At 45.6% G+C, this 143,251-nt stretch overlaps 5 protein-coding genes across 9 annotated transcripts in view; 3 read left to right on the top strand and 2 right to left on the bottom strand.

Moving 5' to 3' along the window:
• The window catches only part of LOC110220248 (myeloid cell surface antigen CD33-like), an 8,066-nt gene extending 20 nt beyond the window's left edge, over positions 1–8,046 (bottom strand). The window contains exons 1-6 of the mRNA XM_021004218.2: positions 7,937–8,046; positions 7,120–7,503; positions 6,263–6,547; positions 5,872–5,959; positions 5,668–5,764; positions 1–1,954 (exon numbers count right to left, since the gene is read on the bottom strand). The exon at positions 1–1,954 is cut by the window's left edge and continues 20 nt beyond it. Coding sequence (XP_020859877.1) covers positions 1,850–1,954; positions 5,668–5,764; positions 5,872–5,959; positions 6,263–6,547; positions 7,120–7,503; positions 7,937–8,030 — 1,053 coding nt within the window. The 5' untranslated portion in view covers positions 8,031–8,046 and the 3' untranslated portion in view covers positions 1–1,849. The remainder of the gene's footprint in view (positions 1,955–5,667; positions 5,765–5,871; positions 5,960–6,262; positions 6,548–7,119; positions 7,504–7,936) is intronic.
• A 55,840-nt stretch (positions 8,047–63,886) lies between these two features.
• Positions 63,887–101,832, top strand: SPACA6 (sperm acrosome associated 6). Its single transcript, XM_021003488.2, has 9 exons — positions 63,887–67,142; positions 67,759–67,836; positions 98,696–98,764; positions 99,248–99,271; positions 99,569–99,646; positions 99,934–100,037; positions 100,724–100,880; positions 101,019–101,229; positions 101,555–101,832. The coding sequence occupies exons 1-9, from the start codon at positions 66,848–66,850 to the stop codon at positions 101,694–101,696; spliced, it is 1,158 nt and encodes a 385-aa protein (XP_020859147.1). The 5' UTR covers positions 63,887–66,847; the 3' UTR covers positions 101,697–101,832.
• Positions 101,833–103,846: 2,014 nt separating this feature from the next.
• Positions 103,847–112,073, bottom strand: HAS1 (hyaluronan synthase 1). Its single transcript, XM_021003487.2, is given in 6 exon segments — positions 103,847–105,367; positions 108,829–108,881; positions 108,883–108,962; positions 109,775–110,000; positions 110,511–111,212; positions 112,023–112,073. Coding segments are annotated over 6 exon segments (1,746 nt in total). The 5' UTR covers positions 112,032–112,073; the 3' UTR covers positions 103,847–104,691.
• Positions 112,074–120,216: 8,143 nt separating this feature from the next.
• LOC110219979 (N-formyl peptide receptor 2) lies at positions 120,217–130,093 on the top strand. Of its 5 annotated transcripts, none has more exons than XM_021003796.2 (4): positions 120,219–120,820; positions 123,240–123,490; positions 125,072–125,170; positions 125,958–130,093. In XM_021003796.2, exon 4 carries the CDS (start codon positions 125,966–125,968, stop codon positions 127,037–127,039), a length of 1,074 nt encoding a protein of 357 aa, XP_020859455.1. In that variant the 5' UTR covers positions 120,219–120,820; positions 123,240–123,490; positions 125,072–125,170; positions 125,958–125,965; the 3' UTR covers positions 127,040–130,093. The 5 variants fall into 5 exon arrangements, with proteins under 5 accessions (XP_020859456.1, XP_020859457.1, XP_020859455.1 ...); XM_021003795.2 differs by having other exon boundaries at positions 124,768–125,170; XM_021003797.2 differs by lacking the exon at positions 125,072–125,170 and having other exon boundaries at positions 120,217–120,820.
• Positions 130,094–142,933: 12,840 nt separating this feature from the next.
• The window catches only part of LOC110219964 (formyl peptide receptor 2-like), an 8,610-nt gene continuing 8,292 nt past the window's right edge, over positions 142,934–143,251 (top strand). The window contains exon 1 of the mRNA XM_021003755.2: positions 142,934–143,251. This exon is cut by the window's right edge and continues 174 nt beyond it. The gene's annotated coding sequence lies outside the window, so the exon portion shown is untranslated.

Raw genomic sequence — 143,251 nt, 5'->3', positions numbered from 1 at the left:
AATTAAGTTTATTAAGTCTTACTGACTAATTGGTAACAACATATGATTATGGCAGAAAGCATTCTTATGGGGAGTTATGATCTATAACAGTACAAAACAACTCCCTAGGGCTATACCCCCAAGGAACTCAAAGAAAGAAGGAAAAGACTCATATGTGGAAAAATATTTATGAAAGCTCTTTTTACGGGGGTGAAGAATTGGGAACTGAGGGGATACCCATCAATTGGGGAATGATTGAACAAGCTATGGTATGTGAATGTGATGGAATACAGTTACTTCAAAAACTAACGAAGAGGATGGTTTTAGAGAAGTCTGGGAAAGACTTATATGAATTGTTGCAAAGTTGAGTGAGCAGAACCAGAACTATCTACACAGTATCAGCAATATCGTAATGACGATCAACTGTAAAAGACTTAGTAACTCTGATCAACACAATGACCCAAAGGACTCATGATGAAATATGCTACCCACCTCCAGAAAGAGCTAATGGACTCAGTGCAGACTAAAGGTTTTTTTTTTCCTTTTTCTTGCTTTTCATGGACCATGGCTGATGAGGACATTTGTTTTGCATGACTATGCTTATTTGTAATAGATTTTATTTTTCTTACCTTCTTATTGGGTGGGTGAGGTAGTCCACTTTACAACTGTTGCCCTGTCTTGGTTTCAACTCCACAGAACAAGATGCCCTTCCCAGGATAAGCTCATTACTTCTAAACTCACTACCATGCTGTTGACTCAAGCTTTGATTGACACCGCCTCCCTTAGCCTCTTCTCTGCTCTGATTGGAGGGCTAGAAGGCAGAATACCAAACTCCCCCAAATGCCTTCCTTTGTAGAGGGCAGAAATTGGACTCAACTCACTCCACTTTGCATCTGCTGCCCTACATGGTTTCAACTCCACAGAACAAGAAACTCCTTAGTTTCCCATCCCCATCTTCCCTCCGCCCTCTTTCCTGCCTCCTTTTGGGCATTATCTCCCCTTTCAGTTTCTAAGATCCTTGAGTATAGAAGACTGTCTTTCTTTTTGTTGATCATATCCCCAGCACTTAGGACAGTTCCTAGCACATAGTAAGCACTTAATAAATGTTTATTGGATTAGAGGGAGACAATGTGGACTGAAAAAATAATAAAAAGTCTCTATGTTTTGAGTAAATACAGAAGGAAGAAGAGAGAGAAAAGAAGAAAGAAATGGGGAAAGAAAGAAGGAAAGAAAGGAAGAAAGAAAGAGAAAGGAAGGAAGAGGGAAAGAACAAAAAAGAGAAAGGAAGAAGAAAGAAAAGAAGAAGAAAAAAGAGAGATAAAAAAAGAAAAGAAGGAAAGAAGTGGGAAAGGAAGAAAGAAAGAAAGAAAGAAAGAGGAAAAGAAGGAAAAGAGAACAACTCCAATCCATCAGGGATATGAGGGAATAGAGTAGCCAGGCTCTGGGGCCCCAACTCAGTGCAAGTGGGAATTGGGATGGTACCCCTTCCCCCAATGCTGAGATTCTATGCTCTATGACTTTCTGACAGATAATAAGGGTTTTGTCCTCTGGACAAGTGCCATAGTGAGAACAGGATGTGACTTCTTGGAAAATGCCTTCTCTGCAGCCTACACCTTTGCCTCCTGGGGCTAGGCTATCCAAAAGGAAAGGAGACTTTGTTGTCAGGTTATCTCAATGTCATAAGGCAGATCAGAGAAGGACCTGAGTAGTGGGTCTCCAGACAGAGTGAGCTCCATCCAGGAATAGAATTAGATTGTATCTTCTTCATTTGACTTCCTATCCCATGACCCCCATGCCACCTCATTGAAACAGTCTCTGAGCACTGGTCTTGGGTATCTTGGTTTCCTGGGCTCTGGCTCTCCTGGTTGTTTCAAGGATTGATTCTTTTGAAGTTAAGGGATGCATAGTGAATCTCCTCTGATGGTGCCTGGGAGGCTAGGCTAGTCAGGGGCAAGCTAGGACCCCTGTGTTGATCCTATAAGGAGTGAAAGGAAAAGAATCTGGCATGAGCCCAGGATACTGAGGATCTTGGCCTGACTCTGGGGAACCAATCATGGTTTGAGAAGGAGGCTGTCTTGCCTTTTGGTCAGGAGCCTTTCTCTTAGGAATGGTTAGTGCCATTTGCTAATGCATATGACCTACCAGCCAAATTGTGATCTTTTCAAGGTGGGGGTGGGGCACAGAATGAGATACAAGGAGGGGGAAGCCATAATCTGGTAGTCAGAAAATACAGTTTTGAATCTAACCTTTGCCTACTACTCCATGGGTGAACTTTGAGGAGACCCCCACTGGGGCTTCACTTTCCCCCTCCTGATGTAATAGCTGGTGTACATAGTCCTTTAAATTCCACCAAGTGATTTGTTTCATTGGACTCCCAAAATAACCTTGTGAAGCAGGTGTTAGGGACATTATTATCCCATTTTAAATATAGGGACAATAAGGCTAAGAGACATGAAGTGATTTGCCCAGGGTAAATCCCAGTAAGCATCAGAATTTGGCTCTGAACCCTCTTCATGACTCCACAACCAATCTACTCTGCCAAGTCATAGTATGTCTGATGTTACTGTGTGACCTTAGGTAACTCTCTTCTTTCTGGGAAAACTCTAAGCTCCTTGGGTAAGTTCCTTCTTTCTGCTGGGGCTCAGTTTTCACCTATATAAAATGAGTGGGGTTATATTAGATCAGCTCTAAGGCTTTGCCAATGACTTGCTATGTGACCTTGGGAGAGTCCCTTTCCCACTCTGAGCCTCAGTTTTCCCTCTGTACAATGAGTTCTCTAAGATTCCTTCCAACTTTAAAGTCTATGAAAAGTGAGGGAACTTGGGGGAGTCACTTTCCCTCCTTCTCTGGGCCTCAGTTTCACTCTATAAAATTGAATTGGATCAGTCATGGTGGTGTCTTAGGCCCTTTTCTTCCATGATTGGGAGGCACAGTGATGCCTTGGAAAGAATACTAGATGTGGAATCAAAGGACATGTAACTGAATTACATTGCCTTGTTTGTGAAGTGACCTCATCAAAATACTCCCTCTTTCCAGAACTTAGTTTCATTATCTGTAAAACTAAGGCTTGGGTGAATTTATTTCTGGGGTTCCTTCTACCCTTAAAGCTCTGATGTTATGAATCCTGTTTATATAAACAAATTACCTGAAGGCAAGAGGGCACCAGATGAGAAGCATCTTGATTCAGAGCCTTGCCAGTGGAGAGAATTATGGCTGGAGGGGTTTGACCAGGGCCAAGGAGCAAAGACTCTCAGGAACATGAGAGATCAGCAACTCCCAGCTCCCCATGGCACCACTGAGAAAATTGAAACTAAGAAAGGAAAAGGAACTGGCATCCTTCCTCATCTCCCTCCTCTTGTAGCCTCTCATCAGTCTGCCTTCTGACCTTATTATTCAATTGAAATTTCTCTCTCCAAAGTCACCAACTTATTACACAATAGAATAGCTTCTTCTCTATCCTCATCTTCCTTGACATCTCTGTAGCTTTTGTTGCTGCTAACCACCCTCTTCTAGATATTCTCTCCTCTCTGGGTTTTTTGTCACTGCCCCCTCTGGGTTCAACAGCCTGTCTGATTATGCCTCCTCCATCTCTTTGGCTGATTTGTTATCCATGTCATACCTCCTAACTGTGGGTGTCCCCCAAGATTCTGTCCTAGTCCTTCTCTTTTTTCTCTACAGTCTCTCATTTCATGATTTCAGCAGGTCCCATAGATTGGATTACCATCTCTAGTCAGATGACTCCCAGAGCTACACAGGGTGTCCCAAAAGTTTCAGTGCAGTTTGAAATTTTTTTTTTAATATACCTTTAAACTGCACTAAGTATCCTGAGACATCTTGTATATTCAGCCCAAAATGCTCTGCTAAGCTAGTCCTACATCACCAATTTGCTATTAGACATTTCCAACTGGATGTCCTGTATCCATCGCAAACTCTGCTTATCCAAAACAAAACTCATTTTCTACCAGACCCCCAACCCTCTCTCCCTCAACCTTCCCCATCACTGCCACAGGCACCATCACCCTCTTGGAATCTCTAGTTTCTTCAAAACCCAAATCAAGTGCCCTCTTCTCCATAAAACCTTTCCTGGTGCCTCAACCACCAGTGCCCACCCTCCAATAACCTCATTATGTATGTTTTCAATAAATACTTATACGCATGCATTTTATCTCCTTGCAGAATGTAAATTCTTTGAGGGCAGAGGACAGAGCTCTTTTGTTTTTGTCTTTCTGTCCCCATTGTTTAATATAATGACTGAAACATCATAAGGGCTTAACGAATTCACTGACCTCCTCAAACCTCCTGACTCTACAGCCCCCTTCTCCCTACAACTGGATAAGATGGAGGGTGACTTGGAGAACCCCTCACAGATCCCCTGCTTAAGCAAGGCACCCAGGACAGCCATCTCATCATTTCCCACCTGAATGCTCTCCTGGACTTCCTCATGGTGTCCAGAAACTCATTGTCCTGCAAGATTACATCAATTCTAGAACTCTTACATCCTCAATAAGTCCCTTGGGCCCAGCTCTTCCTCTGATGGGAGAGTGGAGGGTGGACATTGGAGAACTCCTACAAGATCCCCCACTTAAGGGGGAAGAGCTGTTGCCCACCTGGCTGCAGGAGTTCTTCATGCCCCACATTGGGCATCTCCCTCCACCATGTCTCAGTTTCTTTTTATACATTGTCTCCCACATTGAATGTAAGCTCTCAAGGGCAAGGATCGTCTTTTGCCTTACTTTGTATCCTGAGTTTAACACAGTGCTTGGCACATAGGAAGTATTTAATAAGTGTTTATTGACTGTGATTGATTGACTGGCTGACAATGTCTCAGATGTTGGTGCAAATTCCTGTATTTCTCAATTAAAAGCCCTTCACAATCTTGCTACAAACTTTATTTGAAGGCTAATTAAAATGTTCCTCCCTCAGGCACTTGCGGTTCTAAGCAAAAGGACCTACATCTTATTCTCCATTCACAACATTTCATGGGCAACCTCTATAGCTTTGCACATGCCTGAAATGTATTCACTCTGGTTCCTCACCTCTGCCTTTTGGAATTCTCTAGTTTATTTTATGGGCAGTTGGGTGACACAGTGGATAGAGCGCAGGGCTGGGAATCAAGATGAGTCTGAGTTCAAATCTGCCCTCAGACACTGAATAGCTGTGCGACCCTCGGCAAGTCACTTAACCCTATTTGCCTCAATTTCCTCATCAGTAAGATGAGCTGGAGAAGGAAATTGTGGACCACTCCTAGTTTCTTTGCCGAGAAAACCCCAAATGGGGTCAAGAAGAGTTGGACAGATCTGAAACGACTGAACAATAACAACAGAACACACAGGCCACACAGCCTGTCACAAGCAATACTTCAAACCCAGTGTCTTTGATCCCCTCACCAGGTTTCTACAGTACACCATGCTTCCTCAGACCTTGCACGTAAAAGATTTTTTTAAAAATTGTACTTGAGTTGAAGATGGCCCAACGCCTTCATTTCAAAACTTAGGAAACTGAGGATGAAAGGGGAAAGACCATGTCTGAGATCCACTGAACATCATACTCCAAATGTGGCCTGACAAGGGCAAAGACCAGCCCCTCCTCAAGGCTTATCAGTGGTAGAAACCATTTTTTAATCTTCTCTAACGCCTCTAATTTTGGAAGGTGAGAATGGTGTTTCAAGACCACGGTCAAGTCACTCACCAAAGGGACACCTTCATACACCTGATGGATATTATCCACTTCCTTGCTGTCCTGGAGGTCTGAATTCTCTACCTTCCTCTTCCTCAGGAACTTCACACTGAAAAAAATGAGCCCAACATCGTGACCTGACCCCTAATCCCACCACTGAGGTAGTCCTTTCCTCCCACTTCCAATCCCAGCTTCAATGCCAGCCACTTCACTCACAGTGCCAGAATGAGACATAGGGCAAAAAGGGCCATGATTCCAGCTCCCAGAAAGATCCCTTTAGAGAATGTGAGGAGACCATTTCTATCTGTTAAAAAAAAAAAGGATTAGATATGTAAGGCTCTCCAAGAAACATGTGATTTGGGCAGCTGGGTGGCACAGTAGATAGAGTGCCAGCTCTGGAGACAGGAAGACCATAGTTCAAATCCAGTCTTGGACACTCTTGGCATAGCTTTGCCCTCTGTAAAATGCCAGGTGCTGCTTTGCCCTGTTAAGGAGCTAAGTTTTCCAGGGGTGTCTGGTGTTCTATTTGCCAGTCTGAGATTTCTCCTCTTCCATCCACAAAGTACCCATGTTTTCAGATCCAAGTTTCCTGGCCCCCAGTACTCACAGGTAACACTGAGATGAACAGTTCTTTCTGTGCTTACTTGGGCCCCAGGGAGGGTCACTTGACAGGTAAGATTAGAACCATGGTCCTGGAGACTTGGGGTAAGGGTCAGCTCAGAGAAATAGGTTGTTTCTCTGCTGACTTCCTGGGAAGAGAGCATAGCCCCTGTCCAAGAGAAAATAGGAGGCGTCCCACACACAAAGTCAGAGGGAACAACACAAATCACTTTCACCAGGTGTCCAGGCTCCAAGGTCCTGGGAATGTAGATTTCTGGCTTCTGTGTCAGAGCTGGGGGAAAGAAAGTGAAGCAGACCTCAGATAAGGGACCTCCAACCTTAACCAGTAATCTCAACACCATCCCTTATATATCTCCAGGTTCCCCTGACAATGGGACATCCCTTCTAAGATCGCAGCTCTGTCCTTCCTACAACGCCCCAGGGCCTGAGCTACTCACTGATGCCTAGGGGCTGCTGTTTCAGCAAATAGGAGCCCACAATATGGTCACTACCATGATGGGTTTCAAGCTGTCCTCTATAACCTAGATATCCATCCCTCTTCCAATATCTCTGGCTCTATCTCTGACTCACAGGATAGCCAAGGTCATTGCCAATTCCTGACTCGCTTAGCTTTGACTCATGTCCTGTTTCTCCAAAGGGAGGAGTCCCCAGTGAGTCCCACTCCTAGGTCTCATGCCCTCTACACTCTCCCCTGGCCACTGGCACTGACTGGAGTAATACTTGTTCCTGTGACCTACACTCCCCTTGAGACATGGAGCATAAGAGACCCCACTTCCCAGTGATTCTTTGGAAGCTCCCTCTATCCCATGGCCTAGCTCAATTCCCTGTCACTAAGGTCCTTACCTTTCACACTCACATTAACCATATATCTTAGGTAATTGAATTTCAAAGCCTGTCCTCTGACTATCCGGAAGAAGTACTCCCCACTGTCCCTCTTCTGGACATTCACAATGCTCAGGGAGCAGTTGTCCTTCTTAGGGTCCCCAACAAGGTGGAATCGCCCCCTGGCCTCCTTCTGCACATCCAGGTTTGGGTCATTTGTCGCCACTGGTTTGTCTTTTTTAGTGTTGGCTCCTTCCTTGAACCAGGACCCAAAAGCCTGGAAGTCACGGGTCACTTGATATGAAGGGAAGGAGAAAGCACAGGGAACCTGGATGCACAGTCCCTCTTGTACTGTCACTGATGCTGCGACTTCTAGCTTATATCCTGGGAGCTGGGACTGGGACCCTGTGGGCAGAAAGATACTCAGGCAACATTAATCATGAAACTTCAAATAATAAAGCCACTGTTCTTACAACAGGAAGAGATCTCAGAACCAAGGATATCAGAGCACAGAACATGGAAAGAAGCATGTGAGAGTCAGAAGCAACCACAGAACAGAGATTACTCAAAAGGGAAGAGAATGCAAAATATCAACCTTCAAAGCAGGAAAGGATTTTAAAGATCATCTACTTCAATTCCTTTAAGTACTGATGAGTAAACTGAGACCCAAAGAGAGTTTGCTGACTTGGCCAAAGGGCTCACAACCAGAGGCAGAGACAGGAGTACAGGTAAAGCCTCCTGGCTCCAAAGCTTTTGGTCTCTCCACTGTCCCACACCCCCCCCCAGACTTTTAGAGGGCTACCTTGACCATCCCAACACCAGCCCTTACCCTACTCACCCCCCAAGATCTGGAATGTCAAGAACAGCAGCAGCAACATCTCTGATCCAGTAGACAGATACGCTCTGGCTAGAAATGCTGAACCCTGCATCATTCCCCAGATCCCCCTTGGCCAATCAACACCAAGATTAAGAGCAAAGGGGAAGCTAGGAGGAGGAAGTGCAGACTTCCTCATAGCTCTGGAGAATGGTGGGAAAAAAATGAGTTTTGGGCGTGGAACACTTAACAGGAACATTTAAAGCCTTCTAGTATGTATCCCCATGCCACCTGTGCCCCAGATCTCCCAAGAGTCTGAATCCCTCAACTGAGCCAGGCAGAGTTTACACTACCCAATATAAGGTCAAGGGAGAGTCTGATCAAGCTGTTGTTCTGTATGTATGGAAAGGGTTGAAAAGCATAGGAGGGAGAAAAGTCCCAAGTTGTCCATGCCTAGAGACAGGGAGAGGGAGAAGTGAAAGACCCAGGCAGAAAGAAAGGAGTAGCCATGGACCACAAAGGCTGGAGAAGAGCCAAAGGATAGAGGTCAAGATCAAGACTACCACAGCCCAAGCTGAAGTACTATCTCAGAGGGAGCATTCGCCCCCTTGTATTTGGATCTTGATTTCATTTTGTTAATTGCCCACACTTTTTTTTATAAAGATCTGTTGCCCAGCAGAAATCACTGTAGCTGGCACCTTCTCTTAAGCTCTCTAATCTCCATCTCTCTCTCTTCAATGGGTAGAGGAAAACCCGAAAAAACATAATGGAAATGATGGGGATGGGATTCACACTGCACCCCTAAAAGGAAAAGACCATGTCTTTGGGACTTGAACTCCAAAACCAGTTTCCTGCCAAAGTTTCCAGATCTCTGGCGTTTGCCTGATGTACCTAGCCCATCCTAGTCAATAATCCTTTAACTGCCCTTTCATTGTGGTCCTCACTGTCTGCACCTGTCCCACCCCAGACTTCTTGCCACTCCTTAATCCCATTTAGACCTCTTTCTCTCTGACCTCTGGACCACCCCAGGCTACTTGACACCCCTAGATCCCATCTAGATCATCACACAGTCTTTCTGTATAAAAGTGTCCATTTTTCTGCCATTAAATTAGTCAAATTCTTAAAATCTGGCCTGCTTCTATTAGTGACACAATAAACTTTGTCTCTGAGTGAAAGAAGTCTTGAGTGGTCGAAATCTTTCAAGGAAGACCCACACCATTTGCCCTTGCATTTTGGGGTTCACAGCACCCCTAGACCACAACAGAAAGACACCAGTATGTTTTAAGACAATGAGATTGGTCCCTGGAGATTAGTCTAAGGCAAAGGTCTCAATTCTATGTGACTTCCTTTCTCTGAAAAGCTAAAAAAAAATCACCTTGAAAATACATCTTGCCAATAAAATTCATTAAATGCTCTAAGCCCCCAGGTCAGCTGGTAATTAGGAGACATAGGGGGGTCTCTCAGCCATCTCAGCTTTAAGTGGGCAAGTCACTTAATCCCTCTAGATCTCTGAACCTCTGTTCTTCATATGTAAAATGGGAATGATAATAATAACACCCACTTCACACAGTTGTTATGAGGATCAAATGACTTAATACATGCAAAGTGCTTTGCAAACCTTAAAACACTAAGGGCAGGTAGGTGGCACAGTGGATAGAGTACCAGGCCTGAAGTCAGGAAGACCTGAGTTCAAATCTGACCTCAGACCAGACACTTGACACTTACTAGCTGTGTGACACTGGGCAAGTCACTTAACCTCAATTGCCTCACCCTCCCCCCCCAAAAAAACCTAACTAAATACTAGCTATTAATTGAATTTAGTACTATCAATCATCCAGTTTCCCTTCTTTCTCTTACATTGTCTAATAAAATATTTTTTAAAACCCTTCAAGATGCAATTAAAATTATCTTATTATCTTCATCTAAAAAACATTCTGAATAATGTAAATAATGAGCGAGAAAAACTTTTAAATATGAAATAAAACCTTAGTAATTAACTTGGCCACCAGTTAATATGAGGCCATAAAACAAAGACAAAAGGGTGGAGTCAATGCATCATTGTTCTCTCAGCAACTCTGAGAAACCAGAATTCAGTTCCACTTTGCTGGATTCTGGATTAGTATGCTAAGCCACAAGCCAGGGAAAGGAAAAGGCTCCAGCTGTTAGAATGCTTGGAGTCAGTCTCCTGCCAAAGTTCCTCCATCTGTGGCTACCACTGCTGCTGCCCATGGCTGAATCATTGATGCTAAAACTGCTACATCATTCATGACAGCTGCCTGTCACTGTGCTCTTTCCAAAGCCTTTCTCTGTACCATATGGAACTTTAACAAAAATGGACCACATACTAGGGCACAGAGATAATGCGAACAAAGGCAAAAAGGCAGAAATAATCTATACATCCTTCACAGTCTCTTCTACTTAATAACTAGTTATTACATTAAGACTAAGGTTTTTCCCCTTTCCTACTTCTTCATCCAGAAATCAACCAGTGTGGGAAATCTCTCTTAGAGATTTACCCAGGTCAAGATCTAATCGGACAGTATAAGAAATTCTAAGTTTAAGCTAATGGCTATGTTTCTGCTCATTGTGTTTGCTCAGACTGGTCCTGGAGAAATGCTGATTCTCCCTATTATCAAGACAGGTGATATGGATATTGATGTCTCTTTGACCAAGATTTGAGTGACCTAAGTCAGGTCTCCAAAATAGCCTACCTCCCATTTGATTAACCAATTAGAAGTGATTAGGCATCCCTCAGGAACACCTCCTCTTTGAAGGGCATATAAACTGTAACTCTCCCCCGCCACCATTAAAGGTCTTTGGTTTAAGAGAGATGGCCAAATGACCATTCTTTTCTTGTTAACCTATTGGCCTTATTAATAAAATGATTAAATTGCCCAGAAACTATGTCTCTTGAACTTTTTAATTGTCAGGATAGAAATTGGCTCAGGGACCACAAACAAAAGGTACAGACCCAAATGGAGACATAACAGGGAAATCTTAAATAATGAGTAGGCCAAAGAATAAATCATAGAAACAACTCATTACTATGCAAAAGAAAATTATAATGATGAAACAGCATACCAAAATTTCTGGAATGCAGCTAAAGCAGTCCTCAGGGGAAAAATCATATCCTTACAATCATATGTTAACAAAATAGAAAAGAGAAAATTAATGAACTAAATATGCATTTTTTTCAAATTAGAGAATTAACAAACCCAAAATAAGCACAAAAGAAGAAAATTAAAAATTAGAAGGGGAAATAAATTAGAAACAAAAACCATAAAAATAATAAATAAAACTAAAAGCCAGACTTTGGTTTGGTTTGGTTTTTTAAAGGACTAAATAAATTCATCAACCCTTGCCTAAGGTGATTTTTTAAAAAAGAGAGCAGAAAATAAAATCAATAAAATAACAAATTAGCAAGGTGAAATCACAGCAAAACCAGAAAAAGAGTAATCAGAACATATTATGTGCTATTGTGTCCTAACAACACTAAGAACACAAAGAAATAGAGTAATACCTTCAAAAATATAAAATACCCAAACTCTCAGAAGACCAGATAGAGATATTAAATAATCAGATTTCAAGGGGAAAAAAACAATAGATCTAGTTGTAAATAAAAGAATTCTATCAAAATTTTAAAGAACAATAAGTAAAGATACTTCACAAATTATTCTCAAAAATTGAGGGGGAAAAGAGAACACTGCCAGAATTTTTTTTTATGAGACATATATAGTACTGATACCTAAACCAAGGAAAGATAACACACAGAAAGAAAATATAGGCCAATATCATTAATTAATAGTCAATCAAAACTTTTAAACAAAATCCTAGCAAGCAGATTACATCAATACAAGAAATTATTCATTTATGATCTAGTGGGATTTATACCAGGGATTCAAAGATTATTCAAAATTAGGAAAATTATAAACAGAGAAATATGTATATTCTTTTGCTATCCCACTTAGAAGATATCACATTATCTTTTCTCTCTAGTTTCAAGTCTTTTAACTCTAGTTTTTCCAGAAATTTGTTTGGTTCTCTTCTGTTTACCTTTCTATGAGACTTATCAAAAACTGACAAAGGGATATTGAAGTCTCCTGTCATTATTGTGTTATTGTTTGTGTCTTCTTAAAGCTCAGATGTTTCCTTTTTGAATTCTGGTGCTGTCGAACTCCAATAAATTATGGAGTCTATTCTAAACAAAAGAGATAACAAAATTAGGGTGCATGTGTCCACTCGTTAATTTCTTTCAAGCTGACTCGACACGCACTGCATGGGAGTTCAGTCCAAAACTGGGCCTGTCTAAGGGGGCCGGTTGAAAACTGGCTTGATTTGGGATTTGGGGGTATAGAGTAAATGCCCTTCAAAGAGTAGGTGTTTCCAAGGGGTGCCAATTAACTCTGGTTGTTCCACGCACTGAGAGGTGGGCTATGTTAAAATGAGGGCTTGAGTATGTGACTTAGGTCACATACCTAATATAGCTTAATACCTGCTCTATCAGACCACCCCCACTCTTGGGCTATATAGGCAGAAGAATCTGTCTCCACCCAAAGCTGAGAAGATTAAATCAATTCAAGTCTGGGTTGGAGTTTGACCAGGATAAGACTCAAGGCAATCTCACCATCGGTAATGTCCTTCTGAAGAACTTTGGAGCAGAACAGGAGATTGGGAGCTCTGAGTCTCCAAGACACAGAATACCAAGAGAAATCATTTTTCACAATGCTAGGGCATTTGAAGCATCTAAGTTTATTATTGATATTAGTTTGTTTCCTGTGATTCCTTTCAGCATAATATAATTTCCTTGTTTATCTCTTTTTGTTTTTTGAATGTTTGTTTTTGCCTCATCTGATAACATCGTATCAACTTCTGCTTTTTTGGATTCACTTAGTGCATGGTGAATTTTTTTTTCATTCCCTCAATTTTATTTTGTATGTGTGTCTTTGTTTTATACATGTGTTCCTTATAAGCAACATTTGTATGGTTTTGTTTTCTTATTCAATTTGTACTCTTTTTGTCTTATTGTATCGCTTAATACATTCACATTTAAAATTATAATAGATTTCTAAAATTGTGTCTCTAAACAGGCACCTCAAAAATGTTTTTTTTCAAAATATGACTTTTCCCCTATTCTGCTGTAAGCACAATATTATTTATCTTGACTTTAACCTTTCTTTTAAGTGGCCCTGTTCCCACTGACTCTCTTCTCATCCCTGATCCCCTCTTCTCATTTGTTACCCTTTCTGCTTAGGGTTTTATTTGTTAGGTCCTCTCTCCTGCTTTTACCTGTTTATGAAGTTCTATCCCATTCCCCCCCTTTTTTCTACTCAGTCAGATAGATTCCTTCTTTCTCTCCTCACCTTTAGCTAGTACTATTCAATAGGTTTTTTAATTTCATTTTTGTACTCCTTTCTAAAGGATTTCTTTCACTTTCTTCATTATCATCTTCTCTGTCTATTTACTCTAGACCCTTATTCTGATTCATGAATCCTATAATCATCTGGTCTCTGTCTTTTCTCTGTATTCATCATACAATCAAAGCCTCCAAGGTAGCCATCCCAGGCTCTGTCCTCTAGGAACTTTCTGCCACTGCCTTTTGTAGCTTACCCCATGGATTCCCCTTTTCCTTTGTGGCTTGCTCCCAGAGCAATGCCATTTATTTCAAGTGTCAGAAAGGACACTGCTTTATGGTAGGGCACTTTCCCTCACCCCCCATCTATACCCTTGTCTTTTTCTAGGTTTGACTGGAAATCTCCTCCCTGGATATATGCTCTCCCATTCCTCCAGGTGCCAGTTGCCCATCAAGGGTTCCAACTCTCTCCCCTCACCCCAAGGACTAATAGACTTTTCAGGCACTAAAACCCCCAGACCTCATCTAGTACAAAGTCCTCATCTCCCTTCACCCATAGGAGCATTCGTCAGTCAATGGGATCCCCTCCGACCTCCAAAGTGAGGCCTCCTTCCTTTCCTCTACTTTCAATCTTCCCCTCTCCTCCTCCTTAACCAGTGCCCCAATAGGTTCTTCAGTTTCTGAGATCACAGAGGTCACCTTATTCTCATTTCTAGTCCTTGAATTGAGCCCTGCACACCATTCACTCCTCTCTACCCTGCTACTTTCTCCCATGTTGTAACATAGTCTCACAAAAGAAGTTCACCTGTAGGCAGGGTGTCACTAGGTTCCGTCTATAATGCCCTTCATCTACATCGTCACTGTTACCTCTCCCAGATTTCCACCTTCACCTCTGTCTTTTTGTGGACATTTAGAAAGAAGTTTCTCACCGGTGTCTCTGTTGTCACTCTGTTTCTATTGCTAGCTGCATTTATTCACTCAACTTGTATTTCTATTGTTCGGGGTGTTTGAGATACAAATCATTTCTTCAGTTCTGGTTTTCTTTCTTAAAAAAATGTTTTAAACTTTTCTTTATTACTGAATGACCATCTTTTGTCCCAAGTGGTTAAGTTCAGATTTGCAGCATAGGTCAACTTGGGCTGCATCCTGAGTTCCAGTGTTCTTCGGAACACATTATTCCATTCCCTCCTCCTTTTTCTAGTGAATACAAAATAATCTTCATTATTCAAATGTTCTTTCCTTTGCATTTGGAAGTCTTTCTCTTGATGGCTTACAGAGCTTATTATTTCTGAATTGAGCTGTTAAATTTGATCACTGTGTATCTTGGAGTTTCCAGCCTTGGGTTTATTTTTTTTTTCTGGAGGCCACTTTTGGATTCTTTCAATTGGAATTTCATTTTCTATGTCTTGAAATCCTGGCAAACTTTCTTCTATTTTTCCTTCATTATGATATCAAAGTCAGTTGTCCTATCATGTTCTTCTGGGAGACCTATGATCCTTAGGTTGTTTCTATGCATTCTGTCTTCAAGATCCATATGTCTTGCTTCTGAGTATATTTACCTCTAAGAATTTTTTTTGCTTCTCTTCTCCTAGTTGTCTTTTTCTTCTGTGCATTTGCATTCTCAATCTATTGTTCTCTCTTTTGTTTCTTGGGTGAGACTTACCATTATAGATTGAAGCTTTCTATTTTGCTCACTATTTTTACAGTGTGGGACATAAATTCTCATTTCTCTTTTAAGTCACTCAAGAATAGTGTGTTGTGATTCAATGTTCTCTTCACATTCCATAGGATCCTCTGTCTCATCAAGTGTGGGATCATTTTTCTTTGGGGGTTTTTTTCAGTCTTTATTTATAGATGACTGAATAATTTACTAGATCTGGAGGCCTTTCTTCTGTTACTGTTTTCCTTGTTGATTTATCTGCTTATGTTCAAGGTCTTTCAAGGGGTGTTGCTACTGCTACCACCACACCTCTTCTGACAGCACACTCCAATCATTTTTTAATTTTTTTCTTTTGTTTACTTGTCCTTTACACTGCCTTCCATCCACTTAGCAATTTGTAATTGAAAAAATAAAGCCCTCAGTCATACATGCATAGTCTAGCAACACATTGGCCATACGTGTATTTCCACATTTTGACTTCATCACCTTTCTGACAAAAGGTAAGTGGTATGTTTCACCTGCATTCTTTTGGACTCATGGCTATCATTGAGTTGCTCAGCTCTAAAGTCTGTTAAAGTTGTTTTTCCCTATGATGTTGTCATCATCATATAAATTGTTTTAATTCTACTCACTTTGCTCTGCATCATTTCAGAGAGGTCTTCCCAGTTAGCTTGGAAACTGTCCATATTATGACGAGCTGGTGCATTTCAGAAAAAGCTGAAAAGATTTACCCACACTAATGTAAACTTAAGTGAGCAGAACCTGGAAAATATTGCACACAGTATCAGCAACATTGTAAAATGATCAACTATCAATGACTTAGCTCTGCTCAACAATACAGTGATCCAAGACAATTCCAAAAGACTCACAGTGGAAAATACTATCCACATCCAGAGAAAGAACTATGGAGTCTGAACACAGATCGAAGCAGACTATCTTCAATTTATTTTTTTTTTTGTGGTTCTTTTCTTTTGGCCTATTTCTTCTTTCACCACATGACTAATATGAAAATATGTTTTACATGATTGTATATACATAATCTATATCAAATTGCTTACCATCTTAGGGAGGGGATGGTGAGGGAAAGAAGGAGATGACTTGGAACTCATGGGTTTTTTTAAATTAATGTTTAAAATTATCTTTATGTGTGACTGCAAAAAAAAAGCTATTAAAAAAGAAATTGTCCATTTTATCATCTCATTTCACAATAATATTCCATTATATTCATATGCCACAATTTGTTTAGCCATTCCCCAGTAGAACACTCTTTAGTTTCCAATTTTTGTCTACCACAAATAGAACTGCTATAAACATTCTTGTGTGGGTAGTTCCTTTTCTTCTCTCTTTGATTTCTCTGGAAGATAGGCCTAGTGGTGGTATAGGAGGGTCAAAGTGCACAGATTAGTAACTTTTGGTGTATAGTTCTAAATTGCTTTCCAGAATAACTGGACCAAGTTCTAGTTCCACTACAGAGCACTAAGGTACTCATTTTCCCATACCCCTCTGGTATTTTTCATTTTCCTTTTTTGTCATCTTTGCCAGTCTGATTGATGTGTGAGGTAGAACCTCAAATGTGCTTTAATTTGCGTTTCTCCAGTTATTCGTAATTAGAGGGTTTTTTCATGTGGTTGTTGATAACTTGAATTTCTTACTTTGAAAACTACCTATTTGAATTCTTTGACCATTTATTTATTAGGGAATGGTTCTTAGTCTTATAAATGTGAAGCAATTCCTCAGATACCTTGGATATGGGACTTTCATTGGAAAAACTTGCTGCAAAGATGTTCCCAGTCACTTACTTCCCTTCTAATTTTAAAACTATGTTAGATTTATGTGAAAAAGTTTCATTTTATATAATTAAAATTGTCCATTTTATCCTATGTGAGCCTCCATATAACTTGCTTAGTCATGACCAGACTAGACAAAGGTGCAAAGATGGAAAGGTGTAAGGTACACATTACCAGGGCAGCGAGGTGGCGCCATAGTGCATAAAGCACCAGGCCTGGAGTCAGAAAGACTCATCTCCCTGAGTTCAAATCCAGCCTCAGACATTTCCTAGCTATGTGATCCTGGGCAAGTCACTTAATCCTGTTTGCCTCAGTTTCCTCCTCTGTAAAATAAACTGGAGAAGGAAATGGCAAACCACTCCAATGTCTTTGCCAAGAAAACCCCAACTAGGGTCGTGAAGAGTCAGACACAGCCAAAAACAATGGAATGGCAAAAATGACATGCTGTCAGTGGAGTTATTTGGGGCCACTTAGTGACAGACACGCTGAGCACTAAAAGCCAGTATGACTTCATCAGGATAAGGTTGGTCCAGAATTAGCTCATTGTTTGTTTGGGGTTTTTTTTGGTCTGGGTGACTAGACTGGTAGCAGACATGCTGTGAGGATGGTAATGATGATGATGATGGTGATGATGACAATAACAATCATGTTAGCCAGCATTTCTAGAGTGCCTTAAGGTGTGCAAGAAGCTGTATGCATGTTATCTTACTTGTGCAGTAGATGTTATTACAATTCTCTAAGAGTCACAAAGCACTTCACATGCATTACTTCATTTGACTATAACCATAAACTTGAGAGATCAGCATTATTATGATTTCCATTTTACAGATGATGAAAGTGAGGCTCAGAGAAGTTAAAATGTTTGTCCTACATTGCACAGCTAGGGAGTGTCAGAGACAGGACTTAAGCCCAGAGCTTCCCAGTTTCCTGATTTCCCATTCTATCCCTCCATTAAAGCAATGCCTGAACATTGTACACCCAGATTCCAGCAAGGGACCAGACAAAGCCTCTCATAGAAGATGCTGAGATGTGAGCTAGATGATACTGAGATGCTTCCTAGTGATCAGAGCTATCCCCAAGTGGTACTGAGTACTTGAAAAGGTAGTGAGTCATTCATCGATAATAATCTTCCAGAAGAGGCTGCAGCAACACTTGGGGATATTGTAGCCTTCTAAAGACATAAGCTGGATTAGGTCCCTCCTAGGCCACTCCGTGTGAGCCCAAAGTAGTGGTTTGGAGCTATAGGTTACAATAAAACCATAACCTTTGCAGGAATTTTAGAGATCATTAAGTGCAACCCCTTTCATTTTACAAAGAAAACCAAAGTCCAGAGACAATGACTACACATAGTGGGTGCTTATTAAATGTTGGTTGAATTGGATTAGATTGAGTTTAAGTGACAGACTTGGGTCCATTCCACAGATGGTAAGTGAAAGAAGTAGATTTTGAAGATAAATTTTCTGTGGGTTGGATGTTTTGGTCTCTAAAGGCTCCCTGTGTGTAGGTCTTAACCATGCCTCTGAATTACTGAGTGATTGTTGGATTCAATGAATTGTAAGATCCTTTATAACTCTGAACATTTACAGATGTAAAGGGATGATTTGAAGCATAGGAGAAACATCAAGTCTGGTTGTCTGAGGAGTCGGGACTTGGGGAAAGGTTAGGTGACAAAAAGAGCAGGAAGGCTGGATGTGAGGACCCAGGAAACTGTTGGTACAATGAACAAAACTAGGGAAGGCCAGAGGAAAAAAGAAAGAAGTCAGATGGTTTTGGAAGTGGAGCAGAGAAGCACAGTAGTCTGGTGTTTCAGAAACCAAAACAACCCAGCTATTGAAGCTAGTACTCATTATTCAGTAAAAATTATTGGAAAAAGTGGAAAATAATCAGGCAGAAATTAAGTATAGACCATGTCCCACCATATACCAAAACGGGTACGTGACTGAGATGTGAAGGATGGCATAATAAATAAATGAGAGGAGAAAGGGAGAAATTACTTGTCATGTGTACGGATAGGAGAAGGGTTCATGGCCAAATAAGAGATAGCAAGAATCACAAAAGGTATATTAGCCAGACTTTTAAGGAATCTGAGCATCTGTGAGCCATTGGCTAGATTGTAAAAATCTTAGCACCTTAATAGAGACAAGGTGGACTGAAAGACTGTGGGAGAGATCTAGGAGTGGCCAAGTAGTTTGTGGTGACTGAAGGAGAGTCTAAGGAGGATCTGGACAGGCCAAGGGAGCCTAGCTAGTGAGTGTAGTGTCCCTATGAAGACTTAGTGTAATTAAGGTTTGGGATAAGACTATCCTGAATTTTGAGATAAGTTCAGGAGGCAGAATAAGATTAAGTATAGATTCTATGGTTCCCCTTTTCTCTCAGTACCACATCAGCAGTTAAAGTTTGCCAAGTCTGAAACCACTGGAACACCCCTGTATCCTGTTGCTGCATTCTGGTCACGGTGACCTTGCCACATCGGTGTCTAGCTTAACCACACATTCTAATTGTTAACTAAGGTGCTAAATATGGATATGTATGTTGTTTCTTTGTTCTCTGTCTCTGGGCGTAGATTTTCCCACTTAGATTGTGAGCCAAATATTGGTCAGTTGGTGGGAGGGGGAATTTTCCCATTAGGGATATTTAACCTGGCTTTCTGCTTCTATACTTTGTTTCCCTTCACCAGATCATACTGGTGGAGGGACACCTGATTCTTGAGAATTGAAAATAAACTTTCTGTTCCTATCTTGAAAAAAAAATTAATTTAATTTAATTTAATTTAATTTTTAAAAAAGAATCACAAAAGGTAAAATGGACAATTTTGATCCCATAAAAATTTAAAACTTTGTGCACAAAAAAAACCCAATGAAGTTCAATTAGAAGAGAAGCATGTAAATGGGAGAAGGGGAATCTTTGCAGTAAATGTTCTGTTGAAGACTTAATTTTCAAGACACATAGGGAACTGATCCAAATTTATAAAAATAAGAGCCATTCCCCAATCGATAGTCAAAGAATGTGAGCATGCAGTTTTCATTGGAAGAAATACAAGCTATCAATTGTAACACCAAAAAAAAAAAAGTCTAAATAGCTAATAATTAAAGGAATGAAGACTAAAGCAGCTCTGAGATTTTATCTCACACCCATCAGATGGCAAAGTTTACCAAAAAAGGAAAATGACAAATGCTGGAGGGGATTTAGAAAAACATCAACACACTGTTGGTAGAGCTGTGTGGACTGCTCTAGCCACCCTGGAAAACAATTTGGAAATATACCTAAAAAATCTGGTAAACTGTGCGTACACTTTGACCAAGTGATACCACTATTTGTGCATCCCTCAAAGAGATCAAATAAGGAGGGAAATGATCCATATGTACAAAAATATTTCTAGAAGTTTTTTTTTTCATGGTGGCAAAGAATTGGAAACTGAAATGTCCATTAATTGGAGAATGGCTGAACAAATTATGATATGGGAATGTTGTGGAATACTGTTGTGCTATAAGAAAAAGGAGAAGTGGATGGTTTACCAAAAGAGACCTGGAGAGACTTGTATGAATTCATGTAGAGTGAAGTCAGCAGAATCAGAACAATCTATACAGAACAACAATATGTTAAAATAAATTTTTGAAAGACTTGATAACTCTGAGTAATACAATGACTACCCACAATTTCAAAGGGCTCATGATGAAACAAGCTACCCACCTCCTAGTAAAGAGGTGATAGACTCAGAGTACAGATTGAAACATTACATAGTATAATCATGGAATTGATAAACTACACATATTTGTATTAAGGGTTTTGTTTTTTGTGCTTTCTTAATAGGGGAGAGGGAAGGGGAGAAGGCAGATTTTCATTTTTAAAATAAAATTTAATCTAAATTACAAAAAAAAAGAATGATGTTTGTTTTACATGTATACAATTGGAGGGGATGGCAGTATATTCAAGAAACAAATGTAGATGAGATAAAACTAGAGAGAGGTAAGGGCTAGAAATTGGACTTCGGGGGGCATCTTCTTAGAAAGATGCTTAAAGTTGTGAGGGTAGAAGGGATTCCATCATACAGGCTGGCTTTAGGAAACAGAATAAGGAAAAAGCATGATGAGGAGAGTTCTGGAGAGGCAAGTTTTTGACTCTCTATAAGGAGCTGTCCAAAAGGAGAAGGCTGCCTCAGTAGGTAGTCAGTTTCCCATCTCCTCCATTAGTCATCCTCTGGCTTCCACAAACAGACAGAGCTCCCTCATTTGGCACATCTATACATCTACAGTCAAGAATTATAAATCTGCCAAGATCACCACATGGCGTAAGAGTTCGTATTTTGTGAAGCAGTATTAATGAAGTTATATTTTTCCACTGTCAATGGACAACATACTACATTTGAACTTTTTGAGATGTGCAGAAACTATAGCTATACTCTTTGATCAACTTACAGTTTAAGTTTCACAGAAGGCATTTCATTAATGTCAATTTATTCATCTTTTATATTAGGTACTAGTGCAACTTTCATTTGTAGACAGTCTTCAGAAAATCTTCCAAAACTAAGGAAATCAGAACTGTTAGGAGTGCAATACAGTAATGATGAACTATTTCTAAGAATTATTTTAATGTATTGGTTGTTGCCTTTCATTCTCAAAAAGAATCAAAATGACATCACTATGTTAGAGTCAAGTTATAATGCCTCCAACTGTGGCTGATCAGAGAAATATGACCTTGGAATGTTCTACTACAGTTGGGCATAACTTGTAAATAGTCCATGTGAACATTTCCAGTGGATTCTTTAGATTTGTTTGTGTTTTGCCAGGGTTGGATAAGCAGACAATTTTTAGGGCACCTTTTCTAGCCACGTCCTCACACCATAAGTTTAGCAGTGAGATCCTAAAAAGATCCTCAGACACCTACGGTGCTGCTGAATCCCACTGCTGCTTCCAGAGAGAAGATAATCCTATGGCCCAGGCCGCCTGTATGTATGGCTATGACTACAGCTCAAAGAATATCCCCACCTGTTGCTTCATCACTTTCCTGTCACCATATGACTTTGAGATAGGTAAAAATGGTAAAATGATATTGGTGATATGTTTTGATTTGTGTGTAAATTGGATTTAAGCAACGCAAAGCTTCAAGAAATCATTGGCCTCACTCTCCTCCAGAATCATCACAGTCCAGTGGCAGGACAGAGTCAGGATGACTGGTGATGGCTTGAGATAGTTTGGTGACCTTGGGTTCTTTAAAGTCTAACCAAGCTCTAAGCATTCCATAGCACCTGATTTAGCTGCCTTCATGGCCATTGGAACAAATTGTTCTAATCCACCCATTCCACCAGAGGAAGTCTTGACATGCTTGGGATAGACACCCTTGTAATTCACCAATGGGTTTGAGACCCCTCAGTTACACTCAACTTGGTGCAGTCTATCTGCCAAAATGGTTTTAAGGTATAATAGAAAGCAGGAATCCACCACTGCTTTTGAGGGACTTTTTGTCTTTATAGTAAGCATTTTTTCAATAGAGCTCTAAGACAAATCACCCTACAAAAGGTATGTATACATACTTCTTTATAATTCACTGGGGTATATTGACCCATCAGATTTCATTTTCAAAATTATGTCAACTGGTTACTCTCAAATAGATGAAAGAAAGGAAAAAAGAAAGGAAGAAAGAAAGGAAGAAAGGAAGAAAGAAAGGAAGAAAGAAAGAAAGAAAGAAAGAAAGAAAGAAAGAAAGAAAGAAAGAAAGAAAGAAAGAAAGAAAGAAAAGAAGAAAGAAAGAAGAAAGAAAAAGAAAGAAAGAAAAGGAAGGAAGGAAGGAAGGAAGGAAGGAAGGAAGGAAGGAAGGAAGGAAGGAAGGAAGGAAGGAAAAACATCATGTTTTATTGAACTTTGGACCCCATGAGTAATGTGAATATTTATATTCATTTGTTTCTCTTAGCAAATTTTCCTTTAATGTGATCTTTATTTGCTTAAAGCTTCAGAAATGTCATTATACTTTCATGCTTTTCTTTATGAAGCAATGATTATTTGCTAGATTTCCAACAGCAGAGATAAGTTTCAGTGTTTTATTTCTTGATGTCAACAATTTTGTAAGAGTGCTGTGTACATTGTAAATTCAAAAAAACTTTTTTACGGTTTCATTTGTTCTGGATTTGTTTATTAATACCAAACCTTTTTGTGGTTGTTTAATACACTCTAGAGCACAGAGGTCCCCTTTGAAATCTCTTTTTATTTGTGAATCATTTCTACAACACTAAATCCATTTTCACTTTGTATTGCATGTAAACTGACATTGATGGAAGAGATTTTTGCTTCTTCATCTAAGTATTCCATCCTTCGTGCTTCTTTTAGCAGTTATCTCTGCTTCAGATTTTAAACTCCAACATAAAGCAGATACAATTTTTAATATTTTAAATATTATATTACGATGATGACTCTACCAAATCCTGACTTTTGTTTTTCTCTAGGTGTAATTAGTTTAATTGGTGTAATAGTATCCTCTCCTCCAAAATGGCTTCTTAAAGGCCTATCATTTCCCTTGTATTTGTTAGAGGGTATTTTGGCATTGATATTCCTGTTATTTTCGCCCAACTGTTATATGAGTTTTACAGACAGCATCTGTATAAATGGCTTAAATTTATTTAAACTCTGTCTATGCCCATGTAATAATAAGTTGTATACTGTTGGCACCTTCACAAAAAAGCAATATACCTATGACCAGCAGTTGCAATCAAGAACATAAGCCACTCTCAGGGACAAAGGAGAGAGCCTGACCCAGATGGAAATGCATTGACTCTGAAGTCAGAAGACCCGAGGTGAAATCCCACCTCTGAAAATCAGTATCTTTGTGACCTTGAGCAAGTCACTTTAAATCCCCAGGTCTTGGTTTCCTCCTCTATAAAATTGGGGTGGGGGAATTAAGCTACATGGATCCAGCTAAAGAGATCCAGACATATGATCCTACAACAAAGGAACCATGTTGCCAAAAACTCCTGATCTTCTCCCACCACCACCCTGAAAGCCAACAGCCAATTAGGAACCGATTTATCTGTCACTGGGGCTATCATCCTTCTAACCACCCAATTTCACAATCTGGAAGTCATCTTCAATTATTTCCCATGCTTCACATACACACACACACATACACACACATACACACACACACACACACACACATTCAATCAGTCGCCAAATCTTCTCAATTCTATATCCAAAACATCTCTGGCCTCTCTCCACTCACAAAGCAGCTATCCTCCTCCGAGTCTATATCACCTATCCCCTAGGCTATTACAACTGCCTCCTAACTGGTTTCCCAGGTTCCAGTCTCCCCCTTTACCAGTCCATCCTCCACACAGCTACCTGAATAATCTTCCTGAAGCAACAGAAAAACAGCATTTACATAGATACATGCAAAGCACTTTCCATATACCAAGTCATTTGATCCTTACAACAACCCTATTAGATAGGTTATTACTATAGAGGAAATTAGATGACTTGCCCATAGTCCCACATCTGGTAAGTGAGGCAGGATCCTGAAGCAAGATTCAAGTGCAGTACTCTGTCCACCATTCCATAAATCTGACCAGGTCATTCGTCTTCTCCAGAGCCCTCAGAAGCTCCTTATTATCTCTAGGATAAAATTCAAATCCTTGATTTTAGTATTTATAACCCTGTGCACTATGGCTCCAGGCCATCTCTCAAGAGTCACTGAAAAGTTGTTGTTTCAGTCATGTTGAACTCTTAGTGACCCTATTTGGGGTTTTCTTGGTAAAGATACTGCAGTGATTTGCCATTTCCTTCTTCAGTTCATATTACAGATGAAGAAACTGAGGAAAACAGGGTGAAGTGACTTGCTCAGGGTCACACAGTAAGTGTCAGGTCAGATTTGAACTCAGGTCTCCCCAACTCCAGGCCCAAACACTCTGTTCACTGCTCCACCTAGCCTCCCTAAAGTTGACCTAGATTTCAGCAAAGCTTCTTTTCAAAGCATCTCACACTACTCACATGAAGAAGAGAGAGAGAGAGATGGGATAGATAACAGTACAATAAAATGGACTGGGGATTCAGTGAACAGCCAGACCCAAAGAGGAGTGGGTTGGTTTTTCTAACGGTTTTGTATAAATGTAGCAGCAGGTCTCTAGTGGCATGTACCAGGCGTCCATACTTGGCACTCAACTGTTTAGCATTTTTAGCAATGACTTCAATAAAGACATATAGCATAAGCTCATCACATTTGCAGCTCACACAGACCTGGAAGGACAGCTAACACAGTGGACAACGAAAAATCCAGAAGGATCTTCAAAGGCTAGAGCACTGAGCAGAATCTAATAAGATGAAATTCTATGAGCAAAAATGTATTCTTTCTCAAGTATACCCAAAAAAGGTCAGCTTTTCAAGTATAAGATGTAGGGGGAGGCATGGATAAACACCAATCATTCACAAAAGAATCAGGATTTCAGTGAACTACAATATGGGTCATTGATGTGAACTGTCAGCCACAAAAGGTAATTGTGATCTTGACTACATTGAAAGGGGCAGAATTTCCAGGGACAGGGAGTTATGTACTCTCGAGGTATAACTTTACTCTGCCCTTCTCAGACCTGATCTCAGTCCTTTAAGATGGAGATTGATAAGCTAGTGTCCAGATTTGAAAGGCAACTAGAAAGGTGAAGTGTCTTCAGTCTGTGACAGAGGAGTATCAGGTGAAGGAACTGGGCATGTTTAGCTTGGAAAAATGAAGACACAGGAGTGAAATGAGAATTGTCTTCCAATAATCCCAAGGCTGTCTTATGAAGGAAGGATTGCATTGGTTTGTTTTGGCTTCACAGGGAAGAAACAGGAATCATGTTTGGAATGTGTCAAAAAGACAGTTTAGGGTTGATGTTAGGAAAAACTTCCTAAGCATTTGAGCTGTCTAAAAGTGCAATGGCATCCCTCAAGAGGTGGTGGAATTCCCCTCTTTGAGGTTCTTCATGTCAACCATTCATCATGTATATTATAATGAGGATTCTGTTTGTGCTAGGGTTGGACTAGACCACTTTGGAGTTCCCTTCCAATTCTCCAATTCTGGGATTCTGTCAAGATCTTACTATGTGTGATTTTTATGCTTCACCCTGAGAGAGATGTGAAGTTGAGCTAAGACATTGTTCCTGTGCTCACAGAGCTTCCAGTCCATAAAGGGAAAAGACATAATTTCAGACAATTATTTATAGCAAGGATGACCAGTCTTTCTCTTTCGCTATGAAGAGAGTAGTAACTCATTGCGGGTAATGAATGGCTTGTGCTTCCTCTTCTAGATATTTTGGGAAGTAGCCCTGGGTTTTCTAAATAACTTTGTGAAGCCACCCAAGGGAAGGCCAAGGAACTTGGAGTCACTTGGGGAAAGAGTAAGCTTGAGATGCAGGAGGGTCATGCTCATGTGAGCAGGAAACATACATGCACCCATACACGTGCTCACACACACACACACACACACACACACACACATTTTAAGCACTGGGGAAAAAAGGACACAAACTATAATAAGCCACAATGAGCCCAAATTTATTTTTCTTCTGTTTGACATCAACCCAAAAGCTACATACATCACTGGAGGAAGGACAGACAGAGAGAGGGGGCCCTAAATTCAAAACATCAGCCTCAGAAGTTCAATATGAGGAAGGTTTGTCTGAATAACAATTAATCGGAAAAAGCTCTGAGGTTTTATTTATCCTGTCTTTATGCAGAGTCATTTGCATGGGGTCTCCCCATTAGACCGTGAAGTCCTTGAGAACAGGAACTGGGATTTTTTTTTGCTTTTCTTTGTATGCTCAGAGCTTAGCACAGAAACTAGAACATAGTAGGTGCTCAATAAATGCTTGTTCATTTGCCTACAAGTTCGATATGAGTCACTAGTGGGATCAGGCAGCCTAAGAAACTAGACTACAACCCTCTAAGAGAGACAGAAGGTTCTTTCTGTGAGTCAATAATGAATGAAACTTGTTCAGTAAAAAGGAATTTCAGCTCCAAAAATACCAAAGTCAGCTTTAAAGGTTTTGTTGGGTTTTTTTTCCCAAAGCTCCCAAAACCCAAAAGCCTCAGAAAAAGCTTGTCACTTTATCTTGTGCTAAAGAATCCCTCCTTGCAAGAATTATCCATATCACTTATACTTTTATTCTACTTTAAAAAGGAAGATTCTCTTTTAGCCCCAAGAAAAAAGTCTTGAGAAAAGGAAGGAGGGTGGAGGGAGGAAAAGAGATAGATGCTAGGGTTAGGGACCAAAGAAACATTTCCTTGTTCAGTAGGCAAAGTTTGATTTGCCTGATTGCTGCAGGCTAATCTGAATGATTGGCAGAATCTGGTGCCTGGGAAGACATCATCAGTTTGCTGAACTTGTAATCTGCCTTCATTAATGGAACTGTCAGCATCTTGAAGATGGCCTGAGTCAGCACAAGCAGTGGCTTTGCAGCATCCCCATCTGGACCAATGAGGTGCCTCTTTCTCTAAGGGCTTCCTATACAAGAAGTATGCTCTTAGGGGAAAGGGCCTTGGGGCCCCCTCATGCTTTATAGCCCTCTTAAAATGGTCTGAGTCCTTGACCTTTTCATTTGTTCCTTTCCATTCATGGTGCAGAAAATGGCACCTCCAGCCTAAGCAGGGAACCCAAGCCATGAGGCTCTGAGAGTCTAGCATCAATGCCCTGGGAAACAAAGACCCGGGACTCCAGCCCAAGAGAAGCCAACAACAATGCTGGTGTTGGGGTGGAATTTGGTGGAACCAATGCTATACAGGAACTGAGCTAAATTGGGACCCCAACCCCCACCCCACCCCCACCCCACCCAAAGACTGAGGTGGTTTGAGGGAGATTATGCCTCTGAGGTCCTGGAAGACATGTTTGCATTTTATTCTGGGTATGTCTTTGAAGTAAATCATTCTTTGTAAAAGATATTAGGCATTACCTGGTTGAATGGAAATGGAGGTGTTAATCACAGGCCCCTAAAATAGAGGAAGTATAGTCAATGAGGGTGCAAGCTAATGGCAAAGAAAAGAGATTCCCCATCCCTCAGTGTGGGGAAGAAGGAGGCCCTAAGATCCTCCTGCTTTATAGCATGGTTCTCTCAAAGGAAACCATTAATGGGTCCCTCTGCTCCCTGAGACACAAATGCCACAAAGCCATGGCTTTGACTCAAACCCTTTTAAAGACACCGACAGGTCTGGCTATATATTCAGTGGAAAAGATCTCCTTCCAACTACATGGGAGGTCAACCCAGAATATTTATACATACCCCAGTTCTCACTATTCTCTCATAAGTAGCTCCCTAGTCTCTTCTGTATGGAAAATTATACAACCATTCTGACTGAATGCACTATAAATCTATGTTGTACAACCTCACCTGGGCCCTCACTGCTGTGAAGAAATCCTACTATACCTCCCTTATCAATCTTTCCCCACCATGGCTCTTTCAAACCTTTCCATCCCTCCTCAAGCCTCCCATGGTTCTGTCTCCCCCAACTCTCTCAGCTAAGAACCTTGTTACATAATTTCCAGAAATAATTAAGGCCATTCACCATGATTTCTGTCTTCTCCTGTCTTTCTCATCTTCTATCAGGTGCTTCTACCCCTTTTTCCCCCTTCACCCTTCATCTCACATGATGAAATAGCTCTACTCCTTACCAAGGTTAATCCCTCTACTTGTTCAAGTGGTTCCATTTCCATGTCCTCTTCTCCAATACACTGCCCCCTCTGTCATCCCCACTCTAGATGGGCCATGCTAAGGACATGTGGCTTGGGGTCTGGGATACAGTGGGCAGGTGACAAGATGGTGAGATGAGCCATGCTGGGGACATGTGGCTTGGGGTCTAGGATGTAATAGTCCACATAAGTTTGTACCCATTCAGTTACAAATCAAGACACCTAACTGAGCCCTAGAGCAAGAGTCCCAAGTGAAGTAACTTCCCCAGAGCCTGGGGCCCTGGATTCTGGAGGCCCAGTGTAGACACATGAGGCAGACAGTACCAATCCAGGGGTGGAGAAGTGGAGCAGATTAACTTGGAAGAATATCTTCATTTCTGTGGTTGAAAGAGTAACTAGACTGGTATTTCAGGGCAATGCCCTGGACATAGCATGCTTCTGTAGCACCTGCCCCCTATCTCCTCAAGAGGGCTCCCAGAAGCTACATCAAGTTTGGGCACTTCATTGGGCACCATTGACTCAATACCAGAGCTCATATATCCCATGGTGTTGACATTTACCAGGTCAATCGGAGAGCAAATTAATTCAAAGTGAATCCTCATCATCATTATCATCAAACAGTGCAGCAAAATAATTAACAAGAAAGATTTCCTTTTACACTCAGGGCTACCTTTTACTGAGGGTTACACACGTATATTAAGCACTTACCATGTTCCAGCCACTGTGCTAAGGGCTGAAGAAACAAAGGCAAAAATAGTCCCTGCCCTTCGGGAGCTCATGCTCTAATGAGGGAGACAATTAGATACAATGAAGATATATGCAAGGTAGATTGAGGTAATCAATGAGGTGCTAATATCAAGGGGGAGTGGGAAAGTCCTCTCGCCAGGTGGGATCTTAGCTGAGACTTGAAAGGAGATAAGGTAGCCAGGAGGTAGGGATGAAGAGAGAGAGCATTCCAAGTAGAAGGGACTGGCACTGAAAATGCTGGGAGCTGGAAGATGGAGCGTCAGACACAGCAAGGAGGTCACTTAACAATAGAATATGGGAAAGGCAATAAAGAAAAATGGGAAGGGAGGAGAAGAAAGGTAGGAAGGGGCCAGGTTGTGAAGGGCTACCAACAGAGGACTTGACATTTGATCTCAGACATAGTTGGGAGCCATGGAAATTTATTGAGTAGAGGCTGATGTGACCAGAATTGCATTTTAGGAAAATCACTTTATTGGATAGATTGGAGTGGGGAGAGACTTCAGGCAGATAGATCAACCATCAGGATATGGCAAGAGTCCCAGAATGAGATGATGGTGGCCTGGACCAGAGTGGGGCAGGGTCAGAGGAAAGGAGGGGTTGCATGTAAGAAATACTTCGCCACTAGCAGTGGGGAAGAGAACACTGAACTACTTAAGATTCCAATGCCCCCTAGAGCCCCTGATGTCATCTGATGAGGCTTTCTGTTGGGTCTCTGCCATCTGCTGGTCGTCAGCTACAATGTGACTTCTTGTGGAAGGAAACAGAAAACATAGATTTAGAATCGTAAGGAGTGTAAAGATCACTATAAGTCAAAGTCTCCATTTTACGGATGAGGAAACTGAGGCAAACAGGGTGAAGTGACTGGTTCAGGGTCACACAGCTAGTATGTGTCTGAGGTCAGATTTGAACTCCTGAAGGTGAATCTTCCTGATTCCAAGCCCAGCGCTCTGTTCACTACGGTGCCACCTAGCTTCCCTGAGCTTCTATAGCCCTTAAGCATTTAAGTTTGTCTTTTGAAAGCCTTTATCTGAGTTATTGTCTGAAATTCCTTTTAATTCGTACCCTGGGGTCTCTAGCCTGGCTCTAGTACGAATCATCACAAATCATCCTTGGGGTCCCACTTACCAAAGGATCAGGGTGGATCTGGGAGGTAGGGAGTCTTTTCAATTCCCATAATGCGTCTGGTTGCCGTGCAAATCACCTCAGGTAAAGGCCAGGTTGGAAAAAAATTTCTTTAAAAAACTTTTCCTTGCTCCGCTTTCTCCCCAAAACCAAAAACCAAAATCACTGTATTTCCTGCCCTTAGATTTCAGCAAAATATTGCATTAGACCACAGTTCTCTTGCTATCTCTCCCTGTGGAAAAGCTAGAAAGATGTGAACTGAATAACACTAAGAGATGAAAAGTTCTCCTGTTATTGTGCATTCTTTTATATAATCTAGTTTGCATAATTTCACTGATTTCTATTTGCTGTTGTCTTTGGTCAAGAGGTTTATAGCTATCTGTGATGATGTTTCTGTGTAGTCAGCATGCATTTAGGGAATTTGGGGTTCCCACCAAATGATGGGAAGGGGTTAAGCTGGTGGGTATGAGCTAAGGGCTACCCTCCCCCTTAAGACAAGAGAAGTGGCTTTTGTTCTAAACCCATAAAGATACCCACAAGACTAGAAATATTTGAGGGAAGGCAGGTACATAAAATTCTGGCCCAAGATCCCTCTTGGAGAATGGAGGAGAGATCACCCAACCTTGGCAATTCTAGACCCTGCTTGCCCTCTCTCCCTACCTAGGTTACTGCTGGTGCCAGAATATACCTCCACAAAGGTAGGCCAGATCTCAGCTATCTCTCCATGTCACCCCCAAGTCGTGTATGTATACATTTAGACAGACACTCCCACACATATGTCTTATACAAAGAACACTGGAGATTTAGAGCCAAGGGATCTAGAAGGCAGTGGGATACAATGGAAAGAGCATTGGGTTTAGAGCCAAAGGACCTTAGTTCAAATCCTGACTCCACATACGTGACCTTGCACAAATCGATTCCATTTTGGGGCTTCCATCTTCTCATCTGTAAAATTAGACAAGATAACCACTAAGGTCTGTCAAAGCTCTAAAATTCTGGTCTTATGAGGCTGGTGATTCAATGGACAGAATTAGGTAAGCCCAGAGAATAGAAGGAAGCTTGGGGGTGAGAGAAATCACTATTTTTCTCTTGTATTAATAACTAATTATTGAATCAGAACCAAAGTTTTTCCCCTTTTCTACTTCTTCATCCAGAAATCAACCAGTATAGGAAATCTATCTCAAAGACTTACCCAGCCAGGATGGCTAAAATCTGATACTAAGTTTAGACTAACGGGTCTAATTCCTAATTAGACTAATAGATTAATTCCTGCATTTGCTCAGACATATCTGGGAAAATGTGGATCCTCCCTTTCATCAGACAGGTGACATGGACATTGATGCATCTCTTTGACCAAGACTAGAGTGATCTATAAGTCACCTACCTCAAGAGTCATTGGAATGTAGCCCAGCCCCTCATTATAATATTCGTTTTCTCATTAATTGGTAACCAATCGAAGTTGATTACCATGCTCAGGAATACTCTTCTTCCAAGAGCATATAAACTGTGAGCCCACCACCATGAAATGACCATCTTTTTATTAATAAACATGCTAGCATTGCTAATAAAATGATTAAATTACCAGAAACTATGTCTCCTGAACTTTTTAAGTGTCACAGGGGTGGGGTAGAAAGGAAGAGGATGGGTCAATTACAGTCATTCTAAGCTGAAAGTGACAGTGGCACATTTAAGAGATAGTGACCAGCAGGCCATAGAGGGCTGCAGAGAAGCTAGGCTTGGGACTGGCTGACCTTAGGGAATCATCTCCTCGAATGGCTTTGCTGTTGTCAGTTTTCGAAGAGGACCAAAAATGACATCACTATGCTAGAGTCAAGTTCTAGGGTGTCCGACTGATCAGACCAATATGAGCTTGGAATATTCAAGGTAGGGCACAAATAGTCTGTGTGAACCTTTGGGGTGGATTCTCTAAGCTTGCATATCTTGTGTTTCTCTTGAGCTATTTCAATACTGCTTTGCTCATAGAGCACAGCCCCTTCTCTGACGTGGGCATGTCATGCTGAGTGGCCCTGTGCCAACGTCTCCATGTCACACAATCAATTCCAAAGTTCTTAAGAGAGACCTTGAGAGTGTCCTTGTATGTGAATGCTTGCCTTGTATGAGTTCTCCACAAAATAGTCTTTTTGGCAATCATACATTTTATATTTGAACAATGTGGCCAGCCCATAGGAGTTGTGCTCTCTGAAGCAGAGTTTGAATGCTTGGCCATTTAGATCAAGAAAGGACCTCAGGATCTGGTATCTTATCCTACCAAGTGATCTGCAGAATCTTCCTAAGGCTGTGTAGGGGAGGTGGGAGTGGATGAGATTGGACTTTTCTGTTTGGCTCTGGAGGTATTGAATCAATCGGTGCCTCTCCTATATGCCAGTCAATGTACTAGGCCCTAAGGGCAGAAGGGCAGGCAGATATTTCCAAATACTTCCTACCCTCAAGGAGTTTACATTCTAATGGGAGAGACAGCATGTTAATAAATAGGTACATACAAGAAAGACATGGAATAGAAGGAAGGTAACCTTAGAAAGATAGCTAGGTGGCGCACCCGGCCTGGAGTCAGGAAGACTCATCTTCCAGAGTTCAAATCTGACCTCAGACACTTACCATCTGTGTGATCCTGGAAAAGTCACTTAATCCGGTTTGCCTCAGTTTCCTCACCTGTAAAAATGAGCTGGAGAAGAAAATGGCAAACCATTCTAGTATCTCTGCCAAAAAAAAAAAAAAGCCTGCATTGGGTCGTGAAAAGTCAGATATCATCAAAGCAACTGAACAATAATAACGTGAGAAAATAAACCAGTATGACAAAATCATGGAGTGTATGGAAGGGAGTAAAGTGTGAGAAAACTGAAAAGGGAAGGGAAGGCATAGGTTACAAAGAGCTTTCAGTGACAAAAAAAAAGAGGACTTTACATTTGATCCTAGAAATAATAAAGAATCACTGGAATTTGGGGTTGGGTGAGCAACGTGGGCAGACATGCTTTAGGAAAATCACCCTGGCAGCTGAATGGAGTATAGTTTGGAGTGGGAAGAGGTGGGAAGCGTGTAGACCAGTTCGAATGCTATTGAGGGCTTGTTTAGACTAGTATAATAGATATGTGTGTGTCCTCATATATATGAGGACACTGTTATACAGGCAGAAATGCCAAACGAGATCTAACATCAGATTGATTACGTGGGGTTAATGCAAGAGAGGAATCAAGGAAGACGCTGAGGTTGCAAGTATGAGAGAATGATAATGTGGCGTTTGTTTGTCCTTTGTTTCAAAGAAGACCGATGACATCATGAGGGGAATTGGATTTAAATGAGGCAGAGTTGCACAGGTTACCAGCTTTCAGTTGTCAGGGGCAGGAGGCTTGAGGAGAAATGAAAGGGCTTAGAAAAGACCTTGTAGGGGGCAGCTAGGTGGCACAGTGGATAGAGCACCAGCCCTGGATTCAGGAGGACCGGAGTTTAAATCTAGCCTCAGACACATAACACTTACTAGCTGTGTGACCCTGGGCAAGTCCCTTAACCCTGTTGCTAACCAAAAAAAAAAAAAAAAGACCCTGTGGTGAGTAGGATAGGGGTTCATTGAGACACGATAGAAGGATTGCTTTGCTGCAGTGAGAGCCCATGTGTGAAAACTGTATCTTTTTCTGGCCCCCGTGACCATCACCTTTCTGGTCAGTATAATAAAAAAGTTTATAAATAGCCAAGAAAATGTACCAATAGTGGGAAATAAGATTACACAGATGGTGAGCCCTTTCTTCTCTTTCAAAGTGTTGTGGCTTGCTGTTGACCCTCAGTCAAGGTCCCAGGCACTCAGGTCCCAAGGCGACATGTCCCTCAGCAAAACCACTCTTGGCTTGGGTGGAAACTGAGTCATGTTTGTTTTCTCCCTCTTATCCTTGACCAATCAGGAAATAAGATTACACAGTAAGATCACCAAGAAGTCATAAGAACCATCCCAAAGGCTGAAGGACCATAATTTATGAACTGTATCATGTGCTAACCAAAAATCACACCCTAGTAGTAGATGGCGAATCAAAGGAAGCCACCTAGACTCTAATGTTCAGAGTTTTGTCCCACGATATGTAAATCTCAGACAAGATCCAGATGTCTGAAGTAGGACCAGTAGAACACCAAATGGTACTGATAACATTGAGATGACCTGGACATGTGAACTTTAAAGTTTTACTGACAACATTGACATGATCTGGATATGTTAATGAACTAACCCCAGACATAAGGATTAGTCTGCTTCCTTCCAAAAAAAAAACTATAAAAATGAAATTTCAAACTCCTTCCCCTCAGATTCTCTTCCATCTTCATTGGGTCCATGCTGCCAAGTGCTCCCAACTCTAATCCATGTGCCCCTCCCCCACCCATCCCCTTCCCCATCACTGCCTGCCTTTCTTTACAGTCCCATCCCCTATCCCCTTCTTTTAGGTCTTTGTACTTTCTGTGCCAGTTCACCACTACTCCCTCTATGCTTTACTAAAGTGTGATTGCAGCCTCACTTCCCACTGCCATTATGGTCTTTCCTGGTGAGCACCCAAAGACCAAGGCATGCCTGCCCCATTCCATGATTCCATAAATTAATTATCAATTTAGCCCAGTTGAGATTAGTCAACATAAATTTGTAATAGACACATTCAGCACAGTTTCATTATTTTTCTCCAGTTCTTTTCAATCACTTGTGAATAGAAATAGAGACAACAGAAGGTGGGAGAAAGCCAAGGCTCAAAGCTGGCAAGGCATGATCAGTAACAGGACAAGAGAGGAAAGGGATTTGAGAGTAGAGGATGATGGGGAGTTAAATGATTTGCCAAAAGGTCAAGATAGGGAAGGAGGAGAGTGTAGCCAGAGCAGGGGTGATAGCCCGGGAAAGAACTGAAGAATGGAGGCATTAGAAGTCACTGTGACAATAAAGAAAAGGGTTAGGCGGTTGGAAGGCAGAGGGAAATATGGAATTATAAATGATTGTGTTCAGATAAAGGAATCTCCGAGTTCATGAACATGGAAGTAGAAGACTTGTAGGGGCGGGAAGGGTCAGCATCTACATAGCATCCTGCTGCATGTCGGGCATTGTGCTAAGTGCTTTTTACAAGTATTATCTCATTCGCTATTATTTTTACGATTATTATATTATTGATATATTTATATTCACAATTGCTATTATTTTACGATTGAGAGAACTGAGGTAAACAGAAGTTAAGTGACTTTCCCAGGGCCACAAAGCCAGTGAGTGCCTAAGGACAGATTTGAACTGTAGGTGTTGGCAACTTTGTAGGTGATGGCAAGGTCAAGGGGATGACCATATCTGCATGTAGCTAAGGTGAAATGAAGATAAGTATTACTATATATGCTTTGAGCCACCTAGTATGGAGGTCAGAGAATGGCAAACCACTCCAGTATCTTTGCCAAAGAAAGCCCAAATGGGGTCATAAAGAGTCAGATGTGACTGAACAACAACAAAGTATGAAGGTAGGAAATGGGGAGGAGAGAAAAACAGGGAGTCAGGCATTGAATCCTTTGACAAAGGGAGGAAAAATGTTGACACCAACAAGTATAAACTGGACAAAGTGATCAACATGGATTGTGAATCTCAATGGAGGAGAGGTTGCTGAATGATGGTTGTCAAGAACCAAGTCACCATGGGGAACAAGAAGTATTCCAACTTTCCCTCCATGACCAGGGAGCTGGGAGATATGAAGGAAAGTACAGCCTGGGTTAGAAAGGCTGTCAAGGGAAATAGTATCATAGGACTCAGGGGGTGATAAAAAAGTGAAAGGAGTAAGAAAGGAAGATGTTGTAATGAGAGAAAATGTCTTAATTCCAGGAGACATGGGGTTTAGGCAGGTCTAGAGTGGGACATTGTGGGAGTAGATTGGAGCTGAATGGAATCAAAGAATGGACAGCTAGGGAAGAGGCAAGGGATTTGTTCTGCAGCATCCAGGGGTCAGCATCACTGGGATGGGGAGCATACAGGAGAAGGGGGGTGCTAATTATTAAGGATGAAACCCAGTCAAGAGTATCTTCCACCCTCCCAGCTGGAACTTTGAATCATACTGTACCCAAAAACTGAGGTCATCTGCCAAGTGCACCCTCTTCTCCCTTCTCCCCATCTCACGTATGTCTCTGAAATCATCCCCATTGCCTCACTCTAGTAATTGAAGAGAGGTCTGTTGGGGTCTGTCAGGGCATTGGAGAGCTCTGAGAGGGATAAAATATAAGAGATGATCAAACAGTTTAAGGTTGTTCTGTCTTATGGAAGGTGATGTCTTGCTGATCTGTGGAGGCGATACCTGGTGGGGAGAGCCGCAGTCTGGTTGCCCAGTCTGAAGGCAGGAAGTGGGTCTTGCTGATGAAAGTAGAGTTGGGTTGGAGTGCTGCCAGACACCCAGCGGCAGACCCAGCTCACCCTTGAGGAAGCCTCAGGCCAGCCCTGAGGGCAGGTCTAGTACTGGAGATGGCATCTGTCTGGGTCAGCTAGAGTAGAACTAGAAGCAATCCAATGGAAGAGCAGGTTTGGGTTTCACATTAGGAAAAAGGAAGTTGTAAGCCTTTGGTGTGGCGTGGTGAATAGAAGTCAGGAAGACCTGGGTTCAAGTCCTGACACTGACATATATCTGAACTAAATGGCCTTGGGCAAGTCTCTTGACCTCTTGGTGCTCTAGACAACTAAGATGGTAAGTTACAGAGAAGTTGCCAAGCTGCACTGGCAGAGGGGGTTTCCTCATCGGGAATTAGCTAGGCCAGCAAAATCACAGATCTAATCTTCCTTCCCCAACCCCACCCCTTCTAAAAAAAAGGAAAAAAGAAAGAGAAAAAAATAAACACAACCAATTAATGAATGTAAAAAAAAAAAGAAATATTGCATATAATATCAGAATTTTTCAATATATTGATTGATTTTGCTGACTCTCTTCTACTTTTTTCTTTTAAAAAATTATTTGTTATAAATGATGGTCAAGGGTAAGGGCAGGTGTTGGAGAAAATCTAAGCAATATGAAAGTAAAATACATCAATAAAAGTCTATTTTTTAAAAATTCTTTGCAAGCGAAGCTATTGAAAAGTTGAATGTGCATTGATTGATAGGTAAGAAGATGCCCATCATTAACAGCACCACGGGCTGGATGGCTATTCAACAAATATGAACAAGAATTGGGGGCAGTGGATAGAGCACTGGCCCTGAAATCAGGAGGACCTGAATTCAAATCCAGCCTCAGACCAAACACTTGACATTTACTAACTGTGTGACCCTGGGCAAGTCACTTAACCCCAATTGCCTAAAAAAAAAAAATGAGCAAAAATGCCTCAGACAAAGGCTTGGCTACATGCCCTTTGTGGTCACTTCCAGCCCTTAGAGTTGGAGATTCTGTGAATGAGAAAGGAACTGAAGGAAGACAGAAGCAAGGGGGCCTAGATCTGCCCCTTTAACAGCACCCAATTTTCGTGCTGAGAGAAGAAAGAGAGATGGAAGGAGAACTTGAAGAAAGTATATATCTAGAAGGAGGGGGGGTGATTGATGGTGCCAAAGGCTACAGGAAAATCTGATTGGGGAGGGGCGGGGTTGATTCATCCTTAGACCACCTAAGATGTCATCACCCATGTGGAAGATGCTAGAGGGCCTGCTTCAGCATTAGCCTATCGTGGGGTTGGGAGCAGCCTTTTTCCATTGTCTATGTAACTAGAATCATCTGCCTGATTGGACGTTGTTGAGGATTTTGTTTCCCTTGCATTCCTGTCTGAGGGTGGAGGACTCCTTCACTCACACCATACAGTAAGGGGAGAGGATCCTGAGAGTGCTGCCTCCTTCCCTAACCCCTGTAGGCCAAGTATCACTGAAAAATAGGCCTGACATATTGGCCTTTTCCTTTATCCTCTCCTAGATGCAGGGCATGGAGTCTTCAACCCAGGGACTCAAGCCACAGAGATCAGAGTCCAGGAATCCAGGCCAAAGTGTTAGAGCCAGCCTCGCAGTGAAACCTCGAAAAGCAGGGGTCCATGGATGCTATCTCAGCAGGGTTTGGGACTTGAACTTGGTTGGGCTGATGCTCTGTAGGAACTGATTTAAGCCACGCGCTTAATCCTTCTCCCCTCCCCAAAGACTGAGAGGGAAGAGAGACAGGAAGGACCCATGTGCTTTAAGTGTCTACCCACTGGTAAATGCTAACTGAGGTCAAGCAGTTAAATGGAACTGGGATGCTAGTCACAGGGGCCCTATAATGGAGAGAATATAATTGGTGGGGTTATGAGCCAATGGCAGAGGAGAAACTCCCCAACTCTTTCAGAGTGTTAAAGAGCTTTGGGTTGCGGGTTGGGGCTTAAAATATGACCGCGCCTGTCCCTCAGAGAATGAAGCAAGAGAAGCCCACTCTGTAAGAGGTCAAAGAGAATGGAAAACAAGAAGAGATCTTTGGACTGAGCCCCTGCCAGCCCTAGGTCTAGGATACTATGATTGGGGGATTAGGGAGGAACTGGACCTGGGATTTCACTGACATCGGAAACTCCTTCTACTGGTGCAAATCAATACAATCTCTTTTTTTTTTTTTTTTGGTGAGGCAATTGGGGTTAAGTGACTTGCCCTGGGTCAAAGTCAATGCAGTCTCTGCCACTGATAGTCTGGGTCTGAAGTTCAAATCCAGCTTCAAACACTTACTTAGGCAGTGTCAGAAGCAGGACTCGAACCCAAGTCTTCCTGGATAGGAGGCTGGCTCTCTTTCTACTCTAACAGACAGCCTCTCATGCTACAAATGCTAATTCTTTGTCTACTGTATGCCGATTTAGCTGTGAGCCTGCCTTCATGGAGTTTCCAGGCCAGTAGGGAGGGAAGACACAAACACAGTAGCTATCATTCATAATGTTGCATGTCAAGTGCAACCAGGAAGACATAAGCAGGGACTAAGAAAACAGCCATTGGTTTGATAATTATAAGGTCAGGCTGTTTCAGTAGAAAGGTGAAGATAGACGTCCAAATATAAGATTTCAAGGCAACCGTGGATTTCTGTGTGAATATAGTGAGAAAGTGGGCATAATGCTCCCAGAAAATATTCTCAAAGAATTTATCAGTGAGGTGTAGCAGAGAGTCGGGATAATACCTGATTGAGCAAGAATGGGTGAGGTACAGTGGAAAGATCACTGACTCCTGTGTTCAGATCCTCCATCTTCAGAGCCTTACTGCCCGTGAGACCCGGGGCACACCCCCTAATGTCCTTGCACCCCATTTTCTTGGTATGTAAAGTGAGAGCATTGGCCTTGATGATGTCTGAGGGCCCTCTAGCTTTAGAGCAGTGATCCTTCAAGAAACTGAGCTCTCAAAGAGAAGAGAGACATGGTGGTCACTAGAGGGGGCCATTCGATCAATGCAACATAAAGGCTAGCTTGAGAAGCCCTGAGCACGTTTGGGGACAGAGGAGGGAGGGGCCAATGAATGGACAGAGAGTGAAAGAGAAGGGCAATGAAGGGATAAAGGAATATCAGAGTTGGAAAGGGCCTTGGAACTTAAGAGCATGGACTAGCAGAGCTGGAAAGCCCTTTAGAACAGAGAAAGTCAGAGCTGAGAGGGCCCTTTAAACCCAGAATGTCAGAGCAGGGAGGGACCTTACGTAACCCTTGGCTGCAGTAACTTGGGTTTTCCCCCTGCAATTTCCTGGATCAAAAGATCCATGAAAGAATGCGGCACTGGCAAGGCTGTCTAACACAAATGGAGTTTTCTGAGACTAGAGCAGGGCACTTTAAAAACAATCCCCACGGGCTTGGGGAAAGAAGCTAGAGATGGCCCTGAGTCACCAGAGGTCAGCAGCAGGAGAGGTGGCCCATGATTATGACCTGAGCTAGGGACTGGCGGGGATTCCTTCTCCCATCCCACCTCCACCCCTCCCATTAAGGCATCTGATCGCATGTGCCGCTAATAACGAGGAGATGTGCCACCTAGCTCACTGCTCTGGAGGAGCTAGAGATCCGTCCCCAGCTACACAAAAGGACAGCGGGACCTAGCGCTCAGAGAGATGATTATTCTCTTCCCACCCCGCTGGAGACTCTGCGGCCAAGCAGTGCATGGCACAACGCCTTTGGGCGTGCTTGTCTTTGTGATGACAGCAAAAGGCAGAGCTGGGAAAGAGAAGGGTGGGGGAGCTGAGAATCTGGACCCCACCCTCGAGCATCCCTGTCCGCTCCAGAATCCTAACCCTGCACTTTGTACTTCTGCTTCTGCTTCAATAAATGTGCTCTGATCTATCTGTGAGTGAGGGGTCCTTTCAGGGTCACACTAAAGAGAAGGAAGGGGAGGAGAGAGAGAGAGAGAGAGAGAGAGAGAGAGAGAGAGAGAGAAGAAGAAGAAGAAGAAGAAGAAGAAGAAGAAGAAGAAGAAGAAGAAGAAGAAGAAGAAGAAGAAGGAAAGAGAGAGGGGAGGAAGAAAGAAGAGAGGGGGAGAGGAAGACAGAGACAGAGAGACAGAGGAGGGGAGAGGAAGAGAGGAGAGAGAGAGAGGAGGAGGAGGAGAGAGAGACAGACAGACAGACAGACAGACAGACAGACAGAGACAGAGAGAAAGGAAAGATGAAAAATTAAAGAGATAAGAGGGGACAAGAGAAAGGGGGCGAGGAAGAAGGAAGGATCCTGTAGTTCAGAGGAGGGGTGGTAACCACAAGTCAAGCAAACTATAAATTACGGTGGGAATTAAACATACCCTTAGATAAAAATCCAGAAGACACAAAAATGGAAAGACTAGAGGAGAGCAGGTGGGCACCAGGTAAGAATTATCCATGCATGTGCAAAAGGACTGGAAAGGACTTAGGACTCCTTGCAGACAGCCAGTTCCTGTCCACACACAAGAAGTTGCCTAAGGCCATAGCTCACGGTTTGAAGTCCTGCCTGCTGGCTTGTCCTTTACTCGATTATTCAAATAATTTCCCTTTAGTCCCACTGTAAAGCACCGCCATGATGGGGGAAGGGGAGAGGTTGGAGGACACAGAATTCAGAAGTGGACAGGAACTGGGGACCTAGAGCATAAGAACTAGAAGGTAGCTTCAAACAAAGAATATATGATATTCATAGCAGGACCTCTAGGTGGCACAGTAGATAGAGTGCCTGGCCTGGAATCAAGAAGACTCATCTTCATGAGTTCAAATCTGGCCTCAGATACTTCCAAGCTATGTGACCCTGGGCAAGTCACTTAACCCTGTGTGCCTCAGTTTCCTCATCTGTATAACAAACTGGAGAACGAAATGGCAAACCACTCCAGTATCTTTGCCAAGAAAACCCCAATGGGAGTTTTCCAAATGAGAGGGCCATTGAGAATTGGACACAAGTGGACAATAAATTCATAACTGGAAAGTCCCTTAGAGCATTGAACATCAGAGCTGGAAGGGAACTTAAAACAGAGAATTCTGGGCCAAGAGGAACCTTATGACCTAGGACATAGAGAGTAGAAGTGGGAGGGTGGGGGAAGGATTTCATGTTATATAACCCCTTCATTTTACAGACGAAGAAGTTAAGGCCCAAGGGGTTTCAATGAGTTGTTCCAGCCATTTAGTGCAGTTGGTTGAACTGGGACTATAACTAATGTCTGTCCTTTTTCTCGTAAGTGAAGGTAAGATGTGACCAAGCTTTTCTGCAAGGAAGATAGGTGAGCGCAAGAAAGGTGAGCTAGGACTAGAGAGGTGACTGAGGGTCAGGTCACAGAGGGCCTCCTTTCCAAGATGGCACTGCTCTGCAGCTCCTGCTCCATGCTGGAGCCCCCGTCATGTCCCCAAGACGACCTTAATGCTTCATAGCTTAATTCCTCCTCCCCATCAGGAAACCGTGCCCATAAAATCCAACTACAAGGTTATAATTCCTTCTCCTCCTTATAAGGCACAGCTGTTCCTAACCATATGCAGCTCCCATTTGCAATGGTATAATTCCCATTGTATCCCTGAGTCCCCTTCCTAGGTTCTGGAAGTTTTGACCTAGAATAATCTCAAATTTCAATTTCCTCTGTCCCAGGGTCAATCATGGTGCCCAGGCTTCTACAATGACTTGAATCCCCTTTGTCTCCCAGCTACCTAGGGATTGGAGGCCTAAGGTCACAGGGCTAGAGCCAGAAGGAACTCCTTAGAATATCCAGACCAGCTTCCTTATTTTTGCAGGTTAGAAAACTGAGAGCCAGGAAGCCCGAGTGACTTGCTCAAATCAGGGAGAAAACTGAGATTTGAACCCAGGTCTTCAGACTCCAGGGTCCCTGCTCTTTCTAGTGTTCCATACAGCCTCCTACTGCCTATCAGTGAGCAATGCAAGGTCCAGACAAGTACCCCAAACCTCTGTCTACTTCCTCAAGCCAGGAATGATGTCCTTCTTTCAAAAGATCAACTGTCCAAGTACAGAATGAGAAAGACCAATCATTTGCCAAGGCCTGTTGATTCCACCTTCTTAACCCCTCTGGTATATGCCCTCTTCTGTCCTCTGATGCTGCCACCTCCCTGGTGCAGACCCTCATCACCTCACACCTGGACTATCCCAACAGTCTATTGGTGGGTCCATCTGCCTCAAATCTCTCTCTGTGATAGACCATCCTCCACTCAAATGTCAAAGGGATATTCTCAAAAATCACAGAACTGACCATGTTACCACCACCACCATCATCTCCAGGTCCCACTATAAAATCCACTGTTTGGCTTTTGAAGGCCTTCATAAGCTGGCCCCTTCTTACCTTTGCAGTCTCTTACACATTAATCTTCTGTAAGGATCATCTCTGCTGCTCCTCACACACAATCGACATTGATTGATAACCACAATCAATAAAAACATATTAAGTGTCTACTATGTGTCAGTCATTCTGCTAAGTGTTAGAGATGCAAAAAAGAGACAAAGACAGTCCCTGCCCTCAAGGAGCTTTCAATCTAATGGGAGAGACAACATGCAAACACAGAGATATACAAAGCAAAATATAAATGGATAAATAGGAAATAATTAAATGAGGAAGGCACCAGAATTAACAGGGGTTGGGGTAGGCTCCCTATAGAAGGTGGGGTTTTAGTTGGGACTTAAAGGGAGTCAGGAAGGTCAGCAGTTGGAGCAGAGGGGAAGGGCATTCCATGCATGGGGGACAGCCAGAGAAAATGCCTGGAGCTCAAAGATGGAGTATCTTGTTCACCCAACAGCTAAGAGGCCAATGTGTCTGAATCAAAGACTATGTGGTGGGGAGTAAGATATAAGAAAACTGGAAAGGTAGAAGGGGATAAGATATGAAGGGCTTTGAATGTCAAACCTCGAATTTTGTGTTTGGTTCTGGAGACAATAGGGAGCCACTGGAGTTTACTGGGGGGATGACATTATAAGACCTGAGTTTTAGGAAAATCACTTTAGTGGCTGAATGGATGGATTGGAGTGGGGAGAGAAATGAGGCAAGCAGACCCACCAGAAGCTACTGCAATAGTTCAGATATTAGGTGACAAAGACCTATACTAGAGTGGTAGCAGTGTTAGACAAAGGGGAATATTTGAGAGATGTTGAAAGTTGACAGGCCTGGGCAATGGATTGGAGATGGGAGAGTGGGGTGGGTGAGATACTAGGAGGCATCCAGGATGACTCCTAGGTCATGAGCCTAAGAGACTGGGAGGATGGTATTCCCTTTATAGTAACAGGGAAGGTGGGAGGTGGGGGGAATGTATAGGGGAAAAGAGAATGAGTTATGTCTTAGACATACTGCGTTTAAGATGTCTACTGGGCAGCCAGTCTGAGATGTCTAAAGGAAGTTAAAGGTGTGAGATTGGAAGGTGGCAGAGAGATCAAGACAGGAAAGGTAGATTTAAGAATCATCAGCATGTGAGTGAAGTGAGCAGAATCAAGAGAACGCTGTGCACAATAACAGTCATGTTGTGTGATGACTAATATTGATAAACTTAACCCTTCCCAACAATACAAGGATTTAAGATATTTCCAAAGGCCTCATGATGGAAAATGCTGTCCACATCCAAAGAAAGAACTATGGAGTTTGAATGAAGATCAAAGGATACCATTTGCTATTTGTTTTCCTTCTACTGAGTTTTGTTTCCTCTTTCTGGTGGTTCCTCCTATTGGTTCTAATTCTTACTTACAACATCACTAATGTGAAAATATGTTTAATAGGAATGTATATGTATAGCTTATATCAGATTGTGCACCATCAGAGTGGTGGGGAGGAAGGGGGAAAAAAATTTTAAACTCAAAAGCATATGGAAGTGATTGTTGATAAATCAAAATAAATTAATAAAAAAAGAACCATCAGTATAGAGAAGATGATTAAATCTATGGGAGCTGATAGAATCACCAAGTGAAGTAGTATAAAGAAGAAGAGACTCTGGGTTTTTTCACTAGCTGTACCCTATGCCTAGAATTCTTCCCCTCCTCATCTCTACCTCATAGCTTCCTTCAAGGTTCAGCCAAAATCCTACGTTCTGTGAAAGGACCTTCCCGTCCCCCTTATTGCTAGTGCTTTCTCTCAGTTGATTATCTCCAATTTATCCCGTTTATAGCTTGTTTGTACATAGCTCTTTATATGTTGTCTCTCCCCCTCAGACTGTGAGCTCCATGAGAGTAAGGACTAGGTTTGTTTGTTTGTTTGTTTTTGGTGGGGGGGGAGGGGTGTATTGTATTGTATTCCTAATGCTTAGCAAAGGACCTGGAATACAGTAGGCACTTAATAAACACTTATCAACTTGTTTTAACAATGGCTCATGTGAAAAGGACATGAAGGTCTTAGTGGACTCCGCTGAGGTGATATTTGTCTTAAGCTATATAATTAGTAACAGAGTGTCCTCATGGCAGTTATAGTCCCATGGTACTCTGCCTTGGGCAGAGCATATCAAGAGAATTGAGCTAGTTCTGGAAACTACACTTAACTAGGACATTGACAAGGTAGGGTATACAGAGAGGAGGGCAACCACAAGGGTGATAACCCTGGAAATGCTGCTAGAGGGTGAAGGGCTGAATGAGCTATGTTTCACCTGTGTAAGAGAGCATTTGTTGGGGAGAAATGATGGCTATCTTCAAATGATTGTAGGAATAGCATGGGGCAGAGGGTTTAGCACTGTTTGGCCGGGCCTCAGAGGGCAGGGGAACATTACAGAACTGTGTATATGTTTCAGGGGCAATGGAAAAGGGGAAATGCCTTAATAATTAGAATTGCTGCGAAATGAAATGATCTGCTTCAGGACACAGTGAGTTCTCCTTCACTGGCTGATTTCAAGCAGGGATCCAGGGGCCATTATTAGGGATTTTGTAGGCAGAACTCATGATTTTTGTCAAGGTTGGATTGGAAGACTTCTGAGGTCCTTTCTACTCCTAAAGATTCTTAAGATGGGGCCATTTTTTCACCCACAGCCAGCCCACGTGAGGCGGATTCCATCTTTCCAGGAAGGCAGAAGCAGGCTTAGATCTGGGGTGCCCAGAGACGGAAGAAGATGTGCAATGGCTTCTGTGGTGACTGAGCTGAGATGTTCCAAGGGCCAGATGCATGGTCCAGGTCTTTCTCTAGCACAGCCAAGTTCTCACAGTCAGAAATCAGCCCATTGGCAGTTATGTCCATGTCTGAGCCCAAGAACAATCAGGGATACAGATTTCAAACAAACTCTCATTATGTAGTTAATCCAGTACCAATACAGGAAATCTCTGTACAACCTTCCTGACAAATGATCCTTCCATCTCCACTCGAATACGTCCTGTGACAGAGAGCTCACTACCTTTCTGTCCCTAATATGATAGAATCTTAGATCTCAGAATGGAACAGGACTCAAGAAGGCAACAGTCTGACCAGGGCTCAAAGACAAAACTCCTACACGACTTCCTGACAAGGGCTCAAGTTTTCATACCTGACAAGTGGTCATATCCAGAGAGATCCTCGAGGCTCCCTGGTACTGAGGGGCAGACACACCATGTCCGGTTCCAGGGCCAAAGACCAGGATACTGATGTATCATTGTAAGGACAGAAGCAGAGAATAGGCCCCAGAGAAACTCAGAGGAACCAGAGAACAACACAAAAATGAAACAGTCCCTGCCCGTAGGGCATTCTATGAGGGAAGACAAAGTGTATACAAATACCCCCCCCAAAAAATACACACACACACACACACACACACACACACACACACACACACAAACAGACAAAAAATAAATACAAGGAAATTTGGGAAGGGAAGCTCTAGTATCTGTAAGCCTCATGTAAGAGATAGAGACTGACCTGAGCTTTGAAGGAAATTAAGGGTTCTAAGAGGCAGAGGAGGGAGGGCATTACTAGCATGGGGACAGCCTGGGCAAAGGCACAGGGGTGAGAGGTGGAAGGTTGTGTGGAAAAACAATAAAGGCAATCTGGCTGACCTAAAGAATGCTAGAAGGGGAATAATGTATAATAACACTGGAAATATAGGTTGTAAAGGGCTCTAAAAGCCCAACAGAAGAGCTTGTGTTGGGTTCTAGCGATGATAGGGAGCCAGTGGAGTTTACTGAGCGGGGGAGTGAGGTAGTCAGACTTGAATTTTGAGATGATCCTTTTTGCTGGTCATGTGGAGAATAGACAAGAGCGGGGAGATATTCAAGGCAGGGAGACCAGTTAGGAAGCTAGAACAACAGCCCGCCTGAGAGATAAGGATGGCATGAAGCAGAATGATTGCTGCAAAGAAGACAGGGGTAAAGGTAGGAGGAGAAACAGGAGAGAATAGTGTCTTCATGGGAAGAAGAAAGCTCCTAGGAGGCTAGGGTGATCAACATCTCCAAATCCAAAGAAGGGTCAACCAAAAAAAAATAAAAAGATCATGGGTGTTAGCAATTCAGAAATCACTGGTAACCTTAGAGGCAGCAGTTTCAGTTGAAAGGTAGAGGTCAAAAGTCAACTAGCGAGGGAGTGTAAATGAGTGTAGATCATTTTTTCTAGGAGTTTGGGTTTAGGAGTTTGGGTTTACAAAAGGGAGGAGAGATATGGGATAACAGCTCAAGCTGAGAGCAAGGTCAAGGAAAAGTTTAGGTTTGTGTTTTTTTTAAAGGGATTAGGAGAACTGGAACTGTTTGTAGGCAGAAGGAAAGGAGCCAGAAAAGACAGATAAGGAGCAACTGAAGATTAAAGAGGAGGGATCACAGGGGCCAATTTCCAAAGAAGACTAGACTTATGGACTGGACAAGTCCTTGGACTTACACTAGAAAAGAGGGAATTCCTCTTCCCCTTCCCTTTCCCTTTCCCCTTCCCCTTCCCCTTCTCCTTCCTCTTCCTCTTTCCCTTCCCTTTCCCCTTCCTCTTCCCTTTTCCCTTCCTCTTCCCCTTCCCCTTCCCCCCTTTCCCCTTCCCTCTTCCTCTTCCCTTTCCCCTTCTCCTTCCTCTTCCATTTCCCCTTTCTCTTCCTTTTCCCCTTCCTCTTCCTCTTCCCCTTCCCCTTTCCCCTTCCTCTTTCCCCTTCCTCTTCCCTTTCTCTTTCCTCTTCCCCTTCCTAGAAGCCACTTGACAACTCTACATGCATGCCAGCAAGAGCTAGCTCAGTCTGAGGCTGAACTGTGATTCTCTGACTGACTTTTCTGCTTTGTGGAGTTTTTCACTAAATTACATGAGTGAACAGTGATCCTGAGATGGATGTTTCTAACCTTAGCAGCCACTTTTTGAATCTGAGTGGGCAGGAGCTCCCGGGCCCAGGTGCTAGCTTCCTAACAGGAGACAGGCCCTGGGACATCTCAGAGGAGAAGATCCAGCCATGCCCAGGCTTTCCAGAAGATATGGCTCCAGAGTGAGTTGCTTAGACATCACAGAGCTGAGGTGAAGATGAAATGCCTGTTAAGTAATACCACCAAGCATTTCCTGTTTTCCTATAAAAAGCAACAACCTCCCAAGAAAGCATAGTAGGTGTACAGAGTGCTCAGGAAGGACCAGCACCTCTGGTGTGAGGCCTGCCGAGCCCTTTTCAGGGCTGTTCATCTGCCTTTGGTGTCCACTTTCCACCCAACTCTCACCTGTGGCTCCAAGAAGCTGTACTATGCACACTGGCCACACTCTGGTAAAACTATCCTGGCACATGGGCTAACTCAAGGTAAGGGTAACTGACAGGCCTCAAACCCATTGGTGAGTTAGGGGGAGGTCCACCCCAAGCATGGGCAGACTTTTCCTGGTGGCCAAATGAACGAATGAGAACCATTTGTTCCAAAGGCCATGAAGACGGCTGAAGCAAGCGCCGTGGAGTGCTTAGAGCCTGATCAGGCATTGAAGATGCCAAGGTCATCTACTGCATCCCAAGCCATCTTCAGTTCTCCTGTCTTTTGTCTTTCGACTGGACTTATTGATGACTCTGGAAGAGAGAGAGGCCAACAACTTTGTGCAACTCTGCTTCGCTTAAATCCAGTTCACGCATAAGTCAAGACATCACCCCATGATGTCATTGGTCCTCTTCAAAAACAAAGAACAAGGGAAGCTAGATGGTGCAGTGGTTAGAGCTCTGGCCTTGGAGTCAGGAGGACCTGAGTTCAAATGTGACCTCAGACACTTGACACTTACCAGCTAAGTGACCCTGGGTGAGTCACTTAACCCCAATTGCCTCACCAAAAAGCAACAAATAAAATAAAAAAACAAAAACAAAGGACAAACAACACCAATAAAAGTCAAAAGTTACTGTTTCATGTTATAATTAGTTGGCAAGGCCCATGTGAGTCTTTAGCTTTTAAGCATTTCGTTTGTGGTAAAGGAAATAAGTAGCCATCCCATCCCTCACCTACCTTGTACATTGGCAATCTTTCTAGAAAAGACCCCATGAATCTTTTTTATCTGAAATATTTTCCCTGGGACTCCAAGGAGTATAACAAGCCAGAGATTGTAAGAATAGCCTGACTCTCCCTCTGTGGAACCAACCTCTCTCTACCAAGACTGAAGTTAATCCAAGCTAGCTCAGAACAGGAGTCTCTTAGTGGGAGAGGGTACTCCACCATCTAGGTTGTGAGTCTTTATAAAAGTATAACTTGAGGGCCTCAGCTGAGGTGAGGGAGAGGGGAGGGAGCAAGTGGTTGGAGGAGAAATGAAGAGGTTTCGGACAGTTGCTATGGGAGGGGGCATATGAGGGAGAGCAAAAATAAAAGGAATGCTTTGTAGCGGTGAGGGTCCAGATGAGGTTAGGTAACCTTGGTGAACCCTGTCAGCATAGCTGTATGATTTCGTCTAATGGGGTGTAGCTACACAGAAGTAGGACCAGAGAAGACAGTTGGGGAAGGGAGATAACTCAGACTTAGGGATTAATAAGCCATGGGTAGCATTAGAACTAGTGGTAAAGGGATTCAAAGGTAGAGGTCAGTGTAGTGTTGGTTAAATACCAACAATGAAAGAGTGGTGATGGACTGAATGACATGGTAGCCCCTCCCAGCTTCACAGACACATCCCATGACTGACCCAGAAGCTGGTCAGGACAACCAGGACCTCTGTATCTTTAAGAGACAAGAGGTGACATGTGCCAGGTGGCTCAAACCACTGCCACCACCCCCATGCTACTTCCCCTCTGACCCTGGCAGGGACAGCCCAGGGCCAGGAGTTGAAGATACTTGGGAATATCATTGCCTTTCCCTGCTGCAGACCACCAGCCCTACTTCCAGCTCAGCCCCCATGACTGTCATAGAGAGGAGAAACATTTTTGAAGATGTCTGCTACCCCCACCAACAACAGCCACCTATCAATAGCCACCGAGGAAGAGGTCAGCCCCAAAGCCCTGGCAATAGCAGAATCTCACAGGCCATGATCCCTGCTTCCAAACAGACCCTGGCAATGACCATCCAAGAAAGCAACCTTTTGTTGACATGTGACCCTTAGCAATAGCATCAGCAGGTGCAGCAACCCTCACCTCCTCAGCACCCCAGCTACAGAAGATGAGGACAAAATGTTCTCACCACCAGCAGCCTTAGCACTCTCAAAGGGTTCAACATCAGAAATGGATTTGGTTTTGATGTTCAGAAGAGGCATTGGGGCAGCTAGGTGGTGTGGTGGATAGAGCACCAGCCCTGAAGTCAGGAGGAGCTGAGTTCAAATCCAGCCTCAGACCAAACACTTCACACTTACTAGCTGTGTGACCCTGGGCAAGTCACTTAATCCCAATTGCCTAAAAAAAAAAAAAAAGAGGCATTACCATCTCCTTTGCTAGAAGTGGAAGTGGATAGCCCCCTGAGAACCAGGGGGCCTTCCCATCTGATTTGGGACTGAATTTTCCTCTAAAAGTGTTATCTTCCACAGTTGATCCTTGGGAGCAAGGACTGTCTTGCTTTTCCTTTCAGATCCCAGCACTTAGCACCTTGCTTAACAAAGAGCAAGTACTTAATAAATGCTTTTTTTTTGTTCATTCACCTTTGCAAATAGTAGGTGCCTAATGATTTTTTTTCGTCTATCCATCTTGAAAAGATAAACGTCAAAAGAAGAAAGATTGCTGACCAAGCGAGGCAGATGGAGTGTCTGGGCAGGGAGATGAGGAGCAAAGAATGGGGATGCTTCGAGGGCATGAGAGACCCCATCCAGCTTTAGATTACATGGCCAGAGATGCAGTGGGTCCCTAAGTGAGACTGGTTTCTATGAGTGTAAGATGCCAGCAGCAAGGAAGAGGGATCTTCCAATGGGAAGCTTACATTCCAAGAGAAGGGGCTCCAAAAGGGAGAGAAGAATGGTCTAGACTGGGGATTTGAATAAGTTGTGCTGGGGTGGTTGGAAAAGAGGGATCCAGGCATGGTAGCAAAACGAAGAAAACTTCACCTAGGCAGCCTCATAGTTTAAAATCATACACAATAACTCAAGGACTCCATTACTGGGCTTGTACCCCAAGGAAGCCTCTAAGAAGAAGAAAGTCCCCCTATGCAAAAAAATATTGATAGCAACATTTTTTGTGATGCTAAGAATTGGAAACAAAGTCAATAACCATCGACTGGGGAATGACGAAGCAAATTGTGATACATGAATGTCATGGAAGATTATTGTCCTCTAAGAAATGATGTATGGGATGAATCCAGAGAGGCCTGGGAAGATGTACATGAACTGATGCAGAGCAAAATCAACAGAGCCAAGAAAATGGTATACACCATGACTATAACAATATCAATTGAGGGGGAGGGGAGACACACACACACACACACACAAAATCAAAAGAAAACATACCAAAATTATAAAGATCAAATGACCAAGTTATTCTGAGTATTATAAATATTCAAATCAGTTACAAAGGACTTACAAAGGAAGATGCTATCCACTTCCAGAGAAAGAACTGATAAATAGAAGTATGCATAGTATGGTTTTACATATATTTATAAATCTGTGCCAAAGGTGGCCTTCTCTAGTGAGACATGTAGAGGGGGAGAGACAGTTCAGAATTCAAAATGTAATAAAAAAATAAATTAAATTTTAATTAAAATAAAAAAGACCAAACAGAACTCAAATGAAGAGATATGATGGGGCACTCCTCACCCGCCTCTTCATAAAGGTGGGAAGTCCACAGGTATGTATGTTTCCAGATTTTTTCAATGTATTGGTCAATTATACCGATTTTTTCTGTCTAAAAATACTACTTGTCACATGGGAAAGATCTCTGGGAGGGAGACAGATATCTGGGATAACTATGATAATATAATAACAAAAGATACCATTTAAAAATGTATTTTTAAAATTATTACACAAGATTCCTTCATCGAGGAAAAACCAGAAGTAATTTTATTTAAAGTTCCTATGATTATCAATGACAATCAAGATGTAAAACAAGATGTCTACTCACGATCAGTAGGTGGCACAGGGGATAAAGTTCCGGGTCTGGAGTCAGGAAATCTCATCTTCATGAGTTCAAATCTAACCTCAGATACTTACGAGCTGAGTGACCCTGGGCAAGTCACTTAACCCCAACTGCCTAAAACCAAAAAAAAAAAACCCATAGTTGTTTCTTACTCCCATGGGGGATTCCTGTTTGTAGGTAATGTTGTATCAAGCCTTGGAACACCACAGAGGCTTCTAAATTAGATTCATGGCCACTCCAAAGAGTTCCACCTAACTATACACAAAGTAAAAACAGAGATGGAGAAAGCCTACTTTACAGCCAGCCAGTAATTTAATAAGGCATTTAGTAAGCACCAACATTATGCCAAATTCTGAGGATACAAAGGAAGCCTTTTTTAAATGGTTCTTGCCCCCAGGGGGTTCCCCATCTAATGGGGCAGAAAATATATAAATAAACGTGTAGATATGTCACTAATTACGTAGTCCCAGATAATCTTATAGGAGAGACAGAACGGCTAGGGGGTGGGGGATGAGGAGGCTGAAGATCTTCTGAAGCAGATGAGACTTGAGCTGAGTCTTGAAGGAAGCCAGGGACCCCAAGAGGCGGAGGTGAAGAGGGAGTGCATTCCAAGCATGGTGGACAGCCAGTAAAAAGGCATGGAGTTGGGAAACCTAGTGTCACGTGCAAGGGACAGCAAGGAAGGCCAGCATAGCTGGATGATAGAGCTCCTGGAAAGCAGTAAAGTATGAAAAGACTGGGGAGGAATGAAGGGTCCAGGTCATGAAGAGATACATACCTGGAGGTGATAGGGAGCCAGAGGAGGCCATTGAGAAGGGAGCTGATGGGGCCAGACCAAAGCTTTAGAAAAATAGTCTTGGCAGATTAGTGGGTGAGGGATTCAAGTGGGGAGAGACTTCAGGCAGGGAGGGTAATTAGAAAGCTATTGTAGGGGAAGCTAGGTGGCACAGTGGATAGAGCACCAGCCCTAAGTTCAAATCTGGCCTCAGACCAAACTCTTGACACTTACTAGCTGTGTGACCCTGGGCAAGTCACTTAACCCCAATTGCCTAAAAAAAAAAAAAAGCTATTGCAACAGTCCAAGCAAGAGGTGATAAAGATGACAACGGCTGCATGAGTAGATCTAAGAAGATATTATAAGGATAGAAACAATAATACTCAGCGATTTCTTGGGTATAGTAAGTGACGGTAAAAATACAGAGCTCATGAGCTCTGTGATTGGGAGGATGGTGGTGCCCTGGAAGAGAGAAAGGTTTGAGGACAAAGATAATGCATTCTGTTCTGAGTATGTTGAATTTGAGATGCTAAGAGGACATCCAGTTTAAGATGCCCCAAAGGCAATTGGTAATGTTCAACTGTAGCTCAAGAAAGAGACTAGGACTGGATATATAGATCTGGGGCTCTTTGGAGATAACCTAACCTATAGATGCGGATGAGATCACCAAGCAAGAAAGTACAAAGTAGAAAAGAGTAGGAGGTCCACAACAAAGTCCTGGGAAACATTTATGCAGACTATGATATATATTAATGAGGAACTGCCCCACTCCGTCTCACCCACCCCATTTAACAAAGGCTTTAGAGCATTCACATATTTGCTTAGCTGGAGCTCACCAAGTGCATAAAATGTTTAAACAGACAATCTGTCAATCTCTTCCCTGGCGGTAATTGAGGCAAGAACTATGTCGGGCCACCAGGTGGTGGAGATGCACGGAGACTTCTCTCCCACCCGGCCACCATGGGGCCATGAACGCATGGAGTCTCTGTTTCATCTCTTCTGTTTATTCTTTCCTCATCCTAGACAAAGGAATATTCAGAGATAAAACAGACAAGGTCACGAATTTGCAAACTTCAAAAACATCCCAAGAGCTATCAAAAGTCCAGCAAGTTAGTAACAGAGTTCAGCAGGTAGCCATAGCAACCAGGTCTGGTGATGAGGAGTCCAGTAAGGACACCATACAGCAACCAAGCCACCTTCTTCAGCCAGCCCAGCTGACCAAGAGAAAAATGGGTTCATCAGCCACAGCATCCCACAGGTGAATTTGGCATTTCAAAAGGAGAAAAGAATTCCTAAAACCAAAAAGCGCATGACCCCTACCCCAAAGGTTGGGGGAGGTGGGAATGTTTCGTAGAAGCCAAGTTTTGAGTCCACTCTCCCTTGGGACCAAATGGGCATGTAGAGGAGAGAATATGCCCCCTGGTTTGAGGTGATGTTTTTGTTCTTCAGACCTTACTAAAGCTTCCTAGTAAAGAATCCCTCTATATAAATAAATCCCTCTGTAAAAGCTAATTGATATTGGGAAAGTTTTAATGAATCAAAGGATATTAGGGAAGACACACTAGATGGAGGCTCCTGACTGGTAATACCACCTCCTAAAACTGTGAGGGGAACAGTATTTAGCTGGTCTCTGGAAATATAATTCCCATGCAATGCAAGTTAGGAGTCTGAGACTTCCAGGCTGTTCTCTCTCTCTCTCTCTCTCTCTCTCTCTCTCTCTCTCTCTCTCTTCTCTCTCTCTCTCTCTCTCTCTCTCTCTCTCTCTTTTCTCTATGTGTGTGTGTGTGTGTGTGTGTGTGTGTGTGTATGTATGTGTATGTATATCTCTCCACATTCATGGAGAGATTCTTCACCCAGGATGCCCTAGTTTAGGGGATCCATCAGAGAAAAATTAAGAGAGTTTTTTTCCTGTTTTAGCATGTAATTGTGCAATCACTTCTTTTGTGTGTTTCCTTACAAATCAGACTAGTTGTTTTTGTGGCAACTCTGTTTGAATGCTTATGTACCAATATCTATTGTATAACCATTCACAGTGTGAGTATCACAGCTAAGTAAGAAAAGTATGGATTCTGCCAAAATACTGGTGCCTGGTTCATAAGGGATCGATTTCTTTTTCATTTTTCTTTTAGGAAGAAATGAAGGAAACAAGCATTTTTAATCACTTACTGTGCATCAGGCACTGTGCTAAATGCTGGAGTTACAAAGAAAGGCAAAAGACAGTCCCTGCCTTCAAGGAGCTTTCAATCTAACAATTTTAATAACTTTACAAATATTATCTCATTTGATCCTCAGAACACTGGAAGGCAGATGCTATTATTATCCCCATTTACAGTTGAGGAAATTGAGGCAGATAAAGGTTAAGTGCCCAGGGTCACTTCTGTCTGAGGCAAGATTTGAACTCAGATCTTCCTGACTCTTCTACCCACTGCAACATCTTCTACTTGCTGTGAGATCCTTGTCAATTGCGTGTCCATAAGGTAATATTTTTCTGCTGGTCTTGAGGCCTCAAGGAATCAACCCCCAAGTGCTTAATCCCTTTCTGGATTTGGGGTCTCCCTAACTCTACTTTCTTTTCTGTCCATTTGACCCCACCTGGCCAATTCTGGGGGAGCTGGGAATTCCATTTGGATTGCCCTTGTAGCAGCAGGAATCCATTGAGGAATTTCGGGGTGCCCTTTTATAAGGATCCAGAGGAAATTTGCCTGAACCTAAGGAGATCACCTATGGCACGGAGCCCCTGAAGAAGTTTCAATGTGCTCTGTATAAGAAAGGAAACAGAAAGATTTTGTCTGGACCTCCAGTTGGATTTCTGATGTATTTCAATGTGGGGTGCCTTATGTTGTTTCAAGGACCCAGAGGAATTTTACATGCTCATACCTGGTCTATGACTGTGAGTCTGGAGAGGGGTGGTATTAGAGAAAGAAGGTGAGTCTCCCCCCTCATTCTGATCAGTCATCCAGTCCCTCCTTAATGTACTTCAGTGAATAGCCCCAAGGGCTGGTGCCTCAGTAACTATCTGTTATGCAAATAAGGAAGAGACAATGACCTGGGCTCAGAACCATCCCTGTCTCTCTGGAGGATATGTTGGTTATCTTTTTTTTTCATCTACCCTGGCATCAATCCAGCTCACTCAGGACTCCTCTGCTTAGCTCTGGGGTTTGCTTCCTGGTGTCTCCTTGGAGGGAGGGAGTGGACTGGATTGCCTTCGATAAATTATATAAGGCTTTTGTTGACCTCTCAAGCTTCTGAAACAGGAAACAATCTTTTTTTTGTTAAATGATATGCTTCAGATGCCTGGGACACTGAGAGGGGAAGTGAATTACCCAGGGCCACATAGTTGCTGTGTCTATGCTGACATATATGTCAGGTGTGGGCCTTCAGCCAGGTCTTCCTAACTCCAGAGCTGGGCTGTTATTCACTCCAACTGTACAAGGCAAAGGCCTTTAGTCCCAGTGTCCATATATCAGGGTGGTCAGTGAACTCAGATGGAGGGAAAAAAATGACATTTTCACTAACCTTTCTGACTGAAATTGAGATTTCCTTCAATTCTGAAGGTGAGTAATAAGCACAATTTTCTGAAGGGGTCCATAGCCTTAACCAGCCTGTCTGAGCTAGGAGTCCAGGACACAGAGAAAAGAAAAGAAACTTTATGACTATAGACTGCAGAACAGCTGCCAACCTGTACTAGTGGAGGGGCCTTGCTCACTAGAAGTTCCCTATATATCAATGGAATCACAGAAACCACAAGTCAGAACAACAATAACAACAGTATTTCAGATGATGTCAAGTGGTTATTATGGCATGAGAAAGAAAGAAAGAAAGAAAGAAAGAAAGAAAGAAAGAAAGAAAGAAAGAAGGAAGGAAGGAAGAAGAAGGAAGAAGAAGAAGAAGGAAGAAAAAGAAAAGGAAGAAAAAAGAAAGAAGAAGAAGGAAGGAAGAAAGAAGAAGGAAGAAAGAAGAAGAAGGAAGGAAGAAGAAGGAAGAAGGAAGGAAAGGAAGGAAGGGAAAAAAGAAAGAAGGAAGGAAAGGAAGGAAAGAAGGAAAAGAGAAAGGGAGAAAAAAGAAAGGAAGGAAGGAAGAAAAAGAGAGAAAGAAACAAACAGAAAGAAGGAAGGGAGAAAACAGAAAGGAAGAAAAAGAGAGAAAGAAAGAGAAGAAAGGAAAGAAAGGAAGAAAGAAGGAAGGAAGGAAGGAAAGAGGAAGAAAGAGAGAAAAAGGGAGAAAAAAAGAAAGGAAAGAAGAAAGGAAGGAAAGAAGGAAATGTTTTTCATCCACATACCAAAACCATTCAAGATCCCTTGAAAGATATGTCATAAATAACCCCATTCGATGACCCTCTGTATATGAATACCAAGCGAAGCCTAGAACACTAAGATGTTTGCTCCCTGATGGTTTACTACCGTGATAAAGGAGACGCAGCACAGACTCCAAGCCGAGGGATTCTCTGTTGATGATGAGGGCTTAGAGATGTTCCTATTTGCAAATAACTTTGTGTTGATGTCACCAAGCCCTGGAATACTATAGGACCTCCTGGAAGAAATCTGTAATCATGCGAAGAGTTTGGTCTGATCATCCACATGGGAAGGACCAAGAGGATGAAGAATCTTTATTGCCCAGATTATGACATGTATATGGACAATAAACCTACACTTTGTCCATCATCACTTATATATGTACATACATATCTATGTGGATACATATGTATATATTCAAATATACATAAATATACATATATTTATATGTGTGTATATATATATATGTGTGTGTGTGTATGGAAACCCTGCCTCAGACACCTACTAAGCTACGTGACCCTAGGCAAGTCATATACTCGACTTCACTTTCCTAACCTGTGAAATGGGGATGATAATAGCACCTACCTCCCAGAGTTGCTGGGAGGATCAAACAACACATGTCAAACATTTTAGAAGCCCTAAATATGTATATCTGAGAGAGCACAAATGCCAGCAAGTGAGGATCCCACAGAAGACAATGAAGAAGTGTCTCGTGGGTATGGCCAACTGCAACATGGAACCAACTTCTAAGCAGAGAAGTACAAGCTGTCACCAGGGACAGAGGATAGGAAAAGAAGATGGACTAGTAATGCAGCAAGAAGAGGGATGATAGGTTGGACCAATAGAGGGCTCATTCACACCCTCCTCACATCAGGAGAGATCCGGGGAGGCCTCCAGCATGGCGGGTGGGCCCCACGTTAAATTGGTGGGAAGATATGGACCAGAGTCACACAAGATGGGTGGACATGGATAGGTGTGATCAAATCATGGGAGGGAACTTTTAAATCAGTGAGATCATAAATCCATGCTGTAGGTTGCTTACTGCATTAGGGGGGGAAAAATTTTTCTTCCTAACAATGAGAGATGTCCAGAAGTAGAATGGGCTGCATCAGGTAGCAGGTTATAGAGACAGTGGGTTCCCCTTTTCAGGAAGTCTTCAAGCAAAAGCTGAATGCCCATTTGTCAGAGCCTAGAGGAGATTCTTGTTCAAGGATGAGCTGGACATGGCTACTGGGTCCTCTTCCAAAACTGAGATTTTTTAGTAGAGACAAGGAGAGGCCAGTAGTTCTCAGATCTCCTCTCTGCCTACCCCAGAAAATAGAGAATAACCAAGATTCAAAAACAAGGTGACTTTCCTAGCAAATTAGGAATAGAACTATGATGGATCTTAGGTCCTCTCATTCCAAAACCAGTGCTCCACCATCACCCACCCTAGGCCATTCAGGATGCTAGTGTTAGAATCCCATGTCTACCATACTGGATCGGTGTCTCCCTCCCCCTTCTCCACTGTCTATGGTCTGGAAGTGGGTAGGTCAATATAAGCGCATTCAGGAGTTTTAGGCAGAGGGATCCAGGATCTGAGGGGCTAAGAAGGTCTATTATAGATTCAGCCAAGCCCCAAGAGAAAAGAACATCTTTATCCTCTATCTTATGGGGCTACTAGAAGCTGTTGTCTCTTGTTCCATGGTGCTGGTGGGAGTTGAAGTGTCCTGTCCCTTAGGGCTGCTGGGCACTATTGTCCCCTGTATGATGAGGCTTCTGGGAACTGTAGTTCTTCATCCCATGGGGCTGCTGGGAACTGTAGTGCCCTGTCCCAGGGCTGACAGAAACAGTCTTCTCCCTACTCCAGAAGCTTCTGGGAGCTGTAGTCTCCAACACCTTTTACTCACTCTCTGTTCTTCATAGAAAACAAGCCCTGCCCAGGTCCCAGGTGTGTGCCACTCACCACCCTGAATCCTGAAGTAGATGCCCTTAGGGCTTCAGGTTCTTTGTCTATAAAATGGGTGAGCTGGACTAGTGGCTACTGAAATCCCTCCTACTTCCAAATCTGTAACCTGTGACTCATAATTATCCCAGCTGGAAAGCATAGCCTAGAGGACCAGCCAAGGAGGACTGTCTGCTCAGCTGGTCGATCTTGATCTGAATCAATCAATAAACTTTATTTCTCCACAGGCAGCTCTGCCTAGATCCAGGAAGAGAAAAGCACTCCTTTGTCATGATTAATTACCTACAGATCCACCCCTTGGAGAGGGAAGAGTAGTAAAGGAGCACTAACCTTATTGACCCAGCCAAGGTGCTGAGGAGGGGAAGGAGGAGCAAATAATACATGCACTTGAATTTCCTGGAATGCCCCCTGGCTGAGACAAGTGTCTCATGCTGGGTAGACTCTGAGGGAGAAAATGAGAAAGGAAAGAGAGAAGGGGAAAGGAAAGAGAGGAGATGGGATGGGGGGACCTGGAATATTGAAAAGGAGGAGAGGAGAGAGAAAAGAAGGGAAAAAAGAGAGGAAAGACAAGAGAAAGAATGTGGGGAAGGAAAGGCAAGACAACAAAGAAAGAAGAGAATGAGGGAAAAAAAACTCAGAGACCACGTTTTTAATCCACTCATAAGGATCCCTGTGGGCCTCATACTTAGTTTAAAGGATGTAATGTTACCTGTTTTTATTGTATTTTTATTTATTTTGTTAAATATCTCCCAATTACATTTTTATCCAGTTCAGGCTGTGCTCTGGAGGATACTATGTTGGACTCCTCTGAGAATAGATGGTAGGAGAGAAAAGACTGAGGAGACAGAAGAGGAGAGACAGAGGAGAAAAGAGAGGAAATAGAAATAGAGGAGGGGAAAGAGAAAAGAGAGAGCAAATGAGAAAACAGGACTGAGGAGAGGTGGAAAAAAGAAAGAAGAGGAAAAAAGAGAAAAAATATGGTAGAGAACAGGGGTAGACAGAGAGAGGGAAGGGAAGAAAGGAGAGAGGGTCACAGGAAAGAATGTGACAAGACTAGAGAGGGGCAAAATTAGTTTTGGGGTTTTTTTAACAACACAATCTTCAGACCATAAATCTCTCATCTTGACTTCAATTCCTGGCAAAATTCTGGAAGGTATAAGTTGGCAAACACCTGGAAAGGGAAACACTGAGTAGCAGAAAACATTCTCTTTTCCAGAATAAATAATGCCCGATCACCTTCATTGCCTTTTTTGCCAAGGTTTCCAGGCTGGCAGAACCAGAGAATGTCAGAGATATGGGGTATGTGGATTCCAGTGACACATTTGAAAGTCTCTCATATTACCCTGGTGGACAAGGTGTCAAAATGAGAACCAGACAGCATGACAATTCCACAAATTCACAATTGGTTGAATGATCAGATGCAAAAAGTGGTGATTAACAGATCGGTATCAATCCAGAGGGAAGAGGGTGCTATCATCACACAAGGATTTGTCCTTGGCCCTGTAATGGTCAGTGTTAATTAACAATGATTTATATGAAGGTATTGACAGCCTCTTTATCAGTTTTTTCAGGTAACACCAGGTTAACCAGAGACAGCTAACACCTTGGATGTCAGAATCAAGACTAAAAAAGGAAAAAAAAAAAGATCGGACAGTCTAGAACAGTAATAGGCTGAAACTAAAAGGACAAAATTTAATAGAAATGTAAAGTTTGCCATGATTTCAAGAATTAGCTGCACATGTACATGCTAGGAGAAGAGTTACTATGAAAATGATCTGGAGGTTTTGGGGGACTGCAATTACAACGTGTTAGCCATGGGATGAGCTAATACCAACAAACCTAGGTTACACGGAGAGATAGATAGCATCCCAGCAAATGGAGGCGAGAGCCCCACCATCTTCTGCTGGGATCAGACCTGCTGCACTTGCTCCCCACAAACAATGCTCTATCTGTGCCTGTGCCTTCTTGCTCCCGGTCCCACATGCCTAGAATATATACCCTCACCTCCATCTCGTGGAATTCCTACTTTCTTTCAAAGCTCAGGCCAAGCACCACCTTCTCTGTGAACCCACTTCTGCAGGCTGATATCTATATGTATATGTATGTAAATATGTGTGTGTGTGTGTGTGTGTGTATACACACCTTGTGTCCTCCATAGAAGGTTCTTGAGGGCAAAAACTGTTTCATTTTACTCTGTGTATCCCTAGCACAGTGCCTAGCACATAGTAGATTCTTAATAATTTTTTATTAATTGGTATAAATGTGGAAATGTCTATTATTAGTATTTTATTAATATATCCTATTAATATTATTATTAATGAAATGATGATACTGACAATGCTGCTGTTGATAATGATGACGAAGAAGGCAGCCTGGTCTAGTGGATAAGAGAGCTAGCTTCGGAATAAAGGTGACCTGGGCACCACTCTCACCTCCAACTGGCTGTGTGACCCTAGGTAAGTCACATAACTTCTCAGGGTCCCAGACAACTTTCTGCCTTGCAAAGAAGGTGCTGCTCCTCTTTGGTAGGGAAAGTTTCCTCACTAGTTGCTGCCTACACTGATAAAAATCCCTCCGAGAAAATAACTATAAGAACGTCAACCTCTCTGAGACTCAGTTTCTTCATCTGCACCTGTTGCCATGCCTACCTAACAGGTTTACTGGGAGGATCAAAGGAGATAATGGATGGAAAGCATTTCCCAAGCCTTAAGGCCACGGAAATATCAGTTATTATAAGCACTCCGTGATGGCAGTCTTCTCTGAAGGGCTCTCCAGGGGAAGTAGAGTTAAACCTGTCCTGCCAGGCCCCAGAGGAATGAACCTGGAGCCACGTGGAAAGGGGGAAAGGGAGGTGTCCGTTAGGGTCTATTACAGAGGAAAACTGCTCAGCAATTAGAACTGTCCAACAGTGGAATGGATTGGGTGCCTGAAAGGAAGAGAGCTCGGTAATGGGGTGCTTCAAGGAGTGACCACTGGTCATATATTCTAGAGGGGATTAGGTCTGGGTTGAACTAGGTGGTGTCTGACGGCTATTCAGCTCTGACAGTCTATGGGAGGAGAGGGACGAGAAAGGAGGGAGAGAGAAGAGAAAGAAAGGGGAAGAGAGGGAGAGAGAGGAGAGGAAGGGAGAGCAGAACGGAGAAGAGCCAGGGAAGGGGGATGGGGGAGAGGCAAACAGGAAAACGGGAGAGAGGAGAGGGAGATAGGGAGAGGAGAGGGGCCAGGAAAGGGTAAGGTAGAGAGAGGGAGACAGAGGAAAGGAAGAGAGGAGAGGCGGGCAGCCGGGGCAGAGGGAGAGGACCTAGGCAAAGGCCAGAGGAGGAAGGAGCGAGAGAGCTAAGGGGGAGAGAGGCGAGAGAGGAGAGGAGAGAGAAAAGAGATGAAAGAGAAGAGAGGACTGGAGAGGAAGCTTCCCCAGTCTTGCTCTCCTGCTCCTCCTTTGTTCCTTCTCCTCCTCCTCTGCGTCATGCCCCCATAGCCCTCCCCCTCCCCCTCTCCCTTTCCCTCCCCCTTCCAGGTCTCCTCTCCCCCTCCCCCTCTCCCTCTCCTCTCCCTCCTCCCTCCCTCTCCCCGGCCTCCTCCCTCTCTCCCCCTCCTCTCTCTCTCTCCCTGAGGCGGAATGGAATTTTTTTCCCTGGACCGCGGCCAGGAACTAGGGGGGAGGCCGGGCAGGGCCGGGCAGGGGCCTGGGCCGGCCGGGGCCCACCGGCGGGAGGGAGAGAGACGCACACACAGAAAGAGAGAGAGAGAGGCAGCGAGGGAAAAGGGGGGGAGGGAGGGATGGGCTGGGGGCAGGGCTGGGGGTTCCGCTGTGCGGGTCCCGGAGCGTGGGGAGGGAGACACACACACAGGGAGGGAGACATCGAGAGAGGGAGGGAGGAAGAGAGAGAGAAGGGGAAAGAGGGAGAGACGGAGAGAGAGACGAGGGAGGGAGGGAGGGAGACAGACAGGGAGAGAGAGAGAGAGAGAGAGAGAGAGAGAGAGAGAGAGAGAGAGAGAAGAGAGAGAGAGAGAGAGAGAGAGAACATGGAGGGAGAGAGAGAAACGAAGACAGAGGAGGCAGAGATGGAGGGAGGGAGGGAGGGAAAGGGAAGGAGGAGGAGGGAGGGGGGATGGAGAGAAAGGAAGGGGAAAGACATAGAGACGAACGGAGAGATTCAAGAGGCTGAGAAAGCCTGGAGAGAGGGAGATCCGAGACCTAGAGACTGAGAGACAGACTCAGAGGCACCCAGAGGGAGGAAAGACCTAAGACAGAAGGAGACGCCGAGGTACTGGGAGACAGAACTGAGCCACAGATTCCAAAGCAGGGATGAAGGAGGCGAAGGGACAAGCCGCCTGCCCGCCCGCTGGCCAGCCAGCGGGGCAGAAGGATCGAGACCAGCGAATCGGAGGGAGGCTGGCCAAGGGCAGAGGATGGAGCCCCAGCCAGGCGGACCTGGGGAGGGGCCGAAGGGCCGCAGGTGCTGGGGAAGGTGAGTCGGGAAGCCGCCCTGGGCCCGGGATTGGGGGAGAAGGCGGCCCAACGACGCCTGGCCCATCCCTGGAAAGATGGAGACTGGGGTGGGGGCGGCAGCAACAGGGTGGAGGGTGGGGGCCGGGGCTGGATCCTAGCCGACCCCTGGGCAGGGCCCCTCCTGGGGGGGGAGGGAGGATGAGAACCTGGATTCTCGAGGGGGGCGGAGGCCGAAGGGGGGACAGTCAGGACGCCTAGGTCCCCGTGGGGGTGGGGGGAATCAGGCCGCCTGAGTCACTGAGGGGGGCGGGGGCCTGGGCCCTGGGAGGAGGGAAAGAGAAGGCGGTTCGCAAAGGGAGCTCCCGGCACACGGAGAGTTAATGTCTGGAAGGGCGGCGGGAGGGGAAGAGGGGGAGGGGCGGGGTCGGGGGCTGCCCGCATTAAGGGGTCAAGGGTGAGCGAGGCGGCCCGGGGGGCTGTCTGGGCTGCCAGACAGGCCGGGGTCAGCGACTGGGGCAGGGGCTGTCTGTCGGGGGAGGGTACTTCAGCATCCGGGCCCCCAGCCCCCGCCCCCTTAAGAACCCAGACGTCCCGATCCCCCATCCCGCTATCCCTCCGGGACCAAGCATCCCGATCCCCGAGTCCCTGGCCCCTCAGGGACCTAGGCCCTGGGGGAAACACAATCCTCCATCCCCCGAGGACCCAAGAATCCTGAAACCCGTCCTTGGCCTCTCTGGGACCCAGGCGTCCTGCTCTCTCACCGCCTGCGGCCTCTCAAGAGACCCAGGCTTCCAGATTCCCCCAGTCTCCTTTCCTCGCTCAAGGAAATTGGAGTCCTGAACCCCCAGCCCCACCTCTCTTTCTCTCTCCCTCCCTCTCTGTCTGGAACCCAGGCTTCCGGATCACTCAGCTCCCCCATCCACCTCCCGCCCCCCACCCCCTATTCTGGACCCAGTCCCTCCTCCGCCTCCCTGAGCCCAGCTGGAGTCCGGCTCTCGAGGGGTTAAGGGGGCGGTGCAGCCGGCTAGCCCGGGTTGCCATGACGCCAGACTGTTTGGGCCTGCTCTCTGACCCCCAGGGGCTCCCTGGGGGCCGGGGGAGGGGAGGGGACCCAGGCTTGCTGCCCCCCAGCCCACAGTGGGAGCCACCCCTTTTCATGCAGGTTCTGAGCCAGAGAGATGCTTGAGAGGGCCCTGGGCCAGAGGTCTGGACACCTGGGTCCTCCTGTCCTGATATGTGACCTTGGTCCAGGAGCATCCTTTCCTTGAGCCTCAGTTTCCCCTAGTGTGATAGGACTCTACTGACTGATTCTTCGATTCCTTTTCCCCCTCCCCCTCCCCTGGCCTGGGCCCAGAGCATGCTGGGATTCCAAGGCGGGCAGAGGGCCAGGGGGTTGGGGTCCCAAAGCAAGGGCAGTTGTGCTGTTGCCTCGGACCCTGGTCTGACTCTGGAAAGGGAAACCTAAACAGGGGACCCTCAGCCTAAGCCCAGGCAGGTCTTGGGATTGAAACAGAGAAATCGACAAAGAGATAGACACAAAAAGACAGAAACTGAGAAGGAAACAGACCCACAAATTGAGACCAGAGATGGACAGAGGGAGGCAGAGAGACCCAAGTGAAGAGGGGAAAAGAGAAGGTGTGGGTTTGAGAGGGAAGGAAAGACAGAAAGAAGGAAGGAAGGAGGGAGAAATAGAGGAGACAGACAGTGGGCAGAAAGAAACAGAAAGCAGTGAGAAAAGGAGACTTGGGGTCTGACAGCTCGGGGTCAGCCTTCGCTGCCTACCTCTTCTCTGCTCCCAGGCAATAAGCCAGTATTCCCAGGACCTTGAAAAGATCAAGATCTTGGCTAAGTAGCCAAAGGCCCTGACAGGTAAGGACACCCCACCCTGCTCCCAGAAAGAAGACCCAGATCAGGACTTGTCATCCCCCTCACAACACAGAGAGGGGTAAGAATCACCTCCCTCTTTCCCCAATGGGGCAAGGGCTGGAGCATCAGGACATCTGGGTCCCTGAGGGGGTCAGGGGCAGAAGGATCAGGAAGCCTGGGTCCCTGAGGGGGGCAGGGGCTGGGGAATCAGGACACTGGTTCCCTGAGAGGGGCAAGGGCTGGGGAATCAGGACACCTGGGTCCCTGAGAGAGGCAGGGGCTGGGGAATCAGGACGCCTGGGTCCCTGAGGGGGCAGGGGCTGGGGAATCAGGACACCTGGGTCCCTGAGGGGGCAGGGGTTGTGGCCCAGGCACCCGGCTCCTGGGGGGGCCCATTCTGCAGCCTGGCACCCACCCGTAGATCCGACCTTGCGGGGCGCCGGCCACACACAAGCTCGAGTCTGTGGGTCTGTGTCGGGATTGGCATCACCGCCGGGCCCCCCTGCCGGCCTGGTCCAGCCCCCGCCCAGCCCGGCCCTGTCCACCTCGCGCGCTGCCCGGGCTGAGGTAGTAGGTTGTACAGTTGAGAGAGACACCTGTGGAGATAACTGTACGGCTCACTAGCTTTCCCCGGGCTGTGCCCTGCACCGGAGGAGGAGGGGAAGAGGGTGGGGGAGGGGCCCAGGGGAGGGGCTAGGCTTGGCACTGCCTGGGAGCTGTTGGTTGGGGGACTTCCCTGAGGCAGAGCCCTGCAGACTGAGCTGGGGACCAGTAGCAATGTGGCCCTGCCTCTTACCCTGACCTGGGCACTGGGGGAGACAGCGTCTATGTCTCTGGGTCCCTCTCTGTGCCTCTCCGTGTTTTCCAATAGCACTGTATTTCCGTCTCTGTGTCTCTCTGGGTCTGGCTCTGTTTCCATGAGTGTGTGTGTGTGTTGTATGTGTGTGTGTATGAGTGTATGTGTGTGAGTATGAGAGTGTGAGAGTATGTGTGTTGTGTGTGTGTGAGTGTGTGTATATGTGTGTGTGATGTATGTGAGTGTATGTTGTGTGTGTGAGTGTGTATATGTGAGAGTGTTTGTGTGAGTATGTGTGAGTGTGTGTGATGTGTGTATGAGTGAGTGTGTGTGTGTGTGTGTGTGCATGTGAGTATGTTTCTCTCCTCGTCTCTGTGTCTCTGCCCCCGCTGTCCTCTCGGTCCCTGAGACCCTCTAACCTGTGAAGACGTCCAGGGTCACAGGTGAGGTTCTTGGGAGCCAGGAGGCCGGCCCGTCAGCCGACAAGAACCAGGATCCTCTGTACCCATAAGCCTCTGACCTTGGCCGTTCGGAGGACCCCAACCTCCAGCCCTAACCCTCAGCTCCAGCCTCCCACTCTGGAACCTGCTGGGGGATTATTAGCATACCTGTGTCCCTGACAGGTGTTTGAGTTGAAGGGTGCCTCATCCTTGGGGATGGGTGGGGTCTGAGCGGGCTCAGGATGGCCAGGTCCTTGAGTGGCTGGGGAACGGACACTTGGGTCCCTCAGTGGTGCAGATCCTGAGGGCCGCGTCCCCTCCCCCACATTGCCTGATGACCTCACAAAGGTCATCTTCTACTGCCTTCCCTCTCTCCTCCCTCCCTACCCAGGCCATGGCCCCAGCTGTGTCCCCACAGGCCAGCCAAATGGTCCCTCTGGCCTTGGGCCTGGCCCTCAGGCTGGTGGTGATGAGCCTCCCAGTGTCCTGGGGCTGCCTTCTCTGTTTCACCTCAGAGGCTGACCGGCAGCGTGTGTGCCGGCTCTTCACAAGCTGGAAGAGCCGCCAGGCTTCCCAGTGTGGGGCCCAGCTGATGGAAGCCTTCCAGGGCCTGACCCACACCCAGATAAGTGAGGAGCCCCCCAGCCCAGGGGAGCTCACCCATAGGACACCCCCCCACCACCACGTAGCCCTGAGAGAAATGTTCACAGCCCTCAGAACTCAGTAGCTCACAATCCAGAGGCGGCAGCCGGCACAGAGCCCTTGGCCCAGCCCAAAGCGGCCATCTGCTCAGCCATTTACAGCTGGCCCAGCTAGTCCAGTGCACTCATGTGACAGATGAGAAAAATGAGGCCAAAGCCACACATACAGGTCCTAAGCAGAGGCAGTGGTCAAATGGAGACCCTCCGATTCCCCACACAGCTTACTCCCTTCCCTCATCAGAGACCCGAAAGATGCCTGAAAGGACCATGGGAAAGACAGCTGGCACCATGCCACCTGTAACGGGCCCTGCCCCTAGGCCTGAGTGGTACTCCCCTAGACAAAGGTGGATTCTCCCAGGGCCCACGCCCCATGTAAACCTCCCCTGACCCCCACTCCCCAGAGGAAGCACATCAGCCCCAAGTAGCTGAGAGCCCACTTCTCAGGGGTAAAGACCCTTTCAGAACTGGGTTCTCTCCCCCCATGCTATGGTCTGGAGCTGTGGTGCAGCCCCTGCCCCCTTGCCACACTCCCCTCCCCCCCCAGATTATGCAGAGAGAACTCGACTGCACGATGCCTTCACTCAGACCATCTTCACCCTGGAGGAGAAGGCTGCAGCAAAAGGTGAGTGTGGCCTCAGACCTCAGAGCGTGGGATCTTGGGATCGCGGTGGGACTGTGATCACGTTGGAATAATGGGGACCTGGAATAAGGATAGAGGAAGCAGGGCCTGTGATCATGAGGTGGGGGAGGTCTGTGATAAGGCCACTGCTGGAGGGAGGGGACCCTGTGACAGTGATGGATGTGATAATAAAGCCAGAGGGGCAATGATAACATTGCGAGCAGTCCTGTTTTAAAAATGGATAAAGAGAAGAAGGGAGTTTAAGGTGGGAATGAGGGAGCTCTGTGGTAATGGATGAATGAATGAGGGGACCCGTTTTAAGGATGCGAAAGTGAGAGGGTCAGAATAAAGGGGATATGATAACGTGGCAATCAGGGGACCTTCTATCCTGTCAGTGTTCAAAGAAGCGTGGGAATGTGGGGAACTGACCTAGCATGAGAGTGAGCAGGGTCTGTAACAAGGGTCTAAGAAAGAAGGGGTGTGGAAATAAAGAGGGCAGAATCACAGAATTAGAGCAAAAAGGAATCCTCATGGCCATCGGGGCCATCGATGTGATCATGTGGCAGTGATCTGAGATAATGCCACACTGAGGGGAAGGAAAAAGAACTGAGGCGCCAGCCCATGCCACACTAACCTTATTTCCTTTCTCGACAGGATTACTAGACAAGTAGAGCAGGAGACCTAGTTGACTAAGATTTTAGCAAAGCATTTGACCTAAGTCTCTCACACCATCCTTCTGGACAAGATGAGGAGATTACCAGACACGGTCCAGTTACATCAGTTTGGATTTTATTGAATGACTGGACCCAATGACTGGTTCCATGTTGGTTTGGAAGGAGGTCCCTGCTGGAGTGCTACAGGCCTCTATGCCATTGAATGTTTCATCAATAACCACTAATGGCATAGAAGGCATACACATCCAATGTTACAATTGACACAAACCTTCAAGGCACAGTCAGTCAATATGCACATGTTAAGTGCCTACGTGTACCAAGCACTATCCTAAGTATTGGGGATAGAAAGAAAGGCAAAAGCCATTCCTTCTCTCCAGGAACTCATAATCTAATGAGGGAGATAACATACAAACAACTGTGTACAATTTGTAGACAGAATAAGTTGGAAATAATCAATAGAGGAGAAGTGCTAGAATTAAGGAGGATTTGGAAAGGCTTCCTGTAAAAGGTGGGATGTTAGTTGGGACTTAAAGAAAACTAGAGAAACCAAAAGGCAGAGAGGAGAAGGGAGGCATGGAGGACAACCAGAGAAAATGTATGGAGTCACAAGGTAGAATATCTTGTTCAAGGAAAAGCAAGGTGGCCATTTTCACTGGACCAAAGAGTACGTGGCAGAGTGTAAGAGAAGGGAATAAGCACATATGTAGCACCTACTGTATCCCAGGCACTGCGCTAATATCATCTTATTTGATCCTCACAGTCTTGGGAGGTAGGTTCTATTGTTATCTTCCTTTTACAGTTGAGAAAACTGAGGCAAATAAAGGTTAAATGACATGCAGGATCACAGAGCTAGTGAATGTGTGAAGCTGGATTTGAACTCAGGTCTTCCTGATTCCAGTCCCAGTACTCTCTCCACTGTGACACCAGCTGCCTCTAGTGTGTAACAGGACTGGAAAGATAGGACTGGCAGGTTATGAAGGGCTTTGAAAACCAAACAGAGGATTTTATACTTGATCCTGGAGGTGATGGGGAACCCTGGAGTTTACTGAATGAGAGAGTGGGGTGAGAGGAGGTAACATGGTCAGCCCTGAGTTTTAGGAAAATCACTTTGACATTTGGAGGATGGACTGGAGTGGAGACTTGAGGCAGGCAGACCCAGCAGCAGGCTACTGCGATAATTCAGGTGAGGGTCTGCACCAGGGTGATGACAGTGTCAGAAGAGAGGAGAGGGTGTACTTGAGAGATGTTGCAAAGATGAAATCAACAGGCTTCAGCAGCAGATTAGATATGGTGGAGGGGAGTGAGAGAGACAGTGAGGAGTCACGGATGACTTCTAGTTCTTAAGCCTGAGGGACTAAGATGATGGTGCCCTTGACAGTAATTGGGGAATTTGGTTTGGTGAGAAAGATAATGAGTTCAGTTTTAAACATGTTGAGTTTAAGATGGCTACAGGTCATCCAATTGAAGATGCCCAAGGCAATTAGAGAAGTGAGACTGGAGAGTGGCAGAGAGGTTAGGGCTGGATAAATAAATTTGAGATAGATATCTGCAGAGAGATGATAATTTAATTCATGGGAACTATTGAGATTACCAAAATAGTTAGGAGGAAGAGGAGAAGAGGGCCTAGAGGGAATACTCACAGATAACATGATGGCATGATCTCAATGAAGACCCAGCCAAGGGGATGAGGAGTGGTCAGATATGTAAGAGTAGAGCATTATGTCCTAAAAACCTAGGGAAAAAATAGAGTGATTGACAGTGTCAGAGGCTACAGAGAGGTCAAGAAGGATGAGGATTCAGAAAGTTGGGGGGCTGGAGCTGATGAGGTAAAATTGAGTAAGAATAAATGTAAAGTCTTTCCCTTGGCTTCAAACATTCAATTTCACAAGGACAATAAGTTAGAGGAGGCATGGCTTGACTGAAAAATATTTGGGGCTATAGCAGTATCCAAGCTCAGTGTGAGTCAGCAGTATGACATATGTAAGCTTAAAACCAGGAAGATCTTTAGGCTGTGTTAACAGAGGCATAACATCCAGGAATATATCCTACTTGGATGTGCACCCCATCCTCTGCCTTAGTCCAATCTCATCTGAAGTCTTTAGGTCATCCATGGGCACCACAGGTTGGGAAATATGTCGATAAACTAGAGTAGGGAATAGAGGGACTATGATGGTGATTCCTCCCCCAACCATAAGAAAGACACCCAGACTTCTACTATATAAGCCCTCACCCCAACTAAATTGACTTAAATTGACCAACATTACCCTGGAATGAAGTAGTCCACCAAGGTAGCAAAGGGCCTTGAATCCATATCCCATGACAATCATTTAAAGGGACATTGAATATGGTTTAGAAGAGACTGCTCAGGGAAGACATCATGGCTGCCTCCAAGTATCTGAAGGATCGTCATGGGAAAGAGGCATTAGCCTCACTCCAATTGACCCTGGTGGGCAAATGTCCAAACCATGGGTGGAAGTTACAAAGAGGCCAATTTGATGTCAGGGAAAACTTCCTAATGATTAAAGTTGCCCCAAAGTAAAATTGGGCACTTCCAGAGGGGATGAGTTCCTTCTTCCTGGAGGTATTCAAGCAAAGGCTTCTCATGAATACTGAAATAGAGGGGATTCAGGTCGAGGAGTAAGTCCAACCATGTGACGGCCGAGGCCTTTGCAATTCTTAGCTCCTGTGATTCTGCAGAGGGTGATGGTGATGGAATAAAGAGGAATTATTCCAATGACAGAGGAAGGAGCAGAAATAAAGAAGGGCCTATGAAATGATGGACTGAATGGGGCCTGCTTAAATGAGGAATTGAGAAGGGATTTGACATGTGGGCAGAAGTTGGGGGGGAGAGGAGCAGGGAGGCCTAGATAATATGGAAGTAATAATGAGCGTGTTCATGTTGGAGTGAGGGAGATGTGACAGTTCAGGGGTGATGAGGATATTAATGGAATTACAAAACCCATCTAGGCCATGGATATGGAATAATACTGAAATGAAGGGGACTTTGACAATATCACAGTGAAGACGGTATGTTAATATATGGGAGTGGAACAGACTTCATTTTCATGATCAAGTGAGAGTGGACATGATAATGTTGGTGATAAGGGTTCTTTATATAATGATAGTATGTGGGAGGGTGATAATGAAGAGGTTAATGTGATAATATTGGATTGGTGGGGCATGGCTCTTTTCATATGGAATTTGGAAGGGATAGAATAGTGATGGAATGAGGGAACCCAGAGAGAAAGAGCCTGTGGCAGCAGTGGAGTAAGGAGAATAGAGGGGATAATGAAGGAGCCAGGGGATCTGTTTTAACTATGGATTTAGGGGACCTGTTTTAATTACAGATTTAGGGGGTTTGTTTTAATGATAGGTTTAGAGTACCTATTTTTTATGGACTTGAGGGGCCTCTTTTAATTATTATTTGGGAGACTTAATTTATTGTTAAAGTGAGGCAGGCTTTAGATAATGTTTGAATGATGGGGGATATAATGATGAGGTAGATCAGAGGGACATGTGATATGTTGGGTGAGGAGGCCTCAATAATGGAGTTAGAAGAAACATTAATGATGAGGCAGGAAGAGGGGGAAATGTGAGAATGATAGGAGGATGTGATAATTCTGGGGTCAGCAGGGACCCATGATGATTGTAGAGGTGAAAATAAAGTAAGACAGGCTTATAAGAAAGTTGTGAAGGGACCTATTTTAATGATGAAGCAAGATGGGATGTGATAACATGGGCTGAAAGGACCTGCTTAAATGTTGGAGTAAGAAAGAGCCTATGGAACCTTGGGGCATGTGATAATGATGGACCAAGCATGTTTGGATTATATGAGAATGAATGGGACTGTGGTAATGTTGGCAGGAAAGGAGATTGTGCTTATGTTGAATAAAATGGTGCTGATGATAGCCTAAGAGGAGGGAGAGTGTGATAATACCAAGGAAGGGGCCAGGGAATCCCCGATTTAGAGCCAATGCCATCATAGAGATCATCTCCTCCAAAGATGTTGTGATCTTGGAGTGACAGAAGAGCCCATGGTACTAATGTCACATTGAGGGAGGCCTGGCATAGTGTTGGGAGGTAGGGGAATCCATGATAATGATGGAATGAGGTTGGCAGGACCAGGGATAATTATGACATGGGGGCAAGGCTCTTTTAATGGTGGAGTAAGAAGGGATGGAATGATGACAATGGACAAAGCACACCCAAGATTGTGTTGGAGGGAGGTGGCATTCCATAATTCGGGAGGGAGACTCAGGGTAATGTCAGAGTGTGGAAGCTGTGATGACAAAGGAGTAAAGAATCTGGGAATCTTGGATTTATAGTTGAATGGGATCCTAGGGATTATCTGGTTCAGAGATGGAATCACGTGGGTTAATATTGGAGGAAGGGTGAAATCACTCAGTATAAGGGTAAGAAGTGCTGGGGAATGTCGAGAGAGAGGAGGGAAGATAAAAGGGGTTGAGACAGGTAGTGAGAGGATCTGTGGAGGGAGAGGGGATGTTTGGTAACAATATTAGGGTAAGGATGGATAGAATGATGAGGAACGTAAGGAAAGGATGTGACTGTGTAGGTGGGAGGGTGGACCTGTGACTGTGGAAATGAAGGATCATGGAGCCATGGTATACATAAAGAGTAGTAGATGTAAATAAAGATATAAATAGATATATGGGGGGGGGAATTAGAAGTGGATAAGGAGGGGAACCTGCTGTACTATGGGAAGGAGGGAGACCCAAGAGAGGGTTAGGAACCCCATGATAATATTGGAGTGTAGGAATCTGAAGTGACGATGATGAAATAAGAGACCCCAAGACTAACAATGAAATGAGGGGGACCTATGATGACAATGAAGTAGAGGAATATAGGAGTGAAGGAATCTGAAGTGACAATGATGAAATGAGGGGCCCCAAAGCTAATGATGGAATGAGGGGGGTCTATGATGACAATGAAGTAGAGGAATATAGGAGTGAAGGAATCTGGGTGACGGTGATGGAATGAGGGGCCCCTGGGCTAATGATGGAATGAGGGGACCTATGATGATAATGAAATGGAGGAATATGGGGGTGAAGGAATCTGTGGTGATGGTGACAGACTGAGAGACCCCAAGGCTAATAGTGGAATGAGGGGGACCTATGATGACAATGAAGTGGAGGAGGTTGGTTGTGATCATCTTGGAGGGAAGGAACCTATAATAAGGAAGACCTGTCCTCATCTAGCAGTGAGATATAGGCCATGAGCAATGATGAGACAGAGAAGTAGCAAACAATCATAGTTGAGAGTTGAATGCAAGTGGCTCGTGGGCTTAGAGCTAGGAGGGATCTCAGGGGCCATATCTAGTCCAATCTTCTCATTTTTCCGTTGAAGAAACTAAGGCCAAAAAAGCCTAAAATATTTGCCTGGGGTCACACAGCTAGTAAATGTCTGGGACAGAACTTGAACCCAAGTCTTCCTAGCTCCCAATCAGTACCCTGTCTACTATGACTTGCTGCCTCTCCATCTCCATCTCCATCGTAAGATGTAATAATGTTGGAGTCAGGGAGAACCTTTGATAAAGTTGGAGTGGAAAAAGTGCCTGATCAATGTTAGCGTAAAGGGACCTGTTTTAATGATGGAGTGAGGGGGATATGAAAATGAGAGAAGGAACAGGGCCCTAGGTCAGTGTGGAAGTGAAGAGGGCATGTGGTCATTTTTAATCAGGAGCCTAGTTTTACTCATGGAGAAGTTATGATAATAATGTAGTGAGGGAGCTTGTGTTGATGTTGAAATAAAGGGACCTACTTTAAAAATGGAGTGGGAGGGGAGGGGATATAATGATGGAATAAAGGGGGCTTGTGATAATGTTGGAGTAAAGAGGAAGAATGAATGAGAGAGAACGTGATAATGATGGACTTGTGATAATATTGTAGTGAAGGGGCCTGATTTAAATATGGTATGACAAGAGATGTGATAATGATGAAGTAAGGGGACCTATAATAATATTACAGAGAGGAGGCCTACTTTAATGATGGTATGAGAAGTGAGGTGATAATGATGGAGTGAGGGACCTGTGATAATATTGTAGTGAGGGGGCCTACTTTAATGGTGGTATGAGAAGGGATGTGACAATGATGAAGGGAACCTATAATAATATTGCAGTGAGGGGACCTGTTTTAATTATGGTATTAGAGGAGATGTGATAATGATGAAGTGAGGGGACCTGTAATAATATTGTAGTGAGGGGGCCTACTTTAATGATGGTATGAAAGGGGATGTGATACTTATGGAGGGTACTTGTGATAATATTGAAGTGAGGGGGCCTGCTTTAATTATGGTATGAAAAGGTATGTGACATAATAATGGAATAAACGGAGCTTGTGATAATGATGGAGTGAGGGGACCTGTTCTAATGATAGAGAAGAGATATGATATGGAGTAAAGGGGGCTTGTGATATTGTTGGAGGGAGGGAGACCTGCTTTAATGATGGAATGAGAGGGGATGTGATATAATGCTGGAGTGCAGGGGATTTGTAATGAGGGGACCTGTTTTAACAGTGGAATGAGAAGAAATGCAGTAATGATGAAGTGAAGGGGCCTTTAATAAGGAAGTAAGAAGAAATGTAATAATGGAATGAGGAGGGTCCTGAGATCACTTAGAATGGAGAGGATGATGGGATGAAGGTGGCCTGTGATGACTTTGCATTGGGTTGCATGAAGCACTGTTGACCTGAGGCACTCCATGATAACACTGGAGGTATGACGGCCTTGGGAGTCCACAAAGAGATGTCTCCAAGACTGGCCTAGGTTGGTTGGTGTGGGGTAATGCTGGAAGGAGAGGAGCACAATGGAAATGGGATCAGTGGGTGTGGCTTAAGAGGTGGGCCCATGGGCACCCTGAAGTCCCAAGTGGATGTCCAATCCAATTCAATTCAACTCATCCAATATCTATTAAGTGCCTACTGGGGCTGAGAAATGGGCCTGGATACCAGGGCGGAAAAAGGAAACAGGCCCTGCCTGCAGGAACGTACATTCCATTGGGAGGGAGAGGGAGAAAGGGAGAGAGGATAAAATAGGTAGAAAAATAGATAGCTCCACGTGGTGGGGGAGGGGGAGCCAGCAAGGAGGCAGGAAATGGGGTGGCGTGGAGGAGGCAGAGCTAGCAGGCCAGGTTGACTCATACGGAATGCAAGAATGGGTGTAGCAAGAAATAAGATCAGCAAAGAAGCAGGGAGCCTTGAAATGCCAGGCAGAGGATTTTGGATTTTGTCCTGGAGGCCATAGGAAGCCATCATAAATGTTGGAGTGGAGGAGTTATATAGCCTAGAGGGCTGGAGAAATATGCAGAAGACTTCCAGTGATGGGTAGACATTTGCTCAAAGACCACGGTATGATCCCAGGGTGATGGACGCCTGAGTCGTGAGACTCTAACTGGGTAGGAATGCTAAGGAGGAGTGGTGGGTGACAGGAGAGTGGGGCTTTGGAATTATGGGCTGTCTCCTTGGCCCTGGAAGTCTCCCCCCTCCCAACTATTAGCCGAACATTTTGCTCTGAACTTATGAAGATACAAAGTTTAGATAGGACCCTTGCCATCATACCGCAGAATCATAGATTTAAAGCTGGAAGGGACCTCAGAGACCAATCTTGTCACTTGACAGATGGGGAAACTGAGGCAAAGAGAAGTTAAAGTGACAGCACAAGGCCACATAGGTCATGCATTTTGGTGGGAGGTGTCGTAGGAATTTTGGAATAATGATAATTTCCCTTCATGTGACACTTCGAAATGCCCAGAGTTCTGTACACCTCCTTTGACATTGACTCCATCAATCTCTATCCAAATAATAACAGTAGACACTTATGTTAACATATAGGAGGGTCCGGGGCAGGGAATACAAGAAAGTGAGGCCTTCAAGTCCCCTCCACAGGAGGATCCTCTGAAAGAACTAGGAATATTAAGCCTGGAGAAGAGAAGGGGAAACATGAGAACCATCTTCTGAGTATTTGAAGGGCTCCTTCACAGGACAGAGTTTGTGGCCTTCTGAGCCCCAGAGGGCAGAATGAGGAAAAATGGTGGGGAGAAGCAAAGAGGCAGACTTGGGCTCTAAGTCGGGAAGAGAGCTCTTACCAGAGAGGAATGGGCAGCCTGGGAAGGTGGCAGCCGCCCCCTCATGGGAGGGCTTAAAGCAGAGACTGGCTGCCCACTTGTCAGCTGTGCTGGGCTGGGCATTCTTCTCCAAATATGGGTTGCACTTGATGGTCACTGAGGACCCTTCTACCTCTCAGATTCTGCAATCTGGCCCTCTAAGCTTGGCAAGGTGCAATACGTATGTTACCAATTTTGAGCTAGCTAACAATCTCCATGAGGCTGATCCTACAGTTATTATTAGCCTCATTTTACAGATGAAGAGACTGAGGCTCAGAAAGACCAGATGACTTGTCCAGGGTCACACAGCCCGCAAGAGTCAAGGTCAGGCTTTGAACCCAGGTCTCCCTGACTCCAAGTCTCGACAGTCTCCCCACCATGCCACAGGGCTGCCTTGGGTGATACTGAAAAGATATACTGGCCTGTAACGGAACAAATGCCCTGGAGTGATGCAGAGTCACGCAATGCTACAGATGAAGGAGTCCATCCCCAACAAGCCTTTGTTAAGCACCTACTATGTGCCAGGCACTGAATATCCAAGAAAAGCAGAAGCCAGTCCTTGCTTACAAGCAGCTCAATCTAATGATGGATATGGGATAGTGCTACCCTGGCTCATATTCTGAGTGCTGCAGTCCCCTTTGAGGAGTTAGCCCAGGAGAGAAGGGACAGCAAGTGACCCCAGGCCGCGTGCACAGAGGCAGGCATTCCTCAAGATGCTTCTCTTGCTACACCCTCTCCCTTGGTACCTTCATTCACTGCGTCTGCTCCCTGCAGAGGATTCCCCAAGTCTCTCTCTCCATCCCCAACCTCTCTTCCCAAGCTCTAGACCCAAATGGAAGGGAATGCAGAAGCATTTCCCAGATACTACACCCAGCACTCTGCTAAGTGCTGGGAATATAGATCCATAAGCTAGCTGGTCCCTGCATTCAAGGAGCTCACGTTCTAACTGGGGGAGACTCCATATACTGAAGGGTTCTGCTGCAGGGTGGATGGCAAAGGCCCAGTGGTCCATAGGGTGCTGTGGCCAGGAGGATGGCAGGGCCCAAGTGGAGGGCAGAGCAGAACCACAAATGACCAGGCCCAGTGACAAGACAGCCGGGGAGGTCTCATAGTCCTCCATCTTAATCAATCAATCAATAAACATTTATTAAGCACCTACCATGTGCCAGGCATTGTGCTAAGTGTTGAGGATACAAAAAGAAAAGAAAGGCAAAAACAGTCCCTGCCCTCAGGGAGCTCACTATCTAAAGGGAGACAACATGCAAACAAATATATACAAAGCAAGCTAGATACAAGATATATAGGAAATACTCAAAAGAGGAAATGTGCTGGAATGAAGAGTGGTGAGGAAAAGCGTCTTGTAGAAGGTGGGATTTTAGTTCAGACTTAAAGGAAGCCAGGGAGGTCAGTACTTGGAGCACAGGATGGAGAGCCTTCCACGAATGGAGGACCACCAGAGAAAGTGCCCAGAGCTGAGAGATAGAAGGGGGGGGGGAAGAGACAGAGACAGAGGCAGAGACAAAGAGGCAGAGAGAGGACAGAGAGAGAGACAAAGAGAGACAGACAAAGAGACAGAGACAGAGAGACAGAGAGAGAGAGAGAGAGAGAGAGAGAGAGAGAGAGAGAAGAGAGAGAGAGAGAGAGAGAGAACAAGATGAAGGTCCCTTACCACCTCACACCTGGACTATTACAATAGCTGCTGGTGGGCTGCCAGCCTCAGGGTCTCTTCCCACTCCTGCCTCTCCTCCACTCAGCTGTCAAAGGGATCCTCCTAAGGTGATCCTCCAGGCTTCTTACAGCTTGGACATCACCCGCCTCAATGGAGTCTCCAATTCAGTGAGACCTCCTCACTGCTGCTCAGACAGTCGGTCAACTAGCATTAACTGCCACGATGTGCCAGATACTGCTAGGGGCAGCTGGGTGGTACAGCAGACAGAGGTTTAGAACTGGAATCAGGAAGTCCTGAGTTCATATCAAGCCTCAGACACTTACTAGCTGTGTGACCCTGAGCATGTTACCCTCTATCTGCCTCAGTTTCCTCAACTATAAAATGGGGATAATAATAGCACAGGGTTGTTGTGAGGATCAAACTAAATAATATTTATAAAATACCTAACAGTGCCTGGCACACAGGAGGTGCTTAATAAATGCTTATTCCTTCCCTTTCCCTCCCTCCTTCCCTAAGTACTGGGGATACAAAGAAGGGAAAAGACAGCCATTGCTTTCAAGTGGTTTATAGTCTCCACACAGAACACTCCTTTGCTCGACTTTGATTTTCACTGACAGGCCCCAAGTCTACAATGTTCTCCCTTCTCACCCACACCATCTGGGCTTCCCAAGCTTCCTGCAAGTGCCAGCTTAAATCTCATCTTCTATAAGAAGCCTTGCTAGGCCCCCTTCATGGAGGGCCTTCCCTCTTGAGATTCCCTGTAAATTACCCTAGACAGACAGATAGATGGATAGACATATGGGATGGATAGATAGATAGATAGATAGATAGATAGATAGATAGATAGATAGACAGACAGACAGACAGACAGACAGATAGGCAGATAGAAAGACAGACAGACAGACAGACAGATAGATAGATAGATAGATAGATAGATAGATAGATAGACAAACAGATAGGCAGATAGATAGATAGATAGACAGACAGACAGATAGATACAGACAGGATACATAGATAATGGACAAAATGATGGATGGATGGATGGATGGATGGATGGATGGATGGAATGGTAGATAGATAGATAAATAGATAACTAGATGATGGATGAACAAAATGATGGATAGATGAATAGATGATGGATGGATGGATAGATAGACTGGATAGGTGGACAGAAGGGTAAATAGACAGATCTTGTATGTACATAGATGTTTATATATTGCCTTTCGCACTAGCCTGTGAGGGAAGGCACTGTTCTCCCGTTTCTCTGTATCTCTGGTGCTCAGCACAGTACCTGGGACAGAAATGCTTCTTGAAAGCTTGCTGACAGACTATTCGGGACACCCCCTTCTCGAGGGCCTTCTTGCCCCTCTGCTGCCTCCTAAGTAAACATTAGACTTCCCTGAGCTGTGTTCAGTGTGCACTACAGCCCGGTGCAGCATCCCCTCTTCTAGTCTAATCTCATGCACTCAATGGTCTAGATAACCTGGATGCACATCCTGCACTCTCCCATCTCCACACCTTTGCTCACCCTATTCTCTGTGCCTGGGATGTCCTTCCTCCTCCTCTTCCTTCACCCGATAAAATCCTGCCTATCACAAACCCTTTGTCCAGGAAGCCATTTGCATTCTCCTCCAATCAGAGATGAACCTGCGTGCTTGAACTTCACATACTGGACTTTTGCTTTTGAATTTATCAAATAAGATAACATTTAATGCACTTTCCAAATTTGAGGTGCTATGTAAATGCTGGCTATTTTTTAATATTATTACTTGACTATAATACACGATACTAGGCAGCCAGATGGCTCAGTGGATAGAACACTGAGCCTGGAGTCAGGTAGATCTGAGTTCAAATTTGGCCTCAGACATTTGCTAGTTGTGTGACCCTGTGCAAGTCAGTTAACATCTGTCTCCCTCAGTTTCCTCAACTGTAAAATGTGGATAATAACAGTACCCGCCTTCCCAGGGCTGTTGTGAAGATCAGATCCCAAAGTGTTATACAAATGCTAGCCATTATTATTGATTACTTCCTCTATCATTAATTGTATGTTGTCCCTGATCAAACTGTGAAACCCAGCAGTTCTTTCTTGTTTTTTTATACCCAGAACCAAGGCCAGTACTCTTCACACAATAGCCACTTACAAAATGTTTCATGGTAGTCAGAAAGGTGGGGGACTACCAGGACAGAATAGGGTGTGCCTTTTGCTGAATCAGAAGCTCTTGGTTCATTGTTTTTCCTAATCACAAGGGATGAGTCATCCTGGGGGAGTTAGGTTTGAAACAGCTGTCAAGTAAAGACAAAAAGCACCAACAAGGCTTTTTCAAATGTTTCAATTTATAGCACAAAGAATATTTGATTTGTAGTTAGAAGATACTATGTTCCAATCTTAGCTCTGCAACTTTCTGTGCGGCTTTGGACACGTCTCCAATTTCCTCATCTAGCAAATAAGCTGAGCTAGACAAGTCTGAAGTCTCCTCCATCTTTCAGTCTCTAACCTTATGAACATAATTAGACTTTGAAGACGTGTGTCCCTTGCACATTTGGGGAGCTTGGAACCCGGACTTTCATCAGTGTACAGAGCTGCTTCCCAGTGTGAAGACTTCCTGCATGGAGGCAGGTTGGTCATCCACCTGCAGCTGGTAGTTTGAGAACTTTGCCTGGGGCACTAAGATATCCATGGGAGGTGGTTAGTACGATTCAGAGGCAGCCTTTGAGGCCAGACCTTTCTAACTCCTAAGCATTAGTCTGCTGTCACTGTTATATTGAGCATTAAATAAACACAGGGAATAAATAAGAATGAATAAGTGCAGAAAAGGCTTCTATTTATGGATAGTGACAGAGATGAGAAAAAATAAAGAAGGAAGGAAGGAGGAAGAAAGGGAAGAAGGGAAGGAAGAGAAGGAAGGAAGGAGGGAAGGGAGAGAGGTAGGGAGGAAGGAAGGAAACATTTATTAAACACCTACTATGAGAGAGAGAGAGAGAGAAGAGAGAGAGAGAGAGAGAAGAGAGAAGAAGAGAAGAGAAGAGAAGAGAAGAGAGAGAAGAGAGAGAGAAGAGAAGAGAAGAGAAGAGAAGAGAGAAAGAGAAGAGAAGAGAAGAGAAGAGAAAGGAAGGATCAATAAAACATTTTCAAATGCAGAAGAATCCTAAAGTTCAGAAGAGGACAAGATTGTTACTGCCTTATTAAATGTCACAGGATGCGGGACCAGCCCTAGGATTTCACTGGCATAGGGAACTCCCAAGTGAGAAAATGCCCTGTATCAAGCAAGTCAGCATCTTTTCTCTGCAACTTGGAGTCTTAGAAAATTTCTCAGGGTCATGAGTGGTGAAATGACCTGTCCCCGTCACCCAGCCAGTCTGTCTGAGCCTCGGGTTATATCCCTATCTGAGTGTGCATAATATACCAAAAAACTGTACACAGAAGTTCACAGGTTTATGGACCTGTACTTTTTTGTTCTCTGTACTCTGAAGTGTTTGTTTGTGACACTCAAATGAAAAAGAAAATTAAAAGAAAAATAAATGCCCAGAAATCAAATAGTCCAGGAGCTCTGCAGAGGTGTGAGGACATTGTGTTAAGTACAGGTGTGATAACCCCTGTGTGTTCTGTGGCACAGGTGTGATAACCCTTGGTCTGGAGGAGAGGTGTGATCCCTAGCAGCTGGGAGAGCACTGGGCACTAGGTAGCTGTGTGAAAACTCAGAGGTATGCTAACACCTCAGTGCTCCTGCTTGGGGGAGGGTGGAAGGCATTGACATTCGGCTCTTGACAGGGACGGCTATAGTCCGGTGGGGTCACCTGGGCTCCAGGACCTCATCAGTCTCAGCATAAGGGAAACGAAACTTATAATTTCCGGCAATGAGGACTCCAAGGAATGGTTCACTTCGAAGTATGATAAGTCCAAAGGACCCATAGGACATCAGGGTTCAGGGATCCAGCTGGAGGTACAGGACTCCAATGCAATCCATAGAAGATCCAAGGACTGGAGATGGAGGTTTGGAAATCACTGTTCCCACAGTATATTCACAGTGTTAGAATAAACCCTCCAGTGAAAGATTGTTGGTTGTCCTTCATTCTCAAAGGGGACCAATGACATCAGGAGGGTGATGTCCTGACTTGCAAGTGAATTGGATTTAAGTAAGGCAGGGCTGTGCAAAGTCATCAGCCTCACTACCCTCTCCTACAGGTTATCTGAGTCCAGCGGCAAGACATAGGTCAGGATAGTTAGAGATGATCTTTGGCCCCCAGTGAAAGAAAAAAGCCAAAAAGGACAAAAGCATATCATATGTGCCAGACATTGTACTAAGCACTTCACAAATATCTGATCTACTTTGATCTTCACAACAACCCTGGGAGATTACTGTCCCATTTTACTGAGGCAGATGCTAAGTGACTTGCCCGGGATCACACAGCTAGTAAGTGTATTAGGCAAGATTTGAACTCAGGTCTTCTTATGCACGCTAGATCCCCTAGCTGAAAGAGGATGAGAGAGGGCTGAAGATACTCATCCCTCAGGGCTAGGAGGAAGATGATGAAGCAGAGAGATTAAAAAGATGGAAGGAGAACCAAGAAAGAATGTGATGGCTCTGAATGAGGAGAGAAGGTGCCCAGTGCCAGATGTTGCAGAGAGGTCGAGGAGAAGAGTCCATGAAATTTTGTCATTAAGGAGATTGCTGGTGGCAACAAATTAACTCTCTCTCTCATTTCTTTTTTCATTTTTCTGACTTAGCCGATGCAATTTTATCATTACTTGTGCACATAATGGGTGAACCAGACCATGAATATGCAAACAGGTCCCACAGCCTTGCTCTCTAATCAAGTGGGGTATGGTTGACTAATTTATAGTCTCATACCGAGGTTACAAAGACAAAGAATGAATTGACTTTAGAGAAAGCAATTCCAGGTGGGGTAGGGAGAAGGAGCCAGATTACAAGGGGCTACCACATCAACTGTCAGCGGCAGGATCCAAATAGATCTTGGCAGGCTCCATAACACTGGACCCAATCGAAGAAGCTTCAGTTCAGTAGGGCCAAATATCAAATCTCACATTTGAGTTTTTTAAAAAATCAATCTCACATTTCCAGGATAGGGGAAGGCATGGCGAGACAGCAATCAGTCTGAAAAAAATCTGAGGGGTTTAGTGGGCTTCCAGCTCCACGGCAATTGGCAGCGAGATACAGCAGCTAAAAACAAAATAAAATCAGACAAAACAAGGGGATGCTGAGTTGCACTGGGAGGCACTGCTTCCCAAAAGAAGGTTAGCCCCTCAGATGTCTGCCTTAGTCACACTACAGTGGGAATATGTCATGTGCTAATAAGCATGAGAGCTCCAGGGCAGGGCACTGGCAGGCAAAGGGTCTTGAGCCCATGCTATAGCAAGCAAGCAAGGATTCACTAATGATCTGCTTTGTGCCAGGCACTATAGTAGATGCCGGAGGTTTAAAAAATGGAATAGTACTCACCTTCAGGGATCTTCCAGTCTACCAAAGGGCACAATATGTACATCTATATGCATGCCTAGATTATGCAAAATGAATCCAAGGTAGTTTGGTGGGAGGAGGTACCAGCAGCTGGATGGATCCAGAAAGGCCTCAAGAAGAAGGGGATGATTGAGCTGAGCTTTGAAGGAAACCAGGGGCTGGAAGAGGCCAAGGCGAGAAGGGAAGGAATTTCAGCATCAAATACAAAGACAGGAAATGAAGGGTTGTGTGTGAGAAACAGCAAAAAGGCCAGTTTGTATTAGAGAGTGTGCAAAGGAGAGTGAGGCATAATTAGCATGTTGCAAAAGTATATTGGACCCAGGTCATAAAGGGCTTTAAAAGCCAGACAAAGGAGTTGGTATTTGGTCTATATAGGTCATAGGGAATCACTTGAGTATATTAGGAAGGGGAGTGACATGGTCAGGTCTGTACTTTAGAAGAATCCCTTTGGGTAGCTGTGTGGATGATTGGGTGGAGAGGGGAGACTCTTGAAATAGGGGACCTCCAGTTAGGTCCCTACATTATAATAGCCCCCTACATTAGACTCCTACATTATAATAGTCCAGGAGAGAGGTGAGGAGACACTGAATCAGGACAGGGGCAACGATGATTGTTGAGGTGACTGATGCAAGAGATCTTGTGGATATCGGCACAAGAAGGGTGGGGAAGTGATTGGATACGTGGGTTTGTATGAGGGAGGAGTTAAAGATGACCAGGAGTTTAACAACCGGAGTTAGGACAAATGGGTACTCTAAGGAAGATTGGGAAAGGGATGAGTTTTGGGGGAAAAGATAAGGGATTCTGTGCTGGACAAAGGTTGTCGTTATTCAGTCATTTCAGTCTGATTCTGGGGTTTTCTTGGCAAAGGTATTGGAGTGGTTTGACATTTCTTTCTCCAGCTCATTTGACAGATGAGGAAACTGAGGCAAACAGCATTAAGTGACTTGCCCAGGGTCACATGAGTAGTAATTAGTGGAGTCAGGACTCAAAATCAGGTTGAGATGTCACTGGAATATAGTTTTGTATTTCCAGTAGGCAGCTGCCTTAACTAATGATGCAGGACTGGAGAGTGGAGAGAGATGGGACTAGATGTTTAGATCCAGTAATCCACATCGAAATGATTATTTAACGAGAGAGAGAGAGAGAGAGAGAGAGAGAGAGAGAGAGAGAGAGTGAGTGTGTATAGTGAGAGAAAAGGAGAGGATCCAGGGCAGAGCCTTGAGGAACACCCATTGTTAGGGTTCATGATATAAATGATGAGGCTGTAAAGGAGCATTCAGACAGGTAATAGGAGAAGCAAGAGAAAGCAATGTTATGGAAATATAGAGAAGAGAATTCAAGAGAGGCTGGTCAACAGGCCCATTTGTTAGAGAGAAGTTAAGAATGATGACTAAGAAAAGGCCATCAGATTTGCGATTAAAAGATCACTGGTAATTTGGAGAGAACAGTTCTTACGGAATGCTGCTCCCACCATACCACACTGCCTCTTCGTAGCCCACACTTGAGATAGTCGTGGGACATGGCTGGACTGGGCCATCAGCCACTGTAATTGTTTTTGCACCTACTATGGATTTTGATGGTATTTTGTAGTACTGTGGTACTATGACAGTCATTTATTTTATAATAACGGTTACTATATCAGAGAAGCAGCCTGGCACAGCAGCCTTGGAGTCAAGATGACTTGAATTTCAGGTCCCATCTCTGACACATACTGGCTATTTGAGACCCTAAACGTGGCAGTCCTTAACCTCTCGGGGCCCTCACACCACTCTGAAAACCAGACATCACAGACCAGGTTTACCTCAGTTTCCTCAACTGTACAATGGGGATAGTAACAGCATCTACCTACGAGGGTTGTCGAAAGGCTCAAGTGAAACAATATTTGTGAAGCACTTAGCACAGTACCTAGCACATAGTTGAATAAATGCTCGTCCCCTCCCTTCTGCCATCTCCCTTGGTAGCAGTCTCCCTCTACCAATGAAGCCGCAGGTTCACATCAGTATTATCATGCTGATAGTAGTACTAGTATTGTCCTGCATAGTGGATAGAGTGGTTTAGGGTCAGAGAACCTGGCGTCCAGGCCCTCCTGTGACACTTACTAGCCTGTATGACATCACTTGCAGATGAGTGATGTCATAGAGAGACTGAATCTTAAAGTTCAAAAGGCATCTGGTCCGACCTTTATCTGCAAAGTATAACTATGACATTCCCACTCTGCCCATCCGACACATGGAGACTTCCATTAACTGGGAACTCAGCCCTGTCTGATCCCTGATAACAAAGCCTACTCTCACCTCACCTGGCTAGTTCACCTGGATCTGATCAAAAAACCCTTCTCCAGGCTCTCCAGGCTCATCCTGCCTCTGAACTTCAGGCCTGGAGAGGGCCACCGAGACTCCAGCATTGGCCCTCCTCTCTTTCCCTGTATGTGTAATAGAGAGCTCCATGAGCCTAACTTTCTAGTCTTGTTTCTATCATTCCCTTTCAAGCATTCTGGTTTTCCAGGCAAACTGGTCTACATACCTTTCATTGCATGGGAAACTCCATGTCTGACCTCCATCTCTTTTCTCAGGCTATCTCCTGGGCCTGGAATGCATTCCTTCTTCATCTCTGACTCTTAGAATCTTTCTACTAAAAAAAAAAATTGCATAGAACAGAACAGAAGGCTGGTTGGTGACTGTCCTCCATGCTTGAAGAAGACCCAGATAACATCACTGTGTCATGGTCAAGGTACAGTGTGGCTGACTGTGGCTGATCAGACCAGTGTGGACCCAAAAGGCTCTACCACAGGTCGGGCACAAATAGTCCACATGAACACTTGGAGTGGAGATGTCTAAATTTGAGCATCTCACATTTCTTTTGAGCTACTGCAATTCTGCTTTGCTCCTAGAGCACAGAGCCTTCTTTGATGCAAACAGGCCATGCTGGCGGTTCTATGCCAGTGTCTCCCATGTCTCCCAATTAATTCCAAAGATCTTCAGAAAGACCTTGAGAGAGTCCTTGTATCGCTTCTTCTGACCACCATGTGAGCACTTGCCTTGTATGAATTCTCTGTAAAACAGAACAGAAGGAGGCTTGGAAGGAAAAAGACCAACAGGCCAGCTTAGGAACAAACATACTGAATGCATTATCTGCTTTTGGGAAAAAACACACAAAAAATACAAAATGGAGATTCATGGTTTCACATAGAACCCCGTTTTTTCTGATCTTCTTTGCATATGGAAACACCCAGATATGCTGGTGTTTGTCAGGTTCAGAAGAACAAAAAATGAAAATGATGTAAGTTTTTAGAAAAGCATTCTTGGGGCAGCTAGGTGGTGCAGTGGATAGAGTACTGGCCCTGGATTCAGGAGGACCTGAGTTCAAATTCGGCCTCAGACACATAATACTTACTAGCTGTGTGACCCTGGGCAAGTCACTTAACCCCATTGCCTAGCCCCCCCCAAAAAAAAAATAAAGTAAGAAATAGAAAAGCATTCTTCCCCAAGGCTCAGGTTAGAGACCGCCTTCTCAGGAAGGCCTTTTCTATTGGGCTTAGTTGCTACTGCTTGCTTCTCCCTCCTCACACTATCTGTTATTTGCTTTTCTGTCTTTCTGCTCTGTCTCTCCAGAGAAGTTAGAAGCTTCTTGGAGGCAAAACCTATCTTCTTGTCTTTTTAGTCCTTGAATAGAGCACGCCCTGAATAAATGCTTATTAAAATGGAAGCTGCTGCTTGCCTTCTCACGGAAGGAGGAGGGAAGTGGGAAGGAGAACATTTGAAACTCAATTTTTTTAAAAACTAACATCAAAATTGTTTTGTTTGCCTGTAATTGAGAATAAAAATTCAATGAAATGGCAGCTTGCGGTGGGGGTGGGGGGCACACGATATATGAGAACTCCAGACCTAATGTCAGGAAGACCAGAGTTCAAATGTGGCTTCAGACATTTACTAGCTGTTCAACCCTGGGCAAGCAACTTAACTTCTCTCAGCCTCAGTTTCCTCATTTGTAAAATGGGGATAATAGCACTTATCTCCTAGGATTGTTGTAAGGATCAAATAAGATGATATTTCTAAAACATGTTGCAAACTTTAGAGGGCTACGTAAATATTTGCTTATTATTATCATTGTTGAATTGAGTTTTCCTTCCAAGATCATATGACCATGGATTCAGAGCTAGAATACACCTCAGAGATATACAAGACCAGACAGCTCCCTCCTTTTATGGAAGAGGAAACTGAGTCTCAGAGACATTAAGAGTTCTACCCAACACCACACAGTTAGTAAGAGTCCAAGGCAAGATTGGAACCCAGGACTTCCTGACTCCAAGCACAGCGCTCTATGCAATGCACCATGCTGCCTCAGTAAATGCAAAATCATGTGGGTGTCCACATTGGCATCCACGTAGCAATGTTTCTGTGTGCAAAAGTCCTTCCTCCTAATGCCTCCCCCAGAACTGAACAGGATCCTTGGCTCTCAGAGGCTCTGCCAGCAGGGCCTACCAAGCTGGAAAAGTTCCTAGTAGGGGCCCAACAAAGACCTTGTGTCTGCTGTCCAAGGAGCGGCCTGGCGAAGGGCAGGGAAGTTCATCACCAGAGGGTTGGTGGAATTCTTTCAGCTTCAGTAACCCTTGAAGAGCCTTCACGAGGCATGGGGCGGTTTGGACAGGAGTCCATGGAAGAATCCACATCCATGGGATCCTATGTAGCTAATATGACGACTATATAAAGAGATATCATCATTATTATCATGTAGCTAATATTTATATGGTGCCTTAGGATTTGCAAAGCATTTTATATATGTTATCTGGGAAGTAATTATCTATATTGCCTTGGGAGGTAGGAGCCATCATCATTATTGCTCAGCGATTTCTCCGTCCTTTCCAATTCTTTGTGACCCCATTTGGGGTTTTCTTGGCAAAGATACTGGATTTGTCATTTCCTTCTCCAGCTCATTTTACAGATAAGGTTCAGAGACTTTCCCCAGGGTCACACAGCTAGTGTCTGAGGCCAGATTTGAACTCGGAAAGATGAGGCTTCCTGACTTGAGGCCCAGCACTCTATGTACCACGGTGCCACCTGGCTGTCCCATCTCCATTTTACACATGAGGAAATTAAGGCTCAGAGGGGTTCAGGGATTTGCCCATAGCTACACACTGGGCAGTATCTGGGACGGGCTTCAACCTGAGGTGTTCCTGACTCCCAAGTCCAGCACTCTATCCACCATGCCACCTCACTCTCATAGATCAGGGTTCTTTTGAGTCATTGGAGTGAGAAAAAAGCACATGGGGAAACTGAGATGCATAGAGGTTAAGTGACTTGGCTAGGGCCGCTCGTGAAATCATAAAAGCACAGAATGCTGGAGACTACTGAGTAACACACACACACACACACACACACACACACACACACACCATCTTGCAGAGGAATGCAAAGGAGGAGAAAGGACTTGTCCAAGGTCACAACCACGATTTACTGGCAGAATGAGATTTGGACCCAGATCTTCTGCCTCCAATTCCAGTGTTCCCTCCACAGCAACACTCCTTCATTTGATTGCAAAATTCTCCTGAGACCCTACTTTTTAAATTTTGTTTTTTACTTTAAATTTGCCCCCTCCCCCCCAAAACAAGGTCATTTCCAGATTCATAGCAGATCACAAAAAGAGGATTTAATATGGAACATGAATCTCCTCTTCATACTGTTTAGGTTTCCTTTAAGTATATAATCAATTCCACACGTTACTTTAAAAACTTTCCTGCTTCTCTGTGTTTCCCTCTGAAATTCCATGTGCCCCCATCTGTGCATTTTTCAAATTGTTTCAATTACCCTCTTTTTATGACATTGGTATTGCCAACCTCCTCCTTTCTCCCCCCACCCTTTCTATCCCTCCCTCCGAGAGAAAGAGAGAAACTCTCATAACAAATAAGCTTAATCAAGCAAAACAAATCCCCAGAGTGACTGTCTAAAATGCATGTTTCTCTCTGCACTCTGAGTCCATCACCAAAAGTCAAAAGGTAACCTACTCCATCATAAGATCTCAGGAGACATGATTGGTTGGTCACTGTGTTGAACACAGTCCTAAAGTCTTTCAAAGTTGTTTTTCTTTATGGCATCGTTGTCCTTTTATAAATTGTTCCCCTGGTTCTTCTCACTTCAATTCTGCATCAGTTCACACTACCTAGGATTCTCTGGAATCCTCTCTTTGGCCAAGAAGATTCCATTACATTCATCTACCATCATTTATTCAGCCATTCCCCAATTATCTAAGAGGTGATCAGAATCAACCCCCTAACTTGCAGTTCTTCTGTTTTTCTTTTTTCCTTTTTATCCTCTCTTCAGGATAAGGAAATTTGTTCTGTTTGTGACTGTACCCTCCCTGGCATTATGCTCCCTCCTAAAAACCACCTCCAGTTGCTTCCCTGTTGAATGTGATGTACCTATACTCCAAGCTGTTTGTGTGTGTGTGCGTGTGTGTGTGTGTGTGTGTGTGTGTGTGTGAGTGAGCATTTCATCTCCTTCTCCATTCCCTCCATACCAGTGTATTCCCTTTATTACTCTTCCTCTCTTCTTTCCCTACCCAGAACAAAATCAACACACCCTCAGGTCCTCTTTCTTCCTCACCGAACTCACTCAATACCCCATAAATACACGAAGGCTCTGAAGGAAAACTTGTTTCTTCTCCTGCAACTGGAATATCAGCACTGTATCATCATGAAACCCCTAACAACTGCTCAGACAAATTTACCTTCCTGGGTTTCTCTTCACTCTTGTTATGTCCATTTCAAAGTTCCTACTCAGCTCTGTTCTTTTAGTCATAATACTTGAAAGTCCTCTGTGCCATTAAAGGTTAACTTTTTCCCCCTTTATAGGATTATACTCTGCTTTACAGGGTAAGTTATTATTGGTTATAAGCCTCTGTCTTTTGCTTTTCAGAAAACTGAATTCCAAAATCCCTTTTCATTTAAAGTAGAAGTTGCCAGGTCTGGTGGATCCTTAGGACTTGAATTGTTTCCTTATGGATGTTTGCAGTATTTTTTTCTTTGATTCAGGAGCCTTAGATTTTAAGTTTGCCATTCCTGAGACTTCTTTTGGGATTTCCTTCAGAAGGCGATTCGTGGGTTCTTTCTGTCTTCACTTTGCCCTCTGGTTCTAACAGATCTAAGCAGATTTCATTTATGACTTCTTGAAATGAAGTATCAAAGGGCTTTTTAAAAATTTTGGTTCTTGGGGAGACTGATGATTCTTGAATTAATTCTCCTGGACCTGCTTTCCAGTTCAGTTGTTTTTGATAACAGGTAACATATTTTCTTCAATTTTTTTGTTCTAATATTTCTTATTGCCTTATGGAGTCATTGATTTCTGTTTGTTCTATTCTAGTTTTCAGGTCGTCCATTACATGGGTAAGGTTTGTCATTGTCCCTTCTATGCTTTTTATTATCTTTTCAATTCTTTCCTCCAGAGCTTTTATTTCATTTTTTGCCTCATTTCATTTCTTGTAGGTATTCATGTACTTATTGAGAAAAATCCCTTTTTTTCTTTTAGTCTCTGCTGCAATAGTTATGGAATTCCTTTTTCCTTCTTTTAGGACATCTCTAGATCTTAATTTTTTATACCGGTTAGCATTTTGTCTCTGCTGCAATAGTTACAGAATTCCTTTTTCCTTCTTTTAGGACATCTCTAGATCTCAATAATTTTTTATACTGGCTAGCATTTTCTTTGATTTGCTCCTCTGGTCTAGCTTTAGTTTCTGAATTTGGGTTTCGTGCCAAGTCCAGACTCCCATGCCTGCTATGTTTTTTTCTCCAGCTTGGTCTGGCCCTGGGTCCCCCAGGCTCCTATGCTGACTTTTCCCTACTGGGTTTAGTCGCTACTTGGATCTCTGAGGTTCAAAGCGATGGATCTTCAAGGCAGAATACCAGGCCCCTCAGAGCCCGAGGTTCCTGGGCTGCCCTGGTCCAGCACTGCTGCACCCGTACTGCTTTGCTACCCAAGGACCCCAGTGTCAGTTTACAACCACAGCTTTCTCAGGGGGCTTCTGACCCTCAGGTTATTGCATCTGGACAGAGATTCCTACAGGCTACATGTGCCTCTGGCCATCCTCTGGTTTCATTCAGAGGCTATGCACTTGTTTGCTTATCCTAGTGCTGGCTTTGTTGGTGGTCCCATTTCATATTGTCTGTGGGCTGTTGGCTGACTTTTTGTGCGGTTCTGGGATGGAAGAAGTCATTTACTGTAATTTCTCATTGGGTTTCTTGATTGTTATTCAATCTGGCGCAAGTTTCTGCTCTTTGCTGAAGTAGAGGAGCTGGGCAGTCTGCCTACATTGTCAGCCATCTCAACAGCAATGATCCCCATTTTTCCCTAGGGTTGTTCCATAGCCCCAGACCCACAGATTAGCCTTTTTGGGTACCATTTTTCAACACTCAAAGTTTAGTAACTAAGTTATAGTAATTCAATAAAGAAAAGGTAATGAGGACTCTCTGAATTCAAGGAATTTGAAAATTAGGAGGAAGCTTGAACAACCTCTCCTATCCATTCTCATTCCTTCGTCTGGGGGCAAACGTACCTCCAAATGAGTGATAATGTGCTAACTTATGCTCTAGGAAGAGGAAATCCACACATGAAGTGTCGTACAGTGAGAAGAGCTCTGGATTTGGGTTCAAGTCCCACCTATTACAGTTATTATATTTTAAGTGACTTGACCATGGGCAAGCCACATTCTCTCTGAGACTCTATCTTTAAAAGGAAGGGATGAGATTATTGCCTTTATGGTTCTTTCCAGTATTAAATCTATGAAGTGTGTATCAACTGACATTTATTTAGTACCTTCTATGTGCCAGGCACTTTGCTAAGTACTGGATCTAAAAGAGATTCATTAAAGCACATTCTTTATGCCAGCCACAGATAGGAACAGGAATTCTGTTGTTGTTGTTGTTCAGTCATGCCCAACTCTCTGTAAGCCCACTTGGGGTTTTCTTGGCAAAGATATCATAATGGTTTGCCATTTTACAGATGAGGAAAATGAGGCAAACAGGGTTAAGTGACTTGTCCAGGGTCACACAGCCGGTAAGTGTCTGAGGTTGGATTTGAAAAGATGAGTCTTCCTGACTACAGGACTGTTGCTCTATCCACTGTACCACCTAGCTGCCCAATGGGAAAGCCAGAAGCCTACAAAACTGTGGCTATTGTGTGCAGATTGCATAGCGCCTCCCAAGACAGAGTCCCAGGTTTCCTATCTATGCTTGGACATCTTTGAGCTCGGTAATTCGTCAAGGAGCAATAGGATGGACCTGGAATGTTTCTTGATTTACCCAAGGTGGACTAAAAGGGGTCTTATCTGTCATTCCAGATAATGAAGGGCCATCTGAGTCCAGATGGGACACTTTAGTTGTGAAGTAGTTACTGGGAAAAGAGAAGGGGGACCTTCTCGACTGGTTTTAGGAGTCAGAGGAAGAAGCAGGAAACGATGCGGAAAGGACATCAGCCGACTGGCATGGGACATACCCCTCCTCCCTTCTACCCCATTGGGATCCTTTCCAGGCTCAGCTCTAGTGCCCCTTCCTACAAGAGACCCTCCTGCTCCAGCCAGTTGTTGGTGCTCCCCTCTCCCCCCAATAAAATCACTTTGTATTTGGATCACTTCAGTTTTGCATTTACTTACTGGTGTGCATGTTGTTTCTATGTGAGCTCATCCAAGACAGGGATCATTCCATTTGGGGGTCTGTATCCCCATTGCCTACCACTGTGCCAGGCCAACAGTAGGCATTTAATAAAATACTAAATTGAATCAAATTAAATCCTCCCCCAGTTGCTAGGATTCTCTCCTCTTGCATTTACTTTAAATCTTTTCTTCTCTCTGAGACCTGGCTCCCTCTTGATGACAATGCAAGCTTGGCCTCCCTTTTCAATAGTGGCTGTACCTTCGCTCATCCCTGTTTCCCATCCTCCCACCCCCTAACTTACCAGTCATGATAGGAGAGACCAATGCTTCTTGCTCCCCATTGCCACTTACAGACTTTCTCTTCGCCAGGTCACTCAGTAGCTCTCCTCCTTTGAGGTCATCCAATCCATATTTATCACCCAATCTGGATTCTGGTGGTGTTCTCTCAGTCTCGGGGGCATCTCCTTTCTTCAGTGACCTCAGTTCCTGGCTCACAGTATCTCTCTCCCCTCCTACCCCAAGTCTCATATTAGGTGACCCCAACCTACATGGCGATGCTCACTCAAATAGCTTCACTCTCGGTTCTTCAAAGTCCTCAGTTCCCATGACCCAGACCTCCATCACCCACATGGATAGCCATATCCTTGACTTTGCCATTCCCCACAAGGGCTCCCCTGCATGGTCATGAACTCCAGAATTCCTTTATTTGATCATAATCTTTTATCATGCTAACTTTCCCTCTTCCTCGTGATCCTAAACTCTGTTCTTCATCCTCACCATGACTATCGATTCCTCCAGCCTCAGAGTCCTCCCAGGCCATCACCCCTGCACTGGCCACACTATCCTCCCTTCCCTATCTTGACCTTTTGTTAAATTTTACACAGTCCTCCATACTCAAGTCCCATGCCCTATCACCAAGCTCTCCTCAACAAACCCCAAGCTTGGATTACTCCCACCAACCACAGCATTCACTCCTATTCGTGTGCTGCTGAACAGATCTGGAGAAACTCACAAAATTGTGCCAAGTGGGTCCCCTTCCAATGCATGTTATCTAATCTCAACGGGGCCCCACTGCAGCAAAACAGTGCTTTTAAACCCCCTAATCAATTCACTGCAGTGGTTGTTCCAGACCTTCTCACCTCTACTCAAAATTTCCATGACTCTCCCTCCCCCTCTCCTATCAGCTGAGGATATTGCTTCATACTTAACTGGAAAAAAAAAATGAGGCCATTCACCAAAAATTCCTTCTTCTCCCCTCCTCCTCATCTCACATCACTCAGATGCCTTCCCCCACTATCTCCTCCTTCACCCAGCTTACATATTGCAATGACCCTTCTCCCTGACAAGGCAGACTTCTTTACATACACAAGTAATCCCATTCCATCCCATCTTCTGCAGCAGATTCCCCCTCTATCATCCCCACTGTCTCTCTCCAGTCTTCAGTCCTGGCCTTTCTACTGACTCCTTCCCTGCTCAATGCAGGAGGTCTCTTATCTGAAGATATGAGAAAGCCAGCCCTCCAACCAACAGTCCCTCATTTCCCAACACCTGCACCCCCCCCCCCGGGACTGTTAAGAGCAGAGAGTTCATTCTCTCTTTAATAGAACTGAGGTTTTCTCTTTTCTCTGAGTTGAAAATCATATGTGCCCCCTCTGTATTCTATCTACTTCTCTAATCTGTGTAACTTCCCCAAAGTCTGTTTTCTGTGTGCTGGGATGGATGTGACTGCTTGCTTTCAGAGACTGACTTTAGTGTAACCAGTAAAGGAAGGAGAGAGAGAGAGAGAGAGAGAGAGAGAGAGAGAGAGAGAGAGAGAGAGAGAGAGAGAGAGAGAAGAAAGAGGGGGGAGAGAGAAGAGAGAGGAGAGGAGAGAGAGAGAGGAGAGAGAGAGGAGGGAATGAGAGAGAGAAAGAGAGGAGAGAGACAGAGAGAGAGAAAAGGGAGGGGGGAGACATGAGAGAAAGAGAGAGAAGAGAAACAGTGTGGGGATTGAAAGGGGGAAGAGAGAGAGGAGGAGGGAGAGAGGAGACAGAGACAGAGGCAGGTGGGGGAGAAAGAACCCACGTGCTCACCATTACCAGCCTCTTTAGAGAGACCAGGGAGAGTGGTTTTTATTTTGAAATCCCTGAGAGAGCCTCGAGCCCCCAGTCTGTCAATATTTGAGGGGTGGTAGATAAATAGAATTCTATCACATAGAAATAGGAAACAGGAAGAATACGTGTCCAGCACACAGCCCCTCTTTTGCTCTCCACCAGGGAGGAAATAACAGCCTCCCTTGGAGATGGGGTGAGCCAGATTCCCAGAGCAGATATAATGAATTCCCATTCCACTCACCACAGCGGCTCTTCCAAACCTTTTCATCTCCTACTCAAGTCTCCCATGGCACCCCCTCCCCCCACCCTTTCAGCTGAGAACCTCGCCTCATATTTCACTGAAAAAATTGAGGCCATTCACTGAGGGCTCCCTCCTCCTCATCTCACTTCACTCAGCTATCTTCCCACACTATCTCCTTCACCTTTGTCTCACATAATAAGGTAACCCTCATCCCTGCCAAGGAAAACCCCTCTGCAGGCATCCTTGCTCCCCGTTCTACCCTGTCCTCTCCAACAGATTGCCCCCTCTATCATCCCCACTCTCGCTAACCTTCAATCTCTCCCTGTTTACTGTCTGCTTCTCTGCTGCCATCCGGGTCTCCCCCATCCTTAAAAAGAAGAAAAAAATCTCTCACTTGATCCAACCAGCCAAGATAGCTATTATCCCATCTGTCCTTCACTTTGTAGCTAAACTCCTTGAGAAAGCCATCTACACTGAGTGCCTTTAATTCCTGTCCCAACTCATTTCCCAAAACTCTGTGTCCTGGCTTCCAACCTCATCATTCAACTGAAACTGTTCTTTACAAAGTTACCAGTAATCTCTTAATTCCCCAATCGATGACCTTTTCTAAGTCCCCATCCTTCCTAACGTCTCTGCAGCCTTTGCTACTTTCAATCACCCTCCTATCCTCAATGACTTCTCTCTAGGTTTTCTCTCCCAGTTCTCCTACTTCTCTGATCACTTCTCAGACTCCTTTTTTGTGTCCCCCAGGCTCTGATCTGGGCCCTCTTCTCCCTCTGTACTATCCCACCTGGTGATCTCATCAGCTCCTCTTGTCTCACATCACCCACCAACTGCCTTTGAGATGTCTCAAACTGGATGTTAAACAGCTGGAACTCAACATGTCTAAAACAGAACTCACTCTTGCTTTCCCTTCTTCCAGACCTCCCCACAGTCCTCCCGATCATCCAAGATACAACCTACAGGTCATTTTTGACTCCTCACACCTCCCAGATCCAACCTGTCACCAACTACAGGCTCTTCTATGTTCTCATCCTCTCTCATATACATCTCTCCTTCTCTGTACTCAGCCAGCTACCTCCTCATCACCTCACATCTGGACTAATGCAGTAGCTGCTGCCTGGTCTTCCCGCCTCCAATCCATCCTCCACTGACCTGAACATGTCACCCCCCTCCCTCTGCCCCTTACTCAGTAAACTCTGATGGCTCCCTATTACCTCCAGAATCACATATAAAATCTGTTTGACATTCAAAGTTCTTCATGACCTAACCCACGTTTCCAGCGTCCTTTCACCTTATTACCCAATCTACAATCCAGCACCCAGGGACCTTTATGTGGCTCCTCACACATGGCATTCCATCTGCCAGGGGCCTTTTCACTAACTACCTCCTCTTACCCCAGGCCTCTCAGCTTCTTTCTTCTGCTGGAAGAGGCCTTTCCAGTCTCCCCAGAAGCCTTCCCTCTGACAGTCCCACTCACGCAGTCTCCCCATTAGAAGGTGAGCTCCTTAAGGGCAGAGACTACTTGTAATAATATGTTTAATAAGTGTTTGTGGGCTGGCTGACTTCACAATAAATCCTCATCAGTAATTCTCTGTGTAAGTAGTATTTTCCAGTAATCTGTAAGCTCCCTGAGGGAAGGACATGCATTTTTGTGTTTGAATCTTTACAGTGTAGCACAATGCTGGGCACACAGTAGGCACTTATTAATTTTTAAAAAATTGAATCAGGCCTCACAAAGTGAGCTCACAACAGGTAGACAGAAGATGGAGAATGAGCAAATCATTAGGGAGACATCTAAGATCTCAGAGTAAAAGTGGACCCCACCCAAAAGTCATCTAGTCCAATCTCTTATGCTAAGCCACAAACATCAGTAAGAGTTGTCCCTGCTTGAGGGCCTCCAGTGACTGGGAGCTCATGTACCTGAGGGCGGTGGGTGAGGGTGGGAGGAGCCAGGCAACCACTCCACTTTGGGGGCTCTAGCCATTAGGAAGTATTCCCTCACCTTGAGCTGAGCTCTTTTTAATTGCGCCTTCTCCCCTTTCCCCTCCTGGTCCAACCTTCTGGGGGCCAACCAGGACACACCTAAACCCTCTTCCTGGTAATAACAGCTCAGGTTTCTACATCACTTGAAGTTATGCAATGCAACCCCAACTAGCCATTTAGAATTATTATTCCCATTTTCCAGATGAGGAAACTGAGGGTCTGAGAGGTCATTTGACTGGCCCATGATCCCACAGCTAGTGAATATCTGGGGCAGGAGCTTAACCCAGGTGTCCTTGCTCAAAACCCAATGCTCCATCCCCTAAGCCTTTCATGAAGGTGTCTGTCTCCCATGGTTGCAGAACAGCTGTGTGATTGTCGGTCAGTTCTCTTCCACCCTCAGCTTCTTGGAGCTAAATGAAGATTTTTTTTTAAACCCCACTTACCCCCATAGAAATGAGAAAAGTACTACATCAACTTCCAAGTACACTAAATGTGGGACTTTCTCCACCTGTCTATGAATTACTCTCAGAGTTGCCTGAATCTCAGATAGGTTAAGTAGAATTTGAACTCAACTCTTCCTTACTTCAAGCGCAGCATTTCATCAACTGTGTTGAGCTGCCCCTGAAAAGCTGTTTACATTTTCAGAGTTTGGAGCTGCAAGGGAACTAAATAGGACCATATAGATCAACCTCTTCATTTTACACATGAGACCCACAGGAGTTAAGGGACCTGCCCAAGGTCACACGTGTAGTGCCAGATCTGAGAATCGTATCTGATTTGAAGTACAACACTCCTGGAGAGGCTAGTGTTGTCTTTAGAGGAGAGAGAGGGCGGTACAGCCAGAGGGCTGGGGCAAGGGGGGAATCTCCCGACTCATGCCCCTCCGCTGCCCCTGGCCAGAGACTCTGGCTCTAACAGTCTATTCATCCACCCCGCCCTGGCTCCCCACCCCTACCTTCACCCCCAGAGTCCTACAAAGTGGCCTTCCCCGCGGCTGCCCGGAGCATAGAAGAGGTCGTCAAGGAGCTGAGCAAAGGTAGAACCTCTGCACCTCCTCCCCAAGGCCAGCTCCCAGAGACCCCCAAGCATTCTGAAGCCCCGCCCCCTCCCTCCTTGGCACTGGGAGTTACCTGGCCCCGCCCTCCAAGTAATGTTACATTACCTGGCCCCACCCCCTCCTTGGAATGCTGACTTATCAGGCCCCGCCCCCACCATCTACTGTTGCATTATCTGGCCCCGCCCCCTCCGTGGAACGCTAGACGATCAGGCCCCACCCCATCCATGAAATTGTTACATTACCCGGCCCCCTTCCTCTCCACGGATTGCGGGACTATCATGCCTGTATCCTACACAGAATGCTAAATTATCCCGGTCGCCCCGCCCCCTTCGAGAAGCCCCGGAGGAGAGGGAGGGACGGGGGTGTTTCCATTCCCACCCCACCCCCGCCCCCTGCCCGCCCTCCCCCATAACGATGAGTGGGGGAGGAGGCTGATTTGGGCTCTCTGCACTCTCTTCTCAGCCCCCGCCTGCGTGCCACCCTGCGGTAAGCCCCAGAGGAACCCGCCCAGCTGGATGGAACCGACCAATGGGCGGGGTGGGGGCGGGGTTAGTTTTTTTAATAATTCATCGGAGAGGCAGAGGTCAGGTGCAGTTCTATGACGTCTCCCCACCCATGAGGGGCGGAGCCTGTCCCGAAGTGGCCAATAGGAAGATAGAGGGTTGGGACTGCGCCTGGGTTGGACCAATGAGAACGGTGGAAGGAGGGAGGCGGGACCCCGGACCGTTAGGGCCGGAGCTCTGAGCCAAGCAGCAACCTCTCTGCTAACCTCCGCCCCCCAAGGGTTCCAGGAGATGGCCCGACTCTTCTTCTGCAATTCGTGCGCTGCCCATGACTGTGACCTCCCGCTGGAGTGCCCGAGTAGGGGGCGGGGCCGGGAGGAGGCTGGGGGCGGGGCCACCTTGGAGGGGGCGGGACCTAGAGAGGTTGATAAGGGCGGGGCCAAGAGAACTGCCGAAGGGGTGGGGCCAGAGGGGGCGGGGCCCGGAGGTTTTTTTAATGGGCGCAGAGCCGGGAGATTCCGTGGGGGCGGGGCTCAAAAACCCGGGGTTCAAGAGCATCTTTACGGAGATGGGGGGAGGAGGGCGGCATGGAGAATTCCAAGTGGGTGGGCTAGGTTTTTAGGCAGAACCTGACCCCCTCCCCAGTCCGGGACTTGCTGGTGCCAGTGGGAGGCCAGGCTGCCTTCTCGTGCTCCGTGTCTTTCTCCACTCCCTCGGAGCTGACCTATACCTGGCTGTTTGCGGGGAATGTGAGTGTCTCCTAGCGTAACTGGGAGGGGGAGGGGGCATATCTGACCCTGGCTCGAACCTCCAGCCTCAGCCTTTCACTTCCTAATTCCTAGAAAAAGCTCTTCCTGCTTCCTCTTTCCCTCTTTTCGTTAGCATCTCAACACTTTGCAATCTCCCTCCCCCCCCCCCCGGCCCCGCTCTCCGTCTCCATTCCTTCATCCTCCTTCCCCCACCTAACCTCCATTTATCTCCATACGTCCATTGCCAACCCAATCTTCCTTCCTCTCTTTCTGGTACCCCTTCATCCCCATCCTTGTCTCCATCCCTTCATCTCCTATCCCTCCATCTGTCCACCCTCCCAACCTTCCTTCCATCCTTCATCCCCATCCTTGCTTCTATCCCTTCACCCCCCATCTCTCCATCTGTCTATCCCCTAACCTTTCCTTTCATCCTTGCTTCCATCCTTTCATCCTCTATCCCTCCATCTGTCCACCCCCAACCTTCTTTCCATCCCTCCCATTCCCGTCCTTACCTCTTTCCCCATTCCCTCCTGACGCTGCCTTTCCCCCTCTCTCTCGATGCCTCTGTCCGTGTTTCTGCCTGCGTGCTACCGACTTTGTCTCTCCGTGTTTCTCTGTCTCTACCCAGGCCCCTGTCTCTTGGCATTTCTTGGTCTCATGGCCCCCTCTTCCTTTCCCATCCCCAGATCCGGACCAAGGACCTCTCCTACTTCCGCGTGATGCCTAGAGCACAAGATGAGTTTGCTCGGATCCGGCCTGTTCGGCCCCCGCACCGCGGGACTTTCTCCTGCCTGCTTAGTTCCGACGAGCAACCCTTGGCCCGGTTGTTCTTCTTCCTAAATGGTGAGGCCGAGCCTGAGCTGGGGCAGCCGCAGGCCTGGGGCAGGTGGGGAGGGCAGGGTTCTGGAGGTGGAAGGTGAGGACGCAGTGGGAAGGCGAGAACAGGCTCGGGCCCCGCCTTTGCGCCTCGCGTGTCCCCAGTGACTTCAGGGAAAGCGCAGAATGAAACAGAACTGCAGACCTTGTTCCGGGCGGTGCTGAAGGCAAAAGGCTCCAAGGCCGACTGTCCAGAACCCTGGCAGCCAAGCTTTTCCACACTGCTGGCCCACCCCGGGGCCCTGACGCTGAGAAACCTGTGCCTGCTTGGGCTGGCAGCTGGCCTGGGCACCACGAGCTTCATCGTGCTGGGGATGTGAGTGACGCCCTCCCCGAGGACCCGGGAGGCTGGATCCCCCAGCCCCACCTCACCAGGGACTGGTCAGACACCAGGAGCTCCTGTCATATCCACTGGGACCCAGGCATCCTTATTTCACACGCGGGCACGCGGGCGCGCGCACACACACACTCACACACTCACACACACACACTCACGCACACACACTCACACAGCGCCCTAAGGGACCCAGGTTTTTTGACTGCCTGATTTTCCCGACCCTCTGAGGCCCAAACTGGGTCTGGCAAACTCCTGCCCTCTGCCGGTGGGTTAAGACCTCTTTTCTCCCTGCCTCACTCCCCAGGTTGCTGTACCGCTATTCGGAAGAAAGCCCTCTTCATCCCCTAGCTTCCATCACCCCAATAAAGATATTTTTAGGCAGTCTACGTTCTAGGTCCAAAGTTACGGTGAGCCGGCCCAAGGATAAGGCACCTACAACGTACTAGGGGAGAGGGAGGTCTGGAATTCCCCCGTTAGAGTGTAAGCCCCCCGAGGGCAGAGACTGTTTTTTGCCTTAGTATCCCTAGCCCTCAGCCCTGTACCTAGCACGTACTAGGAGGTTAATAAATACTGCTTGACTGACGACGGTACCCAAACCCTTTCCTTCTGGAGCCCACCGGTCAAAGCCCTACCACCATCACGGACCATCACGAAAAGAAAGTCTGCAGAGATTGAAACACATACACACAACTCTTCGAGTACACAAATCTTAAGGCCGCTCTGGAAGTCCTTCCTAGGCTAGCCGATCCTCCCCCAAGTGCAGTGCAGCCTCTCCAGGAAACTCTCACCCTTATAAAATCAGATTTAGAACCGGAAGGGATCTCCCAGGTCATCTACTCTCGTCCAGATAGGGAAACTGAGGCCCAGAGGTAGTAAGTGAAAGAGAGGACATATGAGCCCGGCTCTAGACACTCGGCACATACTGCTTCCAAGTTTAAAGCCTAGAGGAAAGATTTCGGAGGCTTCTGGGAACCAAGGAGAGGCAGCCCGAGGCTCCCTGAGTTTTAGATCTGACCCCTCCTCTGGACTGCCTAAGTGACTTGGGGCGAATCTTTTCCCCTCTCTTGGCCTCTCTTTCCGCTATAAAAGTATCTATAAAATGAGCGGGTTGGGCTACAACGTCTCTAAACTTCTGACTATCCGGGCTTCTCAGACCGCAGACCTCTCCCCTTCTATTCCGCTGCCACCTGCAAAGGGTTAATTCAATCTCCAAGGTTGAGAAGCTAGGAGACCCGATTGCGCAAGCGCAGCGGTGGATCTGTACTAGCAGGAGGGGCAATGTACCCGGTGGAAACGAGACTAAGGAAGGGGCTGGGGCTATGGGTGACAGCAAAGCCAGGAGCTTTCCTCTCCGCGCACGCGCAGTTCGTGCTAAGGTTAACCCTTTCTTTGCTTTCACCGAGGGCCGGAGAGTGACTATTCGGGGTCCTGTCTTCTGGATCCGTGAGGAGAATTCTTAATCCTGAGACTGACACAGGGTCTTGGATGGAGATACAGATAGGCTAAATGAGAGACACAGATTCAGGGAGAGGCGCAGCTATGAGAACCCCAAAGGCTACCGGCCATTTTCGGGGTGGAGGGATGCCACGGAAAGGATGCTGCATTTGGAGTCAGTGGACCGTGGTTCTAATCCAGCTCTCCCACTTACTATCTATGATCTCAGGCAAGGCCTTCGTCCTTTCAGGGCCTCGGCTTTCTGGCCTGAAAAATGACAGGATTGGACCAGGTGACTTCCAAGGTCCCTCTCCTCCAGCTCTATAAATCCATTCTCATCCCAAAGCTCGCCTCTCTCCCTGCTTGGAACTCTTACTTTGCCCGCACTTTTGGAGGAACCTCCTCACCTGGAACTCGCCAGCCCAGTAAAATCGCAGGTCCAGAAGTCACTTTCCAAATGGGGAAACTGAAGCCAAGAGAGGGAAATTAGCATGCCACGAGGAGTAAGCGGCAGGGAGGGGATTTGAACCCATGTCCTCTTGCCAAGAGGCGTATCTAGACTTGACGTCATGCAGTTATATAGCTGCCCCAAAGTGGAGGATGGCTTGCTTCAGGAGGAGGTAGTGGGTGCCACCAATCTCCAGGGGTCTGGATAACCCATTATTGGCTATTTTACAGTAAGGATTCGGGGGCGGGGCGGGGCCACGAAGGTCCTTTCCTCCTTTGAAAGTCTGTGATCCTGCAATTCCGTATCTAGTATCTTTTCCAATGCCCTCCAGTGCCCCTGGAGCTGATGACCCGACATTCTTCTAGCTGGAGGAATTCAGGGGAGACAGCAGAGGACTGAGCAATTTGACCCTCCCTCAGGTTTACTGGAAGTTCCCCTCGGTAATACAAAGTGTCTTCATTCCTCAGCCCCGCCCTCCTCTGGTATCCAAACGTCCAGACTCTCCAATACTTCCTCAGAGACCCAGGAGTCCTAATGCCCCAGGCCCCGCCCTTCAGGGAAACACCACGTCGACCAATCGACGACTGCAGAACAGGTCGGAAAATAAATAAAACTCTTTATTGCTCTTTGGGTGAAAGAGAATTAAATAAGATCAGAGTCAGAGGCCACCGTGGCCTCTTCACCCCCTACGGACAAGAAGACGCCCCTCCCGCCCAATAAATACCCCTTCCCCTCAGGACACAGGCGTCCCCAGCCCAGCCTAGCCCCGAGCAGCGAATCAAACTACAATTCCCATCGGGGGCTGCACGAGGAGGTCAACAGCAAGGCTTGCTGGGAATTGTAGTGTTCACTTCCAGACAGAGTGAGAACATTAGGGAGCGCAGGGAGACCCTGGGAGCGCCCTGTCCATTTCTGACACATCCCGAGGGGCCAGAGCTCCATGAAGAGAATTTAAATACACACCACAGCTGGAAAGAACCCTAGGAGAGTGTCCAGGCTAAGTCTCACCCTTACCCTCCATTTTACATCTAACACCTAAAATCACAAAGGAAAGCCAAGAGCCAATCCCTGAGCTGTACCCCACCCCACGCCCAAAACTTGTCTAGAGGAGAAAGCTGAGGCCTGGGAGGGCAAGTGACCTTCCCAAAGTCGCACAGCTAGTCAGGTGGTGAGGCTGAAAGACTGACCCAGGGGTCTCAGCACCTAGTGGACGAAAGAAGATTCAAAAGATCATAGTGCTGGGAGGGCCCTCAGAGATCTGGTCCGAGTCCTACACCTTCCCACGTGAAGAGTAGAGTCCTAACTCCTTCAGATGAGGAATCCCAGGCCGGGCGCCTGGAAATGATTCGTCCAAGGTCTCCTAAGTAGTAGCAAGAAGCTGGCCAGGTCACAGGATCTTAGACTTAGACTTAGAGGTCCCCTGGTCTGACGTGCTCATTTTACAGATGAGAACACTGAGGCCCAACGAGGTAAAGTGGCACGCCCAAAGTCCCCCCGAGAACATAAGTCCTCGGAGTTCCAATCTCGCGGCCACCACGGGACTGCCTCCCTGAGGATTGTCACACGGACACCCGGTAGCCCCCAGACCTGGGCCGGCAGAGCCTGCGGACTCCCCCCCAATAGAGAGCCAGCATGAGCGCCCAATAGGCCACGTAGGCGGCTGCTCCGACAGCGAGGTAGCGCGCCTCGGTTCTGCGCGCCTCACTGGTCCAGTCTGCTTGGGCCTCGTGGATTATGCTGCGCAGCAGGCCCCCGAGCAGCAGCGCGGCCCAGATAGCCAGAGGCAGGGCCGGCACGTAATTGGCCGCCAGGCGCCGGCGGCCCGAAGTGCCCCAGCCGCTCTGGTTCATGGTGAACAGCGCCAGGAACTTGGCCGGCAGGAGACCGCCCATGTAGAGGGGCGCGTAGAGCGAGAGGAGCAGCATGCGTGGCGAGCCCCGCAGCCACGCAGCGAAGGCCGCCTTGGCCGCCGCCACGCCCTGCACACACAGAAGCACCCAGAGCAGCGCCCACGGCGAGCCCGCGTAGAAGAGGCGCAGCACCGTGGCCGCCACGAAGAACGGAAAGAGGCCGGACACCACGGCCTCGTAGGTCATCCACGCGTGGTGCCGGTGCCACCACAGGGCATTGTACAGCCACTCGCGGAAATACGACTTGGACCAGCGTGTCTGCTGGCTCAGCCAGCGCAGAAAAGACGCCGGCGTCTCCGAGTAGCAGCGGGACAGCGACGTGTACCTGGAGGGACAGAGGAGGGGTCACAAGGCATAGGGCTGGAAGGGGCCCGAGGCCACCCCGTGGTATAGGGAAGGACTCTCTACCAGTGCCGGTTGGCACCTTCTCTGCACTATGGGCGAGGGAAGCAAAGTACCAGGTGAGGAAACTGCCTACCAATGCGGTCAGAACCTTATAGTCTTAGAGAGGTGCTGAGAGCATTGAGACATTAAGTGACTTGCCCAGGGTCACACAGCCAGGATGTGTCCCAAGTGGGTCTTCCTGGCTCTGAGGCCAGCGCTTTATCCACCATGCTACTGCTGCCTCTCTGCCTACCTCATCTAGTCCAAGTCATAAAAGAAAAGAATCCGCTTTGTAACATGTGGGCAAACTGAGATAGGGGAGGTCTAAGGTCTTATCCAAAGGCGGATCCAGGATCTAAACCCAATAATAGCATTTGTGTAGCAACAACTGTATACTCTGCACTAAGGTTTACAAATATCCCATTTGATCCACACAATAACCATCCTCATTTTGTTTATTTGACCACTTAACTAGACTGGTCAAAGGAAACATGGTATAATAGAAAGCTGACTTGGAGCCAGGAAGACCTGAATTCAAATCCACCTCTGACAGTGTCTGTGTGACCCTGGACAAGTCCCTTAACCTCTCAGTGCTCTAAGCAACTCTAAGACTGTATGTTGCAGCAAGGATGCCAACCTGCCCATGGATTGAGGTACTTTCCTCACCTGGAAGTCCCTATACTAATAAAATCGCAAGTCCAGCCCTTATCTCTATCCCCATCTCAGCTAGACTGACAGCAGGAATCGCTTTATTCTATAAACCTTTGACAAGTAATATGAACAAACGTAAAAGAGAGAAAAGACTGGCTACTGTCATGTGGAACATCCCATACAGGGCCCACATGGAAGAAGGATTTCCTATGGATGGTAAGGTCCTGTAGAGGTTCTTATTTATGGATGACATGGGGCATCAAGGCTCAGAACAGTAATGTGAAGATGAGCTGGATGGAAAATCCATGGAGCTGGTCCATCAGTCTATATCTTCCAGAGACATTGCACAGGGACACAGAGCTTCGGCTAAAATTGACCAGGAGGAGGCCGCTGGTCCAGATTGCCTTTTAGGTTAGTATGTTCTGTTGATCTCTCAGACTTTGCCCTGATACAACATCCCATCTATTAGATCTCATATTTTTCAAGTGATGCCCTGTGGCTTCAGAGGATTCAAGTTGTGGGTCCCACAAAGGGGAAGGCTTGAGTTAGAAGGGAACATGTCATGGCACATTATCCATCCAATAATTGAGAATAATTGAGAAGTGTCACCAAAGATGAAAAGATCCCATTGGGCATAAGTGTGAAAAGAAGAACATGGGCCAGTCAGGTAATGAGATCAAAAGAAAGCCCCCATAATCCAGCAACATCCGTGCAAAGCAGAGCAATCTAGAGAAAGACCTTCAGAATGTTGGGTGGAACCCCTTGCAGATTTTATGAGGGAACATGAATAAGAGTCCCACAGAATGAGAAGTCGAGACTGGGTCAGGGCTTGTGTTGCTGAGTACACTGAGTTATCCAAACTGCTAGGTGGAGCAATGGATAGACTGCCAGACTTGGACTTACCAGCTATGGGACTTTGGACTCTCCCTCAGTTTCTTGATCTGTAAAATGGAGCTGATAATAGCACCCACATCCCAGGGTTGTTATGAGGGTCAAATATTTATACAAAGTGCTTTGCAAACCTAAAAGCGTTATATAAATATTGTTATTATCTGAACATCAAAGCAAGACTGGGGAATGCTGTGGATCTAGTTTACTTAGATTTTAGAAGAGCATTTGACAAAATCTTTCATATTATGGAAAAGATGGAAAGACATAGGCTAGTTGAAAATATGATTAAGTGGATTAAAAACTTGGTTGAATGGTGTGACCCAAGATTAATGATTTAGTGTCAGCTTAGGAAAGGGTCTCTACTGCAATACCCCAGGGACCTGGGTTTGGCCTTATGCTGTTTTGTTTTGTTTTTTGGTTGTTTTTCTTTTTTTGCAATTGGGGTTAAGTGACTTGCCCAGGGTCACACAGCAAGCAAGGGTCAAGTGTTTGGTATGAGGCCGCATTGAACTCAGGTCCTCCTGACTTCAGGGCTGACTTCAGTCACTCTATGTTTTACATTTTTACCAATGCTTTGGATAAAGGTGATAATAAATGATAATAACAGTACCTATCATTTATATAACACTTAAGGGTTTGTAAGCTCTACATAAATATCTCATTTTATTCTGAGAACAATAGAGATGCTATCATTGTCCTCACTGGCAGACAAGGTTAAGTAATTTGCCCACAGTCACCAAGGTGGTAAGTTTCTGAGGGCATGTTTTTCAAATTTGCAAATGATACTTGTGTCATTTGTAGGGAAGAGCTAGGTTGGTGGATGGCAGAGTCGGGGTTGAAGATCTGTACAGGCTAGAATAATGGGCCACATCTAATAAGATGGAATTCCATAGTATTAGACCCTCCCAAGTATGAGATGAGGATAATGTAGCCAGACCATCTTTCATCCAAAAAGATTTGAGTGCTTTCATGGGCTGCAAGCATAGTATAAGTCACCTCTGTAATGTAGCCCCAAAGAAAGCTGATGGGATCTCAGAATGAAGTGAGAAAGGCAGAGTGTGAAGGACTGGGGTGGGGTGGGGTGGGGGGGGTCTTGCCATACCGTGTCTCAATCAGACCACATCTGAGGTATTGTATTCTGCTTGGGGCACCACTTTTAGGAAAAACCTTGACAATGTCTAGGGAGAAGGTCCAAGGGAGAAGGACCAAGATGGTGAAAAGTCTTGAGACCACGGCATATAAAGGACCTAGGGGTGTTTAACATGGAGAAAGATTGGGGCAAGAGAGGCTGGGGAAAAGACATGAAAGCTGGCTCCAAGTTCTTTAAAAGCCCATCACATAGAATAGAAATTAGATTGTTCTACTTGACTCCAAAGGACAGAGGGAAGATCAAGGGATGGACAGGCAGAAAATAAAAAGAGAAAAAAATACTACTTAATCTCTCAGTACATCAGCTACCTCATACGTAGAATGGAGTTAATGTTATTTGCTCTCTGCCTCTCAACAGATGTTGAGGAAAGACTTTTATAACCATTAAATCTCTTAAGATATGAGATATTTTTCTGAGTTATTATTATGTCACTTGGTATAGCCCACCTTCATGCCTTGCCTACATCACCAGTCCATATTACCCTCTCCACCCCCAATACAGTCATTTGGTAAAGTACATGCTGCCTTGTGAACATTGGTATAACCCATTACTCATTTGTCATTTTCTACAGCCTAGCTAATTTAGCAATTCACTTAATAGAGTTCATTCATTTCCCTCCCTAGTCACTGAATACATACTGCCCCTCAGCAGCATGTAATATACCACATTGATTTACCCACCCCTCTTCTCTAAGCCAGCTTCCCCCTTACTTGGTTGCATAGCCCATACTGAGCATTCGGTTGGTGAGATGGCGGTCATCCCCCAAAAGTGCAATGGGTGCCCAGGAACTTCTGGTTGTACCAGGCCTCCAGGAACTGCTGCAACAAGTCATTCCTATACAGACCTAGCAGATGCAGAGAGACCTCTGTAAGCACCTGGGTGCAGCTCATTTCCGAGCCCAGTCCCCAGCCCATCCCCACCTCCATACCTCCCCCCAATCATCAGTGTCCTGTCTCCATCCTCATCTCTATCCCTATCTCCAGACCCAGTGCCATGCCATCCCCATGGACAACCCAACCCCCAGTCCATCCCCCTCCTCAACATTATCTCAACCATCCCCATCACCATCACTGATATCATCTCCATCTTCCCTATCTTAACCTCTGTCCTCATCCCCATCTCTATCCCCATTCTGTCCCCATCACCATCATCTCTGTTCCTATCCCCCATCTCCATCCCAAGATCATCTCTAGCCCTTTCAAAAGCATTATTGCCCTCCCTAGCTCCATCTTCATCAAGATCTCTATCCTTATTATTCCCATTTTTATCTAGTCCTCTTAACCATGATTATCCCATCCTTATTCTCATCTCTATGTATATATCCCTGTTCCCATCCCTATTTCCATCCTATCCCCCTGGTCTTTACTCTTCCTAACCCTATCTTCCCCTCACCCCTAACCTTATCCCAAATCCCACCTTCAACTCCAACCCAAGCTTATCCCTCTGTTCATCTCCACCCTCATCTCTATCTCCACCCTTGCCCCTCATCCTCATCATGCCTCCCCCAGTAGTCTCTCTGTTCCCATCCCCATGCTCTCACCCACACCTACCCTCAACCTGACCCTATCCCATCCCCATCTCCATCCCAGTCTTGGTCTGTCTCTTTAGCCTTTTCTTTCCAACCTCCAGTCCCCAACGGCACCTTCCTGAACTCACCAAGAGGGCCACTGACACAAGAAACACATCGGAAGTAGCTCTGGCAGGCTCGCTCAACGTTGAAGGCCACCCAGTACCTGAGGCTGCTCAGGAAGCTGACCCAGGAGTCCAGAGGGTTGAGAATCCGCACATCCCCGCCCACAGCCCCAATAGTCATGTCCTCATCCAGCACACGGGACAACTCCAGCAGGGCCATGGGATCCAGCCTCGTGTCTGAGTCACACACCTGTGGCCAAGACACACGGTCAGGCCCTAGCGGCCAGGAGTCTGGAGGTTTGGAGGACCAGAGAAGGCAGCCTCCAGGCTCTGGGCAGCTTAGTAACCCCATACATTTTTAGAGTCATCCCATCACCACCAAACTCCCTCTCTTCCTTGGGACTTCGAACACATTGAGGAAACCCACCCTCAATTAGTCACTGAAGCAGGCTATCTGCACTTTGAACCCAACCCCAGTGGAACCTTCCCTTTTTGAGGGGCTGGCAATCAGAGGTTGGGGTGAGGGTTACAGAGCTGAGAGGTCAGAATTTTGGAAAATCAGAGTTAAAGAGGCCTGTGACTCTTTGGGGTCAGAGGGGATCAGGGTTCTGAAGGGACCAAAGAATGAGAGAAGTCCTAGGGTTAGGGGTTAGAAGTCTAAAGAGATGAGGGTCAGCAGGGTTTGGGGGTGAGTCGGGGGTCTGTGGTTGCAGGGGTAGTCTCAGAGTCCCAGAGTTCTCAGTTTCCAGCAGCCCCTCACCTGCACATAGTCCACGGAGTCCCCAAGGGCCTTGAAAGCCGTATACATGACCTCTCGCTTGCCACCCCAGCGTTGAGCCACGCACACGCATCGGTGGCTCCTCACCAGGGCCTCCACGGTCAGCCGTCCTGGGTCTTCAGCCTCGACCTCTGCATAGCCACCGGCCTCCACCTCCCCAGCTTTGCCGCTGCCCCCCGACACTTGGGGGGCCCATGGCTGGTGATAATTTCCATCCCACACATAGGTGGCAGGGTTCTCGGCTTCGAACACTTCCCGAAACATCTCCACCATATACATATCCTCCTCCCTGTTGCCATCCACAACCATCAGTACACGGAGGCGCTCCCTTGGGTACTGCAGGGACTGGGCCGACAGCAGGCACTGCCGCAGGTAGTCAGCGTCTTCTTGGTAGGCAGAGATGGTTAATGCCACTCTCCGGGAGCATTTTGGCTTCCCCTGAGCTGCCCGGGAGACAACTTGCCGGTGCTCCAGGTAGGCAAAGAGGCTCTGGGCCACCAGGTGTGCCGAGAGAAAGGCTCCATAGAGGCCAAAGGCTAGGAGGCCATAATGGTCAGAGGCCAAGGGGACACCCACAGCATAGGTCCAAATCATGCCACCCAGGATCAGCAGGGCAAAGGCAATTGTCAGGAGCCGACGCAGGGGCCCAGACCAGGCACGGCGGGGGCCAGATTTGGGGGTGTCCTGCAACAGAGGAGAAGATCAAGAGTTATATTGGATCCCAGGGAGCATCCAATCTTTCCCACCCCCAATTTCATTGAAGGAAACTGAGGCCCAGCCAGAAAAGGAAAAAGACCAAAGTGGGTAAGAGGTCAGAGCCACCCCCAGCGAGTACTGTAGTTTCATCTGACTGTGTGTCTCCTGTTTTCTCAGACAAGCTGTGGGCTTCCAAGGCAAGCCCCCAGTCTCCTTCTTCCAGTCTATCATCTCTCACTCTAGCCCAGAGAAATCAGACACAAAAGAGAGACCCAGGGAGAAAAGGGGGTGGACTGATTTTGGGCTCCTCTGGGCTCCAGGAGGCAGAAGCCTGGTCCCTGGTCATGAGTAAGCTCAGCATCCGTCTGTCTGTCTCAACCCAGGCTCAACTTAGCCTAACCTTCCCCCACTTCCATATCTCCTCAATCCATTGGGCTCTCCTACCCCTAATCCTCCTGGCCTGTCTTTCTGTTTCCATGACATCTCATTTCTCCAGACATAGAGGGAAACTGAGGCACTGCCTCTCCTTCTCTCTTACCAGGCTGAGACACACACACTCATTCACACTCAGACACACACAGACACACAGCCATTATTCCCACAGTGACACCGACAGCACCCTTGATCCAGTTCAAATGTACCAAGATAAAAGCACACACTCAGAAACCTATCTTCATACCCACCATCCAACCCATGCAGAGCCTTAGACACAGAGACAGACACTCTGATACATCTGCTCTCACACACATATGGTGTGTGGTAACACACTCATACAGACACACACATTCACAAACACACCTGTCCCATGTTCCTGGGGCTCCTCTTCCCTGCTCTTCCAGATCCTGTCTCTCTCCCTCTCCTTTGCCTCGTCTATTGGGGGGGGGCATTTGTAGTTGGGGGCTGACGTCAGTACTGGGCTGGGCCCCCTAGGCCTGAGGTCATGGCAGGAGTGGCTGCCCCACCCGATTCCCGTTATTAGGCCCCCACCCGAACCCCCTTCCCAGCCTCCACTTCTACCTCCTGTCTCCAGGACCCTCTCCTCTATTGCTGAGTCTGCTGCATATCTTCCTGTCTCTGGGGAGAGGGGAGGGTAGGAATGTGGAAAGAAATTCCCCAGCTACTTCCTAACCTTCAAATCTCCCCTCTCCAGTCATCTCTCTTCATCTTCCCCCATATCCCATCTCTCCCTATGTCCCCACATCTTTCTCTATCTCCCCATCTCTCCTTCCCCCTATATTTCCCATTTCTCCCTATGTCCCCATGTCTTCCTCCATCTCCCCACTTCTCCCTCCCCCCATATTTCCCATCTCTCCCTATATCCCCACGTCTTCCTCCATATCCCATCTCTCCCTATGTCCCCATGTCTTCCTCTGTCTCCCTACCTCTCCCTCCCCACCATATTTCCCACCTCTCCCTCCCCCATATTTGCCATTTCTCCCTATGTCCCCACATCTTCTTCCATCTCCCCACTTCTCCCAACCCCCATATTTGCCATCTCTCCTTGTCTTCCAACATCTTTCCTCACCTCCTCATCTCTGTCTTCTCACATGTTTTTTATCCTTCCGTCTCCCCACATCTTCCCCATATCTCCCTTTTCCCACATTTTTCTTATTTCTCCCCATATGCCCACTCTCCCCAACTCTATTCATCTCTTAATCTGCTTCTATCTTTCCCCATTTCTTTCCCTCTTTCTACTCATCTTCTCCCCACCTCTGCTCATCTCCTTCATGTCTTTTCATCTCTCCTTCTATCAATGTTCACCTTAACTCTCTACCCATGCCTTCTCTGATTCTCCCTCTCCCCTTTCCCTCCTACTCTTTTCTTTCCCTTCCCCTTCTCCAGGCAAACCCTCTCCCCTTTTTAGGATGACCAAAGTGCAGAATGATCTGAGGTTAGCAATGAATGCCAAGGATACTTCAGAAAGCTTTTTTAGCTCTACCAGGGGCAAGAGTCAAGTCAAGTCACTGAGCATTTGCTATGTGCCAAGCACAGTGCTAAGAGAAAGACCAAAAGGACATAAAAACAATCTTCAAGGTGGATGTGACTAAGAAAACAAACAAACAATGGAGAGAAGGCAGAACTACTCAAATCTTTATGTTGCTTCTGTTTTCCTGACCAAGCAAAATGATCTTCAGATGGGTAAGGACAGAACAAAAATGGCCACCAGGGAGTGGAAACGCAAGATAGGGGAGGAGATGATAAGACAATAAATACCTCAATGCTCTCAGTGAGCTCAAGTCATCAACCCTAAATGAACTAGATCTCCAGGTACAGGAAGAGTCGTTGTCTTTGATTACCGAGCTATTTTTGATGAAGGGTCATGGAGAACAGTGGGGGGAGAGGGGGAAGGAGGGGGCCGCTGCAGCAACAGAGAAGAGTAAAGCTCTCCTGATTTTTAGGAGCCAAACTATTATCAAAGGAGTGGTGAATAAATTGAAGTGAATCCATTAAGGATTTATGGAGTGCTCTCCGTCAGGCATGGTGCTAGCCAGTTAGAAACCAAGGTAGAAAACAAAATGTCCAGTGCCCTGAAGGAGTTTATCCTGGAGTGAACACTTGGAAGGGAAAGCTGTGCTGAAGAGGAGTCATTGTGTGTTCGTCAAGAACAAATTACATCAGACTGGTCACACTTCCTATATTTTTTTGGGGGACTTTGCTGATAGACCAGAGGAATGTCAGAGTATTTCATCTGGGCATTTGGCAAAGTCTCTCATAGTCTTCTGGCAGATCAAATGAATAGATAATAGCTAGTACAGTTGAATTAATTCAAGATTAGCTAAATGACCAGACCCCTAAAGTTAACATATCGAAGCCACTGTAAAAGGAGGTCTCTAGTGGAGTGCCACAGGGCACTTTGGCCCTATGCTATTCAAGATTTTGATTAATAACGTGGATGAAGGCTCAAGTAGTATGCTTATTGATTTACAGATGACCCAAATCTGGGAAGGTTACATAAGTTATAGGATAACAGAGTCAGGAAACCAAAAGATGTTGACAAGACCTAAACTGTTGGACTTTAGTAAGAGGAATAAATGAGATCCAAAAACTTGATGGTCCAAATACAAGATGGCAGAGGCATGGCTAAATAAATGTGCAGGGAAAGGATCTGGAGGTATAAGTGGACTGCAAGCTTAATGGGGGCCAACAATGTGACAGGGCAGATATAAAGGTCCACGTGACCCTTAGCACACATTAAGAAGAGGACAGCCTCTAGAACTAGGAAGCTGATGTTGATCTCATTTCAGTGTGCTCAGGTCAAGTCATGTCTGCCAGAGTGCATGCTACTCTGGGCGCCATGCCTTATGTCAAGAAGAAGGTGACAAAGAGATCATAAAAAAGGGGAAAGGACAAAATATTTGTAGTACAAAAGTACGAAAATATTCATAGCAGCTCTTTTTGTGGTGGCAAAGAATTGGAAATTGAGGGGATGCCCATCAATTGGGGAATGGCTGAGCAAGTTGTGGTATATGAATGTAATGGAATACTATTGTGCTGTAAGAAATGATGAGCAGGCAGACTTCAGAAAAACCTGGAAAAACTTGTATGGTCTGATGCTTAGTGAAGTGGGCAGAACCAGGAGAACATTGTACATAGTAACAGCCACATTTTGACTAAATTTGATAGACTTATCTCTTCTCAGCAATGTAAGGATCTAAGACAACTCCAAAAGACTCACGATGGAAAATGCTATCCACATCCTGAGAAAGAACTATGGAGTCCAAATGCAGATCAAAACACACTATTTGCTCTTTCTTTTGTTGTTTTTTCTTTCTAATGGTTTTTCCCTTTTGTTCTGATTCTTTTTTCACAACATGACTAATATGGAAATATGTTTAATATGATTGTGCATGTATAGCCTACATCAGATTGTATGCCATCTTGAGGAGAGGGGTGGAGAGGGAGGGAAATTTAGAACTCAAAATCTTACACAAGTGAATGTTGAAAACTAAGAATGAATTAATTTAATTTAAAAAAAGAAGAAGAAAAAGGTGACCAGCATAGGGAGAGGAGTAGAGGAAAGGACTTAACACCATGCAGTAGAACAAATAATGGGAACGTTTAACCTGGAGAAAAAGAAGACAATGGGGCAGCTAGGTGGTGCTGTTGATAGAGCTCTGACTTTGGAATTAGGAGGACCTGAGTTCAAATCTAGTCTCAGACACTTGATACTTACTAGCTGTGTGACCCTGAGCAAGTCACTTAACCCTGATTGCCTCACTAAAAAAAGAAAAAAAGACAAGCATTTGACTATACATCCCTTTAAGTACTTGAAAGGTTTTTTTTTTTTGAGGGGGAGACAGAGAGAGACACACACACAGACAGAGATAGAGAGACAAAGAAAGGGACAGAGACAAAAAGACACACAGAAAGACAGAAACAGAGAGAAAAAAGGAGAGACAGAGAAAAAGATAGAGAAAGAGGGAGTAAGGAGGGACTGGGGGAGAGCAGAATTCAAAATGGAAGGAAGTCCCAGAGAGACTCTTTTTTTTTAAGGCAATTGAGGTTAAGTGACTTGCCCAGGGTCACACAGCTAGTAAGTGTCAAATGTTCGGTCTGAGGTCAAATTTGAACTCAGGTCCTCCTGACTTCAGGGCCAGTGCTCTATCTACTGCACCACCTAGCTGCCCCTGAGGCTCTCTTTTTGTTCAGTGCAGTAGTAGTAATAATAATAACAACAACTAACATTTATGTGGTGGTTGCTATGTGCTAGACACTATGCTAAGCATTTTACAGTTATGATCTCATTTGATCCTCACAACAACATCCCTAGGAGATGGTGCTATTATTAACCTCATTTTACAGTTGAGGAAACTGAGGCAGACAGAGGTGATGTGACTTGTACAGGGTCACACATCCAGGAAATGTCTGAAGCTGGATTTGAACTCAGTTCTTCCCCAGTGTAAGAAAACTTCCTAACAACAAAAGAGAATGGGTCCTTATGTTGCCTTACTTAATAGATAGTGAGCTCCCTGTCTGGGGCTCTTCTAGCAGTTAGATATTGGATGAACGCTAGTCAGGGATGCAGTAGAAGAAATTCCTTATCAGGCTTATTTAAACTAGATGAAGCCTGAAGGCTGTCCCAGTTATTGCAACTCCTCCATTCTTTCTTTCCATCCCCTTTTTCCTAGGCTGGCCTCTCAAAGGGAGCATGATCTGAGGGCTCAGGCTGACAGGAGGAACAGGTACCTCTGGGGCTGGGACTGGAGCAGCTAGTGACACTCATGCACCCAGCAGGATCGAAGCTCCAGACCTAGAAGGGGCAGCAAAGATCATCCAGCCCCATCCCCAGACTTGACAGATGGAGAAACCGAGGGCTGTTGAGGCTGAAGGACTTGCTCTCCTCTTTCTCTTCTCACTTCTCTCTCTCTGTCTCTCTGTCTCTCTGTCTCTCTGTCTCTCTGTCTCTCTCTCTCTCTCTCTCTCTCTCTCTCTCTCTCTCTCTCTCTCTCCACTGCATCCCCATGCCTCTCCTCCATGTGACTCTGCTTGTAGAGTCTCTGACACTCTCCTGGACTGTGTCTGAGTCCCCTTATGTGGATTCTTTGACCTGCTTCAGGAAGTGGTAGATTCTGCCTCCTCAGAGGGCTTCAGGCAAAGGCTGGACGACCCTTTGCCCAGCATCTCTTTCCTCACGGATAGAGTGGCCCAGACGGCCGCTGAGGCTTCTCCACCTCTGAGGTGCTGGGATTCTCTGGAGTCCTTTGCTGCTCAGGAGAGGCAGAGAACAGAAAACAGGGTTCAAGACTAGGGTGGGGTTAGGGACCGAGGGATTGGAATCCCTGTGTCAGACAGTTTAGTCCATGGGTTTGAAGGGAAAATTCTTCCAAGTTTTGGATAGCATAATGGGAAGGCAAGTGTTAACTGAGCTCCCAACCACCGCCATCCTCCCCAAATCCTTCTGTGTCCTGTGATTTCTCTCCTTCATGGTCTATACCCCCAGCCATGTTGCCAGTGGTCAAAAGGATGTCTGTGTATTTCTTTTTGGGCCGGGAGAGGGGAAATCTAGGTCATACCCCAGGACTCAGGAGCTGCCATAAGACACCAAGTCCAGGGTTGCAGGTTTGTCAGGATGCTAGAAAATACTGCTGAGTAGGCTAACCACTTCCGGCCTGGGGGCCGTTCTTCAGGGTCTCACTCTGCATGTGCATCTGCAGGTCTCCTTGGTTCTGAACCTTTGGGTGTCTGTGAGTCCTTTTTGTGTTTCTGAGTGTCTCTGAGTCTGTATCCCTGTATTTCTGAGCCTCTGTGTATTTGTGTGTCTCTCTGAGTTTCTGTGTCTCTCTGGGTCTCCGTGTCTCTGGCTTTCTGAGCGTGTCTCTGAGTCCCTGTTATATTTCTGTATCTCTGTGGATCTCTGTGAGTCTTTGTTTCTGAGTCTCTCTTGTGTCTCTGAATCTCTGAGTACCTCTGGCTCTCTGTGAGACACCGTATCTCTGTATTTCTGAGTTCTTGTGTGTCTCTGAGCTTGAATGTGTCTAAATCTCTGTTCTGATTCTGGGTCCCTGGGTGTCTCTGGGTCCCTGGGTGTCCCTGGGTCTCTCTCTGGCAGGGGCACTGAAGCTTTTTTGTGCCCTCAGCCCCTTCGGCAGCATGATGAAGTCTAGCAGACCCTTCTCAGAATCAGGCTTTTAAATGCATAATTAAAATCCATAGTATACCGAAGGAAAGCCGTGATCGTTGAAATACAATTATCAAAATATTTTTAAAAACAAAAGCTGGGTTAAGAATCATGTCCCATGTATGTGAGGCTTTGCGTATCTGAGTGCTTGTGTTGCTGAGTCTCTGTGGGCACTGGATTAGCAGGAATGTGGGGAGGCAGCGGTGAGCGGTGAAAGATGAAGGACTTGGGGGGTGTAAGTGCTCCTTACCAGTCCCAGACATGAGCTCAGGGGTAGTTCAGACTCCCCTGGGAAGCTCCTGAAGAGGCCCAACCCAGACTGGAAACTGAGTCACACTAGAAGGGAAATGACCAACTTCAGGGTCTAGTGATGGTGCTCAGGTGTGTGGTTCCCCCCGTCTCCCTAGTCCATGACCCTGAGGACCCAGACTCCAAGTGAGTTGTTCTCTCTCTCTCTCAGAGGGGAGGGGGAGTTGGTGGGGGGGAGGGAGAACTCCTCTGATCCTCCAACAAGCTCTTTTGTACTTTTCGAGGGGGCAGATACGTCTTTCCCAAGCTGGAGGTAGATGAGGCCAGAAGGCAATCACTCTCTCTTCTCTCCCCCCTCCCCATTCCCTCCCTCTTCCTCTTTTTGCCTTTCTCCCTTTCTCCCTCCTACACACTCCAGGGGCGGAGGCCAAATTGGGGCCAGGGCTGGGGCTGGAGCGTGTCAGGCTGTGTCAGTCAGGCGGAAGTTGACCCTGGAGCCAGGACCCAGGCGTCCAGTCACCCACTCAGCTTGCCCTGGGGTTGGCAGGGGGATGGGGAGAGGGGAGGAGGGGAAGAAATGAGAGCCAGTGAATCAGGAGGAGGGAGGGGAGGCAGAGCAGATGTATAAAACCAGATGTTTCTAAAACCGGAGCTCAGGACCAGGCGCCTACAGAGACCCAGGAATGTGGGCCCCCAGCCTCTGCCTTCCTAGGGTCCTCACACCCTTTGGGAATTCAGGCTACTGGTCTCTTCCTCTATTCCTGAGATTCAAAAATCTTCTAAGATGGGGCTGGGGTGGGAGAGTCTGGGGTTGGGTCATAGCCATCCCCTCCCCTTGCCTTGGCATTAGGCTGTCTTGATTTCCTCTCTCTCTCTCTCTCTCTCTCTCTCTCTCTCTCTCTCTCTCTCTCTCTCTCTCTCTCTCTCTCTCTCTTGTGGTCTTTCTCTCTGTGTCTCTGTCTCTGTCTCTCATTTCTATCCTTTCCTCTTTCTGTTCTCTATCTCTCTCTGCCTCTGTCTCCTCTCACCTCTTCTCTTCTATCTCTCTGTCTCTCTCTGTGTTTCTCTATCTGTCTGTCTCTATATCTGTCTCTCTGTCTCTGTGTGCATCTGTGTGTCTCTTTGTCTCTCATCTCTCTCTATGTCTGTCTCCTCTTCTCTCTTTGTCTCTCTCTCCCCCTTCCCCCCTCCTCTCCTCTCCTCTCCTCTTCCTCCTCCTCCTCTTCTTCTTCTTTTTCTTCTTTTTCTTCTTCTCTCTCTCTTTCCTCCCTCTCTCTCTCCATTTCCCTTCTTCTCTGTGTCCTCTATATCTATTACTATGTTTATCTTGATGTCTCTTCTCACTGTCCTGTCTCTGTCCCTCTGCCTATGTTTCTTTGTGTCTCTATTCCCATGGGTCTCTATCTTTCCTCCAGGAAGGACTGAATGGGTGGGGAAAGGTGAGATGCATCAGTGGGAAGGTGTGGGGTATAATGGGGTGAATGTCAGGAGGCCAGACAGACAAACTGAGGGATTGATTCACTGGCCAACTGTAACCACAACCCAGCCCTCTTCCTGCTCATTCTTCCTTCCCCACATCCAGGGTTATCTCCCCACAGTTTTTTTCTATGTGCTAAGTGAAAAACCTAGATTCCTCACCCCTTCCAAAACACACATACCCTACAGCCACAAGGACTCAGGCACCCCGAACTCCTAGCCTTGCCCCTCAGGGACTCAGAGGTCCTGACACCCCCTCCTCCCAGGTTCTGTTCCAGCATCAGGATAAAGTTAAACCAGGGGAGTAATCAGGTCTGAACTGACGATGGGCGTAGGCTCAGACCAAGGGATAAACACAGACCTGTCACCTCTCTATGTGTATACATACCCTGGTTTTCTCTATTTTTTGTTAAATGTCTCATCTTTCTTTATCTCACTTTCTCTGTCTCAGTATTTCCCTGTCTTTCAATTTCTTTGTCTCGGTATTTCCCTGTCTCTCAGTTTCTCTGTCTCTTTCTCAGTCTAATTCCCTCCTTCTCCCTGTCTGCCTCCCTCTTCCTCTGGTCACTTCTCCCTAGTAAACATTCCAGTCACCTGTCCATTGGGAACAAGAAACCTCAGTGTTCCCAAAGAAAACAATGTTGGGAGGGGAAGGGGGAAGGGATCAGAGAAGGGGCCTGAGCTTAAGGAACACCTAGGGTAAAGAGCCCAGAACACAAGCTGGGGAAAAATCTCTTAGGGTCTCTTTAGGTTTTCCTTTGCTTCTCTCTTTGTGCCCTATATCCCATGCATGTCTCTGGATAGCCAAAGGAGGGAAAGAGAAGAGGAGGGGAAACAGACAGAGACAGATAGTGGAGAGACAAAGACAGAGAAATAGAGAGACACAGACAGAGTCAGAGAGACAGAGACAGAGAGAGGAGAGAGAGACAGAGTGAGGGAGGAAGGAGAGACAGACAGACACAGAGAGAGACAGAGAGGCAGAGAGAGAGACGGAGACCTGGACTCCTGAAACGGGCCAGGGACCTATGGGCTAAGGGCTGGATCTGAGAGCCTCCCAGGAGGGATAAGTATGACATGCTGAGTTCTTCCTCCTCCATTACCAGCAGAACTTGCTGATGGGGTCTATGTGCCTGTTCTGACCACAAATTATGCAACTGTGGATCAGTCCCGGATACTCCTTCCTCGTCTTTTAACCGAAAGCTGAACCAACTCCCAGAGGAGACCAGAGGCCAGTGAGGCATCAGTACGTATGGTGAGTCTGGGCTGGGAACCTGGACTGGGGGAGTCGGGGTGGAGGGAGGCTGAAGAAGAATTGGGACACCCAGCTCTCCAAGAGGAAAGGGGATGGGAAGAGGAGAGGTGAGGAGAAAGTTGTTGTTTTCTGGGTCCCTTTCCCCAGCTTCACGCCTCACTCTGGAGAGCTTCAAAATTCCTCCCCTCTCCTCACTTAGCACTTACACACACACACACACACACACACACTCTCTCTCTCTCTCTCAACAGAGACTTAGAGAGTTAAAATGACTTGCCCAGGATCACACAGCTAGCAGGGTTCAAACCCAGGTCTTTCTGACTTTAAATCCTGGTTACTGTCCATTACACTACTCTGCCTCTAGGGGAGACTTTAGAATATAAAGTTTAAGAGCTGAGAGGACCAAATATAGCTTGAAAAGCCTTTGGATTTTCATTTCCAGATTTTAGAGGGGAAAAACCTTTAAAACCTATAATGTCAGAGGTGGGAGGAGCCTTAGGACATAGAATTAGGGTGAGAGTCTCTCTCTTTCTTCTCCTCCTACCTCTGTGACTGCTACTTCTCTATATCTTTTGCTAGATCATCTTCCTGCCCCATGGGTATGCCACCACGTTCCGTCCTGGATCTTCTCCTTTTCTTCTTTTTTTCTTCCTCTTTTCTTCTTCCTCTCTTCTTCATCTTCTTTCTCTCTTCTTCTTCTTTTTCTTTTTCTTCTCTCTCCCTCTCCATCCTCTCTCTAGTTACTCTTACCAACTCCCAAGGGTTCAGTTATCTCTGTAGATGATTCCCAGATATTGACATCCAGCCATAATCTCTCTCCTGAGCTTCAGTTCAATATTTCCAAACTGCTTGTTATCAATCCCTGCCTGGGCATCTAATAGGCTTCTCAAACTCAACATATCTGAAACAGCTCATCCCTTCTCCCAACTTCCCCATCTCTATGGATGGTACCAACATCCACCCAGAGTTTCAACCAGGGAGGTATCTTTGATCTTTCCCTGTCCCTTAACCACTATATCCAACCAGATTCTCAATCCTTTCAACTCTCCCTCCACAACATCTCCGACATTCTTTCTACTCACACAGCCTCCCCACCTCCACCTCTTGTTCAGACCTTTCTCTGGTCTTCATCACCTCTGGTCTGAACTATTGCAATACCCTCCTAATTAGACTCTCTGGTTCCACTTTCCAATTCATCCAAACAGCTGCCAAATGCATAGTCCTAAAACAGAGAAGTTTTTGCACTGCCTTACTCTACAATCTCCAGTGGCTCCCTGTTACCTATAGAATAAAGTACAAAATCCTCAGCCTGCCATTTAGAGCCCAGGACCATCTGGCTTACATCTACCTTTCCAGCCTTATCCTTCTTGAACTCACCATTACAAACTGGTCTGTAAGCATTCTCTACACCCAGCATCCTGTCTCCAAGTCTTTGTTCAAGTGGTCCTCTGCATATGGAATGTTCTTTCTCCTCACCCGTATCTCATAACATCCTCAGCTCCCTTCATGGCCCAGCTCAGGTACTATCTCCTACCTGAGGTGTCTCCTTCTGTGTGTGTGTGTGTGTGTGTGTGTGTGTGTGTGTGTGTGTGTCTATCTCTCTGTGCCTCTGTGTCTGTCTCTATCTCCCTGTCTCTGTCTCTATCTCTCTTTGACTCTCTCTGTCTCTCTCTCTCTCTGTTTCTCTCCCTGTCTCTCTCTCTCTCTGTCTCTGTCTCTCTGTCTCTGAAATGACTTAACATTACATTTTATTTCCTTACTCAGCATTTAGCCCTGTGCCTGGCCCAGAGTAGGTGCTTAATGAATGCTTCCTGACTTGACATATTTGTATATGTATTGCCTTCTTCCAATAACATACAAGCATCTTTAGGGCAAGCACCCTTTCAGTGTGTCTTTGTCTCCTCAGCAGCAAAAGCTGCTGCATAATAAGGCTGCATAATAAGGATATCTCATAACTGTTGGGTAAACTACAGGTCAGATCTGGAAGGGACAAGAACATAGAACATCAAATGTCAGAACCAGAAGAATCTTAGGACATAGGAGAGAGAGAGGAGAGGCGAAGAGAGAGAGAGGAGGAGAGGAGAGGAGAGGAGAGGAGAGGAGAGGAGAGGAGAGGAGAGGAGAGGAGAGGAGAGGAGAGGAGAGGAGAGGAGAGGAGAGGAGAGGAGAGGAGAGGAGAGGAGAGGAGAGGAGAGGAGGAGAGGAGGAAGGAAGGAAGGAAGGAAGGAAGGAAGGAAGGAAGGAAGGAAGGAAGGAAGGAAGGAAGGAAGGAAAAGGAAAAAGAAGAAAGCAGTACAGAGAGAAAGAGAAAGCAATCAAGAGGCAGACAGAACATTTTTAAGCAGACACTGTGCTCAGTACTGGGGACAAATACAAGCAGCAAGATATTCCTTAACCTCAAAAACCTTTTATTCAAAAGCGGAAGCCAACACACAACAGGAAGTGGAGAGTTGCAGAAAGACAGTGGTCTGGTGTGGAGATAACCAAGAAGCGTTGTAGAGGCTGGTTCCGGGCAAAATAAGGCTAAACTTCTCTCAAAGAGCTCCATGTTCCAGCAGTGGAGTCCAAGGTTCCATTGGGAAGGAACTGAAAATGAGGACCAGAGGTCAGGCAGCCTGGTGTGGAGAAGTCAATATGCTTTAATATGAACTCATTCCAAAAGCTGGGAAGGTAGGTGGGAACCAGATTTTGGAGAGTTTTTAATACCACAATGAGAATTGTGTATTTTATCCTGTAGACAATAGGGAACCACTGAGAATTTTTGAGTAGGACAATGACATATGCTCTAGGACTGTGAATTTGGCAGCTGTGTGGAGGATGGCTTGGAGAGGGGGGAGCCTGGAGACAGGGAGAACAATTATGAGACTCTTTCAATAGTCTAGGCTAGAGGTGGTAAGGGCCAGAAGTAGGATCATAAGGGCCTTGAACAAGGGTAGAGACTATATAAGAGGAGAAAATAGGGTTAATACTGGAAATGTTGTGAAGGAGGAGTGGACAAGATAGAGAATCTGGTTGGATACGGTCATCGTCATCGGTCGGTGTCAGAGAATAATTAAGGCAGCTTCAGGAAGCAGGGCTGCTAGAGATAAAAAGGAGTGTTAGCTATAAGCTCTACAAGGGTTCCTATGGTCTGAGCCCAGCAGAGAGCTGCCCCTGGGGGGAAATTCATGCATGTCACCAAAAGACCATCCAATAACCAAGAGTAGTGAGTTACTCCTTTGATACAAATATTTTCTACATATATGGTTTACTACCTTTGCACCTTAAATCCATGGCCACAGTCCCCTTATATCTTGTATTTATTTATGGGGAAATGTGTTCTCGCTATTTCATCTTACCAAATACCTTTGCTAACAAGCTAATTAAACCTGGCTGATTATCAATTGGAAACACACTGATAGGGGCTCCTGAGAGACAACACTAAAAATCCAGCTCCTCAGAGCTCTCCCTAGAACCTGGAGACAGAAGTCAGCCATTCTCTTGGAATCCGGCCAGTTAATGTGAATGGCAATTAGGGAAGTAGGACCGGAAGGGGTAGCATATCTGTGTCTACTTGGAGATATCGGGCAAGTCTCAGTTGTCTACTACAGTCACATGATCTGCGAAATGAGGAGGCAGAGCTGAATGCTCTCTAAGCTTCCTTATCTCTCATGCCCCATCTCATTTGTTGACAAGGCCTGCCCATCTGAATATGCCTCCTCCTTCCTGGTGACACTGCCCCTACTCTGGGGAGGACCCCTCGTTGCCTCACACCTGGACTATGTTGGTAGCTGCTGGGGGGTCTGTCATCCTCAAGGCTCTCCCCACTGCAGTCCATCCTCCATTAGCCACTAAAATGATTTTCCTAAAGCTCAGGCCCAATCATCACACACACACACACATACACAAATATAAACACACCCCTACTCCCCACTCAATAAACTCCAGTGGTTTTCCACTGCCTCCAGGATCAAATAAAAAGTGCTGCTTTCCAAGCTCTTCATCACCTAGTGACGACCTACCTTTCCAGCCTTCTTACATCTTTGATCCAGTGACACTGGCCTTCTGGCTGTTACATGAACAAGACCCTCCATCTCTCATCTCCAGCCATTCCCTCTGGCCGTCTCCCACGACTGGCACACTCTCCCTCCTCTACTCTTTGGCTTCCTTCAAGTCCCGACTAAAATCCCATTTTTTCTTGGAAGTTTTCTTCAACCCCTCAATTCCAGTGCCTTCTGTCTGTTAATTATTTCCCATACGGGCCATCTCCAGTTGTCCTGATCTGTATTTCGCCGCTGGACCCAAAACGCTCTGGAGAAGCTGTGGCTGCTGGCTTTGCACGGCGCTCTATCGCTTGAATCCGATGCACTTGTAAGTCATGGCGTCACCTTCCTGATGTTATGGTCCTCTCCAAGAATGAAGGACAAAAACCATTTCCTACATATCCTGTATATAGCTTGCTTTCTATATAGTCATTTAGATGCTGTCTCCCCCATTAGATGGTAAGCTTCTTGAGGGCAGGGACTTTCTTTTGCTCCTTTTTTGTATTCTCAGTGCTTAGCGTAGTACTTGGCACACAGTAGGTGCTTAATCCATGTTCATTGATTGATCAGCTACCTGCACCACAAGGGAGTTAGACTAAGTGAACTCAAAGGGAACTTCTAGCTCTGATAGCCTAGGAGATCTCAGGATTTCTTAATCTACAGCAGAGAACCAAAGACACTCGAGACCTCGAAGGCCATTAAGTCCAATGCTCTCAGGCCATAACTGGGACCAATGAGGCTCAGAGAGGAGACCACAAGTCAGGCCTTGGAAGAGGGTCTGCTGCAAATTCTAAGATTGGGCAGCAGTAATCCTAGGGCCCCAGCACCTAAGAGATGAGGGGTCTGGGCAGGATCAGCCGTATTTAACAGGGGAGACTCTCTTGGGGAAAGTGGCCAGAGTCAAGCAGCCAGACCAGGGAGAGCATGCGGCTGAGTGGCCGGAAGCCTTGAAGGAAATCCTTGGTCAATTCCAATCAAGTCAACAGGCATTGATGAAAGACCTACTGTGTGCCAGGCACTGTGCTTAGCGCTGGGGGTGGGGGAGGGGGAATAAAGGCAAAACCAGTCCTTGCCCTCGAGGGGCTTGCCATCTAATGGTTATTGGTGTGTCCCAGGTGCTAGCATGATGGAGAACTCCTCAGTGCTCCCTTCAGATGCTTCAGACGCCCTCTTCCCCACAGAGGCACCACCAACTGCCGTCCACCAGGCCTTCTGGATCATCTCACTCATCATCTTCTGCCTAGCCTTTGTGCTGGGCATAACTGGCAATGGGCTAGTGATCTGGGTGGCAGGCTTCCGGATGGCTCGCACGGTCACCACTGTCTTGTTCCTCAACCTGGCTTCAGCAGACTTCACCTTCACTGCCTTCCTGCCATTCCTCATCATTGGCACCGCCCTGCAGCCCCACTGGCCCTTTGGCTGGTTCCTCTGCAAGCTAATTAGCTCCCTGGCTATTTTTAATATGTCTGCCAGCGTCTTCTTGCTGACCCTCATCTCTCTTGACCGCTGTGTCTCTGTCCTCTGGCCAGTGTGGGCCAGGAATCACCGCACACCTCGTCGAGCTGCCCTGGGTGCTGCAGGCGCCTGGACTTTTGCTCTGGCCTTCTCTGTCCCAACAGTCATCTTCAGGACCACATACACAGAGAATGAGACCACTATTTGCTACTCTGAGTTTGACCCCTGGGAGGAGGCAGGAGATGATGAGGAGTACTATGATGCCCTGTCTGAAAGCCGCCACCGGTCACTGGTGGTCAGCCGCTTCATCCTTGGCTTTGTAATTCCACTCCTCATCATTACTGTCTGCTATGGCCTCATCACTGTCAAGCTCTGGAGTACAGTGAAGACAAAGTCCAGTCGGCCCTTCAAGATCCTCACGGCCGTGGTGGCCGCCTTCTTCCTCTGCTGGCTCCCTTACCACGTGATGGGCATGATAGAGGTTTCTGTCTCCAGCCATCCACACTTCGAAGAGGTTCTGCCTTACCTGAGCCCTCTCTCATCCTCCCTGGCATTTATCAACAGTTGCCTCAATCCCTTGCTCTATGCCTTCATAGGCCGGGACTTCAGGGAGAGACTGTTCAGATCCCTGCCAGCTGCTCTGGAGCGGGCTCTGAGTGAGGAGTCTGCCCCGACTGTAACCACGGGCAATAGTTCTACCTGTGCACCTCCTGCCAGTGATGCCGAAACTCAGGGTCTGTGAGGGGGCGCCTTATCTTCTGTGGTCTTTCTGTGGGGCCTGCCTTCACGTGGTCCAAATTCCAACTTCTAAAAGACCCACCAACTCTGACATTTTATGTTCTAAGGTCACTCCTGGCTCTGACATTTCAGGTTCTAAGGGCCCTCCCACCTTGACATTCCAGATTCCAAATCTCCTTCCCTTCTGACAGGGCTCTCAAACCTCTAACATTCTAGGTTCTAAGAGCCCTTCCCCCTTTGACATTTCCAATTCTAAGAGTCTTCTCACCTCTAACATTCTAGGTTCTAGGGATCCTCTCACCTCCAACATTCAAGGTTCTAAGAGCCCTTCCCCCTTTGACATTTCCATCCCAAATCCCTGGGTCCCACCGTTGTTCTTCCTGAACCCTCTCAGATTTCTAAGCCTTCCCTCAGAAGCTCCCAGCTCCCTCTGGCCAATGGCCCTTCCTGCTGTGGCTTTGGGCCCCCAGACATGGACAAGCTTCCCATTAGATCACCAGAGTTTGTTTCCAAAATCAACATTGGACTCCTCCAGGCCTTGGTCCTGCTCCCTCAGCCTTCTGGCCCCAGCCTCTTCAGCCTTCCCAGCACAACCCTGGGGGGAAGTGGGAATACTAGGGTGAAGAGAAAGGGGATCCTCTTCCAGGACCTAAAAGGGAGAGGGCCAGGGAAGTAGCCTGAGACTGAGAACACCAAGATCTGGGTTCGAGTCCTTACTCTGCCAGTGGGACCTAGGCTTAGACGTAATTAATGGAGGCTGAAGTGGCCCTTGGTGACCCGGGAGCACCTCCAAGGTACCATTTCTTTTTTTTAATAGATGATTTGTAATATTTTTTACTGGTTTTCATGCCCCCAGATCTCCCCATCTTCTTCCAAAAAGCCACCCCTTAACAATAAAGAACTCCAAAAAGCAGGGGAGAGGTGTTAAAGGAGGAAGATGAGAGAAAAGTTCAGCAAAACTTCTCCATTAATGGAGCAGCTAGATGGTGCAGTGGATAGAGCACCAGCCCTGGAGTCAGGAGGACCTGAGTTCAAATCTGGCCGCAGATATTTACTAGCTATGTGACCCTGGGCAGTTCACTTAACCCCAGTTGCCTTAAAAAAAAAGTGCCCCATTAAAAAATGCTAACATTATTATGTGCCCTCTCCCCAGCCCCTCAGCAAAGCCAGGCACCCCATTTTGTTGACAGTGGCTCTCTGGCTCCAGGGTGACTCTGTGAGCCTGGCAGGGGCTGCCTCCCCCAGGAATTGGGGCTAGAGATGAGGTCACACACCATGGGTCACACTCAGGGAGAGCACTTCACTGGTAGGTCTGGCCACTTACCAAAGGCCTCAGTCATGGCCCTTTCTGGAGTTCTGAGTCGCGGCTTGCCTTGAGGTCTAGGTGAGGGGGTGGGGAAAGGAGAGGAGATTTCCAAGACCCTTCACCTTCACAAGCACCCATAGAACTTCAAGCTGCGGAGGACCTTAGACATCCATTTTACAGATGAAAATACTGAGGATTACTTTGGTTATGTCATTATAAGCTCTAACATCTGGCTTAGTGCCTTGCATTAACATCAGGCAGCTATTCTGAAGATCAAATGAGCTTATATTTGTAAAAAGCCCTTCGCCTAAAGCCTACAAGTAGTAGACACTATATACTTATTCCCTCCCCTTCCTCTTTTCCTAAGGGCTATAGAGGGCCTAACCTGAACCCACATTCTATGACTCAGTGTCCAGCGCTCTCCATTACTCAACAACATCTCCCCTCCACTGGCTATGGGCCACATACCTGAGGGAACACTGGAGAGGGGAGAGAAACTCTTCCTTCTAGGGATTCGTAGTCTGACTGAGAAAACATACACCCTCCACAGGAGGGACATTGATCACTGCACCCGGAAGACCACCAACCCCTACGTTCTCTTATCCTTTGCTTGTCTGCCTCAATTACAGAGCTGGGAAGAGGAAAGGTCAGAGGTGGGAGGGCCCTCAGAACAGAGAATTTCAGAGCTGGGCTGAAAAGCTTGGTGCTTTGGGATGTTAAAAAAAAAACCCACTCCACGGCGTGTTAGCGTCTCTCCCACTCCTGGTCCCTGGTGACAGAGGCAGGCGGATTGGCACTGCATCAGTTTAAAAGGCAAGACATCTTCTGCACTCCCTCTTTCTTCCCACTCAGTATGCTCTCTTTCTAAGAGCTCTTGTGAGAAATAATGGCTGCTTGCATATGGCCTCTACAGCAATTGCCCTTCCAGAGAAGGATGGCATGACTCCTCCCCCTCAGAACTGAGCCCAGTTTGAGTTCAAAGATCCAAAGCTGGGGGCACCCTAAGAGAGAGGGGGCAAGCATCCCAGCCCCTCTCCCAGAAGTCTGTCAACAGCTGGTGGTGTTATGTTTCTCTAAGTGGACAAAGCAGCAATAGAAAATGCTAGAGTTTATGTGATTATAACCAATAGGAGAGAACAGACAGCAAAAATGCTCTCCCCATCATGTGGTACCCAACAATTCTTTCTGACTGGAGAGCCGTCAATAAAAAGCAATAGGAAAAAAAAGTTCTGAACAGGAGGAAGTCACAAAGCTCTCCCTTCCCACCATGCAAGAGAGAATGATTTCATCTGGGGGAGCCTTTTGTACTCATGCTCAGGTCTGACCCAACAATGAATTACAAGGTTTTTCTTCAATATGCTTCAAGTGGACAGGAAACTGCCAGGAGACCTGGGCAGGCTCTGACTCTGGGAAGCGAAGAGCACCACCACCACATCTTCCTGGCAGGAGGTTGACCAAGCCTTCATGCTCATATTTAAGCAGAGGAGCATATTGTGCTTGCTTTACAGATTGGGCCCCCATTGGCCAATCCTTCCCTTTACACAGCAAAATCTGACTTTTATATACTTTGATACTCAGTAAGTTTGGCAATGTGCTTTGCATACAGCATTTCATTTGAAATAGTCTCTTAGTGTCTTTGAAGTAGGTCATTTAACATTATTATCCCCCCGTTGTATACTTTCTGATATAATCAAATCTGTATAATTTTCCTGATCGCTGTTTGCATTGATGAAAGGATTTCCTCACCATTCACTATTTGTGGTATTCTTTTGTGTAACTAAAGGAGGGAAAGGAGTCAACCTAGAGGTATAAGCTTGGAGCAACCCTCCCTCCTTTAAGGGTTATCAACCAGGGAAGGGTTTTTGTTTTGTACCCTAGACCAGCATTGTTGGGGGGTAGAGTGCAAGAAGAGATATAATTCTAGCCTAGTACCCCTCTTAGGGGTAGCTAAGTGGCTCAGTGCATGGAGAGCTGGGCTTGGAATTAGGAAGACCTGAGTTCAAATCCAGCCTCAGAAACTTACTAAGTGTATGATCCAGGGCAAGACTGCCTTAATGTATTGGGAATGGAAATGGCAAACCATTCCAGTATCTTTGCCCAAAAAACCCAGTGGATAGTACTAGTATGCTGTGGTCCACATAGTCACGAAGTCAGACATAATTGAACAACAACACAACCCCTCTTGGAGAGAGGAGAAAAAAAACACACCCAGTTTGTCAATGCCCTGGAGCGTATCTGCTCCTCTCCTAGCTATCATGCTGTCTTGTCTCTCCCTTCATATGATTTCAATTCATATGTTTACATGGCACCTCACTTGAGGCAGATTTAGACAACATTGTGGAAATATAGTTCACACACACACATACACACACACACACACACACACATACACATACTACACCTGGACAGAGTAAAACTGCCCGAAAATCCAAGAAATTGTTGGTTCTAATTGCACCAAAGTTCCAATAACATAGAAGGTGGCTGTTCTATGTATTTTGTGAAGATTTCCAAAAACATTCCTCTCCCCTTCAGCCCATGCCAATCCTGCTTTGTGTTCTTAACCTGAAAGGCCATCCGAGAGAAGAGGCATTCTGCTTGTTCAGTTTGGCCCCAGTGGGCAGAACTCAACACTAGGGCTTGGGGGATGGGGGAGAGCTGCAGAGAGAAAGGGTCCAGCTCATCCCAGGGAAAGCCTGGAATCTGCAGTGGGCAGAACTCAGCACTAGGGCTTGGGGAATAGGGGACAGCTGCAGAGAGGAATGGTCATGCTCATCCTAGGGAATGCCTGGAATCTCTACACCTTTTCCTGATCTGTTTTTATGTTGCTCTGTGGAGATGTTGGGGCTCAGGAAATGCCCCCACAGACCCCAGGGGACAGAGGAAAGATAGCAGAAGCTGGGAGCCAGAGACCAGGAGACAGGTTACAGTGATCACCAGTCACGACCCCCTTGTCTTCTACTGCACCTTTCCCTTTCCTTCTCGAGCCTTTTCCTCTGACCCTGCAGCAGCGATTTCCTCTGGCGCAGACAGTGTCAGAGGCTGAGATGGAGTCTTTGGCAGCAGGAGTGTGAGAGAACTGCAAGTAACTGGACTAACCTGGGCGTCTAGTGGCCAGTGAGGGTACTGCAGCCCTTATAAAACATCTGTAGTCTCACACATAGGGCAGAGATTGATGAGGACCAAGCTCGAGGCTCTGCTGTGGCGACACCTGGTGGCTAAATTCAGATATTGCGCCACTTGATTCAACTCCTGTGAGTCAATTAACACAGGGGTAACATGCCAGCACCATGTAAGCTGCCTGGGCATGATTGTTCTGGGGGTCCCCAAAGTCCTCCATGAAATGAGATAGGGAAGGAGAGTGCCTTGGCTGCAAAGTGGACTCCTGTCCCAGGACATTAAGGAGGTGACCGTCCATGGGATTTGAAAGAGATTCAAAAAGTCCTGTGCATGGTAGAGAAAAAATGTCACAGCCAGAAACGTTGAGAATCTTCTCTCCTACAGCAGGATGAAACAAGTAAAGACAGGAGAGAGCCATCAACATCATGCTGCCCACTTTTTCATTTTGTATTGTTTTGGAGGGCGAGGGAGGACTAGAAGTAGTGAGTATAATTCGCAAGCAGGCAGATGTCAGCTCAATGTAAGGAGCTGTTGAGAAGCACCTTGACTGGGGCAGCTAGGTGGCACATTGGATAGAGCACTAGCCCTGGAGTCAGGAGAACCTGAGTTCAGATCTGGCCTCAGATACATACCACTTACTAACTGTGTGACCCTGGGTGAGTCACTTAACCCCATTGCCTACTCTCCCCCCCCAAAAAAAAGAAAGAGAAGCACCTTGACTTAGAGCTGACTGGCCCCTGACACATGCTACCTCTGTGACCATGGGCAAGTCCAATGTTCTAGACCAAACTGCTTTAACAATGCACCTCCATCAGGAAAAAAAAATTGTTTATATGCTTGTACCAGGCAGCTAGGCGGTACAGTGGATACAGTGCTGGATCTGGAATCAGGAATACTCATCTTCCTGAGCTCAAATCCAACCTGACACTTACTAGCTGTGTGACCCTGGGCAGGTTATTTAACCCTGTTTGCTTCAGTTTTCTCATCTGTAAAATGAGCTGGAGAAGAAAATGGCAAACCATTTCAATATCTTTGCCAAGAAAACTCCAAATGGGGTCACAGAGAGTCGAACATGACTGAAAAAATAGACTGAACAACAACACTACTGTATTAATGTTATATTATGAAACATACACACAAAGACATTCTAAAGGATATAAAAGTGAAATAAACATTTTAAAATATTTAAAATAGTTTTTATTCTCAATGGCACAAAAAACCTTTTAGCTCTCACTAGAATATTCATGTTTTAATCTTTAAACACTGATATTAGTAGCATACTGTCTATGTCTTGAGCATTTAACATGTTTGATGTCCTCTATTTACTGCTTAGAATCGCTAATGTGTCTAGTGTAACCCCAGTCCCAAAGCCCGATGGTATGGCACTGGTTGTTGGAGATGAATGCCCTGCCCTGTGTGAGGGTGGGAGGGAGTTGGTGAAGTCTTGTGGGAGTGCTCTTCAAGCACTGAGTCCAGAAGACAGAAGAGGCTAACCCCACTTCATGGTGCTGAAGGCTAAGGTTCTGAGAAGACATGAGAGATCCTGGCAGTCTCCTTCATGGCCCTATCCCTAGCTTTCTACTCTACAGACTGTGGGGAATTTCCCCTTGGGTGAGATCTAGGACTCTCTTGATCTCACTCTCAATGGAAGAGCTCCTTCACACTATATTGTCTGGTACATATTCTTCTATGTGTACCTTCTCTAATTTTGGTTTTGCTACCAATTTGGATAAATGGGTTTACTATTTGCTACATGTATTCATTGTATAACTGGTATTTGGAGGGGAAAAGGGTCAAGCCCTGGATATAGAGCTTGGGGCCCACCTTCCCCCAAATAATGAGACTGAAATCAGAAGTTAGCTTCAACCTGAAACTCAAATCCCCTAGACTAATAAAATTTAAGGGAGCAGAGAGATACCATTTTAGCCCAGTATTCCTTGTCTCTGAGGAGAGCAGAGTGGCCAAGCTTCCGGCCCCAATTTCCTGCAGGAATAAAATCTCCCTTGGAGAACAGTGTTGGGGTTAGGAGTGGGAGGAAAGGCTAGAGATATCTATTCTACCTTCCTTAGAGCCACACAAAGACACCTCCATGCTACATGTGGAGGATGGGCCTCAATACACTAACATTTGCTGCCTTAAAATTCTACATGTTTAACCTAAATTCTTGTATTTATTATTTAATTAATTTATTTTGATTTATCAACAATCATTCCATAAGCTAAATTCTTAATAATTCACAAAATGAGCCACTGTTTCTTCAAATTTTTAATATATCATAATAATTAATGTCATGACTATAACTGTAATAAACTTATTGAGAAATTTTCCTGTCTGAGAAGGATAATTCAGCAGCTGACATCAACGTCCATATGCACACTTACTCATCATACTGGGTAGGACAGATGGAATTCTCTGTTACATAAGTTACCATCTATTACTGTGAAATGTTAGGTTAGACTGGAACATTTTCATTTTGTATTTTCATGTTTGTGCTTAAATTATCATAAATAGTTGTGTCAAAAAAAGATGGAATGCAATTTTTAATATGAAAACATTGTCATAGGTTTGTATAAATTTGAAAGTAAGTTCTACTTGGTTTTATTTTCTTAAATTATAATTTTTATATGTTTTGCATATAATACAAAGTAATTATCATTTTAATTTTGACTTATTTTATTTGAGGTTTCAAAAAACATGTGATGTAAAGGCAGTATCAACATTCCATGCTCCAATTTATTTATACTTCCAACTCAACAAATAATATTTTAAAATAACAATTCAAACTTTAGTGTAAGGCAACAAAACTGTTTTCAAAATTATCTATTTTACGAAAAGAAAGATCATTATCAGGACCTCTTCTGAGGGGCCTTTTGCCATCAAAACTCTGACCAGTGATAAAGTTTTTATTTGGTATTGTTAGATCATTTCGGTCACGTCTGGCTCTTTAAGACTCTTTTTGGGATTTTCATAGCAGAGATGCTGGAGCGGTTTGCCATTTCCTGCTCCAGCTCATTTGACAGATGAGGAAACTGAGGCAAACAGGGTGAAGTGGCTTGCCCAGGGTCACACATTAGGAAGTGTCTGAGGCCGGATTTGGACTCGGGAAGATGAGTCTTCCCGACTCCAGGCCCAGAGCCCTATTTGCTTCGATGCCCCTTGGCTGCCCAAAGTTTTTATTTACTACGTTTCATTGTTTTGATACACACTGTTGCAGAAAGGGCAACGTTTTCCATTTTTGTTGGATTGCTTACTCCTGGGGTGTGACAGCTATTGCATTACATTCTAACTCCCAGGGATTAGTTACTGAATGATGTTAAAAATACTCCTTGAAAATGAAGGCACGGATACTTGCGGCCTCTTGAGGGACTGCAGCAGCCCACACATACGAGCAAGGTGAACAGTAGGAACCGTTTTCCTGGAACATCTGACTAACAGTGCTGTGAATAGCCAGGAGGATGGGTGGGAGGCTTTGCTCTTTAACCTTCGAAGTGGATAGAACTGAAATCGGAGTGGTGGAAAGGTCTGCAGGAATAATCCAGATTTAGACAGTCATTTCAGCTCTTTACAATTCAGCGTTCTAAATATTTCTTATGAAACAAAGAGTGTGGTAAGCCATTATTCTAAACAGCCGTTGATAAATCCATCATACAGACTCATGAATTTTGTAATGCACTTTTTAAACAAATTGTTTGTATAGAAGGCCTCCCCCCAAAAAAATTTCCCAGGGCTCCCACACCCTAGGGGCAGCCTTGCGGATAGTTAAGAGAGCTGCTGGCTGCTCCCAACAAGTTCAAATCATTGGGCCCAGATGGACTACATCCTCGGGAGAGAGACTGAAGCAATTAGCAGGAGTGACTGACTGTTCAGCCACTCACTGGTCAGGGTTCTTGCAAAGAGTGTGGAGAATGGGGAAGGTACTTCAGGACTGGGGATGGCCAAATACTATCCCGATTTTCAAAAAAGAAAAAAATTGAAGAGAATATAGTCTCTAAAACTGAAAGCCAGGGGGTGTGAATTCAATTCCTGGCGAAAGTCTGAAAGATATTACCAAATGAATGATTAGTGAATGTCCAGAAAGGGATATGGAGACCACAAAGAGCTAGGGTGGCTTCTTAGCAATATGTCCAGCTAGGTGGTGCAGTGGGATAGATCGCTGGGCCTGAAGTCAGCAAAGCCTGAGTTCAGTTCTGGCCTCAGACACATACTAGCTGTGTGACCCTGGGCAAGTCGTTTAATGTCAGTTTCCCCTTGGTGTAAAATGATAGCACCTACCTCTCAAGGTCATTGTGAGGATAAGATTGGATAATAATTGTAAAGTGGGGCAGCTAGGTGGCGAGGTCAATAGGGTACCGGCCCCGGATTCAGAAGGACCTGAGTTCAAGTCCGACGTCGGACACATAACACTTACTATCTGTGTGGCCCTGGGCAAGTCACTTAACCCCATTGCCTAGACAAAAACCAAAAAAAAAAACCCAAAGATAATAATTGTAAAGTGCTTAGCATAGTGCCTAGCATAGAGTAAGCACTATATAAATGTTGGCTATTGTTAATATTATTATTTTAGGCTGAGAGTAAAGCTCACCTCCCTCCCAGGACTAGCACAGTGGACTCAAGGCGTGGCCAATGTGTTGATTTGTTTTTGTTCAACTATGCTTGTGTTGTGGGACAGGGATGGAGATTCAAGAAATAGAAAGGAAAACTATCCATAAGACATCAAAAAATACACAGAAGAAAGTCAAAATAAGTTGAGAAGGGAAAATAAAAACAGGGTAATTTTGTTACTACCTTGTTAAATTCAATATATACTTTAAGCTGTAGATAGAAGAAATTCATGGGTTCATATGCAATCTTATTTTTTGCTTTCTTGTGCTAAAATGTTTGTGTATGCTGATGATTGTAATTTGTTGTTGTTCAGTCATAGCCAATTCTTCATGAGCCCGTTTGGGGTTTTCTTGGCAAAGATACTGGAGTGGTTTGCCATTTCCTTCTCCAGCTCATTTTACAAATGAGGAAACTGAGGCAAACAGGGTGAAGTGACTTGCTTAGGATCACACAGCTAGTAAGAGTGTGAGACCAGATTTGAACTCGTGAAGATGAGTCTTCCTGACACCAGGACTGGCACTCTATCCACCGAGCCACCCAGCAGCCTGCCAAAGAGTGTAAAGCTCACACTAAAAAAGAAAATGGAAAAAGAGATGAGGAAAAAAACTACGATGCCCAAATAGCCTTGTGTTCTTTGATAGGGTTGTTGAACTGAAAGGTCCAGGGGATGATGGAAAGATAGGACAGCTGGACTTCCATAAAACATCTGACAAAGTTTCTCAAGGCGTCAGTCAGTCAATAGTGATTTACTAAATACCTACATGCCAGGCACAGCGCTAAATGCTGGGAGTACAAAGGATGGCAAAAGACAATCACTGACCTCAGGCTAATGAGGGAAATAACATATGAACAACTTTGTCATTGAAACTGAGGAGATACCCCTCAACTGGGAAATGGCTAAAAAAGTTATGGTTTATGAATGTGATAAAATACTACTGTGGGGGCAGCTAGGTGGTGCAGTGGATAGAGCTCTGGCCTTGCAGTCAGGAGGACCTGAGTTCAAATCCAGCCTCAGACACATGACACTCACTAGCTGTGTGACTCTTGGCAAGTCACTTAACCCCACTGCCTAGCCAAAAAGAAAAAAAAAATTCTATTGTGCTGGGAAAAAATGGTGAAGGGAATAGGAGGCCTTGGGACATTTTGGATTTTCAACCTAAGTCCTTAATAAATGGAACTCTGAGGTATTTCAATAGGAAAAAATTACTGAGACACACAAGGCACTGTGAGAAAGTTTAGGAACCTCTGGGATGACACATTGGGCTGAATCTTATAAAATGAAATTCAATAGAGATAAATGTAAAGAGTTACAGTGAGGTTCAAAAAATCAATTTTATAAAGACGGGGAGGGCAGAGTACGACTAGATGACTAGAAATTCATTTGGAAGAGGTTTGGAGTCAACAAACTTCATAGCAGCCAACTGACACTACAACACGGCAGGGGAAAATTCTAATTCAATTTTCAGAGGCCGTAAACCAAGTACAGCGTCCTGGAAAGAAGGGGAGCTGGTGGTGATCATTGCTGCTGTCATTGCTGTTGCTGCAAAATCGCTTAGTACAGTGCCCGGCACATAGTAGCTGGCACATTCCCTTCCCTCCCTTCCCCCTTGGTCAGACCACAGGCGGATTCTAGCATTCAATTCTGGGTGCCACACTGTAGGTATAAGATGGAGATGACCCAGGCTGGAGAAGTAGCCCAAAATCATGCCCTGTGAAGGTTGATGGGAGGACTTAGGGTGGGAGGGAATCAGGCCAGGTACTATCGCATCATCTTCAATCTAGGTAGAAAGTTTAAAGATTATCAATAACAATGCATATGTGTAGCACCCCCTCCGGGACCTCTCGCTAATGTCAATTAGCCAATTGGTATTGATTAACTTTTACAAAAAGACAGTTACTGAGAAAGTATAGCAAAAACAGAAGTGCAAAATCCTTCCTCCCAAATCAGGAGTCACCCTCTCCCCCTCCACACACACATGCTTTTCCTGGGAGAAGGGACTCAAAACATTAAGTGGCTGGTACCAAACATTTCCCCCCACCCCCAACCCAGGGCGAGCTCTCCCCTCTGCACATTTGCAATGGCCCCTGGATAATGCGTGTTCACCTCCTGAGAGGAGACTGAGATCTCATTCAAGATACAGAATGAGACTCATTTTTGTACACAGCCAATGTAGAAATTTGTTTTGGTGGACTATGCACATAGGTAGGGCTGGATGGGGTGTTCAGTGCCTCTGATGTGAGGACTTGCTGAGCCGTTTTCAGGGCTACTCATCTACCTTCGTGTCCACTTGGCACTCAACTCCTGCCCGTGGCTCCAAGAAGCTGTAGCATGAGCAGTGGCCACACCCCAGTAAACTATCTGGGCAGATGGGCTAAACGAGGTGAGGGCAACCAACAGGCCTTGAACCCATCAGTGAGTTAGGGGTCTGTCTACCCCAAGCATGTGAAGACTTCCTCCAGTGGAATGGGCAGATGAGAACCATTTGTTCCAATGGCCATGAAGGTGGCTGAAGCAGACTGTGGAGTGCTTATGGCTTGGTTAGACATCAAAGGCCCAGAGTCATCCACTGCATCCCAGGCCATCTTCAATCATCTTGACTTTTGTCCTGCCACTGGACCCCAATGACTCTGGAGGACAGAGTGAGGCTAATGAGTTTGTACAACTCTGCTTCACTTAAATCCAATTCATTCAAAAGTCAAGACATCACCCCATTAGGCCACTGATGCTCTTCAAAAATGGAATATCATAAATAGAGTATTACATACATAGAATGTTATACAATATGGTATAATTAATCTAATATCATAGAGGAGACTAAAGAATTCCAGCTATGATCCTCCTCATTCCCTCTACAAAGGTGGAAATCAGTCTCCTTTGGAGATGGAGTTGGCCAAATTCCAGCTCTCTATCTATCCATGCCACGTACTACACACAGGGTAGCCTTCTCCGTCAGATGGTGTGTGGGTGTGTGTATACATCTATGTGTAGATAATCAACCACACAAGTTACTTTCAAAGCGTCCTGCTTATCTGCAATTCCTTCTGACCTTCCCTATGTTGTCTCCTGTGGATTTAAAAGTTCCTTCTCGAGGACTCTCTTTTTTGGTAACTCTATCCCTAGGCTCCCTCTCCCTCCTACTCCTCCCCTATTGCTTAAGGTTCTTGAAAAAAGTTGTTTATTAGATTCTTCCTCTTCCCCTCCTCTCCCTTTCTTCTAAATCCTCTGCAATCTGGCCTCAGACCTCATCATTTAGCTGAAACTACTCTCCAGAGTCACCTCTGATTTCTTAATTGCCGGATTGAATAGTCCTTTCTCAATCTTTACCCTCCTTGAGCAGCAGCCTTTGACACTTTTAATCACTCCCTTCATTCTCTGGTGTTCACTGACACCTGGCTCCCCTGCTTCCCTGACTACACCTTCCAGTAATAGTGGCCCATTTACTAACAACCCCCAATGCCATGGTCATGGTGAGGGAGTAGGAATACTCCTTGCTCCCAATGAATGCTGAAAGACCTTACCTCTACCATCACTCAGCAACTTTCTTTCTGCGAGGTTCATTCAGTCCAAATTTATCACCCAATCCACATCCTAGTGACTGTCACCAAAACATTCTCCTTCATTCCTCGATGAATTCATAGCCTTTCTTTCTTCCTCAATTCCTGTCCTTTTTATAGGGCACTTCAATAGAAATACTGATGCTCCCTCAAACATCTAATTACTCAGTTACTTAGTCTGTGCAGTTCCCATGACCAGTAACCACTAATTCAGCTACACACAGAGATGGCTCTTCCCTTGACCATGCCAACAGCCACAACTCTTCCATTTCCATATGTATGAACTCTGAAATCCCTTTATCCGCTCTTATCTTTTATCATTCTATATTTCCCTCTGCCTTATGACCCCTAACCCTGTTTTTGGTCTTTACTGTGACCTCCAGTCACTCTGCCCCTCAGTTCTTTTGCAGGCCATTGGTGCTATGTGTATCCAAGTTGAGGGTAACTAACAGGGCTCAAACCCACTGGTGAGTTAGAGGGGTGCCTCCCCCCTCCAACATGTAAAGACTCCCCCTGGTGGAATGGACAAATGAGAACAATTTGTAGGGCAGTTAGAGCTTGGTCAGACATAGATGGTGCCAAGGTCATCCACTGCATCCCGTTCATCACCAGTCATCCTGACTTCTGTCTTGCCACTGGACTTCGATGAGGCCAATGACTGCGTGCAACTCTGCCTCACTTAAGTCTAATTCTCACATGACTCAAGACATCACCCTGTGATGTCACTGGTCCTCTTCGAAAACGAAGTACTTACAACATCTTGTATGTACCTATTTATTTACATGTTGTCTCTCCCTTTAGAATGTGGGCTCCCTGAGCACAAGGGCTGTTTTTTCTTTCTTTCTCCAGAGCTTGACACAGTCCTTGGCACATGGTAAATGCTTAACAAAGGACTACAGTTTGTTGTGAATCAATTTCTCCTCTTCCGAACTTCTCTCTTCCTGTCAAGGGCACTGCCATCATCCTATATAGCCAGTCCTGAGACCTTGGTATCCCTCTTGACTCCTCATTCCCACTCCCCCCAACCCATTACCAAATCTGGTTTCTACCTTCACATACATCCCTTGTATATGTGTCTTTCTCATCACTCACAGAGCAGCCTTCTTAATTCAGTCCTGATTTTTCAGTCTCTTCTGGATTGTAGCTTCTAACTGGATCCCCTGCTCAAGTCTCTCTTCACTCTAATCCGTTGTCCAAATAATTACCATGCCAAAGCAATTTTCCTAAAGCCTAGGTCTGGCCATACTTCTCCTCCCCATTCCCCTCCACTCAGTAATCTCCAAGGAAGGAAAGAAAGGAAATGATCACTAAGCACCTATTCTGTGCCAGTTACTATGCTGAGTGCTTTACAAATAGTGTCTCACAGCAACAAGTTGATCCTCACAACAACCCTGGGAGGTAGTTGGTATTATCCCCACTTTATTGTCCAAGAAACTGAAGCAGGCTGAGACTAAATGACTTTCCCAGGGTCACACCAGGCCACATTTCAACTAAGGTCTTCCTGACTGCAAGACCAGGGCTTCATCCACTGCACCACCAAGCTATATACTAGATCAAAGGTCAAGTCTTCTGTTGGACTTTTAAAGCTCTTCACAAACAAGTTGAATACAGAACATCCAATGTCAGAGCTAGGAGGGGCCTCAGGAAATGGAATGCAAGAGAAAGAAGCAAAGTTGTAACTTAGAATTTGGGGCCCAGACCAAGTATCCCAAATCACACCCAGGGCAGAAGAGATAACATTCTAACTCAGCGGGGACAGGGCACTGACTAAACACCCCTGTGAGAGGAGAAGGAGGCAGGAGGCAGACAGACAACCATGGTCAAGAAGAAGCCATTCCCCCAGACCACCACCTTGGAATTCCAATCTTAACTGGCCATTTTTGTTTGTTTCTCCCTTGAAGCACCCACTCCATTCAAGGCTCTAGACAATGTTAGATCACCCGTGCTCATCACGGCCCTGGAGAGAAGGGGCTTTAGGAGATCAAACAGAGAATGTCAGGGCTGGAAAAGACCTTGGAGAGAATCTGCACCAATTCCTAGATTTAATCCATGAGGAAATAACCCCTTTGGGTTTTCTTGGCAAAGATCCTAGAGTGGTTTGCCATTTCCTTCTCCAATGTGTGGCCATTTTACAGATGATGAGCTGAAACAAATCGAGTGGAGTAGAAAGCATAGAAGAAATATGGCCAAACCTATGCTTTAGGAAAATTACTTTGTAATTACTTGGACAATGGACTGGAACGTGGAAAGAGTTGAGGTGGAGGTCCAGTTAGAAACTACATGAGGTGGAGGTTCATGGTCACAGAGTTAGCAAGTGTCTGAGGCCAGATTTGAACTCATATCTTCCTGACTCCAGGCGCTGCACCACCTAGCTGTCCCCAGCACATAGTATGCACTTAAAAAATGCTTGATTCCTTCCATGTTCTACTTCTGACATTTTATTTTGAGGTCCCTCCCACTTTTGCCATTCCATATTCTAAGGGCCTTCCCACCTCTGACATTCTGTGTTCTAAGGTCCCTCCAGGCTCTGACATTCCAAGTTCTATGGGTCTTCCTTGCAAAAGAGCAGAATGCGCCATGAACTGCCTTCACTTCCAACTCCTCCCCTTCTTGGCTAAGTTTCTTGAGAAGGCTGTCTATACTCAGTGCCTTCACTTACCCCCTCCTCCTTCTCATCTAAGCTCTCTGCAGTCTGGCTTCTGACCACAGCATTCAATTGAAAATGTTTTCTCCAAAGATGACTCTCCTCTCTTAATTACCTAATTGGATGGCCTCTTCTCAGTCTTTATCCTCCTTGAGAAGCCTGCAGCCCATGACGCTATGGGCGTCACTCCCTCCATTTTCAGGTCCTCATTGAGACTTGGCTCCCTCAAGAGCTTGGCTCCCAACCCACACTTCCCATTAATTGTGGCACATTTACTCACTCCCTAACTGCATGGTCATAGTGAGGGGAGTTGGACTACTCCTTGCTCCCAATGAAAGCTTCCAGACTTTTCCAGACTGTGAGTTCCTTGAGGCCAGCACTGGTTTGGCTTTCTTTGTATCCCCAGTGCTTAGCACAGTGCCTGGAACATAGTAAGAGAGCTGGTCAGCCTGTCAATAAACATGTATTAAGTGCCTACCATGTGCCAGGCACAAACTCACCACGTCCCAAACTAAACTCATTATCTTTCCCCCAAAATCCTTCCCTCTCACTGTTGAGAACATCCTCACCCTTTGAGGTATGCAGACCCACAACTAAGGCACCATCCTCAACTCCTCCCCCTCACTCACCTCTATATCCAATCTTACCATGTTATTTCCCCACTCAGTAATCTCTGATGGCTCTCTATTACCTCCAGGGTCAAATATGATGTCTTCCTTTGGATATTTAAACCACTTCACAAAAACAAAATGTTTGATGGACGAGTGAAAGGATGAACCATGCTTGTTTTACAAATAGGAAAAATGATAACCATTGAAGAAAAATGATTTCGCTGTGGTTACCCAGATTTCTGCCAGAGTGTGAAGAAGTGGCTGAGAAGGACACCTGAATCTTTGAACATGGTTGCTAGGTAATTAGGAGTAGGACGAGGGCCCATGAGGAATGGGGACTCAAGCCCAGAGTCCCCCAGAAAGGCTGGTGGCTTCTTGGGC

The sequence above is a fragment of the Phascolarctos cinereus genome, unplaced genomic scaffold (assembly GCF_003287225.1).
Source record: "Phascolarctos cinereus isolate Bilbo 61053 unplaced genomic scaffold, phaCin_HiC Scaffold_726;HRSCAF=1367, whole genome shotgun sequence".
Classification (NCBI taxonomy): Eukaryota; Metazoa; Chordata; class Mammalia; order Diprotodontia; family Phascolarctidae; genus Phascolarctos; species Phascolarctos cinereus.
This window is presented reverse-complemented; position numbering and strand designations above follow the sequence as displayed.

Bases quoted from the DNA above. Each gene is read 5' to 3' on its own strand.
- SPACA6 (XM_021003488.2), top strand. From the start codon at position 66,848: ATGACCTCACAAAGGTCATCTTCTACTGCCTTCCCTCTCTCCTCCCTC. The intron at 67,837-98,695 runs GTGAGTGTGGCC...CTTCACCCCCAG, and splicing joins GGAGAAGGCTGCAGCAAAAG to AGTCCTACAAAGTGGCCTTC. The intron at 100,881-101,018 runs GTGAGGCCGAGC...GCGTGTCCCCAG, and splicing joins GTTGTTCTTCTTCCTAAATG to TGACTTCAGGGAAAGCGCAG.
- LOC110219979 (XM_021003798.2), top strand. From the start codon at position 125,966: ATGATGGAGAACTCCTCAGTGCTCCCTTCAGATGCTTCAGACGCCCTC.